The sequence below is a fragment of the Oryx dammah genome, unplaced genomic scaffold (genome assembly GCF_014754425.2).
Source record: "Oryx dammah isolate SB20612 unplaced genomic scaffold, SCBI_Odam_1.1 HiC_scaffold_23, whole genome shotgun sequence".
NCBI classification, from domain to species: Eukaryota; Metazoa; Chordata; class Mammalia; order Artiodactyla; family Bovidae; genus Oryx; species Oryx dammah.
This window is the reverse complement of record NW_024070207.1, coordinates 78,982,863-79,116,091: the sequence shown is the minus strand read 5'-3', so window position 1 is coordinate 79,116,091 and position 133,229 is coordinate 78,982,863. Positions and strand designations below refer to the sequence as shown.

The following is a 133,229-nucleotide window of genomic DNA, read 5'->3' as shown; positions in this document are numbered from 1 at the left end:
TTAGTATCTCCACTCAGGGTCCATAGTTAGTGATGGGTGCATTGTCTTTGTTTGGGACCTTGCAGTAATGGTATAACCCAACATGTAATAAACTATATAGTCTCTATTACAGAAATGTACCCCAAAATGATATAATTAAAGAAGACAGAGATCTTCAGCTTGTGAATAAAAGGATGAGCCTATTTGAATAAAATAAAATGCTTTTTTATTTAAAAAAAAAACTCCAAAAATATAGCATGCACTATGTCTATAGCCCTTTAATTTTTCCAATTCCATCATTATCAACTCACTTATACCTTGACTACAGGCAACTTGAAGAGAAAAGCTTTTGTTTTTTATTTAATTGCCTAAGTTTGGCAACTATGGGAGAACCCAATGTGTGTGTTTACAATTTTATGATCAATAGAGGGTTCAGAAAATTGGGCGATAAAGATGCACATATGCACAGTGTTAGCATAGCTTGTGTGTTAGAAGTTGGACAGGAAGCTTTAAAAAGTTATTCATTACCAACAATGGTCTTTTGAAATCAAAGCAAAATCTTTTTTTGTTGTTGTTTTTTGGCTGCCATGCATGGCATGTGGGATCTTAATTCTGCCACCAGGGACTGAACCCACACACCCTATAGTGGAAGCATGGCATCTTAACCACTGGACTGCCAGGGAAGTCCCCACTAAATCTTTTAAAGAAATAAAGCTTTTTTATTTTCTTTGATTTATGACTGAAAGGTACTTTGTCGATGTTTAAAAATATTTAGGCAGCTGGGTGTGGGGGCAAGTGGAATGTGGTGGCAAGTTGCAGGCCCAGGACACTCTGGGGGGCAGGGATTAAAAAGAGAGAAAAACACTAATCTTTTCAAAGTTTTTTCCTAATAACTAGTAATAGTCTTATCAAAGATAGATGAACTGCTTGTGTAAATTTTTAATTATAAAATAATTATAGCAGTGTCAGATATTTGGCAATGAGGGAGACCAGTTACTTAACAGAATCTCTCCTCCCTCCATAAAGTTCTATCTGTGATACCCCGAAGGTCCTGTGTGCTTTGGAACTCAGTTCAGTTCAGTTCAGTTGCTCAGTCATGTCTGACTCTTCGCTACTCCATGGACTACAGCACACCAGTCCTCCCTGTCCATCACCAACTCCCAGAATCTACTCAAACTCATTTCCATTGAGTCAGTGATGCCATCTAACCATCTCATCCTCTGTCATCCCCTTCCCCTCCTGCCTTCAATTTTTCCCAGCATCAGGGTCTTTTCAAGTGAGTCAGCTCTTTGCATCAGGTGGCCAAAGTATTGGAGTTTCAGCTTCAGCATCAGTCCTTCCAATGAACACTCAGGACTGATCTCCTTTAGGATGGACTGGTTGGATCTCCTTGCAGTCCAAGGGACTCTCAAGAGTCTTCTCCAACACCACAGTTCAAAAGCATCAATTCTTCGGTGCTCAGCTTTCTTTATAGTCCAAATCTCACATCCATACATGACTACTGGAAAAACCATAGCCTTGATGAAACGGACCTTTGTTGGCAAAGTAATGTCTCTGCTTTTTAATATGCTACCCAGTCATGTTTTATTCCTAAGCACGTGCACATGCTAAGTCACTTCAGTCATGTCCAACTTTTTGCAATCCCATGGCCTGTAGCCCACCAGGCTCCCCTTATCTATGGGATTCTCCAGGCAAGAATACCGGAGTGGGTTGCCATGCCCTCTTCCAGGGGATCTTCCCCATCCAGGAATCAAACCTAGGTCTTCCACAATGCAGGCAGACTCTCTACCATCTGAGCCACCAGGGAAGTCCCCAAGGAAGCCCACAAGGAAGGTCCCCAAGGGAAGCCTCCCTGAAAGTCCTAGCAGTTTAGATTTCACAAAGAGTAAAAAGAGATGCCAGGCTACAGTGCAGTTAGTGGCCAGACAACTTCTGAGCCTCATCACAAAGATTTATTCTCCCAAAAGGAATAAACCATGTTGGGAAACAAAACAAGTAAATGGAGAGTTAGAGGCAGCTATGGGTGAAATTGGAAGCTCATGCTTTGGGGTGGTCATGTGTCTCCAATATTACTTCAACGAGCAGGGAGACTGGGTCTACCAACCGATAAATCTTGACCCTATGGGACAACAGATCCGCTCAGCCCACTTGGCTCAGTTCTTCCCAGACAACAAATACTCTTGACACAGAATCACGATCAACAAATGCTTCAAGGTGTCAGGACCCAGCAACTGCGCCCCATCCTCTAAGGATCTCTTGAAATTTCATGTCTCTTCTGCTGCCTGCTAGCCATCAAGAGACTTTCTGAAACCAAGCTCTTCAATCTTGAGCCTTGAAGCCTTCCTATGGCTCTTGCTCCTTGAATCTGGTCTCATCTTTGCCTCTGGTCATGCTTGTTGTGAAGCAGTCATGGAAGCATCCCCTTTAAAGGGAAGATGTTTGAATCTTTTTTCCCTACTTTGAATTACTGCCGTAGTAAAATGATTTGAAGGAAAAAACCCATATAATTGGAGTAAAATACCTTGTAATTGGTTTGTAACTCAATGCATTGAGTAGACTGTTTGCAAAGATGATGTTATGGACCCAATTGTGACTCTTCAAAATTCATATATTGAAGTCCTAACCTCTCAGTTCAGTTCAGCTGCTCAGTCATGTCCAACTCTTTGCAACCCCCATGGACTGCAGAACACCAGGCCTCCTCATCCATCACCAACTTCCAGAGTTCACTCAAACTCATGTCCATCGAGTCGGTGATGCCATCGAACCATCTCATCCTCTGTCGTCCCCTTCTTCTCCCACCTTCAATCTTTCCCAGCATCAGGGTCTTTTCCAATGAGTCAGTTCTTCCCATCAGGTGACCAAAGTATTGGACCTTCAGCTTCAACATCAGTCCTTCCAATGAATATTCAGGACTGATTTCCCCTAGTGTGACTGTATTTGGAGATGGGGCCTTTAAGAAGGTAATTAAGGTTAAATGTAATCTTAACGGGACCCTAATCCAATAGAACTGGTGTTTTTATAAGAAGAGGGAGAGACACCAGAGATGCATGTACACAGAGAAAAGGCCATGTGAGGGCACGGTAAAGAGGCAGCTATCATTAAAGGAGGCAGCCTTTCAAGGAGAGAGGCCTCAGAAACCAAACCTGCCAACATCTTAATCTTGGACTTCAAACCTCCAAAACTGAGAAAATACATTTCTGCTGTTTAAGCCAACTAGTCCATGGTACTCCATTATGATAGCCCAAGCAGATAAATACAGATGGCCAACATTCCTCCTTGTCTGTTGTTATGTCCTCTGGCAATGGGACTTTGCACCTCCCCATTCAGAGGCGGAGTTTATTTCCTCACCCCTTGAGCCTGTGCTTTGGCCAACAGCATGCAACAGAACTGCCATCACAGGAAATCTAGAGCCTAGGCCTCAAGTGACCTTGCAGCATCTGTCTGGACCCTAGTACAATGCTGCGCTGAGCCCTCCATGAACCAAAGCACCCCCGCTGACAGCTGGCACCAAAGCCAGACATGTGATCGAGGCCATTGAAACTTCCAGCCCAGCCTATCCACCAGTTCACTGCGGCAACATGGTTGAGCAGAGGAAGTCCAAGAGTGGAACCACCAGCCAATCCCAGCTCAAATTGCCTACCTACACGATTGTGAGCAAATACACTGTTGTAATTCAAAGCTGCTGTTTTACAGTCCTTTGCTTTCAAATAGTAACCAAGCTGACACAGCATTCTTCTCTCCCTGGCTAGGGCTGAGTGAACCCGACGATATTCATAAAGGGCAAAGTCTATTTGGGCAGCCAAAGGACCAGTTCTTGTCCCTAGGCCAGAGAGCTCCCACACGCAGGCAGAGAAGACACTCCAGGCTCGTGACTGGGAGCTTTCCCCAGATCCAAAGTCCGTAGTCTATCACTACCCCTGTCTCTTAATGTTTTTGATTATCAAGATCATTTTACATATTACTGAAGTATATAATCTTATAATATTTTGGTTCATGATGAAAATCAATCATGCATTTATTAAATTTTTAACAGAAAATTGCTTTATAATCCCACAACTCTCAAACAACTCATTGTTTATTATTATAGTCACTCATTATTATTTTAAAACACACAAACAGGGAGTTCCCTGATGCCTGTGGTTAGGATTCTGGGCTTTCACTGACAGGGCCTGGGTTCAACCCCTGGTCAGGGAACTGAGATCCCACAAGCTGTGCAGCATGGCCAAAAACAAAACAAAAACCCACAATCAGCTGTTATGAAAAATGCACAAAAAATTGCCTGGGTATTTTAATATATTTGCCCAAGCTATTACAGAATTCTTTCCACTGCCAAGAGTAGTCAGATTTTTCACTTGATTTTAAACCAAATCCATATTGTTAATCTCCATCAGCAATTTGTTGGCATTGTGTGAGAGGAAATCCCTTCGTATGACTTCTGCTGAACTTTCAGAAACATTCTCTAATGAATGTTATTAAAAAGGTCTTTTATTTCTCTGCCCAAATGAGCCCTGAATTTCAGGCTAGGATTTTTCCATGTCATATTTTGATTAAGCAATGAATAGGTTTGTTTTTGATCAACATAAAGGCTTACATGCTAACAATACTGTCTTGAGATATAAACTCTCAGCTTCCAGGCTTTAGATTCCTCAAATTTATGCCCTGTGGTCAAGCGACATTTTTCAATCAGGAAAGTGATATCATAGTCATCCTTGTAAAACCTTCACTGAAATAGGAAACTGAAACACATTCCCACTTGACAGAGGAAAAGCTGAACCACAAGGATAAGAAACCTCCAGAAACTCAGCTAATGCTATGAGACCTTTATATGGCTCTTCTCAGACAAACATGTGTGTGTATATACTTTACAGGCACACTCACACAGATAGATGTGTGCATATTTGTGCGAATGTAGAACCATAGATTGGTCAGGGGCCTCAAGGAGTAAAGCCTAATTTTGTGGACTTATCAAAGTGATTGGACACCCCATCCTCGATACCAAATTATTCTTTTAAAATAATTCAATGAGGATTTCACACAAGAGTTTGAGATTCCATCTTAGGCAGGAGAGGAACACCTGTAAAATTTATAGACTGTATTAGATCTGTCCAATCAGAATTCATTTATTCAGGAAACATTTTTATTAAGATATAATTGACATATAACATTATATTATTTTCAGGCATACAATATAATGATTGGATATTTGTATACATTGAAAAATGATCACCACAATAAATCTAGTTATCATTTGTCACCATATAAAATTATGAAATGCTTTTCCTTGGGATGAGAAATTCTAAGATTTACTTTTAAGATTTTACTTTTAGCAACTTTCAAACATGAAATACAATATTACTGATTATAGTCACCATGCTGTACATTATATCCCCATGACTTATTTATTTTATAACCGAAAGTTTATACCTCTTGGTCTCCTTTGTCCACCCTCCAACCTCCAGTCCCTTTGGCAACCACTTATCTATTCTCTGTATCTGTGAGTTTAGTTTGGTTTGGTTTGTTCATTTTGTTTTCCAGACTCCACACATATGGGAAATCATACAGTATTTGTCTTTCTGTCTGACTTTTTTAACTTAGCATAATACCCTTAAGGTCCATCCATGTTGTTGCAAATAGCAAAATTTCATTCTTTATGGCTGAGTAATAGTCCATTGTGTATATATGTACCACATCTTCTTTATCCATTCATCCATTGATAGACACGTAGACTGTTTCCATGTCTTGGCTATTGCAAATAATGCTGCAGTTAATAGAGGTGTGTATATATCTTTTCAAATCAGTGTTCTCGTTTTGAAATGGCTGGTTCTAAGTTTTTGAGAAACTTCCATATGATTTTCCATAGTAGCTGCACCAATTTACATTCCCACCAATAGAGCACAAGGGTTCCCTTTTTTCCACATCCTCACCAACACTTGTTCTTTTTTGTCTGTAAATTTTTTTTTTTTTTGGTGGGATCTTAGTTCCCTGATCAGGGATTGAACTCATACCCCCTGCAGTGGAAGGACAGAGTCTTAACCACTGGACTGCTAGGGAAGTCCCTATTTCTTGTCTTTTTGATGATAAGCATTCTGACAGATGTGAGTGAGGTGGTATCTTATTATGGTTTTGATTTGCATTTCCCTGATGATTAGTGATGTTGAGCATCCTTTCATGAACCTGTTGGCCATCTGTATCTCTTCTTTAGAAAAACATCTATTCAGATCCTCTTCCCATTTTTAAATTGGATTGTTTGGTGTTTTGCTATTGAGTTGTATAAATTCTTTATATATTTGGGTATTAACCCTTTATCGGATACGTAATTTGCAAATATTTTGTCCCATTCCATAGGCTGACTTTTTCATTTTGTTGATGGTTTCCTTTATTGTGCAGAAGCTTTTAGTTTGATGTAGTCCCACTTGTTTATTTTTGCTTTTGGAGTTAGATCCAAAAAATCATTTCCAAGACTGATGTCAAGGACCTTTGTTTTCTTCTAGGAGTTTTATGGTTTCAGGCCTTACATTTCTTCAATCCATTTGAGTTAACTTTTGTGTGTAGTGTAAGATATTGGTCTAGTTTCATCTTTTGCTTGTGGATATCCAGTTTTCCCAACACCATTTGTTGAAGAGACTGTCCTTTCCTCATTTTATATTCTTAGTTCCTTTGTCATGATTAACTGAGCGTATATGTGTAGGTTTATTTCTGGGCTCGCTATTCTGTTTCATTGATCTATGCATCTATTTTATACCACAATCAAGTTAGGTAACACACTCATCACCTCATAGAAGTTACCCTGTGTGTGTGTATCTGTGTGTGGTGAGACTATTTAAGATCTACTCTCTTAGTAAATTTCAAGTATTACAATACAGTAGTGTTACTATAGCCACCACACCACTGTACATTAGATCTCTAGAACTTATTCATCTCATAATTGGACATTTGTTTCCTTTGACCAACATCTCCCCATTTTTCCCAGTGACCCTTTCCCTCCCTCCAGCCCCTAGCAACCGCTATCTCATTCTAAAAACATCATTACAGCATTGTGTCTTTTCAAATCCAGTTAATGGGACATCCCTGATGGTCTAGTGGTTAAGACTGCATGCTTCCAATGCAGGGGGCTTGGGTTCAGTCCCTGGTCGAGCAACTAAAATCCCACATGCCACGTGGTGTGGCAAAAAAGAAGAAAAAGGCAAGTTTTAAAATCCAGTTAACTATGTTTCCTAAACTTGGCTATCTCAGCAAAAATGAGAGATTTCTGAGTCTCAATAACTTGATTCTATTTTAGGCACCGAATTGAGCATTTCCCTGCTTGAGTAGATCTGATCTGGTCACTTGCACACAGGGAAATTTAGGACCTTAAATACCAAATCTGCCCTTTTATTAGAACATGAATCTTCAGCCAGTGAGGGGAGGTGATAACTGAACCAATCAAAGCACCATCAGCCTCACTTTCCCAGGTCTCATGGTAGAGGTTTCTGGAGTGCATCCCCGTAGCCATGAATTCGAAATTTCAGGATGAGTTCCCCTTTTGGTCATTTCTGAAACAAAATTATTTGGCATCTGATGGCCTGCAACTATAGTTACCATCTACTGGTTTGGTCAGTTGTCACCGATAGCTGAACACTTGATGCCTTCTTGGTTCACCCTTAGTTGGCTCAAGTTTGCAGAGCCAAAGTGAACTGGATCTCAGACTGAATCTTTGCCCCCATATAACAGCTCTGTCCCCACTTTAATACAGGGGATTGAGCTGATGAATTACTCAGACATCTTTACTCCCTGATATGTCCCTTGAAGATTTGTTGTTCAAAGTGTTCTGCCTCATACGTTATATACATTCTCTCCTTTTACCTTCACAACCAACCCACAAGGTAGCTACTTTTGTCCACATATTACTAATGAGGAAACTGAAATTCAGAGAATTTAGTGTACCAGTTTGTTAAAGGTCACACAGCCAGTGCAAATAAAGCTGAGCAGTATCTTATAAAATGAACTGACCCAGTTCCCCTATCCCCTCACCTCATTCATCTATCAACCTCCTATTGATCCTTTAGATTTTAGCTGAAACATTTCTTTCCTTCCTTGACACTGTGAGTTCAGCTTCTGTGCTTCTCCTGTGGGCTCCCGTGGCCCCCAGACTTACCCCATCATCCCTCCTCTGTAATCCCTAAGTGGCCAAGAGATTTGTGGCTTGATTTCACAGTTTTAAGCATGTAGGAGATGTTCAAGAAATAGCTGTAGGGACTTAGAAAACAAACTCATGGTTTCCAGGGGGAAGGGATAGTTAAGGACTTTGGGAAGGTCATGTGTATATTGCCATATTTAAAATGGATGGTCAACAAAGACCTCTTGTATAGCACAGAGAACTCTGCTCAATGTTATGTGCCAACCTAGATGGGAGGGGGCTTGGGGAAGAATGGACACATGTGTATGTATGGCTGAGTCCCTTCCCTGTTCACCTAAAACCATCACAACATTGTTAATCAGCTATACCCCAACACAAAATGTTTTTGGTCTTAAAAAATAATAAAATAAAATTTAAAAACAGGAATGTGAAAAAAAATAGTTGTGGGATGAGTAAATAAATGAATGCATGAGCAGGCCAGTCCCCAGGTTTCCACAAAACCCCATCATCTCCCACAAGCCACGGTAAGCCCAGTGCTGAACCCTCTAGGGTACGGGGAAATGCATGGAAATTAATTAGTTCTGCCTTTGTGGCTTTACTGCTAGTTAGAGAGACAATCCAGAAAACAATGATTGGTAGTGCAGTGTCCTCTGAGCTAGAGGTGGAGTGGACAGAGGCCAGCTGAGGCAGGAAAATCAACTGATGTCATTGGCAAAGAGGCAGATAGAAGTCTGGTTCATCCAAATTCGTTTCTCAGTCCAAATATGAAAACAGTCACATGACTATAAAGTATGAACTTGGGGGGTGGGGTTTTCCTGGTGGCTCAATGGTAAAAAGTTCTCCTGCCAATGTAGGAGAGACAGGTTCAATCCCTGGTCTGGGAAAATCCCACATGTTATGGAGCAACTAAGCCCATGCACCACAACTATTGAACCCACTGTCTACAGCCTGGGAGCTGCAACTACTGAGCCCACATGTTGCAACTACGGAAGCCCATGCATGCTAGAGCCCATGCTCCGCAAGAGAAGCCACCACGGAGAGAAGCCCACACAGCACAGCTAGAGAGTAGCCCCCACTCACCACAGTGAGAGAAAAGCCCCCAACAAAGACCCTGAGCAGCCACAAATAAATAACGTTTACAAATATTGTAAAAAATTATGGACTGGGGAATCAAGCCTTTATAGTCAGATGTACCTTTACCATCAGATGTGGATGAATAGTCTAAATACACTCTTACCTGTGAGTGATATTATCTATTGTACGGTGTGTGTGCTCAGTCATGTCCATCTCTGTGCAACCTCATGGACTCTAGCCCGCCAGGCTCCTCTGTCCATGGGATTCTCCAGGCAAGAATACTGGCATGGGGTGCCATGTCCTCCTCCAGGGGATCTTCCCTGACTCAAGGATCAAACCTGCTTCTCTTTAGTCTCCTGCATCAGCAGGTGGGTTCTTTACCACTTGCACCAACTGGGAGGCCCTTATCGCCCACACAGATGAGCAATTCTTAAATTGTCTTTGATGGTATTTGTTTGACACAAGTAATTCTTGTCATTCAACATTTTTTTCTTTCTTTTTTTCTCTTTTGGTTCTTTGTATGGGCAAAGAGGAGACATGAAGATTACCCCAGACCTGACCTTAGCCTGCTGGTGAGACACTGGCTTTCTGGGTGACAGCTGCAGATAAGTCTCACTGCTCCTCCTGCTTGCCAAGGCCCTATGCCCTTCATACTACGGTAAGAGAGAAGAAATCAGCGCCTCTGAGCCAAAGCTGAAGCTCTGTAATTTGCAACTGTCATTACCTTTTTCAGAGTGACCTCTTAATGGGTGCCTCTTGGCAATGCCTGGGCTTAAGAAGAGATTCCTGCTGCCACCTTCTGGGAAAATGAATAACCAAACTCAGTGTTTGATTGGAATTCAAGGGGAAACTGAATTGGGATCTTGCTGAAGATTCATCCTTTTGATTAATTCCTTTACTCACCATCGAACCTTTGTTTGATATCTTCACAGTAGAAATAGCATCCATTTCAGGCCTTAATCAGCCACCTCATTCAACCCCTCAGTTCTTCAATGATTCTGAAGAGATTAGAAGTTGCTTTCCAAAATATTTATTAAATACCTTTTTGCACATGCCAGTTTGCCAGGCAATGCAGAAGGATAATGAAACAGGCCTGGCCTCTCTTCTCCAGAAATTTCTCATTGAGAAAAGGGCACAGGGGTACAAGATACAGGACAGAACTGAGGTGAACCGATACAGGTAGAAAGTTATTTCCCTTTAACATATTATGACCAGAGACACATATATTTTGAAAACAAGGTGACGAAAGGGTAGAAAGCAAGGAACGAGGCCACCAGAAAACAAAATTTAATGGAAGCAGTTGAGGTGAAATCCCATGTAGTTCATTAAACAAGGCCCCCTTAGGCAAGAGTCCAGGTTTTCCTACATTGTGTTTTTTCTGTCATCATCATCATCATCATCATTTCTTCTTACTCTTACATTACATGTTATTTACTTCTTGGCAGCTGCTGCCTAAATAATGTCTTGGTAGCTGCCCCTGGCTCTGATTCCTCTGTATCCAGAATTATTGTTCCTTTTTCTGTGTGGGGACACAGGACACAGAGAAGGATAACCCTGGGCTACATAGCTGAAAACAAATTGAACACATAAATTCCATTTTCTTAGACGTCCCCTCAGTCCTGGGAGGGAGGTTGCTGCTGCCCCCAGGACACCTTGGTAGGGTGCTGGGTACCTCCTGGCTCAATTTCTTCTTCTTCTCCCATTTCTTCTTCACTTCACTCCTCCAAGATTGCCTTTTGTCATTTCATTTAAGCAATGTCACAAAACCAAACTTTCAGCTATTATTATTATTTTTCCTATTGTTCTTTTAGCAGAATCCAGCCTTCTGCAAAGTTTGCCATTTTTAGACACAATATGGAGACTATTGGTGACTTTTAAAATAAATGTTATCATTTATTTATGATAAATTTTATGTACATTTTAAAGTATAATTTAAATATATAACATGAAAAAAATATATATAACATGGACTCTAGTCAAATTTTTGATGGACTAATGAATTTCCTCTTCCCCTCCCCCCAAAATAGGTACAGCCATGTATGTACACATGTGAGAGGGGGTAGAGGTTGGCCAACTTTCAATTTACCAAGTTAGTGCTCACTTTGGCAACACATATACTAAAACTGGAATAATGCAGAGAAGATTAGCATGGCCCCTGCTCAAGAATTACATGCAAATTCATGAAGAAGTCCATGTTTTTTTCTTGTATGTGCCATTAAACCTCCTCCAGATGAGATGGGGGAACACTCCTTCTTTAATTTTGAAATTGTATTTGGAATTTATTGTTGCTGTGTACTAAGAACTTGGCCTTAATAAAATCTTACAAGGTATGTTCACATGCAAAAATTTTTTTTTACCAAGTTAGAACCTTAGCAATCTAACAGAACCTCAACTTCAAACTATTCTCACCATCTTTTTGTGAAAAAAGCAAAAATTTTCACATTAGAAACAAAAGGAGAAAGGACCTAATCTCAGAATCTAGTCATGTCATCCTCTGGAGTTCCAGAGACCCAGAGAAGGAAGCGAGAATGGGGGTGAAGATGTCAAAGACTGAGCAGGAAGGAGAGAAGAAAAGTAAAGAAAATTCCACTTTTCCAGATCTTGGAGTACCAGATCATCTGCTAGAAAGATAAAAGAAATAAGCCTGGGGGGGTAGTTGTAAAACTTTGGAAGATCTTTTGAGGGAAATGGGAATTTCTTCCCAAAGGCAAACAAGAGGTCTTCTGGATAGTATTAAGGCCCCAAAGCACCTGTGCTTCCTTCTTGTTTAAGAAATTGCTGCGGCTGCACCTCACTACGGAGAAGGCAGTGGCACCCCACTCCAGTACTCTTGCCTGGAAAATCCCATGGGTGGAGGAGCTTGGTAGGCTGCAGTCCATGGGGTCGCTAAGAGTCGGACACGACTGAGCGACTTCACTTTCACTTTTCACTTTCATGCATTGGAGAAGGAAATGGCAACCCACTCCAGTGTTCTTGCCTGGAGAATCCCAGGGACGGAGAAGCCTGGTGGGCTGCAGTCTATGGGGTCGCACAGAGTCAGACACGACTGAAGCGACTTAGCAGCAGCAGCACCTCATTAGTTATTGGTGATGATTTGGAGGGAAACAGAAAGTGCAGAAACCATGGCCTGGAAAAGTCTGATTTCAAGTCAAGAAAATGAAATATTTTGTTGTGAAGAACCCTAGAAGAGCATCTCACGATGCTAATAGCAGGTCTTTGAGAAAGTCACTAGTTTGGGTCAAGAGAACTGTGGTGGCTGCACCATGCCTTCAGCCCTGGTTCCTCATCTGGTTTATCTTCCAAGCACACACTATGGTTGGTGTTGCTATGGCTGCCAGGGCAAGATAATAAAGCCCGTCTGTCTCTCCTGAGTTTGTACATGTATTTTATAGCTTCATCAAGGTATAATTTACATGTAATAAAATTCACCCATTGTAAGTATACAATGATTTTTAAATAAATTGACAGACTCATACAACTATCATCACGAACCAGTTTCAGAAGTTTTTCATCAAATCCAAAATTTCCCTCAAGCCCACCTCTAGTCACTCACTTTTCACTCCTGATCCCCAGCCCTAGGCAAGTCCCTGTGGATACCTTTTCTGGACATTTCACATAAATGGAATCATACAATGTGTACCCCTTTCTGTCTGGCTCCCTTCACTCTGTATAAGATTTTTGAGGTTCATCAATGGGAAATAGATGGGGAAACAGTGGAAACAGTGTCAGACTTTTATTTTGGGGGGCTCCAAAATCACTGCAGATGGTGATTGCAGCCATGAAATTAAAAGCCGCTTACTCCTTGGAAGGAAAGTTATGACCAACCCAGATAGCATATTCAAAAGCAGAGACATTACTTTGCCAACAAAGGTCTGTCTAGTCAAGGCTATGGTTTTTCCTGTGGTCATGTATGGATGTGAGAGTTGGACTGTGAAGAAGGCTGAGCACCGAAGAATTGATGCTTTTGAACTGTGGTGTTGGAGAAGACTCTTGAGAGTCCCTTGGACTGCAAGGAGATTCAACCAGTCCATCCTAAAGGAGATCAGCCCTGGGTGTTCATTGGAAGGAATGATGCTAAAGCTGAAACTCCAGTACTTTGGCCACCTCATGCGAAGAGTTGGCTCATTGGAAAAGACTCTGATGCTGGGAGGGATTGGGGGCAGGAAGAAAAGGGACGACAGAGGATGAGATGGCTGGATGGCATCACTGACTCGATGGACGTGAGTTTGAGTGAACTCCGGGAGATGGTGATGGACAGGGAGGCCTGGCGTGCTGCAATTCATGGGGTCGCAAAAAGTCGGACACGACAGAGCGACTGAACTGAACTGAATGTTGTAGTATGTATCAGTATTTTGTTCCTTTTATTGCTGACAGTAATCCATTGCTTGGATATACTATGTTTTGTTTATCCATTCACCAGTATTGGACATATGGATACTTCCTAGACTTTCATTATTACGAATCAGTTCAGTTCAGTTCAGTTCAATTGCTCAGTTGTGTCTGACTCTGAGACCCCATGGACTGCAGCACGCCAGGCTTCCCTGTCCATCACCAACTCCCAGAGCTTGCTCAAACTCACGTTCATCGAGTCAGTGATGCCATCGAACCATCTCATCCTCTGTCGTCCCCTTCTCCTCCCACCTTCAATCTTTCCCAGCATCAGGGTCTTTTCCAAAGAGTCAGTTCTTTGCATCGGATGGCCAAAGTACTGGAGTTTCAGCTTCAGCATCAGTCATTCCAGTGAATATTCAGGACTGATTTCCTTTAGGATGGACTGGTTGGATTTCCTTGCAGTCCAAGGGACTCTCAAGAATCCTCTCCAACACCACAGTTCAAAAGCATATTTATGAATAATGCTGCTATAAATAATGGACTTCCTGGGTGGTCCAGTGGTAAAGAATCTGCCTGCCAATACAGGGACACAGGTTCGAACTCTGGTCCAAGAAGATTCTGCATACCACAGGGCTGTTTGCCATGACTAGAGAGTCCTTGAGCAGCAATAAAACTAAGACTCAAGGCAACAAAATAAATAAATAGTAAAAAAAAAAGTTAAAAAATATTAACATACAAGTCTTTGCATGAACATATTTTTATTCTCTTGAGTAGATTCCTAGGAGCAAAATTGCTGGGTTGTATGAGGGTAGCTCAGCTGATAAAGAATCTGCCTAGAATGCAAGAGACCCTGGTTCGATTCCTGAGTTGGGAAGTTCCCCTGGAGAAGGGCATGGCAACCCACTGCAGTACTGCTGCCTGGAGAGTCCCCATGGACTGTAGCCCACAAGGCTCCTCTGTCCATGGGATTGCAAAGAGTCGGACATGACAGAGTCACCAAGCACAACAACAACATGATTAGTTTATTAATATATTTTCAAGAAACCTGTCAAACTCCTTTCCAAATGACTGTACCATTTAAAATTCCCATCAGCGATGCATGAGGGTTCTAGTTTCTCCACATTTGCGTCAACACTTGGCATTATCTGCCTTTTTGGTAATAGCCATTCAATAGCCATCTGGAATGTAGTGACATCTTATTGTGGTTTTAATTTGCATTTCATTTCCTTAATGATACTGAGTATCTACATTTTCATTTGCTTAGCCATTCCTATACCTTCTTTGGTGAAATGTGTACTCAAATCCTTTGCCAATTTTTAAATTGGCCTGTCTTCTTATTGAGTTTGAAGAGTTCTTTGTATTTTTCAGATATAAGTCCTTTATCAGACTTGTGATTTGAAAATATTTTCTTCCAGTCTATGGTTTGTCTGTTTTTTGAGAAAAGTTTATTTTTATTTTATAATATTCATTGGAAATACACTGGAAGAGTATATATCAAGTCTCCAACAGTGGTTATTCTGGGGCAATAGAAATTTTAGGTAGCAAACTTTTTACTCTTCTTGCTAAATATTTCTGCAGTTAATTTTTTTCATTTTAATGGGTATTACTTTTTTTTCAATGTTTACAACGTTTTATTAAAGTACAAAATAGTTGGAATTAAGCTAAATAGAAAAACATAGTAAATATTTACAAAAACATTGATAACATCACTCAAGTCACACACATGTAATGAATGCAGGAAGCTCTTGAAAAGTTTATAAATTGAAAATTTATATTTAATTGGAAGATAATTGCTTTACAATGTTGTGTTGGTTTCTGCCATACAACTACATGAATCATTTGTAAGTATACAGATGTCCCCTCCCTCTTGAACCTCCCTCCCACCCTTCTAGGTTGTCACAGAGCACAGGGTTGAGCTCCCTGTGTTATACAGCAATGTTATTGCATTCCCATTAGCTAGCTAACTTTTTTATTTTTTATTTTTAAAAAACATGAAATGCTTCATAAATTTGCATATCATCTTTGTGCAGAGGACATGCTAATCTTTTCTGTATTGTTCCAGTTTTACTATATGTATGTGCTGCTGAAGAGAAGGCACTGGCGACCCATTCCAGTACTCTTGCCTGGAAAATCCCATGGACAGAGGAGCCTGGTAGGCTGCAGTCCATGGGATCGCTAAGAGTCGGACACGACTGAGCGACTTCACTTTCACTTTTCACTTTCATGCATTGGAGAAGGAAATGGCAACCCACTCCAGTGTTCTTGCCTGGAGAATCCCAGGGACGGGGGAGCCTGGTGGGCTGCCGTCTATGGGGTCGCACAGAGTCGGATACGACTGAAGCGATTTAGCAGCAGCAGCAGCAGCAGGTCTAGTAGAAATGGAATTCTAGAAGATGTGTCATCAGACTGCAGCTTAGACTTCAGATTTATTTCAGATTCATCAAAGGAGAAAGATGGCCTGTACTGCCGCAGTGAGCGGGTTTCCCGCAAACACCGCAGCAAGCAGCTTCCTTCCCAATCGCCAAAGGGCTCTGCTGCGTTTTTTTCAGACGCGAAAGGCGGGCAAAGAGGCAGTGTAGGTGGGGGTGGGGGTGAGGAATTAAGAGCTTCTTGGCATTTCTGGAGCAACATTGCCACCAAGAGGAAAATGTAACAAAGCCTCAAGCCATGTGAGCAAACAAAAGGAGGCTGTTGTTCAGTTGCTCAGTTTTGCGACACACTAGGTTCCCCTGTCCTTCACTATCTCCTGGAGTCTGCTCAAACTCATGTCCATCGTGTCGATGATGCCATCCAATCATCTCATCCTTTGTTGCCCGCTTCTCCTCTTACCCCCAATCTTTCTACAATACCAGAAAGAAAGGAATGCTTTGGTGGAACAGAAAATCCAGAAGTCATGAGTGACTGACTCAGAAGCCAAATTGAAGATAATCCTAGTGATTTGTCGATGGGACAATTTGAGCATCAACAAGGTTGCAATGGTTTGAAATACATGAAATATAAACCTGGGTTTTTTTGTTTTGTCTTGTTTTTTTTCCCTGTGTCATGTGGCCAGTGGGATATGTTTTTCCACGGGGGAACCTGTGGTCCCTGCAGTGATTGAATGGAGTCTTAATCCCTGGACCACCAGGGAAGTCTTGGAAAACAGTTCTTTATGTTGGAAACTGATAAATACAGGGAAAGAATCAAGTATCAAGTATTGATCCTGTTTTTCTTATACAAGCAAAGAGTTGGGGGGGGAGATCCTTTTATAAATATATTTGGGCTAATAAATGATAGAATAAGAGAATCAAAATATTCTACTTTGTCACCCCCTTGTAAATAAATGGGTCCAGTCACTGCCCATTAATGACTGGTGACATCATAAAAAGAGACAACCAACAATATGTGCCTCCACAACCATCCACACTGACAAACCTAGACAGTGTGTTGAAAAGCAGAGACATTACTCTGCCAACAAAGGTCCATATAGTCAAGGCTTTGGTCTTCGCAGTGGTCACATACAGTTGTGAGAACTGGACCTTAAGGAAGGCCAAATGCCAAAGAATTGATGCCTTTGAACTGTGATGCTGAAGAAGACTCCTGAGAGTTCCTTGGATGGCAAAGAGATCAAACCAGTCCATCTAAAGGGATATCAACCCTGAATATTCCATTGGAAGGACTGATGCTGAAGCTGAAGCTCCAATACTTTGGCCACCTGATGCGAACATCTGTGGTCATCTGATACAAACAGCTGACTCATTGGAAAAGTCCCTGATGGTAGGAAAGATTGAGGGCAGAAGGAGAAGAGGGCGTCAGAAGATGAGATGGCTGGATGGCATCACCGATGCAATGGACATGAACTTAAGCAAACTTCGGGAGATGGTGAGGGACAGGGAGGCCTGGCATGCTGTAGTCCATGGGGTCGAAAAGAGTTGAACACAACTGGATGAATGAACAACAACAACAATAAAGCATCCATATGAAGCCATCCTGAATATATATTAAAAAATCAGGGTAATGTGAAGGCTGAATGGATATTTGAAACTATTTAGGATTTTTTATTATTGTTTTAGATGAGAAAATGGTATTGAGGTTAGATTTTCTAAAGATTCCTTATCTTTCAGATACACATACTGACCTATTGTACATTAAAAAATATGATGTCTGAGATTTGCTTCAAAATAATCTGAAGGGTACATAGTGGATGGGATATATAGATGCTTGGCCATGAGCTTATGAATGTTGGAGCTGGATGGTGGTACAGAATGTTCATTTTGCTGTTCTCTAGACTTCTGTGTAAGTTTCTAATATGTCCTAAAACACAGTAAAAATAAAATTAGATTGCTGGAATTATGCCTTTTATAAGTGCAGTGCCCTTAATTCAGATCTAGTTTTAAATACACTCTTAGCACATATTCTATTTATATAATTTGTATACATACAGCTTGTATGAAATGGGACTTAATAAAGTTTTAGATGGCCTAGTTTCACACAATCCTGAGTCATCTCCCAATTTATGAGATTTCCAAAATCCACGACACCTACTTCCTGTTAAGGAAATAGCAGTTCAATCCATGTTTAGCTTTTCTTTTTTCTGGTAAGCACATGCATGAATTCACGTGGTACTACATTTTATATGTATTTAATACATGGAATTATTGTATGTACATGAGGTCTAGTAAATACAGTCAGAGGGTCTCAACTTGCCCTGATCCATTTCATAGTTAATTGCATGTCTGAAATCCTTGTTTCTGCCACTTGTGAGAAATGAAGCTTCTCTCAATCAGCAGTGTTAGCTGTTAGTGTTACTTAAAACCCTGCAATGATTCCCCACTAAATAAAGGACACATTCTGTCCTTTAACTGTAGGGATGCCTTCTGCTCTTACATCTACTTCTGGTTTCGTCAGCTGTGACCAAGCTGGCAGGAAGGTACTCAACATACAGTGAAGGAGTCATCGTAACCTGGACCACAGCACCAAATGGGGACCACTTCCTCCCTGGACATTGGTTAGTGTAAGAGACTGAATTGTGCCCCCACCTCAAATTCCTGTGTTGCAACCCTTCACCCAAAGTGAATGTATTTGGGGACAGGGCCTTTAAGGAGGTAATCAAGGTTAAATGAGGCCAGAAGGGTGGGGTCCCACCACCTAATGAGGCCATAAGGGTGGTGTCCCTAGATGAAGAGGAGACCCCTGAAATTTCTCTCTCTTGGTGTGTGCACAGATAAAAAGCCATGAGAGGGGCTAGCAAGAAGGCAGCTATCTACAAGCCAGGAAGAGAGTCCTTACCAGAAACCAACCCTAGTGGCACCTTGACTTGGACTTCTTGGACTTCTAGCCTTCAGAACTGTGAGAACAGAAATTTCTACTGTTTAAGCCACTCAGTCTGCAGTAACTCGTACGGCAGCCTGAGCTGACTAATATAGCTGCCATTTGGGAACTCAGATTTTGGGAGAGTTCCCAGCACTCTCTAAATGACAGGTAGGTGACTGTGCTTAAATAGTTTGGACAAATTCTGTGGTTTATGCCTAACACCTGCTTTCCTTCTGGGGATCTACCATTTTGGTGCCTGTTAACCAGAAGGTACCTACATGACTGGCCTCTGAGAAAAATCTTAGACTCTTATCCCAGGTGAATTCCTCTGTAGACAGCATTTCAGCTTTGTCACTGGTCATCGCTGGAGGAATTAAGCGTGTCCCGTGGGACTCCACCAGGACAGGAGCCTAAGAAGCCTGTTCCTGTTTCCCTCCCCACTTAACCTCATGTGCCTTTTCCCTGTGCTGACTGTGCTTTGTGTCCTTTCACTGTAACAAATCATCACTGTGAGTATGACTCTACAGAGTCTGGAGTCCTCAGAGTGAATTATCAAACTGAGGGACTTGAGGCCCAGAGCCTCTTCCCTACTGTCTCAGGCCATCATTCTCAGAGCCCCTTTGTTCATTGCTTTGTTGTTGTTCAGCCCCTAAATTCTGTCCAGTTCTTTGCGACCCCATGGACAGCAGCACGCCAGGCTTCCCTGTCTTTCACTATCTCACAGAGTTTGTTCAAATTCATGTCCATTGAGTCGATGATGCCATCCAACCATCATCCTCTGTCTTTTCCTTCTCCTCCTGTCCTCAGTCTTTCTCAGCATCAGGGTCTCTTCCAGTGAGTCAGATCTTTACATCAGGTGACCAAACTATTGGAGCTTGAGCTTCAGCATCAGTCCTTCCAATGAACATTCAGGGTTAATTTCCTTTAGGATTAACTGGTTTGATCTCTTTGCTAATTTCCAAGAGACTCTCAAGAACCATCTCCAGCACCACAGTTCAAAAGCATTAATTCTTCAGCACTCAGCCTTCTTTATGGTCCAACTCTCACATCCATACATGACTACTGGAAAAACCATAGCTTTGGCTATACCAACCTTTGTCGACAAAGTGATGTCTCTGTTTTTTAATATGCTGTCTAGGTTTGTCATAGCTTTCCTTTCAAGGAGCAAGTGTGTTTTAATGTTATGGCTGCAGTCACCATCCACAGTGATTTTGGAACCCAAGAAAAGAAAATCTGTCACTGTTTCCACTTTTTCCCCATCTATTTGCCATGAAGTGATGGGACTGGATGCCATGATCTTAGTTTTTTGAATGTTGAGTTTTAAGCCAGCTTTTTAATCAAGAAGTTCTTTAGTTCCTTTTCGCTTTCTGCCATAAGGGTGGTATCATCTCCATATCTAAAATTGTTGAGATTTCTCCTGGCAATCTTGATTCCAACTTGTGCTTCATCCAGTCCAGCATTTCGCATGATGTACTCTGCATATAAGTTAAATAACCAGGGTGACAGTATACAGCTTTTACATACTCCTTTCCCAGTTGGGAACCAGTCTGTTGTTCTATGTCCAGTTTTGTTGCTTCTTGACGTGACTGCAGTGACTGAGAAACAATATTTCTCAGGAGGCAGGTAAGGTGGTCTGGTATACCAATCTTTTAAGAATTTTCCAGTTTGTTGTGATCCACATAGTCAAAGGCTTTAACATAGTCAATGAAGCAGAAGTAGATGTTTTTCTGGAATTCCCTTGCTTTTTCTATGATCCACCAGATGTTGACAGTTTGATCTCTGGTTCCTCTGTCTTTTCTAAATCCAGCTTGTACATCTGTCACTTTACTGCTTGTATTGCTGCCAGCTCCTCAGATGTAGAATGCTTACTTTAGTCATCACAGTATTCTCATTGCCTAGAAAAGAGCAAGGTCTCAGTGTCTGTTGACTCATTGGTGGGGAGTGCTTAAAACAATAGAAATTTTGGGAATTCCCTGGCAGTCCAGTGGTTAGATACCCATGCTTTCACTGCCAAGGGCCCAGGTTCAATTCCTGGTTGGAAACTAAGACCCACAAGCCATGCAGTGCTGCCAAAAAAAAAAAAGAGAGAGAGAAAAAAAACAGAAGTTATTTTATAGTTCTGGAAGTTAGAAGTCTGAAATCAAGGTGTTGGTGGCAGGGCCCCCTGAAGGCCCCAGGGGAGGGTCCTTTCTTCCCTCTTCCAGCTTCTGGTGGGTTGCCAGCAATCCTTGGTGGTCCATAGCTTGCAGACCTATCACTCTAATTTCTATATCCACTGTCACATGGCATTCTCCTCGTGTGTGTATCTCTGTGCCTCTTCTCATCAGGATGCCAGTGATTGTATTCAGGGCTTGCCCTAATCTAGGATGACCTCATCTTAACTTACATCTTAATTACACCAGCAGAGACTGATTTCCAAATAAGGTTACATTCACAGGTTAAGTCTCGAATAAACTTGGGGGGTGGGGCAAGGGAACACAATTCAACCCACAACACCTTGTTCCAGCTATACCAGGATGCCTCATTGGTCAATGCTAATGATTACTGACAATAATTTCTAATTTTCCCTGAGTACTTGCCATACTGTGGGCACTGGGTTAAGTATTTAATGTGCATTATTGCATGTGATTCTTTCCCTCCACCATAGACACTATTATTATACCCATTTAACTGATGAGGAAACTGAGGCCTAGTAAGGTGGAACAACTTGCCAAGTTTCTCATTAAGTTAGTGGTAGATTATAATTTCCAAAATTATGGAAATTATACAGGTGGTAGATTATAATTTTCAAAATTATGAAAATCATACAGATTTCTCCAGACCACCTTACCTCTCTCCTGAGAAACCTGTATGCAGGTCAAGAAACAACAGTTAGAACTGGACATGGAACAATGGACTGGTTCAAAATTGAGAAAGGAATACATCAAGGCTGTATATTTTCACCCTGCTTATTTAACTTATATGTAGAGTACATCATGCAAAATGCTGGGCTGGATGAATCACGAGCTGGAATAAAGATTGCCTAGAGAAATATCAATAACCTCAGATATGCAGATGACACCACCCTTATGACAGATAGCGAAGCGGAACTAAAGAGCCTCTTGATGAAGGTGAAAGACGAGAGTGAAAAACCTGGCTTAAAACTCAACATTCAAAAAACCAAGATCATGGCATCCAGCCCCATCACCTCATGGCAAATAGATGGGGAAATAATGGAAATAGTGACAGACTTGATTTTATTGGGCTCCAAAATCACTGCAGATGGTGACTGCAGCCATGAAATTAAAAGACGCTTACTCCTTGGAAGAAAAGCTATGACCAACCTAGACAGTATATTAAAAAGCAGAGAAATCACTTTACATACAAAGGTCCTTATTGTCAAACTATGGTTTTTTCAGTACTCACGTATGCATATGAGAATTGGACCATAAAGAAGGCCGAGCATCAAACAATTGATGTTTTTGAACTATGGTGTTGGAGAAGACTTTTGAGAGTCCCTTGGACTGCAAGGAGATCAAACCAGTCAATCCAATCCTAAAGGAAATCAACCTGGAACATACATGGGAAGGGCTGATGCTGAAGCTGAAGCTCCAATACTTTGGCCACCTGATGTGAAGGGGCGACTCATTAGAAAAGAGCCTGATGCTGGGAAAGATAGAAGGCAGGAGGAGAAGGGGATGACAGAGGATGCGATGGTTGGATGGCATCACCGACTCAATGGACGTGAGTTTGAGTCAACTCTGAGAGGAAGTGAAGGATAAGGGAACCTGGCATGCTGCAGTCCATGGAATTGCAAAGGGTCAGACAAGACTGAGCAACTGAACAGCAACAACATAATTTCCAAAAATGGTCGCAACAATATTTCTGGCCCCATGTGCCTTTCCAGAACCTTGTCACTCCCCATCAAGAAGCAGAACCTTTTTCTTCTCCTTCTGAACCTGGGCAGGACTTTGTGACTGACTCAATGAATAGGGTATATGGGAAGTGACACTATGTAACTTCCCAAACTGGTCATCAAAGGTACAACTTCCACCTGCCTCCTTGGCCTTGGAACCCAGCCATCATGCTGTGAGGAAGCCCAAAGCAACCACATGGAGAGGCCTGGGCTACAACCAGCATCAACGTCCATCCATGTGAGTAAAGGAGCCTTCAGACGACCCAGGCCCTGGTCTTCAAGTCTCCAGCTGGGGCTGCAGACAAAGAGGAGCAAAGACAAGCCATCATCACTGATGTAACCCTATGGGGCTGTCCCAGAGCTCTGTGGCTAGTCCCAGGGTGGGGGAGCTGGGGACAAGGCCTGGCGAGTAGATTGCTCCTGCTGGCTAGTGTGGCATTTCTTTCATAGGATCTTATGAGACTAGGACAGCAGAATGGTGGCAACAGGCTGATTTGGGGTGACTTTCAGTTGTGTTGTTTATAGGCCAAGTTCAAGGCTCCTGGCCTGAACATTCAGTGCCAGCCCTTGTGCTTGAGCTGCATGTGTATCAGCTCTCACCATGACCTTTTCATGCCTCCAGTCTAGGGCACCTAAAGGTACAGAGGTGGTGACAGGTGCCTTAGCATCCAGGGCAATCATTCCCTCCACAGGCTCTGCACCAGGTATCAGGCAGTGCTCGGGGCCATGTCCACTCCCTCTAGGAACTTTCAAGACAATTGTTCCACAACTCCAGTCAGGTCTCTTGGCTCATCAATATGGTGACATCATGCTCGCCCAGGTGGGTCTCAAGCCCTGCCAAATGAAGAAAATGGCAACCCACTCTAGTATTCTTACTGGAAAATGCCATGGGCAGAGGAGACTAGTGGTTTACAGTCCATGGGGTGGCAAGATGAAGAATGGACATTCTTTAAAAACAAAACAAAATAAAACTTCCCTGATGATCCAGTGGTTAAGGGTACATCTGCCAGTGCAGCTCACACAGGTTTGATCCGTGGTCCAGGAACTAAGGTCCCGTGTGCCGTGGGGCAGCTAAGCCTAACTGCCACAACTACTGAGCTCATGCACTCTAGAGTCTGTGCTCTGGAGCAAGAGAAGCCACTGCAGTGAGAACCCTGCACTCCATAACCAGAAAGTAAACTCCACTTGCTACAACTAGAGAAAGTCTGCTCCCAGCAATGAAGATCCAGTGTGGCCACAAATAAATACAATTCTTTTAAAATGAAATTTATGGATTTATTATTATTATAGATTGTTTTTATTTATTTATTTTTGCCCACGCCATGTGGCATGGGGAATCTTAGTTCCCCGACTGGAGATTGAAGCCGTCCATGCCCTGTGCATTAAGAGTGTGGAGTCCTAACCACTGGACTGTCAGGGGAGTCCAAGAATGGACAGCCTTTCTACAGCTGAGACTTCTCACTCTGCCATGGGCGCCATGCTTTCCTCCGCCCTAGTGGGGATGTGTGGAAGGTAGGGGTGCAGTCAAGTTTGCAATAGATCTCATTCTAGGAATGCAGTGATTATTGTTTAAAGAGTTCAAGAAAAGACATGACTAGAAGTTTTCTGGGTCTACATTCACGATATAAAATCCCAAACAGAAAATTTAACATGACCAGAAAATGAAGTATTTGTGTTCACATTTCCCCACGCACTCTGTGTAAGCTTTGCTGTTGTGGCTCTTATCAGCAAAACACAGAAGCATGAGGAGTCACTGGAGGCTGGGATTTATGGGCAGCCCAATGCACGATGCGATGTACCAAGTCAGATGTAACCAGGATTAAGTACATGGTATTAGGAAACTGCAGAGGCAGGAGCTCTATATTTTCCAGTACAAACAGATTCGAAAGAGCCACAGTATTGTGAGTAATAATGGCGTTGCTACCTTCTTGTGGTAGGAGATGAAATTAGCCAGGAATGGCACTGTGAGAAAATAGAAAAGATATATTGTTTCTGCGCCTGATTCCTGACACAGAGCTCCTGCACCCCTTGTAAATTCCTCCATGACAGGAGCACCAGCAGCCATATATCAACATGAATCAGCCATAGTTATACATGTTGATGTATGACAGAAACCAATGCAACATTGTAAAGCAATTATCCTCCAATTAAAAATAAAAAAAGAAACAGCACTAGCAACATCTTTTATTCTATTGAGTGACTCTAGGTGGGTCTGGATGGCTCCTGGATGCAGGCTGGTCACCAGAAAGACTACACCATAGTTAGAAGCTTGAAATTTTCAGCCCCACCTCCCATCCTCCAGAGAGGGGAGAGGGCTGGAAATGAAGTTAGTAATTGATCATGCCTACGTGAGGAAGCTTCCGTAAAATCTCAATAGTGAGAAGTTCTGGGAGCTTCCTGGTGGGTGAACCATCCACATGCCAGGAGGGTGATGTACCCCAGTGCCACAGGGACAGAAGTTCCTGCACTAAGGAGTCTCCCAGACCTCACACTAGGTATCTCTTCATCTGACTGTTCATCTGTATCCTTTATCATGTCCTTTAATAAACTGGTAAACGTAAGTATTCCCCAGAGTTCTGTGAGTTGCTCTAGCAAATTAATCTATCTTGAAGAGGAGGTCATGGGAACCTCTGATTTGCAACCAAATCAGACAGAATTTGTGGGTAACCTAGGGACCTACTACTTGCAATTGGCATCTGAAGTGGGGTGAGGGGCAGTCTCATGGAGCTGAGCCCTTAACCTCTGGGATCTGATGCACTCTCCAGGTAGATAGTGTTGGAATTGAGTTAAATTATAGGACACCCAGCTGGTGTCATAGAGAATTGCTTGATGTGGGGGGAAAAAACCCACACATCTTGTGTCAGAGGTGTTGTGAGTGTTCTGTGTGAGTAGTATAGGAGACACATCAGAAACAGAAACACAGAAGGAGGTGAAAAACTTGTTTTTTCCCTACATGGAAGGTGAAGGATGGTTTTTTTTCTTTTTAGGCACATTTAACAAAAAAGAACATAAAGAACATAAGGAGATGGCTCCTGGACCTGAAGAGAAAGAGATGGAGACTGGAAATACAAGGATTATTCAGGTGCATTGACTATACAATAAACAGATACCTAAATATCTCTTCTTGGGAACTTGCTATAGAGCACAGGGAACTCTATTCAGTGCCTCGTTGTGACCTAAATGGGAAAGAAATTTAAAAGAGGGGCTATGTATATATGTATGGCGATTCACTTTGCTGTACAACAGAAACTGACACAGTAGTGTAAAGCCACTATATTCCAATAAAAATACCTCTTCTCTATACTTTTTTCTAAATCCTCATTAATAAATCATAATACCACATATGAACCCATGATTTTCAATACATTTTTAATTCAAACTATTCATATAGATGGAGACCTTGCAAAAATATTTGTCTGTGGCCCCAAACACCTTACAGGCAATGTGGTAGGCAGCCTCTGAGATGGTCCCCAATGGGCCCTGCCTCCTGGGACTCATACACTTATATCATCTCTTCCCCTTGAGTGTGGCCTAGATTTAGAAAGTCACGTCTAACAAGTAGAATTAGGCGAAATGACGAGGTAGCATCTCTGAGGTTAGTTTATAAAAAGACTGCAGCTTCTGTCTTAGGCACACTCTCTCCTGCTGGCTTCTACTGTCCCTGCTGCCACCCATTGCTTTTTCCCTCCCTCAACTGGAGCCCAGCCAATTATATAAAGAACTACAGGCTAGCCTGTGAAGGCAATGTGGAGGAGAGAGGCCTTGGAAGGGCTAGCTGCAAGAGGTACAAACTAACACGCCAGATACTCTGTGTGGTCTCTTGCCCAACCTCCATTCATTCATTCATTCACAGAGGCCCCCAAATTGTCAGATCATAAAGGCAAATTCTCAATCATTGCCGCCACTGATGGGCAGTAACTTGGTTACAGTAAGCCCAAAACAAACATTTAACAGCCAGCGGGGCAGGCAGTATGGCCTGGCCTTGACTCTATTTTTCTTTTCATCCCTGCAAGAAGCAGGGTGATATGTGGTAAAACTTTCTTTTTCCTGCACTTTTGTTATTGACTGCCGCTGGAATAGCCTTTCTATAACGCCACACTTATCTCTGTGTTCTTCTCCTCAAGAACGCACAGTGGCTCCCTCCTTCCTGTCATCACATGGATTCAGCTGATCATTTCCTCCTCTTCTGTGCCAGCCAGCCATCTGTCCGAATATGCATCAAGGCCACGGTGCTCACTGGGCATCACAATCATCAAAAGCAAGGCCAGGGGTGACCTCTGCTCTGAGTCTGCATCACTGCATGGGTTTTAGGGGTCACCAGGAAGGCTGTTTTCCTGAGGGCAGAGGTTTTATCTGTTTTATTTCTTGTTAAATCCTGCTGCAGTGCCGTGCACAGTGTGAAGGCTCAGGTAGTACATGTCAAAAGAATGAATGAACTGATTCCCTAACCCTCAGCTGGGTCCAGAGGAAACTGACCCACAGAGTGGAGAGGTGACTGGTTCAGGACCATGGATTAAAAACCTGGGTCCTCACTCACTCACCCAGTGGCTACCTGTTTCTTTCCCAGCCCTCTCCCTGCACCACCTAGACCCCGTTTCAAGGAAGCCCTGGCTGCAGTTGTCAGCTCTGCAGGGTGGGCCTCAGGTGATGAGAGCCACCTCCCCGAGGTCAAGCCCTGCCTTGGCCAGCCCACATCTGATGACCCATCAAGGCCCAGACATAAACCCCTATGGTTTCCTCCCAACAGGGTCACTCTGATGGGCAGCCCTGGCTCCAGAGCTCCTCTTTGGGACCGCCCAGATTCTGTGGGGCCCTCATCACAGATCAACTGGCCCTTCCCCCAATCCCACTTCCTCCTGCTTCCCTGCTCAAGAACCAATCCCTGATAAACATGTTATACCTCAAACTCCATCTGAAATTCTGCTTTCAGAGAACCCACCTTCTAACACTGACTATTCTCCAAGGGCCCAATAAAATGCCCCAGTGATTCCAGGGCTCTTAACACTGCCTCCAGTTCTACACCAGTTTGGGGGAAGCAGGTGAATAGAATAGCTACCTCATTTATCAGCTAAATGTAGATGTCTAACTAGTTGAAAAAGTCAATTTATTTAAAGCTCACCTGAGAATACTGGAGGCACATGATGCAAAACAAAAGGTGCAGGAAATGACAGTGTGTATTTCACTGGTGCCGAGTTGTATTAAACTCAGTCCAACACAAGCAGGCAGGTGGGATGGAGCATGAAAACACAGGGATGGCTTTTATTCAGAACACATCTCCATGTGGTTCTGAGGGAATTGAAAAAAATCTAAAAGCCCAAGGGAACAGCAGATGGACTGCATTTTTCTGGATCTGGGAAATCAGTCTTCCGAGAGCTCCTGAAACATGTAACATGCTGTGTAGCGCAAGAATCGTGTCAAACAGGTTATTTTAGCTTAAGACACACTCAACAATGAGGAGTAGAAAGCAATGATACTTGATGCTTGAATAATCTCTCTGATGCAAGAATGAATAAGACCAGATCAATCCTGTCAGGAAACTAGAGCATCACCCGGGACAGGTGGAGGAAACAGCCTCAGAGAATTGAGCCCAAACCTCATTTAGGGTGGTGGGAGGACCCTGATGTCTTCGTTTTTAGAATTGAGTGCTAATTTCTAATCACTATTGCATCATGGTCTGAGGGTATGGTCGTTGAAAGTTATGTTTTTAAATAACTTGAGGGTTTCTTGTGGTTCAGTAATAGAGTAGTGCACATCTTTTTTATTCAGACGAGGTTGTGAGGTAGAATTTGACCACGAGTGACTTCTCATTTTGAATAAAACCTGAAAATGGACCTGGAGTGGGGGATGTTCATAGATACAGAGAGCAGATTGGTGGTTGCCAGAGGTGGGGTGGGGGCAGTGTGAAATGGGTGAAGGGAGTAAAAAGGTACAAACTCCCAGTTATAAAACAAGGGGATATAATGTATCACATGGTGACTATAATACTCTAATATATTAATACTGTTAATAATACTGTGTTGCATATTTGAAAGTACTCTTAAAAGTTCTCATCACAAAAGAAAAATTGTAACTATATATGGTGATGGATGTTTACTAGACTTATTATGGTGATCAATTCACAATATATACAAGTATCAAATATTAATGTTTTATTATATTTACATCTGAAACTAATATAATATAGTATGTCAAGTATACCTCAATTAAAATTTAAAAAAAACATAGGACTTCCCTGGTAGTCCAGTGGTTGAGAATCTGCCTTGCAATACCTGCGACTTGGGTTCAATCCCTGGTTGGAAAACTAAGATCCCATATGCCACAGGGCAACTAACCTGCAATAAAAGATCCCACATGACATAACAAAAATTCCCCTGTGCCACAACTAAGACTGACACAACCAAATGAATAATAAATACATATTCTTTTTTTTTTTAATGGGCCTAGGGTAGTCAAGAACTAATACGAACATTAGACATTATACCTGTGGCCACTCATAGTCACTGCAAGAGAGAACACCCAAGGCCATGAGAGTACCCTTCTTTGAGTCCAGAGGTGAGGAAAACAGGTAGACCACTTCCTCTATTTTGCTGTGTTTTCCACTAAACCTAACTGCAAGCCTATTTCACTTTTAAATGTCTAATGTGAAGACTGTTCAACTTGATCCAGCCATATGGATAAGTTGGCAAGGATTCAATTGGCTGTCTTCTAGTTCTTTAGCTGATGGTCTGGTCTGTTATATGGACTATAAAAATTCGTGACTACTATATTTTCAATCTTGATCATGCTCTGGATCAATATAAAAGGTCTTTTTTGATTGCTTCATGCTGTTTTCCTTAATTTTATCTTGAATTTATATTGCAACTACTATTTTCTCTGTCTTTACTTTTCTCATACATTTTTACTTACTGTTTAAAAAAATCCTTCTGAATTATTTTGATTTAGACATTATTTGATTTTTGAATTTTTACTCAATCTGTGTGCCCAATCTGCATGCCCTTGTCACTTAACGTATGGAATTTAATCCATTAATATTTATCCTCAGAATTTTAATTCTGTATTGTTTTATGTTTTCAGTATTTTTTATGCTTTCTTGGTATTTCCTTCTTGGTCTACCTTTTGTTACAGAATCATTTCTGTTTTTCAAGTGATGGGAAATTTCTCTTCTGTTTTTAATTCAACTTATGATTATCTCTAAGTCTTTTTAAAAAAAGACTTCGTTGAATCTACCTTTATCTAATTATCCACAACAGAAATGAAGGATATCTGTTCATTTCTTCTCTCCTTTGTGAATGGAATGTGAATGCTCCTATGGTCATGCAGACATGAGTTTGAATGTTCCGAGTCACACAGACTGGGTACAGGCACCTCTGGGGTAACAGCTGGGATGTGGAGTCCCATGAGTCACACACAGAGTAATTTAGAAACAGGTCAGACAGACCGGGTGTAGACACTCCTGTATAACACAGTCTGTGTTATGAACACTTCTGGAGTCATATAGACTAGGGTATTGACATGCTCAGGTCACAAAGGCTAGATGTGGACACTCCTCAGTACATATATCCTGAGGTAGGGACCTCCTGCAGTCACACAGACTGGAGTGTCGACACTTTGGGGGTCTACAGACTGGAGTTTGGACACTTGTGTTCATAAAGACTATGCTATGGAGACTCCTTGGCTCATACACACTCAGGTATGCATGATGGGAGTGTCCATATTCCAGCCTGTGACTTCACTAGAATCTACATTTAGCTCTGTGAACAGTTTGGTGCACATTGCAATCTCCCACCCCATTATATCTGATTGTAGCCAGTATTTCACCAGTAGTAACCACTTTGAAGTCCTTATAAGTTCAGTAGTTTTTATCCCCAATATTTGAATTCAGACAAGAAGGCCACTAATGCTAGAGTATTTACTATAAGTCCTGGTTTGAAGTTTTACCAAAGGGGCACAGATGGTGAAAGACATAACAATGATCCAGGTTCAAGGTCAGTAAACAGGGCATGGATGATAGACTAGTTACATGCCAGGGTCTGTGCTCTAAAAAAAGAGTGTTGATGGTAAAATGACTAACCATGTTTAAGGTCAGGCCAGAGGGTCAATAACAGTAGTTTCCTTATCAGAGGCCCGATGGAAGGCAACATCACCAGAGGGGAATTGACAGTGGAAGAAGTAACAGGGACTGTGGTTCAAAGTCAGATAAGAGAAGCGTTGATGGTAGAAGAGTTAACACACAGGGTTCAATAATAATAGACCAGGAAAACCACTGATGGTGGAATAAAGAGACCCAGATTTAGGGTCAGATAAGAGAAGCTAGGATTTTTTTAATTAGCTAACAATCATTCTGTTTGATTATATAGACAGAGTGATGTTGATGTTTGACTAGTTAGCAAATGCTTGAATTCAGACTAGACAGGCATTAACAGTTAACAGAGGCCCTGGTTTAGGGTCAGTCCAGAGAAACAGATGGAGACAACTGAATAAATATCTTGGTTTGAGGTCAGTCAAGAGGGGAATTCTAAAATAGTTCACAGAGCCTGGGGTTTGAATTCAGATTCCAGGAACACTGATTTTGGAAGAAATAACTGTACCAGTTCAATGACAGACTCACAGGGCAGTCATCAGAAGATCAGGTTTGAGGTCAAGTCAGAGGGGAGTTAATGGTGGCACATGTAACAGAGGTTTGAGGATAGGCCTGGTGTGGAGGGATTTAAATGGCTGTGTTGGATAGTTAAGACAGTAGATCATTGAATCTGGAAGAGCAAACATTAGACAGATGGAAGAGCAAGGATAGTAGAAAAGCTTTGATTAGGAAGCAGGATGACACTGAAGATGGGATGACAATAAAACAGGCCCTGTTTTGAGAACAGACCAGGACACTGTCACAGAAGTTAATAGTTGAACATGTCTGAGGTCAGACTAATGGAGCATTGGGACTTGTGTTAAAGTGGCCTGGGTTCAAAGTCAGATCAGAGAGGTTGAAGGTTGAATAGTTCAAAAGAAGCCCAGGTACAACTAAGGTAGGAGTCTTAGATGAAGAATTAATAAGACATCTGGATTTGATTTGATATCAGAAGGGCCTTTCAGTTAGAATATGAAGGCATAGGTTCAGGTCATGTCAGAGTAGTGGTGATGGTAGGATACTTAACAGAAACTTTGTTAAGGTAGACCAGAAGGGCACTGATGGTGGAACTGTTAACAGAGGAGGTCAAACCAGAGAGGCTGGCATCTTAGTACAAAATTAGATCAGAGGAATTCATGTTGGAATAGTTAACAGAATTCTCTACTCACAGTCAGACCAGAGGGCTGATGATGGTTGAATAGTTTATAGAGGTCAGGGCAGCAGTAGAATAACTAACAAAAGCTCTGGGTTTTGGTTGAATGTGAAGCCTATCATGTTGGATTAGTTAAGAAATTCTCATGTGGTATCAAAGATGGTCTTCATGCCATGAGAGTCAGCAGTCTGAATTTGAGGTCATACAGAAATGCCTTGACGATTCTAGAGTTCAAAAAGGCCCAGTCAGAGCAGAAAGCAAGGGATGGTGAGATATTAACTAGAGGGCTACATTCAAGTTTGGACCAAAGAACAGTTGGCAGAATTTCATTTCCAAATAAGACCAGAGGGGTACTGATGGTGGCGTGGTTAAGAGTTCCAGATCTGATGTCAAATCAGAGACACAGTGATGATGGACAAGTTAACAGAGGCCCAGGTTTGACTAAGTTTATTTTTTATTAATTGTTCTTTAATTTCCCCTTAGAGTGTAAGTCAAGAAAATCATGAAGATAAATTTAAAACAGAAAGTCAACTCTGTTACTTCAGAATTTCGCAAGGAGAAAATCCCCCAAGTCACATATAACATCCATGATCAGTCATCTTGAATCCAGATGCAATAAAGAACATGAAAAATGTGAAGGAAGGTGTTAGAGGAAAATGAGGTTCCCCCAAATGACGTTGAGGTTGACTAATCTTAGTTGAATCTGAGCATCTTTTTGGTGTTTCAAACTATGCAGGAAAGAGCTAGCAGCAGGCCTGGAAAGGCCTGCTTCAATGGGGGTCCTTGGCTGGCATCTGGAAACTTCCGGGCATTTCCACCACTCTCTTAACTGAGTGACTCGATGTGCCTGAACTGTTCACCCAAGCACTGCGGTTTATGCTAAATAGCTGCATTCTTTCAGGGAGTCTGGAAGTTGGGTATGTGCTAGGCAAGAGGGTACCTATGTGACCAGCCCCCAGTAGAAGCCATGGATGCTTCCCTGGTTGATAATGTTTCACATGTGCTATCACACCTGAGGGAATTAAGGACGTCCTGTGAGGCTTTGCTGAAAGACACCTAGGAGGCTTGTGCCTTGTCTCCTCTGGACTTGACCCCTGTGTGCCATTTCCCTTTGCTGATTGTGTGCTGTATCTTTTTGTTGTAAAAATCATAGCTGTGCATACAACCATATGCTGAGACTGAGAATGCTTCTAGCAAATCACTGATTCTGTGAACAGTCCAGCTCTCTGGACTATCACCACTATCGCATCACCATTTACCTTAAGGTCTGTCAGATGGAACTACCAGGTGCAAATGCTTCTGGCTGCAAGTACCCACACTGTCTGCTAACAGTGGCTTGGATGAACAAGAGGTTACTTTCCTCCATCAACAGGACTGCGGGTGTTAGTTCAGCAGCTCAACTATGTTGGGCCAGGCTGGGGTCTCTGTGACTCTGTGGACTGAGCCTGAGGTCTCAAGGTGGTAGCTACACTTCCCATTGATGCATCTGGCAAGCAGCCTATGAAGCTAGAGGGAAGGGAGCAACTGGAGCAAGAGCCTCCTTGATATTATAGAACTTTGACATTTTCCGGGTGACTCAGGTCATTGACAAGAGATTTGGGTTATCAGTCGCCCTGCCTATACCCCAAAGTTTCTCTCCTCATTCAGTGCTCAGTAGCTCAGTCATGTCCAACTCTTTGTGACCCCATGGACTGTAGCCTGCCTGCCAAATTCCTTTGTCCATGGAATTTTCCAGGCAAGAATACACTCAGGGCTCCTCTCAAATACTGAACATTACTCTGTGGTCTCTGAGCTATTCCAGGCCCTGAATTTGGGCCCTGGGTGGGCTTTGGAGGAGGTGGGGGTGGACTGGGGTTTCTCTGAGGTGGAGAGAGATTCCTCATCCCCTTCCTCCCACAACACGAACCATCACCTCAGCCTTGGGGTCCATGGTTGCTCTGCACTGCCTTGGCGTTCTCAACACCTCTGCTCCCTACTTGCAGAAAACAACCAATGCACCAACAGGTGTGGGGCTCACAGAGTGGCTGCCCCAAAGGTGGAGGGAGCCTAGGAACCGTAGCCTCTCTGAGGAGCAGGCAGAGTCCTGCAGACTAATAGGATGAAACCTCTGTGGTAGAAGCCAACATTCCCCACCTTAGGCCCTCTGCTGCCACCACCCCATCACTGCTTGCCTCAACTAATGCAGGGTCTCCTGACTGGCCCCCCTGCTCCTGCTCCCCTGCTTCATTCTGTTTTCTTCACAGTGCCCAGAGGGATCCTTTAATAATGAAGTCGGATCATTCCCCTACTGTGCTCAAAATCTTCTGGGAACTCACCCCTCACTCAGCAAAAAAATGTTCAAGTCCTCACGGTGGCTCCTAAAGCCCTCCAGCATTGGACCTGTCTAACCTTATCTCCTACCAAACCTTGATCCAGCTATACTGGCCTCTATGATGGTCCTTCTGGCACACTCCAGCCTTGGTGCATTTGCACTGCCTTTTCTAAACCTATAATATTCTTCTCCCTCACACACAGTGGCTCTCTCTCTTCATTCAGGTATTTGTATAAATTTCACACTGTCAGAGACTCCAGGCTTCCCAAGTGGCTCAGTGGGTAAAGAATCCACCTGCAATGCAGGACACGCAGGAGATGAGGGTTCAATCCCTTGGTCAGTAAGATCCCCTGGAGGAAGGCATGGCAACCAACTCCAGTATTCTTGCCTGGAGAATCCCATGGACAAAAGAGCCTGGAGGGCTACAGTCCATAGGGTTGCAAAGAGTTGGACACGACTGAAGCAATTGAGCACTCACAGCGATCCCCAGATAGCCAAAGCAATCTTAAGAAAAAAAAAATGGAGTTGAATTAGGCTCCTGACTTCAAACTATAATACAAAGCTACAGTAATCAAAACATTATGGTACTGGCACAAAAAACAGAAATATAGATCAATGGAAAAGGATAGAAAGTCCAGAAATAAACTTACATGCCTATGGTCAGTTAATCCATGACAAAGAATATACAATGGAGGAAAGACAGTCTCTTCAATAAGTGCTGCTGGGAAAACTGGCCAGCTACATGTAACAGAATGAAATTAGAACATCCTCTGAAACCATATACAAAAATAAATTAAAAATGGATTATAAACCTAAATGTAAGACCAGATTCTATAAAACTCTTAAAGGAAAACATAGGCAAAACACTCTTTGACATGAATTGCAGCAATATCTTTTTGGATTCACCTTCTAGAGTAATGAAAATAAATAAATGGGACCTAATTAAACTTAAAGGCTTTTTGCACAGCAAAGGAAACCATAAACAAAACAAAAAAGACAATTTTCTCCCACAGAATGGGAGAAAATATTTGCAAATGATGCGATCACCAAGGGATTCATCTCCAAAATATACAAACAGTTCATGTGGCTCAATATCAAAAAAACAACCAACCCCTGGGATTTCCCTGGGGGTCCAGTGGTTCCACACTTATCTCTCAGGGGGCATGGGTTCAATCCCTGGTTAGAGAACTAAGATCTAGCATACTGCATGGTGCAGCCAAACAAAAAACAAACAGGCAAAAATGAGCAGAAGATCTGTCAGGGAATGTTTAACAGGAGGATTCCTATGTGCTCTTTCTCATAAATTCTCTGTTCCTTATCAGTTCCTATTTAGGGAACGAGTAGAACTGCATGCAGCTCTCAGAACTGAGATCATGAGAAATGGTATCTGCTTGGATTCCTTTCAGTAACTCCCTTCAGTGACTCTTTTCAGCATCGGCAACCTTGTACGTATTAGACTATCCATATTGTGGCTATTGATAAAATTTCATCCTGTGTAATAGCTGAGTAATCATCTTACTAAAGATATATAAGCCCGCATTTCTGCTAATAAAATACCTTTGCTCCATCAGAGCTTGGGTTCCTGTGTCTTTCTTTCTTTCTCTCTCTCTCTCTCCCCCTCCCTCTGGCTCTCTCTTTCACTTTCTTATTGTTGACTCTGGACCACCAGGTTCCAGTCTATTAAAGGACCCCAACAAATATCTAAATAGACATTTCCCCAAAAAAGACATACAGATGGCCAAAAAAGCACAAGAAAAGATGCTGATCATCACTAATTATTAGTGAAATGTAAATCAAAATTACAATGAGATATCACCTCACTGGTCAGAATGGCTATTATCAAAATTCTACAAACAATAAATGGTGGAGAGGATGTGGCAAAAAAGGGAAAGCCCCCTACACTGTTGGTGGGAATGTAATTTGGTACAACCACTATGGAGAACAGTAAGGAGGTTCCTTAAAAAACTAAAAATAGAGCTACCATATGGTCCAGCAATCCTACTCCTGGGCACATGTCCCGAGAAAAATGTAATTTGAAAAGATACATGCACGCCAGTGTTCACTGTAGCACTATTTACAATAGCCAAGACATGGAAGCAATCTAAATGTCCATCAACAGAGGAACGGATAAAGACGTGATATACAGAGTTTCCCTGGTGGTCCAGTGGATAACAGTTCACCCTGTAATGCAGAGACACCAGTTTAATCCCTGCTCGGGGAAGATCCCACATGCCACAGAGCAACTGAGCCCTTATGCCACAACTACCAAGCCCACACTCTAGAGCCCATGAGTCACAATTACTGAGCTCACATGGTGCAATTACAGAAGCCCAGGTACCTAGCGCCCATACTCTGCAACAAGACAGAAGCCCTCACAATGAGAAGCCTGCACACCACAACAAAGAGTAACCCCCACTCGCTCCAACTAAAGAAAGCCAGCCTGCAGCAATGAAGACCCTCATAGGCAAAAAATAGAATAAATCTTTTAAAAAAAGATGTGATACACATATACGATGGAATATTACTCAACCATAAAAAAGGATGAAATAATGCCATCTACAGCAACACAGATGGAGCTAGAGATTATCACACTAAGTGAAGTCAGATAGAGAAAGATAAATACCATGATATCTCTTATTTGCAGGACCTAAAAAACATACAAATGAATTTATTTACAAAATAGAAACAGACTCAGACTTGGAAAACAAACTTATGGTTACCAAAAGAAAAGGTGGGAAGAAGGAATATTAATAAATTAGGGGTTTGGAATTAACATACATATACTTCTATACATAAAACAGATAACCAACAAAGACCTACTGTACAGCACAGGGAACTTTGGTCAACATTCTGTCACAACCTCATGGAAAAAGAATCTGAAAAAGAGTAGATACATGTATATATATAATTGAATCACTCTGCTGTACACCTGAAACTAACACAACATTGTACATCAACCATACTCCAATATAATATAAAATCTAAAAAAATACATCAAGGTTTCCCTGGTGGCTCAGGGTCAAGAATCTGCCTGCCAATGCAGGAGACACTGGTTCGATCCCTGGTCCAGGAAGATCCCACATGCCACGGAGCAGCTAAGCCCATGGGCCACAACTATTGATCCAGTGCTCTAGAGCCCAGGAGCCACAACTACTGAGCCCACGTGCTACAAATACTAAAGCCTGTGCCACAAGAGAAACCACCTGAATGAGAAGTCTGCACACTGCAATGAAGAGTAGCTCCTGCTCACTGAAACCAGAGAAAAGCCCACACAGCAACGAAGACCTGGCACAGCCAAAAATAAACAAAATTATTTTACAAAATACATAAAAAATAAATTTTACATGGTCAGGAACATCTGTGATCATGATACCAAAAAGAGCCTAATCCTCCCCACCCTCTTGCAACTCTATCCCCTATCCTTTCTCCTTACAACACTCAACTTTAGCTGACCCATTATACAGTTTTGTCTATTATCTACCTGACTCCATTAGAATGTAAGCCTCACAAGGGCAGCGATTTTTGTCAGTTTAGGTCACAGCTGTACCCTCAGTGCCTAGAACAGTTACTGGCATACACCAGGTGCTCGATAATGTCTGTCCAATGCATCACTGTGTAAAACACGTGAAGTAGTGCCTTTGACGTGGCAGATGTTCATAAATGGTTGTCAAATGAATGAATGAATCAATGTATGAAGGCATGAATGAGGAGGTGAACCTCATCCCATCTTGGGTCCTAGAGCTGCCCTATCCCCCATCTCGCCCCCTGCAGAACTGGAAGCCAACCATCAGCACAAGCACAGGAACTTTATTTACAAATACAAGACTGGGGCAGGAGGTGGGTGGGAAGGTGAACAGTAGCAAGGCTGAAAGTCTCCTACTTCTGCTCCCGCCTCCAGACGATAACCATGCCACTAGCGTCACTCGAAGCCAGCAGGCTCTCATCACAGTTAAAGCTGACATCCAGCACGGGTGCACTGTGGCCCTGCAGCTTGTTGACGGCGGCCTTGGCTGCTCGCTCCACGTCAAAGAAATGCACGCACATGTCCTCACTGCCAGTCACTGCCCAGATGAGAGGAGAGACTATCAGGAGGTGTCGCAAGAGGCAGTGGAGTGCCCTGCATGTGGAGTCTCTGAGGTGTCTGAGGTGTTGATGGATTTATGTCCAAGGTGTGAGGTCCCAGGGCTGGGGGCCCTGGGGTGTACCAGCCCTAGATGGGAGGTCACCTAACTGTGTTGGTTCTGTGTCCAGAGTGTGAGGTCTCTGCGTTCTTTGTTGGTGGGGGTGAGGAGGGGTTGTGTCTCAGGCTATGAGGTTTCTGGGCTGTTTGGGGGTCTGTGTTCAAAGTGTGAGACTGCTGGGAGTTTTTGAAGCCCAGAAAGTCAGGGCATTAGGGTATCCTGATATTTCAGCCAGAACAGGATCACCCCTGGTCCCTGCTCCTCCCTGGCCACCCAGACACCCCAACCCCATGGGACTCACCCACACATGCCCCCTGGCGAAAGGACATGAGAGGGCAGAAGATGCTGCGCACAGGGTGTGAGCTCTGCTCGATGGGGAAGCTTCTCTTCAGCTGCAGGGTCCCCTCATTGTCCACCACCCTGAGAAGAGGAGAAGAGTGGTTCGGGGGGCAGCATCAGCCCCGGGGGAGACAAATGATGGGCTAGCCTGTGTCCCCACCCCCACACCCAAGCTCCTTTCAAGGTTCATGAAATCCAGTTTTGAGACCACTGCATATACATCTAAAGCATAGGCTAGAGTGCAATAGTGACTGTTTGGAAGCTGTATCTGTTGACATATGTGGGGCACCGCTGCTGTTTAATTCACTAGTTCCTTTCTCTAAGGATCCCTAAGAGATCCTGGAGTTAGGACACACACAAAGAGAAGAAATGGCTGACCACACTACAGGACCCCTGCACTGTGGGACACTGCATGGCCATTCAAAGGAATGAACCTGAGCTACTCCAGGGAGTCTGGGGCATTTCCACGGCAGTTTGGTAAGGAAAGCTTTCTGGCATGCAGCCCAGGCTGAGAACTGCATTTAGGTGACATAATTGTGTGGAGATAGTAAAACTCCCTGTTTCAAAAAGAAAAAAAAAAAAAGGAAGGAAAGAAAGCAGGCCACAGCTCTAAGGGCATGCTAAGTCACTTCAGTTGTGTCCAACTCTTTGTGACCCCATGAATGGCAGCCTGCCAGGCTCCTCTGTCCATAGGATTCTCCAGGCAAGAATACTGGAGTGGGTTGCCAGGCCCTCCTCCAGGGGGGTCTTCCCAACCCAGCAATCGAACCAACCTTTCTTACATCTCCTGTACTGGCAGGTGGGTTCTTTACCTCTAGTGTCACCTGGGAAGCTCAAGGGGGCTCTAAAACATTTTATGGCTCAGTTTGCTCATCTATAGAATAGACATCAAAATAGCACCCACCTCATACAGTTTTTGTGAGGATTAAATGAGGTGATATGCACAAGGTGCTTTGAACACAGCCTGGCCCCAGTAATTGCTATGAACATGCTAACTACTGCTATTACTATTACTTCTCCTTTTGCATTACTGCTCCTATTGATATTGCTGTTATCATATTATCAAGAGACCAGGCCTCCACCCTCAAGGAAGTTAATCTCCACCCTCCATGGCTCAGTCTGTTGGGAAGAGAAGGCACTCACGCTAGTCTGACAGAGGGGACAGGCTCCCCACCTCCAGGTGGCACAGAAAGGAGACTCACCTGTAGAGCAGCAGCTTGTTGAGGCAAGCGTTGATGAGTAGTGAGGGGTCCCGGGCCTCACGGCTGACCCAGGAGCGGGCAGAGATGCTAGTCACGGGGCTGCCCTCGTGCACCACCAGTCGCTTGGCTTTGGTCAGCTTCCCTGTGGCAGCAGAGAGAAAGGAGGCAGAGGTGAGGGCTAGGGCTGTGCACCGGGAGGGTGGGAGTGCAAGCACCCAGATGCAGGCTGGAGGCCTGCCTGTGTCCAACTCTTTGCGACCCTATGGGCTGATCCTGCCAGGCTCCTCTATCCATGGGATTCTCCAGGCAAGAATACTAGAGCGGGTTGCCATGCCCTCCTCCAGGGGATCTTCCCAACCCAGGGATGGAACCTGCATCTCCTGCAGCTCCTGCATTGCAGGCGGATTCTTTTCCACGGAGCCACCAGGAAAACCCGGGTGCCTGCCTACCTGTGGCCATGTCAAAGAGGAAGGAGAAAACACTGCCGCGGTCATCACCCGCCCAGAGCAGCCGGCCAGGGGCATCAAAGGACAGAGCGAGGACGCGGCCCGTCAGCTTGCTGGAACCACCCTTCACTTTCTTGCCCGTGGAGATGTTCATGACGTGCACATTGTGCTTGGCATTCCCCACCTGTGGGTGAGACCCATGCACCATCACCCTGCTCCCAGCTAGTCCTTCTTGAGGCTGCATTTGATGGGATTGGCTGATCCCTGTGCCCTCTCATTATAGGAGAGTGGGTCGGTAGACTGCAAGGTGACCCAGGCCGGTAATCCTCCCCAGCTGGTCCCTCTTGCAATTTGACCAGAACAGACAGCTGCTCCCAGAACTAAAGGGAACTGCCTGGTCCTTCTTGGAGTCTTTGACTATTCTAGGATGGCAGCTGCTGCTGCAGCTGAAAGGATCCCAGAGCACAGGCTCATGGGGCCAACTCCCCCTACTCCCTGCTCAGGGCTGGGCTAGATTTTTCATTTCCTTCCCCTGCCCTCTGACTCTCCATCCAGGTCAGACCACCAAAGAGCTGCCACTGAGACAAGGTTTCCAACCAGTAACCCTGCTCCCCAGCCAGCAACCCCCACAGCTGGCAAATGGTAGGACTACTGCTGATGGGGCCGTGACCCTACCCACAGACTGCCTCATCCCCACAGTGAGCCCACCCCAGTCCAAGGACTGAGACCACAGTCCTGCCTTGTTTCCCTCTGAATCTGGCCAAAGGAGGATGGAGGTGATGGACTAGAGGGGACTCCTTATCCCCATTCCCTGAGACACGCCCTCCCGGCTTGGCATCCCTCCCTTGGTGAGGGGGCGCCCTGGAGCCTGACCACGGTAAGGTTGTTGTTGACCGGCTGGAAGGTGCAGCAGAGCAGTTCAGCGCCGTCAGGGTCAGGGATCTCCCGGATGCAGCGGCCATCCTCAGAAGCCCAGATGCGCATGGTGGCATCAAGGGAGGTGGACACAAGGATGTCATTGGAGAGAGACCAGGCAAAGTCGGAGACCCCACGGGTGTGGCCCCGCAGCACTCGGAGCACAGTGGGCGGGGCAGGTACCAGCTGGCACAGTGAGATGCTGCCATCAAGTGAGCAACAGGCCAGGCGATGCCGGTCATCATTGGCGAAGCGCACCCTGGGGACTGCAAGGCCAAGGAGCCATTTGGGAGAGTCAGCATGCTCACCGAGCGCTTTCATTTATGGAAGCTTCTGACCTGTGAGCTGGGGGCCAGGAATCACTGCACCAGGCACAGTGGCCTCAGCAAAGGGCTTTCCTTGGCTGAGAAAGAGAGTTGGAACCCGGAAGGCCCTCTGCCAAAAACTCCCTAAATCTTGGCAAGTACCTTATGGACTGTAAATAATTTCTGTAGTGTGAAGTGGCTTCCACATCTCAGTTAGCACTTTCTAATTACCAAGGTCTTGGCAGTTTGCAAAACCCACTCTGCCGTTCGCAAGGGGGTTTCTCTGCAGCAGAAGCTTTAAGCTCCTTCAAGCGACTCACAACCCCAGAAGCCAAGTGCTCTTTTAAGCTGCGCAGTCCTTTTACGGTAGATAAAGTAACCAAGGCTTTGCAGATCACTTTGCAGAGGGCTTTTAGGTTTGCGAAAAGTTTGATGTATGGGAACTGCCCCATCAGAGATGGGCCCAAGACCCTGCATTCCAGAAAAGGAGGCACTGGGTTGCTCTCAGTTTGGGCAAAGGCATGGTGATGGGACCCGCCATCCACTGGCTCACCTGCCTCATCCACGTGCTGGTCGAAAACATGGTACATGCCCGCAAAGGCATAGTTCTCGCTCAGCGATGTGTCCCCCGCCATGGCTCGACTTGCTTCTGCCACTGAGGTGGGCACCACGCTGCCTGGGGGCCTAGGCCCCAGTAGGAGTGAAGGGTAAGAAAAGGGAGGTACTAGCGTGTGGCCTTTCATTGTCCCGTGGCCCCTCCCCTCCTCACAAACCTCTTCTTTCAGCTGCCCCTGGTGCATACCTGTCCTCATAGACAGCACGGTTCATCTGTGCTTGCAGTTGGTAGGAGCCTCGGCTGACGGAGCGGCGGTGCCCACGGGCCCCCAGGGCCCGAGGATCATCTTCGAAGTCCTGGCAACAGAGGGTCAAAGTGGGCACACCTTGCAAACAGCCCTCAAGAACCTATAAGGTCTAGAGTCTTCAAAATATATCCAGAATCATGGGAACTTCCTGGCGGTCCAGTGGTTAAGACCACACTTCCACTGCGAGGGCATGGGTTCAACCCCTGGTTGGAGAACTAAGACCCCATATGTCAGAACCAGATTCCTTCTCACAGCCACCACTGCTGGCACTACTGTGGTGGCCTCTGCATTAGTTTCCTTGCTCTTGCCCCGCTCAGCAGATATTCAACAAATGTTCTCTGAACAAAGAATGAACACTTTTCCACCAGAAAACCTCTTGATTTAGTCTCTTGCCTCATTCAAGTCTCAGCTCAATTGTCACCTCCTCAGAAAGGCCTTCCCTGATCATCTCCACTAGAAACAGCTTTTTTCTGTCCCCCACACGAGTCCCGTTTCATTCCCCAACTCTGCTTTATTTTTCCACGTTAGCACTCCTCACTACAAGCCATGGTAGTTATTCATTTGTTTATCTGGTTTGCTATGTTTATTGACCTATTTATTTCATTTATTGCCTGTTAATCAACCTATTTATCTTATTTGTATTTGTTGATTTATATCATACATCATCTCTTTTTGCCTTCTGCTCATCCTAAGAGCCTAAAACAGTGCCTGGCACATAGCAGGTGCTTGACAAGTCTGTTGGATGAATAAATATGGAGGCAGGTAGTAAACACAGCAAGTGCATGGGGAGGAGCTCACCTCCATGCGGTCAAGGGTAGTGCGGCTGCTGCGGACGATGCTGTTGCTATAGGCACGAGCACTGCCTGGCTCAGAGAGGGGCCCGTAACGCTGGCCCAGCAGCTGCCCACGCAGCCTCAGGTACTGCCGACGCAATGCTGGAGGGTGCCCAGCTTTGGCATTCTCTCGCAGTAGCTGGCTGCGCCGTCGGATATATTGCGTCCGAAACTGTGGAAACGTTGGTGTGCGGTACGCGTTGTACCTGCGATGGCAGGAGGCAAGGCGGGCAGCAGGCACAGGACAGAGGGAGTCAATCAACTCAAGGGATAGGGAAGGAGAATGAGGTGTGTGTAAGGATGGCAAGTGGTCAGAAGTGGTGATGGGGGTCTCTCTGGTGCTGTAATGAGGGTGAGTCCACAATAGTAACGGGCATGGCAAGAAGGTCCGTGTGGATACAATGGAGGCAGTCTGCAATTTTGCTGGAAGTGGTATGGGGTGACCGAGTCAATGTAGACAATGGTAGGGGCCAATCTGACATGGTGTGGGAGTTAGTGTGGGGAATGGTGGGGGTCAGTATGGGATGGCGACTGGGTCAGGCTGGGGAAATGATGGTGGTAAAAGAAGTCTGGAGGCAAAAGTGGGAACAGGATGTCACTAGCCTGGGCTCTAGCACCCCCTCCCAAGGTTCTAATACCAGACGCTTTGCGCATGCCCACATGTGACTGCATTCTCCTAGCATGCTTTTTAACGACCCTCTCTGGCCAGTCTTTCTCTCAAGCCCCGCACGCTACTACTGCACATGCTCACCTCCGGCAAGCCCACTCAGCCGCAAAAGGCAAGTTCTCTGCCCAGCCTCATTTATTGCCACTGCGCATGCACCACAATAACTTCCGCTCCCACGAACTCCGACCCCACGCCTCACCTCGCGTCTACTGCTAAGACCTGCTGCCACACCGCGGCCATTCCCTGGCCTCCTCTTCCGGCGTGTCCGCCCGCGGGAGCCTGCAGGACAAGGGCCTGGAATGTCAGCATCTCAAGTGAAGAGATCTAGTTCCGCCCCTTCCGCCAGGCGATCATTGCCATAGACACAGAGTCCCTCCAGTCCACGAAGTCGGGAAATCCCACCCGGCTGTTAGCATGGTCACCACCCCAGTCCTGCCCTTCCCAGGCAACGCCCGGGTGACTCATAGCGGCGATTCAGATCTGACCCCGCCCTTCCAGGTCACCATAGCAACGCCCCTCCCCCACCTAGTAATCCTTGTCGGCACTCCCCAACCATCTTGCCCCCTCCCACCCCACGCATTCCCTTCCCAGGTCCAAGAGCAGGACCCGGGATCAGGGACCACCTCCGGGGCTGCCTCCCGTTCTTGAGGCTCCCGGGGCGGCCCTGAAACCAGTGTCACCCTTCTCTCCTCTCTCTCTCTCTCTCACAGGCTCCAGTAAAATGGCCGCCTGCTGCCAGGAAGAGCCGCCGAGCGCGGAGAAAGTCGATAGGAATCCTCCCCAGGGCGTGGGAGAAACTACGCAGGCGCATTAAGGAAGAGGCGCTTTTGGCACAAGAATGGAGGCTCCGCCCTTTTAAGGTCTATTCACCCCCAGTCCCTAATGGCATTTAGGTACAGAAGGACAACGTCCAAGGAGGAGCGGGACAGGGCGAGTATGCGAATTACCCATTAAAAATCAGAAATATTACTTTTAAAAAAGACTTTCTTTTGAAAAGAGTGGCATAAGCTGCTTTTCAGCAGTACAGGCTTCACCAAGCAAGATTAGAAGTCAGAATAAAAAATTGTCACACATGCAGAGTCCCCTAGAAAGTTCTCCAATTCTTAGGTGACTGATGGGCCTTCAGACATGCCCAGAGTAAGAAGAGTACTTTCTGTGTCTGTGATGGAGTGGCGGGGTGGGCTTGGATACTCCCAGGAAGCTTGGTCTGGGCGTCTCTAGAGATGGGAGACATAATTATGTATTACAGGCTTTGGGGTTTGGATCCCAGGAGGCCACCTGAATCATCTTTATTTCAACGGCAACAGGAAGTTGCATCTGTATTCATCTTAACGTGATCAGGTTGTACAGTGTATGGAGTTGGACTACAATGTTTAGTAGCTTCCTGTTGTTGTTCAGTCGCTCAGTCATGTCCAACTCTTTGAGACTCTATAGACTGCAGCACTTCAGGCTTCCCTGTCCTTTGCTATCTCCTAGAGCTTGCTCAAGCTCATGTGTATCGAGTCAGTGACGCCATCCAACCATCTCCTCCTCTGTTGTCTGCTTCTCCTCCTGCCTTCAATCTTTCCCAGCATCAGCCTCTTTTCTAGTGAGTTGGCTCATCGCACCAGGTGGCCAAAGTATTGGAGCTTGAGCTTCAGCATCAGTCCTTCCAATGAATATTCAGGGTTGATTTCCTTTAGGGTTGACTGGTTTGATCTCCTTGCAGTCCAAGGGACTCTCAAGAGTCTTCTGCAACACCACAGTTCAAAAGCATCAATTCTTTGGCACTCAGTCTTCTTTATGGTCCAACTCTCACAGCCACACATGACTACTGGAAAAACCATAGCTTTGACTAGATGGACCTTTGTATGCAAAGTAATGTCTCTGCTATTTAATATGCTCTCTAGGTTTGTCATAGCTTTTCTTCCAAGGAGCAAGCCTATGTAAGGGCTTAACAGATCTTAACTGATACAGTTCAGATTATTGTTTTAAAAGTAGTGTTATTTTCACACTATTTATATAATACAATAATCTGAACAGTATTTTTTAAAGCAACCTTAAATGCTGCTGCTAAGTCACTTCAGTCGTGTCCGACTCTGTGCGACCCCATGGACTGCAGCCTACCAGGCTCCTCCGTCCATGGGATTTTCCAGGCAAGAGTACTGGAGTGGGTTGCCAGTGCCTTCTCCAAACGTTAAATGAGACAGGGCCAAAAACGTCTTGCCCTTTGTGTTATAACAACCTCCCTTGTCCATGTAACTAAGCTATGTGTGGTCTTTTCAGGATGTTGAACACCATTTTGTTTCATGATTGCTAAAGAATAAACTATTTTGCTGCACAAATGTGTAACCACTAACATTTATTGGACAACATGCTAGATACTGTTTAAGGTGATTTATATGTATTAATCCACTTAATCCTAATAACTGAATGTTGTGGGTCCCTTTACTATCCCTATTTTACAGCCGAGGAAACCCAAAGCCCAAGGGTGACATTTTGTTGCACCAGACCACTATTTGTGGCTAGCATTGGGTTTACAGTTGGCCCTTGAACAAAACAAGTTTGAACTGTGTGGGCCCACTTATATGTGGATTTTTTTTCAAGAAATATTACAGTATTGTGTCATCTCTGCTTGGTTGAATCCATAGATGCATAACTGTGGATACAGAAGACCAATTATGGGACTTGAGCATCTATGGATTTTATTATCCATGTAGGTCCTGGAACCCATCCCCCACAGACACCCCTGATGAACAACTGTAATTGCCAGTTCTTTTTTTTTTTGCCATAAAGGATGATACAACCAATGCCTTTCCTATTCTCCTTGACGCTCCCTAGACAGAACTCCACACCTTTGTCCCACCATTCAGCTTCCGTAGAAACGCTGTGGGAAGAAATCACAGGAGAGTCAGGGATAGCAAGGAGATCTGTCTCCCTGCCAGAATTGTTTTGTTCTTGTTGCTTTTACAATTCATGTTAAAATTTCAAAAATTATTTTAGAACTTCATTCCTGATACTAGATAAAACCACCTAATGACAGGGTTGTTATAAATTAGCTATTTATGTGTAAAACATGTTTATAAGGACACCTGTTGTGAGAACATTTGCTGTCATTCCAGGAAGTAGTACAGTACTTTTCAGAAGGCACTACAATCTGGCCACTGCCACAGTCTCTGACAACTATGTGATCTTGGGCTTAACTATGTGACTCAGTCTCCTTATCTGAAAATAAAAACTGCCTCATAGAGTTAGTGAGAGGACTAAATGAGTTAATATTTGTAAAGCTTAGATAAGCATCTGGAATAGAGAACTGTTAGTTATTTTAAAAAACTTTTCCCAATAAACAGATCCATCTGCCAGAGGTAAATCTGATGCAAAAATAACAAGAATTAGAATGACCCTGATTACCTCTTGCATTTATCTGCTCTGCATTTTTTCAACTTTTGTTTTTAAACATTTACACACTAATACTAGATAGAAAGAGGCTTCACTGGTGGCTCAGCAGTAAAGAATCTGGCTGTGACACAGGAGGAGTGAGTTCAATCCCTGAGTGGGTACAATCCCCTGGAGGAGGGCATGACAACCCACTCTAGTATTCTTGCCTGGAAAACTCCATGGACAGAGGAGCCTGGTGGGCTACAGTCCATAGGGTTGCAGAGTCAGACACGCCTGAAGTGACTGAGCATGCATGCACTAGATTAAAAATTGGTTTTGAGAGGTTTCCCTGGTGGTATAGTGGATAAGAATCTACCTGTCAATGCAGGGGACATGGATTTGATCCCTGGTCTGGGAAGATTCCACGTGCTGTGGAGCAAATAAGTCCATGTGCCGCAATTCCTGAGCCCACATGCCCTAGAGCCTGAGCTCCACAAGAGAAGCCACCACAGTGAGAAGCACACACACTTCAAATAGAGAGTAGTCCCCACTTGCTGCAACTAGAGAAAGCCTGTGCAGCAACGAAGACCCAACGCAGCCATAAATAATTAATTTTTAAAATGGGCTTTGAACAACAAGCTGGTGATAGAAGGCACTTTCAGTTTGTTGGGAGCTTGGAGAGAAAGGGGCAGAATTTATGTACATGAATGGCAGGCAGGTCAGTGGGTAGGTAAAGAATGATCTAAGGCCTGGGGTTATCAAGTCACCAGGAGCAGCTTCTGGAGGTTGTGAGTGACCTTGGTTACAATCATAGCATTTAAAAAAGCTCAAGTCCAGGGTGGACCACAAGTCCCACCCACTCTAACAGAATCTGGAGCTATTTCACTGTCAGAGTGACAGTTGAGGGTCCTAGCTGAAAGAATAAACAAAAACAGTTGGACAGAAAAGACAAGTAAGCCAGGCTGTTTGAAGGTAACAGCACATCACAGTAGTAACTTAAGTAATGGCAGAAACAAGCAGGGGCCATGTCTTTTTTGGACTCCTTTCTTCATGTGCCTCCTGCCTATTTGGCCCCCAGAATTTATAACTGCAAAGGCGAGCACTGGACCACACTGGTTGTGCCAGCTTCTAATTACACAGGCTGAGATGAAACCTGAAGTTGGGCCTCATCCTCAGGAACTAACAGAAGCATGATGTGAGGGAAAGCCTAGACGGCTGGGGTGTGACAAGAGTGTGCTGAGACTCAAAGCCAGAGAATGAAATAGGAAGACCATGGAGATGATGTGTAACATGTAGACCCTGAGTTCAATAAGAACTCTATCTCATCCCTGAGGTTTCTTCCTAAATTGGACAAGTGGGGGTTGGGACACAAGATCATAATTTAAATTTGACCATTTCCTGATGGGAAAATATTTGCCTATGAAGCCAAAGTTCTCACAATCACCAAAGTCTTAATGGTGATAACTCCCCAATGCCTGAGTCAGAAACCAGATTCCTACATTTGGGAAAGGTCTCACAGACCACTTGAGCAGCCTCCAGCAAATTGCAATAGCCAGCTTTCCAACAAATAATTATCAAGCCCCTACTAGGTGCCAGCCACTGGAAAAATGGCAGTAACTCAGATAACTGGGCTCCACTCTCGTGGAGCTGCCATTCTAGCTAGAAAGATAAGTGATAAATAAGATCATTTTTCAAACTGGTTTTTACTGTCATTAAAATAGAAGCTTGATTAGTGTTTCCCTGGTGGCTCAAATGGTAAAGCGTCTGCCTACCATGCCAGAGACCTGGCTTCAATCCCTGGGTCATGAAGATCTCCTGGAGAAGGAAATGGCAACCTACTCCAGTATACTTGCCTAGAGAATCCCATGGACAGAGGAGCCTGGTAAGCTACAGTCCATGGGGTTGCAAAGAGTCAGAAACAACTGAGCGACTTCACTTTTCAATTTTGGTTAGCATTACTGAGTGGTAGGGGAAGGAGGAAGGAGTGAGAAATAAATTTAAGCTGGTCACAACACTGTAAATCAACTACACTTCAATAAAATTTTAAAAATAAAATGACCAAAAAAGTTAAGCTGGAACCTGAATGAAAAAGCAGCCCGATACATGAAGCTCTAGACAACAAACGTGTGGATAAAGCCAGTGAGGCCAGGCAGTGACTGATTCAGAGGAGAAATCACTTTACGGGTCTAGAACTGGAGTCACTCTGCTCTTATGATCTCAATTCCCTTTACCCAGTGGTGATTCAGGGCCAGACTGGGGGCCTGAGCAAGCCTGGACCCTGGATTTGGTACCTCAATCTCAGGTGACAGAGCTAAATGGGCACAGCCATTGATTTGTCCCACTTTTTTTTCTGTTAATACACTGACCTACATCTGGTTGCTTTTCAAATATTAAGCTATTCTTGCTTGATTTTGGTGACAGTCTGCATTTACCAAGCTCTTACAGCATCCATCTTATAGAACTGTCATGACAGCCCTAATGAAGTACAACATTTGGCCCCACTTTGAAGATGAGGAAAGTGAACCCTTGGATGGGTTTACTGCCCACGGCCACAGATGTAGAAAACATTAGAGCTAGCATTTGGAAGCAGGCAGGAAGTAGAACTGGACTAAGTTTCTTATCCAGGATAATAGAAAGCACCACCCCCCCGGTAACCAGCCAGCAGTGTTGACAACAGCATCCCATCCCTCTCTACTTCTCTGTATGTCTCCCTACCCCCATCCCCATATCAAGTCCCAAATCAGTTTCTACTCCTGTCTCTCTTCTGATCTTCTGCACTGGTAGATCAGCCATGAAATCTACAACAGCTTCCAACTGCTGTGAGAAGTTGACCTCTTAGGCCTCCTCCCCAACTTCATCCTGCGTTGCTCTCACTCTTATCTGGTTATGCTCCAGTTACACTTGCTTTCTCAATTTAAAATTGTACAAATTGTTCCTGAGATCTAGAACACTCTCTTCTGTGCATGCAAACACTTCTACTCATCCTACACTAATATTACTGATAGCAAGCACTTTGTGCCAGACACTGTTTCAAATATTTTATACAACAACCCTCTGAAGTTGGTACTATTACTATCACGTCACAGATCAGGCAATGGAGGCAAAAAGATGAAGTAACCTGCCCAAGACAGCATAGCCAGTAAGTGATTGAGTTTGATTTACACCCAGGCCACCTGGCTCCACAATCCTTGCTCTTAACCACTGCACTAACACCAATTCCCAAGGTGACGTCCTCCAGCGTGGATTCATAACAATTGCTTTCTCTCATCCCGCCCCCTTTGTTTGATCTCTCAGCAAGTTCTGTCAGTTCTACCTTCAAAACATATCCAGAATCTAACCTCTCCTCTCCACGTCCACTGCTGCCACCACCATTGCTGGCTTGGACTACTGTGGTGGCCTCCTCACTGCTTCTGCCCTTGCTTTCTTCCCCAAGCCTGTCCTCCCAGTAGTCAGAGGATCCTGTTACAATCCAAGGTAGCCCACAGCCCTGTTTTGCTCAGACCCATGCTCCATCTCTCTCAGAGAAAAAGTCAAAGTCCTCCCTGTGGCCAAGATGGCCCTACAGGACCAGGCTCCATCACCTCTCAGAACTCACCTCCTGCCACTTGCCCCCTTGCTCACTCTGTTACGGCTGCATTGACCTTCTTGCTGTTCCTCACACACACCAAGTAAGCTCCCACCTCAGGGCCTTTGTGTGTGCTTGCTTTTTCTTCTGCCTCTAGTTCTCCTCTTCCAGATGCCAAGAAAAGGCAAGGCTGAGATATTTGGCTGGTAAGGAAATGTGTCCTCATTCAATTCAGATGTTTGCTACTTACATAGATAGCAGAAGCGACAAGAGCCACAGATGCCAGCTCATGTCCCTTGTACAGGGTAACACAGAAACAAAAAAGGGGTCAGATGACTGCAGCAAGAGTGTAGGACACTGTGGTGCCAAGAAGTTAGTGCATGCTAAGCAGTTCTATAACCTTAAATCAGGGGAGAGAAAGAACAGAAAGCCTCATACCTCATCAGAACCTTGGTAGACAGGGAGGTTAGTGAGAAATGGCCTTGTAGCCTCTTGTGCTCTGTGTTCCAAGGATCACAGGGCGTTCTGCCAATACTTAGATGAGCCTGCCTATGTGGCCTATGTGGCCTATGTGGAGATGTGCTACGCAGTCATAGTGCCATGCAGAACCATTCCCCTACCATTCTCCAATTTTGTCTCTAATGTAAGGTCACTTCCTCTGAGTCACCTTCCCTAAAACATCTTGTGTAAGACCCCATCACTCTGTATTCCCTCTGCTTTATTCTCAACACTAGCCACTTTCCAACATTACATCACATACCAATTTATTACTTTATTATCCATAGGCCCTAATATGTGATTCCTAAGCAAAGAAATTTGTCATAGCTGTTGCTGTGGCTCCTACAATTAGTATCTGGCACACATAATAAACACTGGCCAAAATTTACTGACCATACCTAACTACCAGACACTGGTAGGTGTTTCCCATGTCTGGACTCATTCATTGGGGATAATCCCCATCTTACCACTGAGAAGACAGGTTTCTAAGAGGTCCTGGGTTTTGAAAGAAGGCAGGAAGAACCTGTGGTGCTAGGCAAAGGAATGCTCCATCCACCAGGAGAAGCCAGAGGGGTCCTGAGAGCTGGGATTGGGGAAGGGGAGCAGGAAGAGGTTCCAGGACCGGTATCTTGTGTTTTTGCTTTTTTTGGCTGTGCTGCATGGCATGCAGGATCTTAGTTCTCCAATGAGGGATCAAATCCGTGCACCCTGCAGTGGAAGTGCAGAGCCCTTACTTACTTTACTTTAAGTGCAGAGCCCAATGGACTACCAGGGAACTCCCTAGGACCGGTATCTGGAAAATATTAATGTCAGATGTAAAGAAATAGAAGCTAGCATTTCAGGCTTTCTTGAGGCCCTTGGAATAGAGATGACTGTAACTATTCAGAAGGCTTTGGGGAACAGGGCAGGCCAACAGAAAATAGCTAACTAAATAGATGACTGAAAGTCATCCACTTCCCACACCAATGTGAAGGTCTTACAAACCACACCACTCAGTTTTCTTTTGAACTTTTTATTATGGAAAATCTCAAACTCACAATGCATTGATTTAATGTACTTCCACGTACCTATCACCCAGTTTCCACAATTTTAAACACACTGCATTTTCTAAACTGAAGGTTCCATAAACATTTGAGTGGCTTGAAGCCAACAGTCTTTGTTAAAATACAACAAACTAGGAAACATGAGGGCATTTTGCACATTTAATTCATTAAAACTTTCTTCCACTTAAATAAGACAAATGGCTGGACTGTATTCCCCCCTCTCCAAAATGTACTTTTTTAAATGCAAAATGTACTTTTAAAATGCAAAGTTTAAAATAGAGACTGCAAGTTCTGCGCTTGAACAACTATTAAGTAGAAAGAGTAAAGAAAACTTCCTGAGTTTTACTTTAAGGAAGCTTGAAATTGAATTTAGAACAGCATATTAGAAATCTTTATGCAGAACATGCTACAGACTGTTTTCAATTTAGAAGCCTTAACATTGTGCTTTCATTGGTCTATTATTAAAATCCACATCCCATAGACTCTAGTGTAGTTCTCCATAACCAAACGCTAGTATTTCTGCAGTATATTGTATGCATATTCACACTGAATGGGAAAAACAAAGATTATGAAAACCTTTAGGTCTTGTCACAAATTTTGAGAAAAAAAGCTTCTGTTTTTTAGATCTCTGAGCACTTTGATTATAAGGGATCATGACTCCTTAGCCTGGAGAAGTGCAGGAGGTAGAAGAGGAATGCAGATATGCAGGAACTGTTCGTGTTTTGTCTCTAAAAGCAGGAGGGAGGAACACTGCCCAGTTATCTAATCAATATGCTTTCTAACATACCTTAAGTATTTTTAGCAACTTATTTTAAAAACCTTTTTAAAAGTATTTGACTGCCCCAGGTCTTACTTGCAGCATGTGGAATCTTTAGTTGGGGCGTGTGGATTCAAATGAGATATACCCATTTGAATGCAGAGTTCCAAAGAATAGCAAGGAGAGATAAGAAAGCATTTCTCAGTGATCAGTGCAAAGAAATAGAGGAAAACAATAGAATGGGAAAGACTAGAGATCTCTTCAAGAAAATTAGAGATACCAAGGGAACATTTCATGCAAAGATGGGCTCGATAAAGGACAGAAATGGTATGGATGTAACAGAAGCAGAAGATATTAAGAAGAGGTGGCAAGAATACACAGAAGAACTGTACGAAAAAGAGCTTCATTGGTGTGATCACTCACCTAGAGCCAGACACCCTGGAACGTGAAGTCAAGTGGGCCTTAGGAAGCATCACTATGAACAAAGCTAGTGGAGGTGATGGAATTCCAGTTGAGCTATTTCAAATCCTAAAAGATGATGCTGTGAAAGTGCTGCACTCAATATGCCAGCAAATTTGAAAAACTCAGCAGTGGCCACAGGATTGGAAAAGCTCAGTTTTCATTCCAATCCCAAAGAAAGGCAATGCCAAAGAATGTTCAAACTACCACACACTTGCCCTTATCTCACACGCTAGTAATGCTCAAAATTCTCCAAGCCAGGCTTCAGCAATACGTGAACCATGAACTTCCAGATGTTCAAGCTGGTTTTAGAAAAGGCAGAGGAAATAGAGATCAAATTGCTAACATCCGCTGGATCATAGAAAAAGCAAGAGTTCCAGAAAAATATCTATTTCTGCTTTATTAACTATGCCAAAGTCATTGACTGTGTGGATCACAACAAACTGTGGAAAATTCTGACAGAGATGGGAATACCAGACCACCTGACCTGCATCTTGAGAAATCTGTATGCAGGTCAGGAAGCAACAATTAGAACTGGACATGGAACAACAGACTGGTTCCAAATAGGAAAAGGAGTACGTCAAGGCTGTATATAGTCACCCTGCTTATTTAACTTATAAGCAAAGTACATCATGAGAAACGCTGGGCTGGATGAAGCACAAGCAAGCACAAGATTGCCAGGAGAAATATCCATAACCTCAGATATGCAGATGACACCATCCTTATGGCAGAAATTGAAGAACTAAAGAGCCTCTTGATGAAAGTGAAAGAGGAGAGTGAAAAAGTTGGCTTAAAGCTTAACATTCAGAAAACTAAAATCATGGCAAATAGATGGGGAAACAGTGGAAACAGTGGCAGGCTTTTATTTTGGGGGGCTCCAAAATCACTGCAGATGGTTTACTGCAGCCATGAAATTAAAAGACGCTTACTCCTTGGAAGGAAAGTTATGACCAACCTAGACAGCATATTAAAAGGGAGAGACATTACTTTGCCAATGAAGGTCTGTCTAGTCAAAGCTATGGTTTTTTAAGTGGTTGTGTATGGATGTGAGAGTTGGAATATAAAGCTGAGCGCAGAATTGATGCTTTTGAACTGTGGTGTTGAAGAAGACTCTTGATAGTCCCTTGGACTGCAAGGAGATCCAACCAGTCCATTCTAAAGATCAGTCCTGGGTGTTCATTGGAAGGACTGATGTTAAAGCTGAAACTCCAATACTTTGGCTACATGATGCAAAGAGCTGACTCATTTGAAAAGATCCTGATGCTGGGAAAGATTGAGGGCATGAAAAGGGGACGGCAGTGGATGAGATGGTTGGATGGCATCACTGACTCAATGGACATGAGTTTGAGTAGGCTCTGGGAGTTGGTGATGGACAGGGCAGCCTGGTGTTCTGCAGTCCATGGGATTGCAAAGAGTCGGACAGGAACGAACAGAACTGACCAGGGATGGAACACAGGCCCTGGGAGTCAGCCTCTGGACCACCAGGGAAGTCCCTATAAAAGGTGTTTTGAGTTTCTTACACCCCCAAAACCAGAATGTAGGGAAGGTGTAGGGTTATTACCACAGACCTACTCTTCTCTAAGTATGTCACCTCCAGTACCATTCAGTGAGGTCAATAGTACTATTCCCACTTTGGAGACATAGAACCTGAGGCACATAAAACTAGGCTAGGAAGCAGGGTCAGTGACTTCCATGTGGGGTGAGAGGGCAAAGGTTTGGGATTTCTTCTGGACTTCAAAATGGGCAGGGGGTGGGATGTCTGTGAAAATGTTTCTGTCAAATTTGTGGAGAGGGTATGATCCAGGGCTTGAAAATACAAATACTTGCAGACCAAGGGTCTGGTCTTCACAGGTTCTCAAAGCACCTTTAAATGTGAGTTCAAGCCTCAGTGGGTTCTTGAGGAACATGCACACTAGTGAGATTCTGGTCAAACTGAAGAGGACTAATAAGCTTTTAAGAAGGGTTTTGAGTCTCATATCTATAAATTGTATTGATGAGTGATACAGTGTCAAAGAAAACCGTCTCCTAGGCCCCTTTCCTTAAAGCAAGTAAATCAGAGGCTGGGCAAGACTGGATTACTCCAAGTGTGTGCTCAGTTGTGTCTGGTTATTTGCGACCCTATGGACTCCTCCGTCCATGATTCTCCAAGCAATACTGGAGTGGGTAGCCATTTCAAGGGGATCATCCCAACCCAGGGCCACCTGGGAAGTCCAACACTCCTACACGGCACCTCAGGAAAGGCTATTTATAGTTTTTATGTCACTTAGGGGATCATTTCGTTGTAGAAACTTTGTGGTTACCAGACCCTGTTTCAGGCCACCTTGGGAAGACATTGTACTTCCTGAGACTTAAGGTGCAAAAGTACTCCCCACCCTAGGCAGTAACAGTGGGCCTCTTGCCAGATCCCACTGCCTTAACTCCTTGGAGCCCAGCACAGAATGCCCAGTACTCAACTGGTAAGGAGTAGCTGTAAGGCCCCTTTATCTGGTCCAGACAGGTCTCAGAAGTTCCCAAGTCTCCATCCACCCAGCAAAGCAAATCCATGGCTGAGAGAAATGGTCCTGGGCACTGTCCCAGCTAGCTGGGAGGTAGGAGACAGGTCATCAGTACTGCAACTTTCACACTACAGTGACCCATGTGGTGTCAGCTTGGATTGCTGTTTATTATTAACACCACTGAAATAAGTAGAAAGCAGCAGAGCCTGGGTTTGAAGCCTGTCAGAATCCAGAGGCTGTGCTCCTAGAATCCTGTTTTCAAATCAGGCTTGTCCTATCTCACACCAAGATGAGTTTACTATACCTGCGTCGACCCCCATTATTTCAGGAGCAGTTGGGACCACTATTTATGACAGGATTTAGTCTCCCATCCCCCACCAGATGCTTACACTCTCAGCACAACCTCCTAAGGAAGGCACCTAAGATGCTCGGAGGAGACAGGGAGATCAAAACTCCAGCAGCCTTCCCAAAGCTGATACTGAGATCATCACAATGGGACCAAGAGACCACGTCAGGAAACCCAATTCCAGCCACAAAGGAGTTTTGCTGAGATTCCCCACCCTTCCCACAGGCCTGATGCATGTATACCCAAAGCAATCCCAAACCCAACCAAACTTTGAACTCAAGGTCTCTACCCTTTTGGCAGTCCTTGCCCACCTAACTGTATCCTTTTCTCAAAATCTCCCTCTTGGCCTTCCCCTATTTTTAATTTGTAGTAAGCCTCTATACCTTAATTTGAGCAAGTAAAAAGCACTTCAATATCGATTTGTTTTCAGGTATCATCTTTTTAATCAACTCAGTGAAGGACATCCTAAACACTACATGAAAACAGGATTTTTTTCTTCCAGTTTTAAAAAAATGACATACACAAGTATTTCTTAGAAATTTCTATATAATCAAGGCAGAGATCTTGAGTAAAAAACATCTATGAGTTATCATGCTCTTTATTTCTTACAGTTGGAAACTGCTTCCTAATCAGGATTCAACGTTGTATACAGTTTTTTAAAATGTTTCCAGATACATATTAGTAAAAGAATCTGGCCAAACATTTCTTGTCAGAATAATCCTAAGAGCTGGAACTAAAAAAAAGAAAACAAACTGGTAAAAAAGGAAGAAATACTCAGACTCTACAAATATTTTCAGACTTTGTCTTTAAATGGGAAAAAAATTTTAAAACAAACAAAACAAACATGGAGCTTTCTGAAAGATCTTTAATAAGGTACCTTGGGAACTCAATTAAAAAAAAAAAAAGAAAACCAGGTTGGTTTAACTATTACAGATGTTTCAGTGCAGCTCCAAAAGTCTTTATAAATAGTCATTTGGAGAGGTGGTCCTGGTCCTGGATCAGATTATTCCTTGTGTTTCTGAGAACAGTAAGAAGGGGGAGAATTGTGATGTTGGGAATACGCTGCTACTGCTAAGTCACTTCAGTTGTGTCCAACTCTGTGCGACCCCATGGACTGCAGCCTACCAGGCTCCTCCATCCATGGGATTTTCCAGGCAAGAGTACTGGAGTGGGTTGCCATTGCCTTCTCCGGGGAATATGCTAACATGCTTAATTCCCGGGGTCGACGAGGATGCTGAAAGGCTGGAAATCCCTCCATCTCTTACATGCTCAACAGGAGTAGATGATTATAGACAAGACAGGTGGCCCCCCAACCCCTACTTCCATCAAAGCAGGCTAGCCTTAACAGGCACCTGAAAGCAAGAGAGGCCTAGGAATGGTTGTCAGGTGGGCCTGTTGAGGTATGCACATACAGGAGGAAAGTGAGAGGAACAGGGTAAGACTGGTGGACAGAGGTCTCTTAAATGGCAACACAGAAGTCTCACTTATGTTAGGTGCACATACCTTATCTCAGTTGTCATAATTGTCCCTGTAATTTCCCCCTGAGTAGCGGTCATAACCACCCTGGCTTCTGGGAAAAAAACATACATAGTAGTATCACAGGAATGTATTATATATTCTGCAGTATTACTAAACACCATGATAAGTTAAACATGGGTATCAAGTAAAACTCACTCATATGGTGTATACCATATTAAATATTACCACCATACATAATCAAGACAGTACAACAAACATGTCACCATGTACTGCACATTGCAATTACATGACCTAACAAATTATTTACCAATGTTATACTTAACCCAGAATATTGCTTCACACTTGCTTTATAACTTCATTACAATTTGCAAACACTATTAGCACCACAGCAAGGTATGTATGAATACTCAGGCAACTGAGCTTTTTATATTTTTGAGCAAGAAACTGAGTTTAAACAAAATTTTTTTTTAAAGTTCATTCATTCATTTCCCTGCGCTGGGTCTTAGTTGCTACACATGGCATTTTCAATCTTTGTTGTGGCACGTGGTGTGGCATGTTGGGTCTAGTGCCCTGACCAGGGATTGATCCCAGGCCCCCTGCATTGGGAGTACAGAGTCTTAGCCACCGGATCACCAGATAAATCCCTAAGATGAGTTCTTAGCAAGAGGGAAGAAGCACCAGCGTACCCTAACCCCTTGGCTACCCACCTGCCACCATAGTCTCTGGACCTTCCATATCCATATCCATATCCGAATCCGTATGCTCCAGGTCGATTGTCATACCTGCCACTTCCATAGCCCTGGTCCCCACCACCTACAATAGGGAAGAAATATTCTGAATGGCAATTGTCTAGACATAGAATGCTAATAGGCAAGTCTCCTCCGTACCCCATGGATCAAACTTAGCAAGTAACTTACCTCTAGGGTAGCCACGACCACGTTCATAGCCCCCAAAGGCACCCCCTCGTGATCCCCGGGCTGACTTGCCAGCGTGGTCTACACGGATCTGACGACCATCCAGAGACTAGGTGTGGGGAGACACAAGGATGGATGGGTTGGTGGTCAAACAGGGCAGGGGTGAGGTAGGAGTGGGCTGGGCAAGTGGGCGAAAGAGCCCAGAAATTCCTGCTGGGCACCAGGTTCTGGGTGCCATATTCCAGAACAAGCTCCTTTGACCCAAATGGTTTTATCTGGAGCTACAGAATCCCACAAAATTACCTGAATCCACCATGTTTCCCCTGCTACTACTTACATCTTGACCGAACTCAGGTTGAATTCTCCTCCCCACTCCTCTAAGCTGCCCGACTATTAGGGCTAGACAGACACCTCTCTTGGTCTGAGGCTTCAGAGTCCATCCCAGAAGACTCACGAGGTCCTCTCCGGGCCAGGCCCGCAGGTCTGCAGACTCTACTACCTAAGCCCAGAGCAGGTCAACCATCCACAGGTGGCTTCTCGGCCTCATGCAGGACCAGTCGTCGCCTCCCAGGCAGCCCGGCTCTGTCTGCCGCTGCCCTCCACCCCCTAGAACAGAAGGCAGTCACGCTCCTGTGAGTGGGCACTGCGGGGCTTGGTGGCCGCGCTGCCCCAAGCAGACACAGAGGGAAAAACAGAATGGTCCAAGTGACAGATGGACGCAGGGCCCCTATGCAGGCAGGAGACCTCACCTCTCCATTCATGGCTCTCATGGCATTCGAGGCATGCTCCGGATTGGTGAAGGTGATGAAGCCAAAACCCCGGGATCGCTGAGTCTCCCGGTCCTTGACGACCACCACTGGGAAAGACAAGGGAAGAGCTAAGGGAACAAGTAGTAAACGGTGTTAAGAATGGACCTTCCTTCCACTAAAAATCAATGGACACTTATTGGGTTCTCAGTCTAAGGCCTAGGAACAAAGGCAGGAAAAGGGTAAGGCCTGGGGTTCTAACCTTTCCTGTTTCCTGAAATGCATGGGACCCAGATTTTCTTCCACAATCCCCCCATCACGCACCTGACCCATTTCTCACCCTCAGAAATAGGTCCGAAGCTGCTGAAGTGGTCTTCCAGAGCCCGCTCATCAGTGTTGAAGTTGAGCCCTCCCACGAAGAGCTTCCCTTCTTCAGAAGACATGGCAGTAAATTCAAGTCCTGTGTTGAGGATATGGAGAATAGGGGAAACTGTGGAGATGGGAGAAAGAGGAGGCTGGAGAAGTGAAAAAGGATGAAGGAAGAGAGAACAGAGGAGACAAAACAAGCAAAAAAAAAAAAAAAATACGGGGTAACCAAGCACAGACAAAGACGAAAAAGACGGAAACCTCCGGAGCTGGTGCCCACACAATATCCCCTACCCGACGCCCGTCATTTTGTACACCTGCGCATGCCCAGAAGAACCTTGAACAAGATGGCGGCAGTCACATGCAAAAAGAGCCCCCTCCCCCCATCCGCCTCCGCCGTCGCACGATCACGGCTGCCACCCACGCCGCCAGCCATTCCCAGCATTTCCTGCACTCAAATATAGCGCGCCAGCCTCGCACCAACCAAAAAGTGTCACCTCCAAGCACGGAACCCACCCGATCCAGTGAAGCCCAAGCCTCTGTGTCAGAGGCCGTTACTTCTCAATCGCGCACCTCGCTCTCAACCGGCGCATCAAACGTCAGTGAGAGGAGGAACAGCCGCTCCGCAAAAATATATGCTACTTACCTGCAAACTAACAATAACTCAAAAGAGAGCCACCACGAAGGAGCCGAGACTGGGGAGGTTGCCGCGCGGCAAGACGCTAATAAAGGGTACAGAGTGGATACGTCACGGAACTTCCGCCACGCGCGCTCATTGGCTAAGGTCAGTAAGGCGGAGCCGGAGGAAGGGACAACAGCTTGAAGGGAGGGAGGAGCTGAGCACGATTCCGGAAAAGGAGTGGTTTGTGATGATGCAACCTAACATCACATCTGCCCAGCCAACTTCATCCTTTATGCTCTCACACCCGTTTCCACCTCTGACATCACCCTTACCACCCTTGATGTCATTTCCCTCATTGATTCTGACGTCTTTCTCTAGGTTCCTTGAGTACATAATTACTGCCCCCTTTCACCTTCTAGTCCTCCGAGCTCATACCCCCTCGAGGGCCCGATGTATTATCTCCCCACTGACCCTGACGTCATCACCATTCACAGTCCTTAACATCAGACGTTCCTTCGTTTCTTAGCCCCTGACCCCGATCCCTGCATTTCCTCCTCTGTGCCCAACATCTCGCCACCTGTTATGCGACTCCCCTGGCATCGTTTCTTTTCACTTATAACCTCAGCCCTTATCCTTACCTGACAGCTTCCTGAAGCCAGTTTCTCGAATTCCCCACCAACAGACCACCTGAGGTGCCTTCTACAAAAGAGGACGATTCAGTCTTCAAAAGGAGTAAATCCCGATCCAACAGAATGATTTCTGCTGTTATTCAGAGTTGCTGAACCCTTGATCCACGCGGAGGACTTTCACAATAAGTAAGGGACAGAGTGTCTGAGCCCACTGCCCACAATTTGTTCTTGTCCGCCTTCTGAGCGTCTGAGCTACCTTTATAATGAATGGATTTGACAGACTTTTTGTTTCTGAGCTCCCCATCAAAGAAGAATGGGTTAGTTGCCCTCAGAGACTTGAAATATGTCATCCATAGAATGGACTCGTCCAGCCTGTTAAGGATCAGCACCCCAAATACAGACTAAATCTGTTAACTTTTGGGATACAGTATGGTGAAAAAGTGAAAGTGTTACTAGTCTCTCAGTTGTGTCTGATTCTTTGCAATATGATGGACTAGCTTGCCAGGATCCTCTGTCCATGGGGTTCTCCAGTCAAGAATACTGGAGTGGGTTGTCATTACCTTCTTCAGGGGATCTTCTCAACCTATGCGTTGAACCCAGGTCACTTGCACTGTAGGCAGATTCTTTACTGTCTGAGGCACCAGGGAAGCCCCCTTACAGAGGACAGTTAGAATAGATTTACCCTAATTCCTAAGAGCCCTGGGATTTTTCAGAATGCTCAATGAGCATTGTCTTCTTTCTTAAATTTACCAGTTGCATTAGCCCCTAAAAGAGAGCCAGCTTGTCCTTAGAAACTTTCAAGTCAGGCATTGAATTCTCTAACAATGAAAGTACTAGGTGGCATCTTCTTTTGATATAAAGCTGTTGCATCTACAGTGGAAATCTGTTGTTTGGTGTAGCCACCTTTATTAGTTATTTTAACTAGATCTGGATAAGTTGCTGCCACTTCTATATTAGCACTTGTTACTTCAACTTGTGCTTTTATGTTCTGGAGACAGTGTTTGTTAACACTCATGATCCAGCCTCTGCTAGATTCAGACTTTTCTTCTGCAGCTTCCTTCACCTCTCTCAGGCTTAACAGGACTGAAGAGAGTTACGGCCTTGCTCTGGTTTAAGCTTTGGCTTAAGGGAATGTTGTGGGTGGTTTGATCCTCTCTCCAAACCACTAAAACCTTCTCTGTATCAGCAGTCAGGCTGTTTCTCTTTCTTATCACTTATGTGTTCACTGGAGTATCACTTTTAATTTCTTTCAAGAACTTTCCCTTTGCATTCACAACTTCAGTAACTGGTTACAAGAGATCTACATTTCAGCTTGCCTCAACTTCTGATGTGCCTTCCTCACTAAGTGTAATCATTTCTAGATTTTTATTTCAAGTGAGAGACTCTTCCTGTCACTTGAACACTTTGAGGCAATTCTAAGTTTATCAAGTGGCATAATTTCAATATTATTATGTCTCAGGGAAAGAGAGGCCTGAGGAGAGGGAGAGGGACAGAAAGTAGGGCAGTTTGAACACACATTTGTCATTTAAGCTTGCCATCCTAGAGTCACGGATTATTGGTAACATCAAAGATCACTGATCATAGATCATCATAACAAATACAATAATAATGAAAAAGTTTGAAATATTGCAAAAATTACTGTAATGTGACACAGAGATAGGCAGTGAGCAAATGCTATTGCAAAAATGGTGCCAACAGACTTGCTGAATGCTGAGTTGCCCACAAACCTTCAATTTGTTAAAAAGAAAAAACAAAACCCATGATACAGAAGGAGACTCATAGACACAGAAAACAAACTTAATAGCTACCAAAGTAGGAGGGGTTATTTGGGAGTATGGGATTAACAGATGCACATTACCACACATAAAATAGATAAACAACAACGACCTACTACATAGCACAAAGAACTATATTCAATATTTTGTAATAAACTATAATGGAAATGAATTGAATAAAGAAAAAACTCACAATATCTGTAAAGCACAATAAAGCACAATTAAAATGAGGGATGCCTGTACTAAGAGTTGGGGGAAGTCAGAAGTGGTTTGCAATACTTCCTTGGTAAGTTGGCTAGTAAAGAATCTACCTGCAAAGCAGGAGATGCCGGTTCAATTCCTTGGTTGAGAAGATCCCCTGGAGAAGGGATAAGATACCCACTTCAGTATTTGGGGGCTTTCCTGGTGGTTCAGACAGTAAAGAATCTGCCTGCAATGCATGAGACCTGGATTCCATCCCTGGGTTGGGAAGACACCCTGGAGGAGGGCATGTCAACCCACTCCAGTATTCTTTTCCTGGAGAGTTCCCATGGACAGAAGAACCTGGTGGGCCCCAGTCCATGGGGTTGCAAAGAGTCAGACACGACTGAATGACTAAGCACAATAAACTATAATGGAAAAGAATTGAAAAAAAGAAAAAGACTCACGATATCTGTAAAGCACAATAAAGCAAAGCACAATTAAAATTAGAGGTGCCTGTATTAAGAGTTGGGGAGAGCAGAGGTGGTTCACAATAGTTCCTCAGACAATAGTTTCAGAGATGAGCATCCATACACAGGGCAGGAGGAGAAAAGCTCATGACCAGTATGGGCAGAAACCAGGCACATAGTTACAGCTTTCACTGATTGGTTGAGCAAGGAGCAGGAGGGGATGTGAAGCTTGTTGCAAAAGAATGGGAAGAGCTGAAATGTCTTATGGCTCAGTCCATCTAAAGTCTGTCATGCCTACCTCATATCCATTAAGAAACCACAGCCAAAGGACTCAGGGTTTTTCTGCAGTAGATCCTGCCTTCTATAATTTCTTGGGGAGATTTCACCAAGACAAACTTCATAGGAAATCACAGATGAGGGAATGACTGGCGTCCAGGCTCTACTGTCTCATAGTGGATAATGCTGATGAAGATGACCTATTGCCAAGACAGAAACTGACCCCAACAATTCTAGATATATTTCTGAGATCAGCCCCACTGCCCTGCCATTCCATTTTCCAGGGGATCTTCCTGACCCAGGGATCAAACCTGGGTCTCCCACATTGTAGGCAGACTCTTTCCTGTCTGAGCCACTAGGGAAGCCCCTGCATCCACAAAATGAACTTGTCTGACTTTTGCCATATCCAGACTTCCTACGCCTGGGATAGACATGAAAAGATTTCACATTGTCCACATATGTACTAGTTTTAGCCCTCTGAGAATCTGAGCCTCCATGCAAAAAGAGAGGTACTTATTTACCTCTCAAAGTGTCTGAGCTCTGATCACATTCTACAGTTTGTGACACATCATCATAGTTGTTCTATGCAGTCTCTTGTTTTACTTACTCTTGTATTCCTGCACCCACTATCATTCTTTCCTTCCCACAGTTAACTATGTTATTGAGTTTTATGTGTATCTCTTGGTGTGATTTCATATAAAATCGGTATTTTGTGTATTTTTTTGATTAAATGGTAGTGCTATTTTTTAAAACTTACTTGTTCAACCAGCATTATGTTTTTAAGATCCATCTGTGATAATTCCCTGGCAACCCATTGGTTAAGACTCTACGCTTTCATTCATGGGACCTGGGTTTGATCCCTGGTCAGGAAACTAAGATCACACAAGTTGCACCACACAGCCAAAAACAAACAGAAACGAATGGAAGTTTTGTTGGGAATACACTGTAGTAATAGATTTGGGGCAAAATAATATATCAGCTGTGGAGGTTTTAAGATATAGTCATAAACTCTATAATAGTGTCCCCATCAGAAGTTGGAGCCTAGTTGCCTTGCCCTTGAGGGTGGGCTGGACTTGGTGAGTCCCTGTACTGCACAGAACGAGCATGTCACTTCCAAGACAAGGTCATAAAAGGCACTTAGGTTTCCTGATCTCACACAGACTGCTTTCTCTGTGGGATGGTAGCTGGTAGATCAGGCAGCAGCCCTATGGAGGAACTGAGGCCTCCTGCTAAGCTATGTGAGCGGGCCTTCTTGGAAGTGGAGTCAAGCCTTCAGATAACTGCAGCCGCCTCCCACATCCTGACTGCAGCCTCATGAGAGATTCAAGGCCGTAACACAGCTAAGCCACTCCCAGAATTCTTACCCACTGAAACTTAGATAATGTCTATTTTAAGTTTGGGAGTAATTTGACACCAATACATAGCTGATACATCATAAAATCTTCCCAGCAAAGAGCATGAAATGTCTTTATTGTGCCCAGCTTTGCATGAAATGTTCCTTTGTTCTTGAAGAGATTTCTAGTCTTTCCCATTCTATTCTCCAGGCAAGAATACTGGAGTGGGTAGCCATTCCCTTCTCCAGGGGATCTTTCTGACCCAGGAATCAAACCCAGGTCTCCTGCACTGCAGGCGGATTCTTTACTATCTGAGCCACCAGGGAAGCTGCCTGGATAAGCCCTAGTTATGACTTAAAAAAAAAATACACTGTTGAACTCAGGTAGCTAATATTTTACTATAATTTTTACATCTATATTCATAAATGAAATAGGTCTGTAACTTTATTGTGTTGTATCTTCTTTATCTGGTTTTAGAATGAAGACTATACTAGCCTCAAAAAATGAGCTGAACAGCTTTTGCTTTTTTCCTATTTTCTGGAACAATTTGTATATTTAGGAATTAACAGTTCCTTGAAAGTTTGATAAACTGTATCTGTAAAACCATCTGGGTCTGTGCTTGAAGCTTTTGTTACAGTGAGATAGAGTGTCTTTATCATTTCAATTTTTCTTAAAACTTGTTAAAAGTTTTCAATTTCTTTTTGCATCAATTTGAGCACATTTTTTAAAATTTATTTATTTTTTATTTTACTTTACAATTCTGTATTGGTTTTGCCATACATTGACATGAATCCACCACAGGTGTACATGAGTTCCCAACCCTGAACCCCCCTCCCACCCTCCCTCCCCACAACATCTCTCTGGGTCATCCCCGCGTACCAGCCCCAAGCGTGCCATATCCTGCAATTTGAGCACATTTTAATTTTTCCAGAAACTTAAGCCTTATCTAGGTTTTATATACCATACTTAGCCTTTTTGCATCTAGTTTCCCTTGTTTGTTCTGTATTTTGCATTCTTTTAAAGCAGTCTTGGCAGAAGCCTATCAATATTTTCAAAGAACCAGTTTTTCATTTTGCTGTTCTTTATCATTACTTTCGGAGAAGGCAATGGCACCCCACTCCAATACTCTTGCCTGGAAAATCCCATGGACGGAGGAGCCTGGAAGGCTGCAGTCCATGGGATCACTGATTTCACTTTCACTTTTCACTTTTATGCATTGGAGAAGGAAATGGCAACCCACTCCCGTGTTCTTGCCTGGAGAATCCCAGGGACGGGGATGCCTGGTGGGCTGCCATCTGTGGGGTCACATAGAGCCGGACATGACTGAAGTGACTTAGCAGCAGCAGCAGCATCATTACTTTAAAAACTATCTTTGGCATTTATTTCCTTCCTTACAATATTTCCTTCATGAGTCATGGAGTCATGGGTTTGTTCCTCTGCTCTTTCTCCATCTTTTTTATTTGAATGCTTAGATGATTTAGTTTTCAACCTTTCTTCTCTTCTGATGAATGTACTTAAAGCTGTATATTTTCTTTTAATAACTGATTTTGCTGTGTCCCAGAGATTTTACATGTAGTGTTTTTATTATTAAGTTCTAAATATTTCTAAAGTTCCCTTATGATTTCTTTTTTCACCCAGAGGTTATTTATTAGTTTCCAAAAATGGGAGTCTTTTTTTTTTTGGCCAGGCCATGTGGGATCTCAGTTCCCCTACCAGGGTCTGAACCTGGTCCATGGTAGTGAAAGCCCAGAATCTTAACCACTAGGTTACCAGAGAACTCCTAGAGCCTTTTTTTGTGTGTGTGCAAGAAATAGCTTTTCATCATTGCTAATTTTAGGGCTTCCTAGATAGCACTAGTGGTAAAGAAGCCGCTTGCCAATGCAAGGGACACAGGAGACTGAGGTTAGATTCCCTGAGTCGGGAGGATCTTCTGGAGGAGGGCATGGCAACCCATTCCAGTATTCTTGCTGGAAGAATCCTATGGAAAGAGGAGCCTGGCAGGCTATGGTCCATAGGGTTGCACAGAGTCAGACATGACTAAAGCACCTTAGTACACTGCTAATTTTATTGCATTGTGTTCAGAGAACATGGTTAATATTGATACTTTTGAATTCTTTGAGGATTTCATTGTGCCCTCACAGAGTCCATTTTTTGTAATTAATTGTAAGCATAAAAGGAGTCTTCTCCATTTGTTACGTGAAGGATTATATAGGAATTTGTGTCATATACTTGAAATTATATGCCAAGCTTAAAAATGTATTGTTCAAGGAGAAGGCAATGGCAACTGACTCCAGTACTCTTGCCTGGAAAATCCCATGGATGGAGGAGCCTGGTGGGCTGCTGTCTGTGTGGTCACACAGAGTTGGACACGACTGAAGCGACTTAGCAGCAGCAGCAGCAGCAACATAAAATGAGTATTTCAGAAGATAGAACTTCTGTCATAGAGACGGTCAAAAGACCATAACTATATTTATTCTTTCAGGTTCTAGGAGGTATGGGGGTCTTCAGGGAGTGCAGGCTGTCACATTGTTGGCGAGGCCCAGGGCAGCCAGCACAGGGAGAGGCAGGAGGCCTGGCCCCTGGTCCTGGGGGCCTACGTGCTTCAGGTTTGGAGTCTGGGCTCCACCCAGTGGCAGCCTGGAAACAGTAGCTTGCTCCAGTCACTGGCTCTGTGAGCCATAGCAGCCAGCACAGATGTGGCCGTCTGTGGACATCTCACTGGTAAAGATGTGTGCTTTGCTTGGCCACACAGTGCTTTCATCTGAGAACTGAGTGTGTTTGAATAGGCCTGAGGGAGCTAGGGTCAGCCAGGCTTTTTCAGAGTGAGCCAGGCTTTTTCAGAGTGCGCCAGGCACACAGACTGCATCCACAGCTTGGTGGACACTTCTCTGCTGTCCAGGCGACTTAAAGATAGTGTTTGGAAAAAGTCCTTGGCTGGCTTTAATTCCTACTAGGCACTGTAATGACAATGACATAGGGAAAGAGGGCTAAAGCTGGCCCAAGTGTCCCAGGCTAATGACTAGGAGAAGTTGCCTGTCGAACTGTGGCTTGTGGTTATTTTGCATTTGCATTGGCTCTTGTAACCAGGATGAATAGTCTATCCCCAAATCCGTTAGTGATTTGCCAGCCCTCCAACCCTAAAACAATTCTCTTCCACTTTTGGCACTAAAAAACACAGCAGTAATATCCTTGGGCAGCAGACCAGAGCATATAACCTGATCTCCTCAACCTTATCTTGCTTTCTGAGTCCTATATTAAGCATTGATTTTTTTAAAAGGATAATTTACTTAGAAAGCCAAGGAGGAAACAAACTTTGAAGGGAGAGATGAGACATTTGTTGTTGCAAAGCTGAGAGACAGGTTCTTAAAGTCTGCATGAAAGTATTTTGGGAGAGTATTTAATATGCTAAAGGATATGAGTTCTTTAATGAAGAAGTTTGATTTTTCATCTGCTAGTTACAAGCTGTGAAATGAAGCTTTGTCTCCCTGGCAGGCAAATTTTGGTTTGGTTTTGTGGAAGTTCAAGCCAGTGGTCATTTTCCCTAAGCCGTGGTGATGAGTTTAGGAACACCCAGCTCTGGGAGGGGCCAGTGGACTAATCCTGAACCCTTGAACTATTATCTGCTTCAGCAGTTTTGGAAAGTAGCCTGTTAGGATGGTAGCCGATGAATGTGGCCTGTTATTCTATTGGGGAGTTGGTTGGGACTCGAGATGGTATTGACACTGGCGTGCTCTGACTGTGTGGCCAGAGATGGCACAGTATTCAGTCTGTCCACCCAGTTCTGTGGTATCCTCTAAATAAGATGGAGGATGCAGCCCTGGTTTCTAGAAGAAGATTGTCATTCCACGTAGAGCAATGTGTCACTAGGAGTTTTTTCATTCCATAAATATTTGTCAAGGACAAAGAAAAGGAATGTGTTTCTTTATTCTTCTCACGTAAATAACTTTGTACACATGACTTCCTGCTTTCATATGAAGGAGAAGAAACTAGCTCCCTTGACAGCTCCAAAATTAAAAGATTGTTGCATGTATAAGGGGTTGAATATATGTTATAAAACTAATGAATTTGTATTTCTGTGCTGTTCTAAAGATTACCTTTTTACTTATATTAGTTAAATATATAGAAAGTATATATTTAAATCATGTAAATGTGACTCATTAGGGAGTTTCCTCAATCTTAATATTCATCAGCTTCTCACACTCACATAGTATGCTGCTCAAATTTTTTTGAGTGCAATATGAACATTTGAACATTTCAGTTAGGTACTGAGCCAGAAAAGGTAATTGAAGTTTTTAGAAAACTTAACGTTGCTTAGAAAATATTTTGTTTTCTTGAAATAGTAATAATTTATAGCTGGAAAGATAAGATCTAGATTTATTTCAGGCCACTTGGTCACTGGTTCCTAAATTTAGGAAGCACTTGATTAACAAGTTGGTGAAAGCATTTAGTGGATACAGGAATAGTTTAAATACTTGAGATTAAAGGCTTTCCTCCAATCCCTAAGTTTAGCTGTGGTACATGTTCCGATCAGAAAGGTAGTTTCTCTTTGGTCTATTAGTTTTATAATTTGCACTAGTTATTTGTTTCTGTTGTCATTTTTTAAATGTTAAAATTATAAATCACGTCTAATCATACTGAATTATAAAACTTATACTGTATCTTTCTTTTAAGGAAAAATGAGAATTATCCTGTTTGTCCTGAAAAAAAAAATGTATTGGTCAGGTCTCCTTACAAGAATATGTGCTTATGGTAGATATATATTCTTTGCCAACAAGTATATATCCTTCGTCTTTCATGATCTGAAATTTTGTTAGCTTTAGGATGTCTACCCCAGCTTTCTTTGAGCTTTTATTATTCTACTTTTTCTTCATACTTTCATTCTCATCAACATCCCTAAACTTTGTGTGTGTATACTGTTGAACCTTTTAAAAAATCCATTGAGGGTCCCTGTGTTCTAAATATTTTTTGTACTGTTAAAAAATAGCTCATCTTCTCCATTTATAGTTATTTTTCTATTTCTTTTTTTCTATCATACTCATACCTAATATCGAGTCCTTTTTATATTTCTTGTTCCTGTTTTCTATTTTTTATTTTAGTTATTTAAAATAGCCTTCATCCGTATGTCCCAGTACATCTGCTTCAGATACTGTGTATCACCCCATGTGGTACCCAGTCTTCTGACATAGCCCCCAATGATCTCTGCCTCCTGGTACTCACATCCTGTGTGGCTCTCCTCCATGTTGTACTAATGTTGGCCTATGTGACTGAAAATACAACACGAGTTGTATGCCATTTCAGAGCTTAAGTTATAATAGACATTGCAGCTCTGTCATGGTCACAATCTCTTGCCTGTCTGCTGGGACCACATGTCCTGAGAAGCCTGACTGGAGAGGCTCATGTGGGGAAGCCTCCCACTAACAGCTCTGTGTGGGCCATATTAGAAGTGGGTCCTTCAGCCAAGTCATCCCTTCAGCTAACTGCAATCCTGGCTGAACATGACCGAAACCTCAGAAGAGACCCTGAGCCAAAACTACATGGCTAAGCTGTTCCCAGATTCCTGACCCTCAGAAACTGAGAAAATAAATATTTGTTGTTTTAAGCTAAGTTTGGCAGTGATTTGTTACACAGCAATAGGTAACTAATGTGCGTGTATGCTCAGTCACATTCGACTCTTTGTGACCCTATGGACTGTAGTCTACTAGGCTCTCCTGCCCATAGAATTTTCCAGACAAGAATACTGGACTGGGTTGCCATTTCCTTCTCCAGGGGATCTTCCTGACCCAGGAATCAAACCCTCGTCTCCTGCATTGGCAGGCAGATTCTTTACCACTGCGCCACCTGGGAAGCCCATAGATAACTAGTATGTCCAGTTTATTTTTCACTGGAGGTAGTTATACTGCTCTGGTGTATACATTACCCTGATGTGGCAGCTGTTCTGGCTGCTAACTGTATTGAAGGAATGCTGAAAGCCAGACTTGACTCTGGTTAATCACCTGGAGCCCAAGGGATAAAAGGATGTGCAGGGAGATGGGCCAGATGGTGGACAGTCCCAGCACCATGCAAGCAGAGCTCTCACTTGCATCTATGATCACATTACCGGACAATTCTGCTGGTAGAGTTTCATCTTTAAACCCTAAGAGGGGGGGTCATTTCCCAAGTGGTACCACCAGCCTTTGTGTCTGGAGGGGCACAGTGGAGGAGTAATCACTCCTTTGGCTGCTCATTTCCTCTTCTCAGCAGGGTTCTTGACACCCTGATACTAGCCCTCCCCGCCCCCGACACCTGGACAAGGCAACGTAGGGGAGAGGTAACAGCCAGAACTTAAATCTCCAACCTTTCCTGTGTTTGCTGCCTTCAGCCATCCATCACTCAAAACTCAGGCCAGTTAACAACCACCTTCCAACTCCCCATGGGTCATCACTGTGATGCAGTTTCTAGAACTCCTATTCCCTCTGTAGTTTCTCCAGAGTGTTTCTGGGCAAGGGGATCAGTGGCTTGTGCTGTCTGCCACCTTGGCAGGAATCAGGAGTCCCAAGTAACTTTGGAAACTAATAGAGATTTCTGTCCTTTAGGGTATCTGAGCCTCATGTTCACAAAAAGGACTTCTCTGGTCTTCAGAGGTCCCAAGCTGCCATATACAGAATTGACTTGGTTGACCTTTCAAATAGCTAAGCTCATTGATCATGGAATATTCCCAGAGGGTGTCAGCCAGTTACTGACAAAGAAGGCCAGATTCCCCCATATCTTGGATGGCCCCTGGGGCCAGGGTGCCTGAGCCCCTTATTTTCACTTGTTAGACCTAGTCTTGGAGATCTTAGGCACAGAATGGTCTTGACCCTGCACCTCCAGTGACTGAGCTCTCATCTGAGAAGGGTGGTTAGCTTACTCTCCAATACTGGAGGGGGGGGCGGTGGTGGTGGTGGTGATAGGAGCCTTTTAAGTTATCCCTAGCTTTATATGTCATTGTTGGGAGAGACAGATGAGAGGATGGCTGCCCTGATGCCCACCTGCCTGCATTGCCTAGCACAGCAACTTCTGGCCAGAATCCGGCACAGAGGCTACAACTTGAAGGACCTGTTCTTTCACTCACCACTTGCCATGTCCTCTGTGCAGGGACAGCACTCAGCCTTCTGAGAAGGTAAGTGGAAAAAAAGGCCCTTTTTTGGATCATTATCCTCCACATATGTAGGTGACTTCTTTTAGGGCCTCAGCTTTATTAGAGCTTGATATTTTTGTCCACAGTAATGGGATAAAGACAAATATATGGTTTCCATTGATGAAATGGTTAAGGTATCCATGAGCTGGAAACCCAGTTTAGTGCTGAGAGCCCTAGGCATGGCAACGCTGTCCGCAGAGCATGTGACAAGAATAGGAACCTTAGACCCCTGCCCAGGATCACTAGCATTCATGCATAAGACTTACAGGGAAGGGTCTGGATCTTAGAAATGGTGACATGTGCAATGCTAGAGGTAGCTCATCCAATGATTCTAAGTAGCCCATACTTCCCAGTCTCTGTAACGAATCTTGCCCTTTCTGAGTCAGGAACTCTCTCTCCCATCCCTCACTCAGGGGACTGTCCTAAAAACATATATTTACAGACATCATCCAGACCCTTACAGGCAGACAGATGTACCACAAAATAGCTTCGGGCCTCCTCAAGAGGTGTTTGACCTGGGCTCACCTTCTAGATTGATTTATCAGTATCCATTCTCCTGACACCAGGGAAGTGGGAGCCACCCTTCACTTGAAATGGGCAGTGTTTCAGCTCCAGCAGGTAAAGAGGCCCTGGGGATTCCATTCACAACACAAACCAGGGAGATGGCAGAGAAATACACAGACCACAGTGACTTTCATGTGTGCAAAGTACAGTTGTTAAAAACAAAACAAGAAAACAGAAAAGGAGGCCACAGCCTCCATGGGGCACTGTCAAAGCAAAGCCCCATACTCTTGGACCTGGGGAGAGAGGGCACTATGCTCCCACAGGTCTAGGGCTGGCAGGCAGGGATGTGGGGTCTCACGTGTAGGCCCTCTTGGCAAAGAATGAAGATCTGATGGGGCAGATGGAGGGCTGAAGGGAGTCTGATCAAGATGGGGCTGTGGCCTCGGCTCCCTCCTCTGAGTCCCACATCTCTGACTGCAGGTAATCAGCGAAGAGAGCCTTGGCCCGGCGTAGGACACGCCCCAGGTGGTGTTTTCGCACGAGGCGGTCAAAGTGCATGGCCAGCTCGTTGTAATCCAGCCCATTGCGCATGATGTGGTCACGGTGCTCCAGCAGGATGGCGAGGCACAGGAAGAGCATGAATGGGTTCCCTCGGCCAAACTCCTGGGGTGGGGGCAGGCCCAGTGGGGGTGAGGGTGGCAAGGACTTCCCAGGGTCTTGTGGGGAGCCCACCTCTGGCATCAAGGGGGATCCAGCAGCCACGTCACCAGCAGGAGAGGCATCCTGGGTGGATGGTGGAGATGACGAGGATGGGGAATCAGGGTGGGAAGAGGGGGAAAGCAGTGGGTCTGAGGAGTTCAGCAAGGGCTCAGAGAGAGACTTGGAACCGATGAGGGCAGCTGGGTAGGGCAGCTGGATCAGGGGGTCCCTCCTGGGGCCCGTTCTATCCCTGAGTTGCTGGAGGTCATCCAGACTGGCTTGCCTCAGAAGACGCCCCCCGCCACCAGGCCCCTGGCTGCTGGTGGTCAAGCGGTCAACAGCATCTTCAAAGGCACCACCTCCTCCACCGGCAGGCCTAAGCATGTGTCTCTGCCGCATGGGCCGTCCCCGGTGGCCCCCGAAGCCCATGTCCACCACTAGGCTGGGGGGGCCCACGAGCTCTACCTCGTGCTCAGGAGGGTCGGGGGGTAGTGAGCTCCAGGTGACTTCCAGCATGCGCAGAGCGTCATCAAAGGCAAACTCGCGCTTGAGCTCAAGCAGCAGCCAGCGGTAACAGAAAAAGAGGTCGTCAGCACCGGCTTCCTGCAGGTACTGGTAGAAGTCAGGGTCCGCGTGTCGCAGCAGCAGCTTGAGGTGAGCAAACTTGGTGGCCATGGCACGACCATCAGGGTGGAAGTTCGCAGCCAGGCGCTTCATGATGCCACAAAAGCAGACGAAGGCATGGCCCTCGTGGTCCATGACAGCAAGGATGGGCGAGGCCAGGTCACTCATGCCCTGGCAGTAGGACACCTGCGGGTGGGTAACGGCATAGGTGGTGAGCAGGTCGTGCAGAGCCCGCAAGTGTGGGCCGTCCTCAGGCCCTGCGTAGTAGGGGTGGGCCCGGTCGGTGCGCAGCACATCCTTGAGGACTGTGCTGCGGATGAACTCCAGGTCCTCGGGGCTTGCTCGTTGGGCCCACTCGCTCTTGAGCTGCTCATACTCCCGGCTCTTGCGTTTCATGTAGTCCATCCGCTCTCGGCCGGTCAGCCCGTCTGGGTATACATTCAGCAGGTACCGCCACACCACCTGGTCAGGGATGAAAGGGATGAGGCGGCGGGTCTACAGATGAGCTGCCATGCCCTTGTGTGTACCTATCACCACCCAGCCACCCTGGGCTCCTGCTCTCCTTTGGAAAAGCCTGCCTTCCTACCGCTGCATGCACGGGAGCACTTCCATACCATCCCGAGAGTCCGGCCCAGAGCATGCATCTCTCAAGCTATTCATGTGTGCCGGAGTGCTGGACCTAATGAATGACGGAGAAGGCTCACTTTTCGCAGGGAGGGCTCGACACCACCATGATAGATCCGCAGGCGCAATTCCTCGGGGCGGGAGAGCTGGCCCTCATGGTTCAGGTAGGTATGAAACTCTGCATCGCTCAGGGGAGGCTTGAAGGGCTTGACATCTTCCCCATATGACCAGCTCAGCACCTGCTGGACCTTAGACAAGGTGCGGCCCACCTGTGAAAGAAGGAGGGGTGGGGGGAGGCCACTGTTCAGCTGGGTAGGCCAGCGGCAGGTGCCAACTGGCAGGTCCAGAATTGGAGGTGCCAGGGAGGCACTGCCCTCCAATAACAGCTGGGCCCTGGGGCTCCCTGAAAGCACCTGAGAGATGATGGACTGTGTGAAGGGCAGGGCAGCTGTTGTCAGTGATGACCGCTTCTCAGCCAGTAGCACATCAGAGCCAATGACATCCTTGGGGCTGATTATGTCCCAGTCTTCCAGCAGCGGGCCTGGGCACACAGAATGACATGATATGAGAACCCCAGAGCTCAGGACTCGGTTCCTCTCCCTCTGAAGCCAGGCCACCCACAAGGCAATAAGCCACTCCACTCTCCCTTCCTCTGTCATTCTAATCACACAAAAAATAAAACCATGAATAATCTTCTGGTGGAAACAGTCTCACAGAATGGCTGGTAGACTCTAATAGTAATATTTTAACAATATAAAGCAATGTTTATTGAGAGCACTATGTGCCAGGGCTTTAACATCAATATAAACAATAAGAACGCTAGACACCACTTCCATAGGGCTGAGTGACAGGAAGTGTTGTGAGGTCTTTGCAAATGTCAACTCATTTACTATTCATACAGGTAAAAAATCTGCCTGCCAGTGCAAGAGATGCAAGAAAAGCAGGTTGGACCTCTGCGTGGGGAAGATTCCCTGGAGAAGGAAATGGCAACCCACTCCAGTATTCTTCCTGGAGAATTCCATGGACAGAGGAACCGGGTAGACTACAGTCCATGGGATTGCAGAGATGGACACATCTGAAGCAACTGTGTATGAAGTACATACACGCATGCACTCTCTAAATTGAGCACTATTATTATAACCAATCTTTCTAAGAGGAAACAGGCACAGCCAGGATTAGTATTAATAGTTGCCTAAGGTCCCATAGAGAGTGGGTGAAAGAACTGAAATTTGAAAGTCAGGCCCAAAGCTCAAGAACCCAAACCCTGAATCTTACCTTCCCACTAGTCCTCCTTCCACAACTGGTATAGACTACCATTATTTTCATCTTACATGACAAAAAGGTTGGAAAAATTAGTAAGTGGCCAAGGACATGGTAGGGCTGGGATCTTTATCTCATTCACCTTACTCCAGGGGCCAGGTAAATTTTAGCAAAAGTATCTGTATCTGGAGCAGGTACATCATGCACGTTACACAGAAGAGACAATGCTATGCTTAATTTTATCCAATTCTGGTCCTTGGTCTCTCCATTCTCTCTCTTCTTTACTCCCTCTTGCATCCTTTCTGCCAACCTCAAATGTCATGTGGCTTGAAGCAGCAATGGCCACTTGAGTAAGTTTGAGAGACTCAAGAGATGTCTATCCTGGCACCACAGAACTGCTAAGCTGACAACAGCAAAGACCAGTGGCTTTCCAACTCTATTATACGAAACAAATCAACTGGGATTTGTTCAAGCCACTGTCATTTGCAGGCAAATGCCATCCCTAAGCAACATTTCCATGAAGTCCACTATACTTTCTCCCACAGAGCTGAGGGGGAAGCAAACCCTGGGCCACAAGTCACTGCCTCTCCCTGGATGTCCCATTGGGCAGTGCAAACCTAATGGGTCCACAAGGGGAGCCCGAGATCCATTTGAGACATGACCTGCTCCTCAAGTCTGAACAGTGTCTCTATCTCTTCAATTGCTTAAGCCCCAAACCTGACAGACATCGCTCAACTCCCAGGGCCTAACTGTTGCCAAGACCCATGGCTTGTGCATGCAGAACATACTTCAGTTCCACTTCTTCTCTCAGCTCATACCATGCCTCTCATCTAACCAGTCCTTGCTTCCCCTTTGCCCCTCCTTCTCTACTCTCTCCCAACAGATGCCAGAATGGTCTTTCTAAAACATGAAAACACTTAAAATGAAGAAGATCACACTACTTACCAGGTAAAATGAAGAAGGTCACACCAATGGTCTGAAAGACCAAAGAGAAAAACCCTTTTCAAGGCACAGAGCTAAAGCTTAATGATGAGAGGAAAGCAGAGAGACCTGGAGGAAGAGTCCAGGAAACCTGAGAGGCAAAAAGTAGGAAATGCAGGAGGAGAAAAGAGGTCAGGCAGAGACAATTACCAAGATATGAAGGAAAGTGTCCCTGAGATGAAAAAGTGGATTGGCAAGTCTCAGATAGGATCAATCAATGAATAGCATAGACCATGGGCCTCTCCCAACTCTTATTAACCTGCTAGTGAAATGCCCACATTCTAAGAATGAAGACAAACTCTTGCCAGCTTCCAAAGGTAAAGAACAGACTGCTTACAACTGGAAGAAGGTCAGACTGCCAAAGGGCTTCTGTTCCACAACTCCTAAAGCAAGATAATGACTTTCAGTATCCACGGAGCACTGACATGACAGGCCTGAGATCCAAGGGCCCCCATCCAGCCACATCAGTACACATCCACCACAACCAAAGAAAGAAGTTTCTGATTATTAGCATATATGTAACCCATGCACTAAAGAGGAATTAAAGAGCCTCTGGATGAAGGTGAAAGAGGAGAGTGAAAAAGCTGGCTTAAAATTCAACATTCAAAAAACTAAGATCATGGCATCTGGTCCCATCAACTTCATGGGAAATAGATGGGGAAACAATGGAAACAGTGACAGACTTTTATTTTCTTGAGGTCCAAAATCACTACAGATGGAGACTGCAGCCACAAAATTAAAAGATGCTTGCTCCTTGGAAGAAAAGTTATGATAAACCTAGAATCACTTTGTTGACAAAGGACTGCTGTATAATCAAAGCTATGGTTTTCCCAGTAGTCATGTACAGATGTGAGAGTTGGACCATAAAGAAGGCTGAGTGCCAAAGAATTGCTGCTTTTGAACTCTGGTGCTGGAGAAGACTCGCGAGTCCCTCGGACAACAAGGAGATCAAACCAGTCAATCCTAAAGGAAATCAACCCTGAATATTCAGTGGAAGGACTGACGCTGAAGCTGAAGCTCTAATACTTTGGCTACCTGATGCAAAGAGCTGACTCACTTGAAAAGAGCCTGACTGAGGGCAGGAGGAGAAGGGGGTGACAGAGGATGAGATGGCTGGATGGCATCATTGACTCAAAGGACTGAATTTGAGCAAACTCTGGGAGATAGCGAAGGTCAGGGAAGCCTGGCATGCTGCAGTCCACGGGGTCACAAAGAGTCAGACACGACTGAGCAACTGAACAACAACAACCCATGCACCTTACTGGAGGGGAACGAAGAAGTTCTCTAAGAAATGACTACTGAATGACTATAAGAGCTCAAGGTGGGTGGAGGAAGGCAAAAGGGAAGGTACATGGTGACAAGCCACAAGTTTTTAATATTAATATATAGTTAGACATAAAATGACAAAGAGATTGTCATTGGGAGTATAATATTGTTACATTAGAATTCCTGAAACGTAAGTGACTAACTCTAAATAAAAGATAATGACAGCCTGGAATTGAAAAAGAAAAAAAAAACAATACTGCCTAAACAAAGCCCAAAAGTTAAGGGTTAGGGACCAGAAGAATGAGGATGAAAAGTGTTCCAAAGCTTCCATTTCAAGGGCTAGGGTGGGTGGGGGTGGGGGAGACCGGAGGGGAAAAGTGGTCAAAAGATTTCACTGTCAGTTGTGTAAAAAAGCATAAATCCAGCTATGGAGTTTTTATGAGAGACACAATAAAACTAGGTGACAAAGAAAGGTTAAAAATTGAAGAAATCTGAAGGTATACCTGGCAAACACAGAGAGCAAGAGCAGCTATGTGAATGTCAGAAAAAGCACTGCTCAAGACCAAAACATGACAAGAAAGAGAGACATTCTATGTTGATTTTTTAAAAAGAAAGAACCCATTAATAAAATGGGCAAAGGATTTCTACAAGCACAAACTCATCTAGTGGCAACACTGGATCTGAACTGAATGAGACTATATCTAGTCTTTATGTAACCCACTAAATATGAATATACACACATTTCCCTGAAGAAACATTCAAGTTTCATTGTAGGGTGCTGTCTCAGGCCCTTACACAATACACAATATGTGCTATGCACTACACCTCCTTAGAAAGCCCAGAAATAAATCCAAGTACATATACTCTGTTCTGGGAAGATTTCACATGTCACAGGGCAACTAAGCCTGGGGGCCACAACTACTGAGTCTGGGCACTACAACGAAAGATCCTCTATGATGCAACCAAGACCTGATGCAGCCAAATAAATAAAAGTAAGTTTTAAAAAAACCTAGGTCCACTAATCACAATGTTGACTGAGTAGAGATTTATATGTAAAAGAGAAAATAATAAGTGTGTTAGAAGAAAATATAGGAGAATATTTGTATAAAATAGAAGAATATTTGTATAAGCATGTAGATGGGGAAGATGTTCTAAAGAGGAGAAATTCAGAAATCATACAGAAAAAGACAGATATATGTACAAGACTGCATACAAACATTAGTTTGTGATAGGACCCAAAGAGTACCACAAACAAGGCCACAAAACCAAAAGATAAGCTTGGAAAAAAGTATCTGCAATACATATGACAGAAAGGGAATTCATATCACGAATGCACAGATTGATTCCATCTAGGCTTGGCAATCTTCCAACTGAAGAGAAACTGAGTTCTTCCAAGAAAGAGGGACTGGGCCATCTAAGTGATCACAACATGCCTGTTGCTTTCACATTCATGAACACAATCCCAAGAATTCCATTAATAATATTTATAACAGTTCCATCAACTGGACACTTATCTATTAATGTATAGTATGATTTATGTTAAACACATACCATTTGTGTACATATACAAATACAAATATACTTGAAATGAAATGAAATGAAATCAAAGTCACTCAGTCGTGTCCGACTCTTTGCGACCCCATGGACTGTAGCCCCCCAGGCTCCTCTGTCCATGGAATTCTCCAGGCAAGAATACTAGAGTGGGTTGCCATTTCCTTCTCCAGGGGATCTTCCTGACCCAGGAAATGAACCCGAGTCTCCTGCATTGCAGGCAGATTCTTTACTGACTGAGCTATGAGGGAAGCCCAAAAAGTCATCTGCTGCTGCTGCTGCTGCTAAGTCGCTTCAGTGGTGTCCGGCTCTGTGCGACCCCATAGACGGCAGCCCACCAGGCTCCCCCGTCCCTGGGATTCTCCAGGCAAGAACACTGGAGTGGGCATCTACAGAACTCTTTCTCTATCTTGAGTAGCTTCTTTACAGCCACTTCCTTGTCCTGTGATATCCATTTGGCTTGAGAGACACTCCCAAAACTCCCTCCACCTTACATCTCTCTATATGTGGACTAATTTGTGTGTATATGCGTGTGTGAATAAAGGACCTGTAAGATTACACATCAAACTGATCAAAGTAATTCCTGCAGGGCAAAAAGATAGGTCTGTATTGCGTGCTAAGTTGCTTCAGTCATGTCTTTGTGACCCGATGGACCATAGCCCACCAGGCTCCTCTGTCCATGGGATTCTCTAGGCAAGAATACTGGACTGGGTTGCCATGCCCTCCTCCAGGGGATCTTCCCAATCCAGAGATCGAACTCATGCCTCTTATGTCTCCTGCACTGGCAGGGGTTCTTTACCACGAGTGCCACCTGTGAAGCCTAAGGTAGGGGATCAAGATTAGGCACAGTGACTCCAAGAGAGAGACCTCAACATTACTTCTAATACAGAGAATGTATTTACTGGATAATTAAAGATTCGTTTCATTAGGGAATTCCCTGGCAGTTCAGTGGTTAGGGCTCCGAGATTTCACTGCTGAGGCCTGGGTTCAATCCCTGGTCAGGGAACTAAGACCCAGCAAACTGTGTGATATGGAAAAAAAAAAAAAACAACTCCAATCAAATTCCCATCAGTAGCTTAATGAAATGATAAGCTAATTCTATTAAATGAAAAGAACAGTAAGTGCACAAGAATATTCAGGAATAATTTTAAAAAGGAAAACATATATCATAAAACTATGTGATTAAAACAACGTGGAACTGGCTTAGGATTTAACAAAAGAGATCAATGTAAGAGAATCAGAATTTGGAAACAAACTCGTGTATTTGCAGCAGTTTTGGAAATAAGACAATGGTAGAAATAGAATGGAAATAACTGGAAAGTTGATTCTCTTTATAAAGGTAACTTTAAATGTCCTTTTGCCTAACTACTGGGTGTCTGTCTGTGTAATTTGCATTCCTCTCAGTTTGTGTATAGTTGGGGTTTTCTTCACATGTTTATTAGCAGAGCAGATTTTATTTCTTTACTGAAATAGTGCTACTGTGTCTATTTTCTAGGTAAGGAAATGGAGGCTGGGGGAATTAGCTAAATGACTGACACAGAGTAGCACACAGGGCTGCTTGTGCAGAGGTTCCTGTGTCTCTGGCTACCAGCCTTCTTCCATTTGTCTCTCTGCCTGTCTCAGTCACTGTCTTTCCCTCTGACTCTTGTTTCTCTCTCTCTCTCTGATTCTTTTTCTCTAATGTCTTTTTTAAAATAAGCCCCACATTTTATAGTTGAATGTTTAAGAGCAAAGACTCTTGAAGCCAGTTCAGCCACCACCTGCGTTCAAATCACACTCCTCCACTGACTGTCTCTGTGACACGGACAGGTCCTGTCCCCTCTCTGAGCCTCAGTTTCCTCATCTGTAACATGGAGATAACGGTCATCCCTACTCTGTAGGATTGTTTTGACAATCCAGTGAATAAATATTGTGTGTGTAGAATGGCCTCAAGTGTTCAACACATGTTAGCTATTTATGTTATTATGACATCAATAAAATGCCTATTCAGGTATCTCAAATAGGTACTGTGAATTTCCTGAGACTGGAAACCATGTCTTCCACTCCACAACTTTTTACTTAAAAAATTTCAAATCTATGACAAAGTTAAAAAGATGAATACATTGACCATCCATACATCTTTCATCTGCTCCCCTGTTTTGCCACATTTGCTTCATCTCATTCTCTCCATATATATACTTACATTTATTATTTTGCCAAGTTATTTGCAGATATCATAACACCTTACCCCTTAATACTTGTGCTTTTCCTAAGAACAAGGATATTTTCCTTCAATAACCATGATACTGTAACCATTCTCTGGAAATTTAACACTGACACTATTATTATCTAATGTATGCTTCATAATCACATTTTCAGGACCATGTCTTAATTTATCTGTGGGCTCCCTGGGACCACTACAGGCAAAACTAGGGGAACAAATACGAGAAGACTAAAAGTGGCTGAGAGATCAAAGGAACAAATCAATGAAAGTGAGTACAGGATGAATGAATGAATAAATACAATTACATGACTATAATCAGCATTATTATATTTATAATATTATTATAACTGAAATATATAATACTATAGCTCTATTATTATACTGCATTCTGTAATTATCACTAGATTATATGCTATAATAAATATGATAATTATTGTCATTAGAGCTAATACTTTTTGAGCATTCACTATGCAGCCATGCACCTTTTCAGGCACTTTTACATGAATTTCCCTGTTTAATCCTCATGATGGCCCTAAGATACCATTATCTCTACTTTATAGATAAAGAAATTGAGGGCCAGTGGCCAAGCCAGGATTTGGACCTAGGATTCCTTGCTCCTTAGCCCACTGTGAAAGAGTGTGTTGTGAGGAGTAGAGTCATCCTATGGGGAAATGGGGGTATCACAGGGCAGTGCCCCCAAAGCACCGGGTACTCACTGTCCTCAGTGGGCCGGATATCTACACGCAGATGCAGGTAAGGTTTGGAGGCAGTGGCAAAGGCCGTGCTGAGGTCCCAGTCAGACAAGAGTGAGAGGTAAGCTTCCTGCCCCATCCGATCTCGGCCCAGGTAGCTGATACCAAAGTTCTTCTTCCTGGACAGAGGAAACACCGCAGCTTTCAGGGCCCCTGTGCCTGGGAAGCCTCAGGGACCATTTCCAAAAGAAGCCTGGGAAGTCTGTTTCACAAACACAGAAACAGATTCACATCTGCTTGTATCTGGAGAACACGATGAAAACTGGTACTGGGGTCTCCTCTAGGGAGGGTAACTGAGTAGTTGAGGGATGGAAATGAGAAGCAAGCAGCCTTGTGCATAAAAAATAAAGCAAGCTGTATGGTTGTTATTTTTCACAACAGAAAATGTTTATGTAAAAAAGTCAAATAACAACTAAGAACTTGTTCTTTAGATACACCAGTGCAACCCTATGTTGTGTGATAACTACTGTCACCATGAACATGTTTAGTCACTCAGTTGTGTTCAACTCTTTGTGACCCCATGGACTGCAGCCTGCCAGGCTCCTCTGTCCATAGAATTTTCCAGGCAAGAATACTGGAGTGGGTTGCCATTTCCTTCTCCAGGGGAATCTTTCCAACCCAGGAATCAAACCTTCATCTCCTGTGTCCCCTGCATTGCAGGTGGATTCTTTACCTGTTGAGCCATTGCCAGAACCGACTGTCACCATGGAAACCCCCTCAAATACCCATCATTTTTGTACCCTTTGAGTCTGTTACCATGTGCATATATTCCTCCAAAATAACCATGATACCAAAATAACCATCACATTTGCCCCCACGAGACACTATTTTTCATCTATCAGGTTGGCAAATTTTCTAATGTTTTTTAGTAACCAGTGTTTGTGAGGGTGTGAGGAAAACAGAAACTTTATGGGCTGCTGCTGAGATGGTAAATTGGTAACACCTACCTGGAGAACATTTTGGAAACATCTGTTGAAACTTAATTTGTTTATTATGGGACTATTTATATTAATAATGACAAAACAAACAACCTTCCCTACCAAACAACAGCAATAAAAATCCCAAACAACTGCTGTCAAGGTGGGTGGCCCACTGGTTTTGCCCCACATCCCATTACTCACCCATTCAAGTCAAAGGCTCGGATGAGGATGTGTTGTAACACATCGAGTGAAGTGATCTGGGGGTCCACAGCAAAAGAGCGAAACTCAAGTGGCAAGAAGCTCTCACATTTCTGTGGAGAGAAGACATGGGGTAGGCCATCAGGGGTCACATCACCACAATTACATGGATGATATGGCAGAAGGTGGGTAGAGATGTGCCAGGGGCCAGATCAAGGCAGGAGTTCTGGGCCATGGAGAGAACTGGGGTTTGTGCTCTGAGTGAGGGGGGAGGCTTGGGAGAGTTCTGAGTAGAGAAGGTATGTGGTCTGATTCAGGATTTAACAGGACCCTTCTGGCTGCTCTATGAACAGTCCATGGGGGACAAAGGAGAAAGCAGTGGTCCAGTGAGGAGGAGGCTACTGCAATAGTCCAGGCACCCAATCCTTCTACATCCCCTCAAGGATGGTTGCCAAGATCACCATGTTCAATCTTTTGTTGTTCAGTCGCTCAGTTGTGTCCGACTCTTTGTGACCCCATGGACTGCAGCACGCCAGGCTTTCCTGTCCTTCACTATCTCCTGGAGTTTGCTCAAACTCACGTCCATTGAGTTCGTGATGCCATCCAACCACCTCATCCTCAGACGCCCCTTTCTTCTCCTGCCCTCAATCTCCCTCAGCATCAGGGTCTTTTCCAATGAGCCTTGAGAACCCCATGAACAGTATGAAAAGGCAAAAAGACATGTCCAGCTTGGCCCTTATTAAACCAGTCCTCCACGCTGCAACCAATCTAGCATGTCTGTCTACAACACTCTTGCTTAAATCTCTTTGAAAGGAACCCCGGGATTCCCAACAGGAAATTTGGTACTACCAAACTCCCAGAAGTTACTCTGAACACATTTTGGCTCCAGGCCTGTGCTTGTGGAGATCCCCAGTATGGAAGGTCCTTCCCACTCTTTAACTGGCTCACTCACAGCTTAAGCATCTTCTCTTCTTTGAACACCCAAACCTCTACCTTTGAGCTTGCTCTATTACACTGAAGTGATGTTTACTTCTCTCAAGAATCTAACCTCTTCTCCTCACCACCAGTGCCACCACCCTAGTCTGAGCCACTATCACTGCTTGCTGGAACTACTGCAACAGCTTTCTTACTCAAGAATAGAATACATGCCAAAGGCCCTTCACAATCTGCCCCTCTCTCACCTCTCCTATCCACCCCCTACCACTCTTCCCCTCACTCTCTGGGCTCCAGCAATATGGAAACCTAAGGGAACATGTCAAACTCATCCCCACCTCCCAGCTTTTCTCTCGGTCTAAAACACTCTTCCTCCCTGATATGCACATTGGTGACTTCTTTTTATTTGGGTCTCTGTTCCTTCAATACCTTTCTGGGTATTTCCCTAGACGACCTTGGCTAAAGTAACTCCCTAGTTCGGAATCTTTTTTGTTATCTCCCCATGACATTCACCAGTGTCTGAGAGTGTGTCTGCTCATCCAGGGTGGGGATTTGCACAAAAGTGCACTCTCAACACAATGTTAAACTGATGTCAGCGCCTCCTTTTCAGACAGCAACAACCTCTCTCATTTCTCAGGGCTCCACTCCATTAAGGCCCCTCCTCCAACCCTATAGCCCCTCCTCTCTACCCACAATCTCCTCCTATCCATTCCAGAGGGCCCTACCCTTCTATTTGCAATCCCCACGCCCCACCCTCTGCCCCCGCATTCCCAGGTCCAGCCTTCCCCCAGCCCCCACCCAAGCCACCAATATTCTGCTCTCTAGCCTCTCCCCTCACGTAACACCCCAATTCTCAAGTCCCGCCCTCCATCCTAGGACAGCCACCACCTTCCCCTCTCCCGGGAGCTCTGGGCGGGCTGCACGACGGGCCACCAGCCTCACCTTGACTCGGACCCGCACCACCTCTCGCTCCTCCTCCTCAGCTGCCGCCGCCTGGGCTCCCCCACCAGGCGAGGGCGCTCCGGAGCCAGCCAAGTCCGAGGACCCAGAGGCCGTCGCCATCCTGCTGCCACCCACCTCAGGGTGACAGCTGACCGCTGCCCCCTACCCTTGTGCGCACGCCAGAATGCAGGCGCCCGTGGCCCCACCTTGTGCCCTGGCGCAGGCGCAGAGGGCGCCACGCGACCCTACCCACCCCGCGCTTGGCACAGGGAGGAGGTCACCTCTGCGCTTGCGCAGAGTGTGCTGTTTCCAAGAGCCCCGCCCCCTAAAGCCGGGCATTTTGCCTCACTTTAGCCAGTGTGCAGGCGCCTACTGAGGCCCCGCCTCCCTCGTCCTTGATTTGGCCACTTTGCTTCCGGATTCGCCTAGGTGGGTGTTAACACGGCGACCTATTGGAGCGAGAAAAGTGGGCGGGGAAAGGACGCTGCTGCGCGATAACGTCAAGGCCCCACGTCCTGCCTCGCGTCGCTTCGAGTCTCTGCTTAGAGATGACATCATTTATTTAAAATCATTTCAAATGAATCTGCTGAATGAAATAATCCTTTTCCCACAATCTTTTAAAAAATAGCTTACACGCTATGAAAATTCACGGACCTGTACATTTAGATTTTTTCAGTTTCTGCCTGCATGTTATACTTCAATAAATAATTTACCCATAAAATCCATTTGTATGCTCTGTGGACAAGTTTGTCTCTGTTTTTATTGAATCTTTACAACACGTTGAAGTCAGTCCTGTTATTAAACGGTGTGTGCCCACCAAATAGCTGAATACTGGACATATTTAAGACTCCTTTGAGAAAGTTTATGTGCCACGAAATGCAAAAAGCCATCCTCACTTTACTGTACAACGTCTCTATGGTTTGAACAAAATACATGCTGCCCTTAAAAATGTAATTTCTAACCAAGGAGTCCCGTAAGGTACCTGGACTTCAGCTATTGCAGTATTGTACGGATGTTATCCTTAATGTTACCTTTCTAGATAAGTCTCCTTTTCTAAAACACTTCTTGTGGCACTGCCAGGTTTTCTGATGGAAACAAGGAGTTTGAAAGTCGCTTTTCATTAAAATTACCATAGACTGGAATGAGCAAAACATTAGCCTAGAACTTGGAATTTATCCTGAGGGCCCTGGAGCACAGGCTTATGATGTGTTCAGATGCCCCTGTCTTGGTTGTGGAGAAACCTCTGGAAGGAAATATACTGGAAGCAAGAAGAGCAAAAAAGTCCTTGCCATAGTGCGGGGGAGAATTTTCTCTTTCATTTGTTCATTCTTCCATTCAACAAAGTGTATACCAGATAGTTTAAATATATTAATTAATCTAATCTGCATAAAAATCCTGAGGTAGGTACTATCATTATCAGCATTTTACATATGAAAGCACTGAATGAAGGTCATGGGAAAACATGCTCGAGGTCAAAGGGATAGTAAATGGCACAGAGAGAAGGGAGTGCAATGGATAGAAGGTGGGGCTGTGCTTGCTGTACTTGAGGGAGAGCAAGGGCACCATCATGCCTTAAGTAAACAATGAGGTAAGTGATGGATCTGAGGTGAGAAATTAATGCATGGCTTTGGGTTAACAGTGAGGCATTTCTCAAAAAGTGACACTGTAGGCTCAAGCAGTAAACTGAAGTCCTGCTCTGCACAGGTCACCTGGAGCCCATCTACAGGTATCTGCAGTTTAATTATTCATGGTCATCTCCACAAAATTCCTCAAGTACCCATTTGTTTTATGACTGAAGGTCTATGAGGTTAAAGACAGAGACTGCTGGATGAGCAATAGAGGTCTGTAGGGTGAGGGGTATCTGTGGGTACATAAGTGGTCTGTGGGGTGAGTAAAGGGATGTCTGTGGGACGAGTGATAGGATATGGTGTAAGTGATGGAAGATCTGTGGGGTAATTGGGGATCTATAGGGTGAGTGATGGGGAATGTAAATAGATTCTTCAAAGTGATTATGGGGAGTTTACAGGGTGAGTGATTGAGGGATCTATGGTGAGTGATGAGACTTATGGGGTAAATGACGGCATTTGGTAGGAGAGTGATAAGGTCTGTGTAATACATGATGGGGGATCTGAGTGAGTCATAGAGTTCTAAGTGATGGACGGTCTCTTGGGGCAAGTGATGGGGTCTGTAGTGTGAGTGATGGAGGTCTGTGAGGTGAATGATTCTATCAGTGGAGCAAATGAAAGGCTGTTTGTGGGGACAGTGATGGGTATCTTAGGAGTTAATGATGGAGTATGTGGGGTGAGTGATGGGAGGGTAGTGGAGTGACTTTTGTGGGGGTCTCTGGTGTGAGTGATGGGGATCTTTAAGGTAGTGATGGGGTTCTTTGGAGTAATAGGGGATATATGGAGTTAGTAATGGGGTATTTGTGGGATACCTGATCAGGAGATAAGAGGCTGAGTAAACTAAAGAACTTGGATTTGGAAACTTCTCAGCCTGACCATATTTCAAAACAAGAAAGGGTATATTCTGGAGAGAATGCCAAGGGTGTGGATGGATGATCATGCCTTAAAAGACTTTACAGATGTGATTCATGGATCTAATTAACCATCAGGGGAATCTGTAGGGTCAGTGATAGAAATTTGTGAGGTCATAGGTTCGAGGCCTATGGCATGATGATGCTGGTCTATGGCTGAGAAGATGGTGGTCTGTGGAATGAGTGCTGGAAAGATCTATAGGGTCAGTCATGGGGCATCTCTGGGATTAATAATTAAAAATCTCTCAGTATAGGGTCAAGATCTTTATTTCCTGATTTAAAAAATTGTCCCTGAGAGAATGGCATTGAAACATGTATACTATCATGTAAGAAACGAATCGCTAGTCTAGGTTCGATACAGGATACAGGATGCTTGGGGTGGGTGCACTGGGATGACCCAGAGAGATGATATGGGGAGGGTGGTGGGAGGGGGGTTCAGGGTTGGGAACTCATGTACACCTGTGGTGGATTCATGTCAATGTATGGCAAAACCAATACAGTATTGTAAAGTAAAAAAAAAAAAAATTGTCCCCATCACAGACTTCCTAGGTTCTCTTGTACCTTTGTCCCATTGGCTCCTGACAGTGGCTCCACACGGCTCCTTTCTTCCCACTGCCCACCCATCAACCTGAGTTTGACAGATCAATTCGCTTTGTCCTTCCAACCTGTGGAAGCAAGGATTGGAATCTTCTGGCAGGTGGAGAGTTCCTCAATAGCCGGTGTTTAAGCCTAGTTCATCACTCTTTAGTTCTGCTTGCTCTTGGCTTTGGGGGCTTTGGCATCCAGTATGCTCTGGGCATGAGCAAGTTGCTTTATAGAATCCAATATGAGGAGTCCAGGCAGCACCAACCACAGGGCATTCAAGAAAACAAAGTAAAACCAGAAGTAGAGTGGGTGGCCCAGCTCCCCGTGCTGGAATCCATCACGGTACTCTGTCAGGAAATAGAGCACATCTCCATATACCTGACCTGTGGGAGGTAAAAGGAGAAGGACTCTGTAAGGAGGAGGAACAATTCCAAGCCATTTTCCAAGTTATTAGAGCTCAGGATTCCCAAATTCAGAGACATAAAAGTTCTGAAATCACATGGCTGAAGATTTGAGAAATCAGAAATGTGAGAATTCCAGAAATCAGAAGCTGAGACTTTCTGAACTCAAGAGAGTTCATGTCTCCAGAATTTAAGCTCAAAATTCTTTCATTCAAGACAGCTCAGGATTCCAGGACTAAAGAGAACTCATATTTCCAGAAAGCTAACAACATAAGAACATAAGAGGACTGAATCTCAGATGAAGGAAGCTCAGAATCTTGATCCAGAAGAATGCAGGGGTTTCCCACCATCATGGGCCACCTCATGTAACTGTAACCCTCATGAGATACTTTGTGATGGAGTGGGAGGAGAAATGAACTCTCCTGGATTGAGAACAGAGGCCTGGAGGGGCATAGCTGTTCCAAAACCTCAGGGAGTTTGTCATTCAGTCTGACTCAGCCCTGGATGGGCACAATTGAGAAGTCCCACCCGCAGGAATGCCCCCATGTCTGTAGATCCCCCATCAAGCCCTCAAGCACCCATTGTGGGCCTTCTCCTCACCGACAGAGACCACAAGCTGTAGGACAAAGCGGAGGGGTTGATGGCGGAGAAAAGCAATCACCACCCACAGGCTGAGTGGTCCCCACAGGTAAGCCGTGACGGTCTCCATGCATATCATGAAGTTATCATTCCTGCAAGAGAAAGGATGGAGGGGGCACTGGCATCACTGTGCTCTACCTACAAGGCACCCCTTAATGCTCCCTGACTTACCTCCCCCCAAAACAATGCAGGTCTCCCTTGACAAACACTTACAGGATATATCGGCTGTCTCCCTTGGCATACTCTTTCCCTGAGGAAGATAAGAAACTTATATGAAGAATATCAGCAGGAAAAGGAAGTCAGATTTGTGAGAGCCAAGGGCTCATGTAAGAAGGCAGGCTTTATAACTTCCCCATGCCTCAGTTTCCTCATCTGTGAAATGGGGCAGCTGTTTTTATATGTATACATGATAACGTGTGCAAACTTGACACAGAACATTAAATGTTGCTGTGATTGTCTTGTATTCAATAAATGTTGTGGAATAAAATCAGGCAGGTGTAAATGATGGAGTGAGGAAAGTATCCAATGAGAGAGAGAGAGAGAGCTCGAAGGTGAACAGATGAGTAAATGAAAGAGTGAGCAGATATCACTAAGGAAAAGATAGATCACCCATTATAAAAATAGACAGGAGACTGAAATAGGTTTTTCACAAAAGAGGATTCTAAGTGGTGAATAAACACATGAAAGGTACTCATTAATCACTAAGGGAAAGCAAATTAAAACCATAATGAGATATCACTCACATCCACTTGAAGGACTAAAATTTAATAAACACCTGATCAGATCAAGTGTTGATGAGGCTGTGGAAAAAGTAACTCTAATATACTGCCGGTGGGAATATAAAATGGTGCAGCCATTCTTGAAAGTTCTGTAACATTTATTCTTTCAAAACTCCTTATAAACTTATGATGAGTGTCCTCATCAAAAAAAAAAAAAAGTTCAGAAGCAAAGTTCATTTAGAAAAAAGCATGCTACCATTTATACAAAAGGAAAAATTAAAATGATGATGATGATAATAAACAGTTATATGGTATGTATTGTCTGCCAAACATTGTTCTAAGTGTCTTACATGTATTTGGGTATGACTATTATCCCTCTTCTACAGTTGAGCAAACTGAGGTTTATGTGTGTAATTTATGTGTAAACCTTGAAAAGAAACACAAGCAATTATTTGGGGAAACTTGGTGGATAGAAGGTAGATTTTTACTGCATACCTCTAAATAGCTTCATTTTGGACCCATGTGAATATATATGCAACAAAAGTTAAATAAATTTTAAAAATTTATTTTAAACAAATGGAGTAAGAGTTGGTGGGTGGGTAAACATCTAAACCAATCCTTGTCCAGGAAATTCCCTTCCACAGCATATTGAAGAACCCAGGACTCACAGAGTTGAGATAAGATGGCTTGGTCTCCGAGAAGGTCCGCGTGGTAGAGGCTGAACCAGCCCTCAATCACCAAGTGAATGAACCCACATACTGCAAACCAGCACAGGGACAGTCTCCGCCAAGTCCCCAGTGGGACGACCGCAGCACGCCCTGACAACAGCCATGTGGCCACAACTAAGACTCCAGAGACGGAGAATAGGCCAGCCAGGATATGCCAGGTGGGGCAGTCATTAGGCACAAAGTTGTCTAGTCTCAGATGCCGAGGCCAGTAGGGGTGCGTGGGGCTGGTGTTGGTGGTCATGTCTTTGTAGGCTGACGGTGGTGTGTGGATATGTAGAAAAGAGAATAATAATTAAAAAAAAAAAACTGAACAAATACAAAGGCATAGAATGAGATCATAAAATCAAATCCAAATAGTTCATTATGACAAGAAATGTAAGTGGACTCAATTAACCGATTAAGACTGACTCAACTAAAATAATCTAATTATATACTATTTAAAAAACATGAATATAAGGCTACAGAAAAACTGAAAGCTTGTTCCTGCCCTCTGGGAGCCATATGATATGGTAGACACAGGAACCAGAACAGATCTCAGCTCTCATTGGTCTCACTGGGGAAGATAGAACCAGGCCTAGTCTCTGCTCTCATTGGTCACAGTCTGGTGGTCAGACACGACAATCAGACTAGGTCCCAGCCCTCATTGGTCATGCTCTGGCAGGGAGACACAGTAACCAGGCCTGATCCCCGCCCTCAGGGGTTACAGTCCGCTGGGGGAGACACAGGAGCCAGACCCGGTGCCATGACTCACAGGTCTGCTAGGGGAGACACAACGACAAGATTTGCAAGGGTCACTGTCTTGCATCCTGCAATGGAAAGCTATTACCCTCCCCATAGTCCTGGAAACTGCAGGACAGACAAAAAAGATGACTAATCAGAACTACACCTTCAGGTTCAGTGTCCGACCCCTCCCGAAATTGCTCACCCTGCAGCCAACCCGCAAGAAAGGAAAGTGGAGGGCAGGGGTCCTACGCCTGGGGCTAAAGGGGAAAAGGAGGGGCAAATACAGAGACCACCAATCAGAACTAGAACCCTCTGGTTCAGCTGCCCGATGAGAAGGCAGATCTTTAGCAGTCCCGACAACCGCGCAGTAGCCGACCGCCCTGCGCAGGCGCGTGGGGGTGGTGAGGGTGGCAAAGCGGAGGGGGAAGTGGGGGCGGGGGAAGGGTCTCGCGCAGGCGCGCCAAGGGCTGGCCATTTAGCAATTGAGAGCTAAGGGATGGAGAGGCATTTCAGGCGGAGGGCAACTCACTCAACAGCGCGTTTGCAGCGGTCTCTCCCACAGGCTCCCGGGTCTCACTAAGATTGCTCGCTGGCTCCGAAATATCACTACTTCAAATCCAACCCCTCACAGGTTCCGCCTTGTGGAACTGGCCAATGGAGGAGCTGGAAAGGAGGCCAGTGCCGCTCTCAACCAATAGTTATTGTCTGTGTGCCGCTGACCCCGCCCTCACGCGTGGTACCATTTTTGCTGCGGAGAAGCCACGGTTGGTGGGCGTTTTCAGCCAGAAGCCAATCTGTGGCAAGTCTTGGCTTCAGTTTCCCTAACCCCTTATCCATCCCATCGGAAATCGGGTGTTTATCTGCTGTTGAATCAGCATTGCGTTGCACTCATTTGTAAAAGCAGAGCAACCAAAACTTTTCCCAGATCAACCTTCAATCCTAACCCCCCCAAATGGGCAAGGAAACGTAATACAAATAAGTCCTGGTGGCTCAGCAGTAAAGCATCCACCTGCAATGTAGGAGACGCGGGTTCGATCCCTGGGTCAGGAAGATCCCCTGGAGAAGGGAATGGCAATCCACTCCAGTATTCTTGCCTGGGAAATCCCATGGACAGAGGAACCCGCGGGCTACAGTCCATGGGGTTGCAGAGAGTTGGATACAACTAACAGACAGATCAGATCTTACTGCTGCCTCCGTCTCTCCCTCAGGCCATCTCCATCTGGACTTCAAGTCAGAACAACCAATCAAAACCCAAGCCCCTCAGCCTTGCTGACCAATTGACATGGAGGCCCTCAAACCCCCTGTGCCAACTCTTAAGAGTGAATCAAAATTCCATAACTCTAACCCAGTGGGAACCCAGACTATTCAGTCAGTCTCCAGACCCAACCCAGGCCTTCTATCCAATTAGAATCCACACCCCTCAGTCCTAAGGACCAATAGGCATCAACTCTTCATCAGTCTTGCTTTTCCTCCACTGTCCCAGTCAGGGCAACCAGTTAGAATGGGAATTCGTCAGTTTTTCAGCCAATTGGAACAATTAGTATCAGGCCTCCCCCACATCCAGGTATCCAATCTGTCCTGGTCCCACTCAAATCTAGCAGTACTATCCTCAGGCTCATCATTCAATCATGAATGATAATAAATGAACTAGAAACCAATCACAACCTCCCTCTTCATGGTTTCTAGCTTCCAAACCTTTATACATGCTGTGTCCCCTTCCTAATTCATTTCTATTCCCCACTGAACAGTAAAGAAAGAGGCTTTTGTATATTTCCTACTTTTATTTGATAATAACAAACTGTATAAAAAGGGAAAAGGAAGGCGGGGAGGCCCTGGATCTCCCCCTCTCTGCTTCCCCAAGCATCCCCCACCCCTAGGCCCCAGGAGGGACCACTCCCTTCCCGCCTTGTGGTGGGGTGGGGATTGACAGGCATGGAAATGGTGTGTGTGTGTGTTTGTGTATGGGTGTTGAGAGGGGTCAAGGATGGAGAGAGGGTCAAGAATTAGAGGGCCTTCCCTCATCACCCATCAGAGCTGGCACCCTGAGGAGGGGTCTTGAGGGAGCTTGTGATGGTCCACAGATGTGTCTCAGCCTATGAGACGGTAGAAGATCCAGCATCCAAAAGTGACCCAGTGACTGGCCCAGCTGAGCTCTGACCATTTGTGGACAGTGTATGCCATGCCGTAGCCCTGTGGGAAAGAGGTGATGGTTGGTCCCACTCAGCAAGAATAAAAAGATCTCAGGAAAACCCATCCTTTGCTCAAGGATGTTTCTGTGACTCCACTGCAATCCTGAGTGAGGCCCCAGAGAAGAGATTGAGTACATATGAAAGGTAAGCAGACTTAGTCTTTTTTGTGTTTTCTCCTATTTTAAAAATTTAAATACGAGACAAGGTGATCCCACTCTCTGACCTGTACTCTCCGTTATATATAAAGAGTTCCTAGAAATTGAGTTTTTTAAAAAGACAGACATTAGCAAAGGAGGTGAGTAGGCCATTTTCAGAAAAGGAAAAAAAATGAAATCACTCTTAAACATTATCAAAACATACTCAGCCTCATGCATCACCTCCCTCCACTCAAACTGACAAACATATCTGTGAAGTCTGAAAGGCACTTATTGTTGTGACAAGCACGATCACACACTGCTGGTGGGAGGGTGAAAAGGTAACTTCTCCATTGCTGTCAAGACTAGATCCTACAGTTCTGTCTGCTCCTCTGTGAATCCACATGGATGTGATGTTATTACTTGCTGTAGCATTACTTACAATAGAAAAGGAATGGAAAATCACCTGGGTGTTCACTGATAAGGGACAAACTATATTATATCACAATGGAAAAGATGAATGAGGATACTCTGTGTCTTTTTTAAAAAAATTATTTATTTGGCTGTACCAGGTGTTAGTTGCAGTATGTGGGATCTAGTTCCCTGACTCGGGATCAAACCCAGGCCCCTTGCATTGGGAGCTCAGGGTCTTAGCCACTGGACCACCAAGGAAGCCCCTACTCTGTTTCTTAATGTGGGAAGTTTTCAGGAATTATGTGAAAAGAGCAACATGCAGCACAGTGTCATTCATATGTTACCTTTAGGGTAGAAACCAGGGGGAGGGAATTAAAAAAATTTTTTTATATCTGCTTATTATGCTTATATTTTAAAAGAATAGTTCAATAAAATGAACAAAAGTGGGTACCCATAAGAGGATGGAGGTAACACAGTAGGAATGACTTTCCCCTGAATATCTTGTACACTGGTGTCTGAACCATGCGATGTGCATTAACTATTTTTTTTTTTAGCTGTGCCTCGAGGATTGCAGGACCTTAGTACCCTGACCAGGGATTGAACCTGGGCCCCAGCAGTGAAAGTGCCATGTGCTAACCACTGGACTGCCAGGGAATTTCCTGCATTAACTATTTTTTAAAGTTTTAATAAAAAACCAACACTTTTATTTAAAAAGAAGCAAAACCCAGATTTTACACATTCAACCTGAATGAAAAATCAAAAATTGTTTTTTAATGACAAAATATAAAACATAAAGTTTTATTTTCAATTAAAAATTGAACTAAGGGAATTCCTAGTGGTCCGGTGGTTAGGACTAGGTCCCTTCACTGTGGTGGCCCAGGGTTCAATTCCTGGTCAAGGAACTAAGATCCTGCAAGATGCCTGGCGCAGCCAAAAAAAAAAAAAAAAAAAGAGAAGCAAAACCTGGATCCTGTTAGTGCCATATAAACATTACTTTAAATTGTTTTTCATTTAAAGAAGAGTAAAATATGGAATGTGCACACTCTTCCTGAATAAAAACAGTATATACATTTTAACATACACTTTTAAAGTAGAATCCAGGATTTGCACAATCAATATAAGTAAAACTATTTTTAACAAATTAAATAAAGAAAACTTGCCAGTTCTACCTAAGTAACAATATGATGAAATAATTAACTTTTAAAAAAGGAAAACTCAGATTTTATATTCTATCTATAGAAAATTAATTTTAAGTAAAATAAACACATTTTGCACACTTCATCCAAGTAAAAGACCCAACAGTATCAATCAACCAGAGGGACAGTGGGAGAGAAGGACAAAGGAGCAGTGGTTACACAAGCTGGAGACACTGGACACAAGGTCCTCATGCCTTGTCCTCCACACCTTTGTTCTTATGGTTCTGATGAGCAGGTAGCACATCCCTGGGTGACCCCCAGCCCAGGCCCCCCCCACCTTACCTGTTCCTCTGTGGTGTCGTCCACATCAACATCAAACAGGGAGCCCAGGTAGGCTAGGTGGAAGATGGCCAGGGCCCCAAAGAACAGGTTTAAGGCTCGAACCCCCAGGCCCTGTGGAAGACAGATGGATAAGCCTGGCATCTGGACCTAATTACTGTCCTCCAATGCCACCTGGGCAGGTGCTCCCAGGGAAACACTCTGCTGCTGCTGCTGCTAAGTCGCTTCAGTCTGGTCTGACTCCTTGCAACCCCATGGGCTGCAGCCCACCAGGCTCCTCCGTCCATGGGATTTTCCAGGCAAGAGGACTGGAGTGGGGTGCCATCGCCTTCTCCAAGGGAAACACTCTAGGCACAGGAATAAGGATGTCCAGGGCACCCCCTGCCAGAGTAGGAAAGAGATGGTTCTGATCCTCCTGGAGCTCAAGGGGTATCCAAGGATGAGGATACTGTTAGCTTGAGAACGTCCAAATTGGGGGAGATTCGAGCATTCAGGCAGAGGAGGAAGAATGATGGGTGGGGCCTTGAGTTGGGGGTTTATGGTGATAAACATTGGCTGGCTGGTTAGAGGGAAATCTGAAATTCTCCATACTTCTTGTTGCCAAAAGGATGAGAAAAAAAAGACACGAACCAAAGCAAATTGCTGCTATGACCTACAGGGCCCACCTCTCCCCCTCTGACTCACTCTGCTCAAGCCATCCTGGCCTCCTCACTATTCCTCAAATATTTCAGACACCCTCCCATCTCAGGGCCTTTACTCTGGTTGTTCCCTTTGCCTGAAATGCTCCCCTTCCTTACCTCCTTCAGTTAAAGAACTCAAAAGTCAATTCCCCACTTAAATTTGAAACCACTCACCCCTGATATTTCCCTCTCCCCTTCCCTTATGTATGTCCTCCTTGGAACTAATCACAACCTAACAAGCTACTACACTTTACTGACTTATTTTTTTATTTACTGTCTCCCCTGTTAAAATGTTTGTCCCAGAGGGCTGAGATTTTGGTTTATTTTATTCATCACTGTGTCTCCAACACCAGTACCAGGAGGTGCTCAACAAATGTTCATTGGGAAAATAAACACTAGGGGGGTATACAGCAGTTGCTTGATACATTCTTATTAGAGAGATGGATGCCAGTGAATAGAGGTGAGGTTATGAACATGGTTCAGGACTGGAAGAGAAAGCTGGGCACCCTGAGATAGATATAAGATGGAAAGAGAAATAATTTTTGAGGGGGGGGAGTTGACCACAAGGCTGCCTAGGCTGAATCCTCACCAAGCGATGCTGGTGTGAACAGTCTGGTGGGCACCGTTTTGATAAGACGCAGGCACTGAGAATCCGAGCCAGGCGCTTTCGGAGAACTAGGGCAGATGCGGGGGAGGGGAAGGTAAGACTGTGAGGTTAGCCTCAGGTGACAGTGGTTCCAGCCCACCACCAACCAACACCAGCCACCCGTCCCATCTGCTGGGTTGGGTTCTGCACTCACCATGCTCCACGTAAGTGATAAATGCCAGAGACAGCAGTACTGCAGCCAGGTGGAAGCTGAAGCCCTGGGGTGGGGTTGGGGGCAGTGAGGTGAGTGAGCAGGAGGCCCCGCCACCCCCACCCAGCTACCATCCTGATCCCAGTTCTGCTCTGCTCACGTGCAAGAGGGCGCTGGCTGCATAGGTGACCAGCACGGCTGAGAAGGTCCCCAGGTGGAGAGCATTCTTGAAAACATCTACGGGGGGCGGGGAGAGGTGGGGCAAGAGTCTTCTGAGCTTTTCCCCTGCCCTTCCTGGGGGGCCATTAGGGCAGGGTGAGGATACCCACAACCTCTCAGGGCCCCCAGGATGAGGTCTCTCTATAATGGCCTCCAATTTCACATTACCTAAAACTTAGCTCCTGACTGTCCCTCCCAACCTGTTCTTCCTATAGTCTTTCCAAGTGTGGCCAATGTCAATTAAAGCCTTCCAATTCATCAAGACCAAAAGCCTCACTATCACCTTTGCTCTGCTCCTCCCCTGACTCCCATAACCAAACTCTTAGCATATTCTGTCAGTTCCAGCTTTGGAGTTTATCCAGAATTTGACCTCTCCATTTCCACTCCTGCCCTCCTCAACACCCCCTCTTTCCTCACAATAGCCAGAGGATCCTGTTACAACCCAAGGCAGCCCGTGGCCCTCTTCTGCTCATACCCCTGCTGTGTCTTTTTCAGAGAAAAAGCCAAAGTCCTCCCCGTGGCCAGAGAGACTCTATAGGACAAGGCTCTGTCACCTCTTAGACCTCACCTCCTGCCACTCATCCCCTTGCTCACTCTGCTCCGGCTCTACTGGTCTCCTCACTGTACCTCAAATGTACCAGGGCCTCAAACCTGCCTCAGGGCCTGTGCACTGCTGCTCCTGCCATCTGTTACATTTCTCCCATACCTATTTGCATGGATTGCTTTCTCACCTCTAGGTCTTTGCTCAGACTAGCTCCTCAGTGAGACTTGCTCTGGTTGATTTATTTAAAATTGCATCCACTCCCACCCACACACTCCTAACACTCCCAGATCATCTTCACCTTCTCTCTTTATTTTTCTTACCACAGCACATATCACCACCTGAACTACTGTGTATTTTTAAAAATGATACTGTTCCCCCCAACAAAAATGTCAACTCCACGAGGACAGGAGTTATTTGGGAGGTTTTTTGGTCCCTACTATGTTCAACTTGTTGTATGAATGTGAAAAGGGGTGTGGGTTGATGCCTGCCAACCCTCTTGGAATGATGACTTTGTGACTCACAGTTATTTAGCCAATAAGACATGGGCAGGTTCCAGCTTGTGACAACTTCCACCATGGACCGGGGCAGCTCCACATTCAGTGGCTTAGAGACTGTCAGGTCCCTGTGGGCAAAAGAGACATGCAAACTTATTTGGGATTTAACCAACCTGAGAGTCACACTTCTGTTCTTAGTTGTTCCCTCCCCTGAGAGCATCCCCCCTCCTCCCTGATGCTCCTCTAGGCAGCACCCTGTGGGAGGTGGAGCCCTCCAGCCCTCCCCACCATTCCAGGTGATCCTTCTCCTCGGTGAAGCCAGCCCCCGCCAACGTGGCCGTGGCTTCGGACAGAAAGCCCACAAAGTAGTTGCTGAAGTGGAAGGAGACAGCACTCTCGTAGGCTCGCAGCCACCTGGGGGAAAAGGAGCCAGAGAGAGAGGCATCATGCCCAGGTCCAGGCGTGACACCCCCCCAATTGCCAGCATCCCTGGCCCCACTCTATAGACTCACCTTACCATGGTGCCCCTTGGGGTCAGAAGGCAGCAAAGAAGAAAGGAAAGAGAGTCAGAGAGGCCCTGGAAGCTGGTCTGAGTTGTTCATCAACAAGACAGACAGAAACATGGCAGCAAAAGAGGTGACAGTCATGCTACGATAGCCACACGCATCCATGCTTCCATGTCCTGTTGGTTAGTTTCAGGTGGCTCAAATTGACGTGTGAGCTGCTCTATGATATGACATGGTCCCATGGCCTCACCTGGCTAGACATCCAGACCCAGCCACTGTTAGAGGCTGATCTCACAGCTTCATGGGCAGACACACATACTATCAAGACTCCCAGCTCTCTGACCAGATTCAGTGACCATAAGACACATGGAAGTCCTTTAGTTAGGCTCAGAGATCATCAAGCACCCAGTTATGTACACATACACAATTCTACACTTAAGACAGTCATCCTGTCACGTGTATACTCAGACATGGTCAAAGACAGGAAACATTTTCCACTGGAAAAAGCATAGGTTCTGGATTCAGGCCTGGGATTAATGTCTGGCTGTAGCTGGGTGACAATGGGCAAGTCATCCCACCTTTCAGAGCCTCATTCAGCATCAGACACAATCAGCAGCCAGTGAGGAGGGGAGAAGTTCAGGTAATCAAAGAGCTGGATGAAATCCTAGTCACACCAGGGGTGGATGGTCAGTCCTGCCCCTCCGTTGGACAATACTGAGGAGCCAGAGAAGGCAGATCCATAGGCAGAATCATCACAGACACACACACAACACACCACAGATCCATTACCAGCCACAATTAGAGACAAGCCAGGTTTATCCTGTCTAGTGACAGGATGCTCCCATCACAGACAACCGCACAGCCAGCCAGCCAGCCAGAACTCCAGTCCCACACAAGGAGTCCCTGGCTGACAGGCAGAAACCCACACACACCTCTAGCCAGTGTCACAGACAGGTCAGCATCGCCAACCGACACATATCTGTTGCTTTCTATTGCACTCATATAACTTGCTTCTAATGGTGGAATAGCAGAACAGATGGACAGACAGGTACAGTATGTAATGGAGTATCTACTGTACATGGAGTTATAGGGCCAATCATGGTCAAACCAAAGCCTCAGACAAACAGTCTCTGTCTAGTCACTGGGTAGATGGTCAGACAGTCTCAGACTCACAGAACCAATCAGTTACAGACTATGCCCCACCCCCTAGTCAGCCCCACTCGCCCTCAGCACCTGCCCTCATTTACCTGACTTTGCGTTTCTTGCTGTAGTAACAGAAGACAGATAGAAGCATTAAGAGACAAGCTCAGAGCTGGGGAGACCCCAGGTCCCTCCCCAACCCCCTCACTGCTGGGCAGAGGCCTCGAAGGCTGTGCTCACTTGCGAAGGAGGCGGTCACCATCAAGGGGAATGAAGTACGGGAAGAGGTAGGGCCCCACACAGGTGGACAGCACAAGGCACAGCAGGGCCAGCGCCAGGCTCCGGGCCACCTTCTGCAGCCATCGGCGGCTCTATGGGGATCAAGGCTCCGTGAACACTGCCTCATGGTGGCTCCCACGGTCCCTGCCCACCTGTCTACCCAGGGCCTCACCAGCGGGCGGCCTTGGACGGCCTGTAGGTAGCTGTGGAAGGATATCCAGGGCCCGAACACGATGGTGCCCACGAAGTAGAGGTAGCCCATGAACTCCACAGGCGAGGGCACTGCGCCCACCTCGCCCCTGTCCAGGTCGAAGCCCAGAGACACCGCCTTCATGGCCACGATCATCTGGGCCCCTACATGTGGTGCCCATGGTCAAGTGGATGAGAAGAGAGCAGGTAGCCATGGGGGGATGTGGGGATCACCAGGTGAAAGGCGGTAGGAAAGAAGAGTGCAAGGGTGGAGAAGTGGGCACAGGGTCAGACAGGCAGTTGAGCAGGTGGGCCCAGGACTGGCAGATGTTCTGACTCTATAGAGAGTCAGGCACGGACATGAGATGGGACAGACAGATGGGGTGGGGGAAGAGGCATGGTAGAGAGAAACACAGACGTGAGGGGAGTCTGAGGGCTGCGTGTCCAGTGAGCTAGGCAGATGAGGGGGAAGCATGGGGAAGGAAAGAGACAGGGTGGGGGGATTTAGGAGAGGTGGAGTGGGGCTGGAGGGCTGGGGCAGGGGGACAGAGCCAGGGCTGCCTACCTCGCATCTTGTGCCATGTCACGGTATCCACCATGTGCATCTCACTGAGGAAAAAGGTGGTGATCTTGGCCCTATGACTCCCCTGGCCTCAGACACCGCAAAGGGGGTAAACCAAGGTGCAGACAGAGCATATTTTCCCTGCCCTGCACAACCTCAAGGAGGAAGAGATCTCCAGGGCTCCCTCCTCCAGGGGGAGCTCAAGTGCCACCTGTCCAGGGTAGCCCTCTGGAAAGAACAAGCCTCCCAGATTTCTACCACCTCCAGAAACATCTTATGCCCTCCCTATCCTGGACACTCTCAGGAGGGGTGGCCTGGGGACCCCCCCCCGCCCCCACCCACTCTTCTGCTGATGGTACAGGGATGAGGACTCACGCCCATACCCCATAAGCAGGTAGATGAGGATGGTGACGGAGAGGAAGACACCCCGATGGGAAGAATGTCGGCAGAGGAACAGCACGAGGTAGCACAGGAGGCTGAGCAGCACGACCCAAACCATGTGCAGCTGGAAGAAGTGGTAGAGGCTGAAGAAGCCGCCTGCCACGGTGCTTGCATGCTTCAGGTAGGATGGCAACCCTTTGGGTGAAAGAAAGAGAGAACATGATAGGGAACTAGAGGAGGGTTGGTAGAAGGGCAACCTGGGCAGAGTTCACAGCTCAGGCAAAGGCTTAGAGGTTGGAATGTGGTGGGATTGCAGGTGACACAAAGCAGGTTTTGGGGAGCTGGGGAGGCAGCTTGGGTTTAAAGAAAAGAGACATCTATAAAGGTCATTTTGGGAACCCTGGAGGAAATCTGAATAACTTATATTGGATAACACTATAGCACTGAGATTAAATTTCCTGAGGGGTGATGCTTTAGGCTATGGCTGTGGGGGGAAGATGTCCTTATTCTTGGGGGACACATGCAAGAGGATTTGGGGTGAAGTGTCAGCAGGTTATTCAAGTGATTCAGGAAGATGATCAAGCGATCGATAGAGCGAGCTAATGTGGCAGGATGTTGACAGTTGGAGAATCAGGTGATGCGTATATGAGTGTTCATTGTACTATTCTTTCAACTTAGCTTTGCAGTAACTTTGAAATTTTTCAAAATGATAAACCTGGGGAAAAATAAAACATCCATTTAAGATAAAAGAACAAGAAAAAAGAAAGTGTAGAACTTCTGAGTCTCAGATTTCCAAAATTCTCAGCATCCTATAGGAACCTTGGGGACTTGGAATCTTATCTTTTAGATAAAGGCATGCCCCAGTTTGTGGAAACATTTCAGAATCTTAGAATCCAGAAATTTTATTATAATTCTAGAAATCCAGAATGCCAGCATTTTGGAAGCATAGAATATGAGAATTTCAACATGTCAGAATCCCCAAACCCTGTAACATGGTACTTTGGGATACATGGTACTTTCCATAGCCCTGTGACATGTGCATTTCAGAATTTTATAACCTTGGGATGTAGGCATTTCAAGACCCCAAGATTTAAGAACCTCAGCTTTCAAGAGTCCCAGAACCCAGGGATACTGAAAGGCATGGTTTGGCATGGCAGGATGAGACTTGGTGTGATGTAGCATAGGGTGGCCGGGTTAGTAGGATGTGGGGTGGTAGAGTGGGGCTTAGCTTGGTGGGATGTGGTAGGCTGGACACATAGCAGCCTGGCTTGGCAAGATATGGCAGAATAAAGTGGGCCTTGGTATGGATAAATGTGGCAGGTGTGATATGGCTTGGCATGGTGGCCCATGGTGGGGCAGGCACTTACCAAGCCTCCAGAGGAGGCGGCAGGCGAGGCAGATGGCAAGGAGCAACCAGATCTGGTCAAGGCCCTGCTGGGCAGTAGGCAGGAGACAGCCCTGCAGCAGCTGCTGGAAAAATTCCTGGCGGCTGAAGGTGGCCATTGCAGACCCCCACGGATGGATGGACAGATGGATAGACCTGCAAAAGGAGGGACACAGAGGAGGCTAGCTGGGATGTCCATGGGGCAGATGATGCTCAAGGGATGGATTTGAGCACTCAGATTTCAGCTTAGGGTATGGTGGGGGGAGGGTGCGAGTGTAAGGTACATCAGACTGAGCTGCCAACTGTGTGTGTGTGTGTGTGTGTGTGTGTGGAGGGGTGTCCCAGGTGCCCATACACAGCCCGTGACCTGAGGTGAATGAAGGATCTGTGTTCTTGTACGCTGGGAACAGTCCGGGTCCGATGGTGATTGAATGGTGTACATTCTAGGCCTGTATATCAAATTGAAGGGCTCCCTGGTTTGCAAGGTAGAGTCACGCTGTGTGGAGGGCAGAGCGGGAGATCCTGTGACACTCGGGGACCGTGTGCATCTCTCCTTGAACGGAGGTGGGGGGTGTCCTGTATCCCCCGCGCGCCCCATCCCACCCCCACCCGGCCGCCAACAAAGCCCTTCCCAGGCCCGGGGGCTGCAGGGAGGTGGAGATGGTGGTAGGGGACACGGCAGAAGGGGGAGGTGGAAAGGTGATGGAGAAGGGGCCCTAGCACACGCACTGCAGACCCACAAGGGGAGGCCGGCTCAGGATGCAAGCTGGAGAGCCGAGCGTGCACCACCGGCGACCTACCTGGCAGTAAGGAAGCTGCGGTCCAAGGGGCTGGGGACGTGCCGCCGCCGCCGTCGTCGCTGCCTCCTCCCGGCAGCCTCCCCCGCAGGCCGCAAGGCCGGGACCAGCTGCAGCTCTCAGGGCGGCGCGGTGAGCGGGCCCTTTAAATCCCGGGCCGGCCCGGTCGGCCAATAAGAGAACGGGAGCGGGGCGGGGACGAAGGAGGAGGGGAGCGGGAGGATTGAGGGAAGGAGCTGGAGGGTGAGTGGAGCTGGGCGCGGAGGACGTAGGAGAGGGGAACGTTGGCTCCCGCAACTTTCCGACCTTTTAGTGTGCCAGTGCCTAAAGGGTCGTGTCGGGAGGTCTTCTGACCATCCAAGAAGAAACCGTCCAATCACCAAATTCCTAAACCGTGGAAGCCAAGATGGGAAAGATGGGGGAGGGAGGAGAGAAAGCCCGTTCCTCCATTCATCCGTCTCGCTGCTGAAACTGCCCACCTGCGCACGTCTTCGTGACACTGTTATGCCCCGGTTTCACAGATGGGAAAATAAACCGAGGTCTCTCCTTACCCATCCTTTGAGGGAACTATGGGGATTTCCAACCCTCCCCACCATCAGAGACCAGCCAGAAACACAAGTACTGACTGTGTCACCTGGGAGCACGAATTAAGCGCCTAGGCTTTCCCCTAGGGACTCCCAGTGAGCACTTAGCTTGTCATTGAGAACTGATTTGCAGGTTGACTTCCCCACCTGCATTGAGGGTGACCCCAGCAACTACTGAGCGTTTCCTATGAACCAGGAGGCTAGTACAGAGCACCGATTTCCCGGTGGCTCAGCGGTAAAGAATCCGCCTGCAATGCAGGAGACATAAGAGACGCGGGTTCGATCCCTGGGAGGGGGAGACCTTCTGGAGAAGGAAATGGCAACCCACTTCACCCACTCCAGTATTCTTGTCTGAAGAATCCCATGGACAGACGAGCCTGGCGGGCCCCATTCTGAAGAATCCCATGGGCTCCTAAAGAGTCAGACATGACTTGGTGATTCCCGCTCTATCTGCACCAACTCTGAGGATTTATGCAGCACTTGGTGTTTGCCTCTCCCTTCCCCTAGGTTGATGAAGGGCCCTCCTCCAAAGGAGCATTTATTGGGCATGGATTGCAAATTTAGCTATCAAGTGGAAGGAAGAAGAAAGCTAAAGTCAAGATGGACCCCACCCTGGCCTGAGGAGCTAAATCAAACAGGTTCTAATCAGATTAATGCCTGCCTGTATGGAGCTGGGTAAGCCATGCCCATTCCCCAGGCTTCAATGTCCCTTTCTGTTAAACAAAATAGTGGGATTAGCAGTTATTTACTTGGAAATACCAATGGCAATTGAAAAAAAATGTATGTCTCCTCTCTTAAAAAAAATGTTAACATAAAGTTAAATAGAGTTTAAACACATAACATAAATTACAAATAAAAAGTATTTAACAGTTGATCCTTGAACAGCACAGGTTTGAACCGTGTGGTCCACTGTTAGGTGGGTGTTTTGAATCCTGGGGTGTGGAGGAACCGTGGGTATGGAGGGCCAACTATGAATTATACACAGATTAAACTCCTCCCAGTTGTTCAGTGGTCAACTGTAATGAATAATTACATAGGCCAGGTGCAGAATTATTAATTCCTTTCCTTAACAGCAGAATACAGGCCATTAATTTTGTGAATTAGACTTCATTCTAATTTTTTCCTCAGTTTTCAAACATACTCAAGTCAACAGTGACCCACAGCACAAGCAAGAACTATTTCCTTTGGTTGCAAGACCTGGCATTTAAAACTGGAAGATCCTGACTATGCGTATCCTGAGCATCACAGACTTGATTGTTTCCATCTAGTCTTTTGATGTGTGTGACAAAGAACCAGTCTCTAGATTCTAGGAGATATAAAGGGCATCTACAAATCAATAAGAAAAGGACAAACAATGCACTAGAAAATGGACAATAGACATGAATAAGTAATTCACAGAAGACACCTGAAATGGCCAATATGTATAATATATGAATAGATAACTGAATCTTTTTAGCTATCAAGGAATTGTAAAATTAAAACAACAGGTATGATTTCATATCTGCTAGATGTGATGTTTTATATTTTTACCACTGGAACTTAGTAGAGTGGACACTCATTAAATATTTCTCAGACTTTGTAACCTGTATAGTCATTATGGGTTATGGGTTCTAGGACATTTTAAATGGTCTCCCTGTAATTAAAGAGACGAAAATTAAACAAAGAGATCTCATTCTTTGCTTATTGTTGTTGTTCAGTCACCCAGTCGTGTCTGACTCTTTGTGACCCCATGGACTGCAGCACACCAGGCCTTTCTGTCCCTCACCGTCTCCCGAAGTTTGCCCAAGTTCATGTCCATTGCATCCTTGATGCCATCCAGCCATCTCATCCTCTGACTCCCTCTTCTCCTTCTGCCCCAGCAGCATGGACTTTTCCAATGAGTCCGATGTTCACATCAGAGGACCAAAATACTGGAGTTTCAACTTCAGCATTAGTCCTTCCAATGAATATTCGGGGTTGATTTCCCTTAAGATTGACTGGTTTAATCTCCTTGCTGTCCAAGGGGCTCTTAGGAGTCTTCTCCAGCACCACAGTTCAAAAGTATCAATTCTTCGGTGCTGAGCCTTCTTTACGGTCCAACTCTCATATCCGTACATGACTACTAGAAAAACCATAGCTTTGACTATAAAGGTCCGTAAGTGGGTAATTTTTCTTTTAATTAATTGTCCTCTTAAGCCAGTCACCTCTTTTGGGGGGGTCCAAAGGCATCAATTTTTCAGTGCCCTGCCTTCTTTGTAGTCTAGTTCTCATAACCTTAGCTTATTAGATTGGCAAAAACAAAAAAATTGCCAAGCCACAGAATAATACCATTTTTTCCTCTCTTTCTCTTTTTCTCTCTGTATCTATCTATAATTTTTTCTAAAGTATTTGATCATAGTTGCAGATGTGATGCCCCTTCAATTAAATTCAGTATGAATTTTCTAAAAATAAGGACGTTTTCTTACGTTCTTACCAGCAGAGTATGAGGGTTTCGATTTCTCCACATCTTCTCAAGCACTGTGTTATCTGACTCTTTTATCCTAGTGGGTGTGCTGATACTGTTGTTTTATAGGAAAAGGAAATCCTGGGTCACGAGCTGCCTTCCTTTATCAGGTCTTTTGGACTTCTTCCAATCTGGAACAACATCTTGCTCTTCCATTAACTGACACGATCTTGATGTTTTTGAAAAGCATAGGTCAGTGCTTTGGAAGAATGTCCTTAAATTTGGGTTTATCTGCTGTTATTTCAAGATTAGATTTGGATTATGCATTTTTGGCAGGAATTCCACAGCAGTGACGCTGTGTTCTCCTCAATGTCTCCAGAATCACAAAGTATTTGTTAACTCATTTAATTAATACCAACTCAGACATGTTGGTATTAGTTTTGATCATTCAATTAAGGTGCTGTCTTCCAGGTTTCTCCACCGAAATGTACTCTTTCTCCTTTGTAATTAACACTAAGAAGTATCTTGTAGGGATATACTTTGAGATTATATATCTCTCCTATTTTTCCTCAGAACTTCCACTCACCAATTTTGCATCCATTGGTGATTCTTGCCTGAAGCAATTAGTATTATGATGGTGGCTATATGATGATTTTCTTTTATTAATACATGTATAGCCAGTCCCAAAGAAAGGCAATGCCAAAGAATGTTCAAACTACTGCACAATTGTGCTCATTTCACATACCAGCAAGGTAATGCTCAAAATCCTTCAGGCTAGGCTTCAACAGTACGTGAACTGAGAACTTCCAGATGTACAAGCTGGATTTAGAAAAGGCAGAAGGACCAGAGATCAAATTGCCAACATTCATTGGATCATAGCAAAAGCAAGGGAATTCCAGAAAAAACATTTACTTCTGCTTCATTGACTATGCTAAAGCCTTTGATTGTGCAGATCACAACAAACTGTGGAAAATTCTTAATGAGATGGGAATACCAGACCACCTTACCTGTCTACTGAGAAACCTGTGTGCAGGTCAAGAAGCAGCAGTTAGAACCAGACATAGAAGAGTAGACTGGTTCAAAATTTGGAAAGGAGTACATCAAGGCTGTATAGTGTCACTCTGCTTATTTAACTTATATGCAGAGTACATCCTGCAAAATGCCAGGCTAGATGAATCACAAGCTGGAGTCAAGATTGCTGGGAGAAATATCAACAACCTCAGATATGCAGATGATACCACTCTAATGGCAGAAAGTGAAGAGGGACTAAAGGACCTCTTGATGAGGGTGAAAGAGGAGAGTGAAAAAGCTGGCTTGAAACTCAGCATTAAAAAAAAAAAACAACTAAGATCATGTCATCTGATCCCATCTCTTCATGGCAAATAGATGGGGAAAAAGGAGAAACAGTGGCAGATTTTGTTTTCTTGGGCTCCAAAATTACTGCAGATGGTGACTGCAGCCATGAAATTAAAAGACACTTGCTCCTTGAAAGATGGGTCAATGACAAACCTAGACAAAGCTATGACAAACCTATGACAAACCTAGACAGCGTATTAAAAAGCAGAGACATCACTTTGCTGACAAAGGTCCATATAGTCAAAGCTATGGTTTTTCCAGTAGTCATGTATGGATGTGAGAGTTGGACCATAAAGAAGGCTGAGAGCTGAAGAACTGAGGCTTTTGAACTGTGGTGCTCGAGAAGACTTTTTCTTTGCATTTTCTTTGTTTTCAATTAATTTATTTTAATTGGAGGATAATTACTTTACAGTATTCTGATGGTTTTTGCCATACATCAACATGAATCAGCCACAGGTATACATGTACCCCCATCCTGAACCCCCCTCCCACCTCCCTTCCCACCCTATCCCTTTGGGTTGTCCAAGAGTACCAGCTTTGGGTGCCCTGCTTCATGCATCGAACTTTCATTGGTCATCTATTTTACATATGATAATGTACATGTTTCAATGCTATTCTCTCAAATCACCCTATGCTCACCTTCTCCCACTGAGTCCAAAAATCTGTTCTTTTCAACAATCCCACTGCTGGGCATACACCCCGAGGAAACCAGAATGGAAAGAGACAAATGTACTCCAATGTTCACTGCAGCACTATTTACGATAGCTAGGACATGGAAGCCACCTAGATGTCCATCAGCAAATGAATGGATAAGGAAGTTGTGGTACATATACACAATGGAACATTACTAGACTACAAAAAGGAATGCATCTGAGTCAGTTCTAATGAGGTGGATGAACCTGGAGCCTATTATACAGAGTGAAGTAAGTCAGAAATAGAAAGATAAAAACTGTATATTAATGCATATATATGGAATTTAAAAAGACAGTACTGATGATCTTACATGCAGGGCACCAAAGGAGACACAGATGTAAAGAACAGACTTATGGAGAAGGCTCTTTGAGAGTTCCTTGGACAGAAGGAAGATCAAACCAGTCAATCCTAAAGGAAATCAACCTTGAATATTCATTGGAAGGACTGATGCTGAAGTTGAAGCTCCAATACTTAGGCTACCTGATGCAAAGAGCTGACTCAATGGAAAAAAAAAAAACTCTGATGCTGGGAAAGATTGAGGGTAAGAGGAGAAAGGGGCAACAGAGGATGAGATAATTGGATGCCATCACTGACTCAATGGACATGAGTTTGAGCAAACTCCAGGAGAGAGTGAAGGACACAGAAGCCTGGCATGCTGTAGTTCACGGGGTCACAAAGAGTTGGACACAACTTAGTGACTGAATAAGCTGGAATTTTACTGGGAAAAAGAGCTTTGTCTTCTTCTCCATGTATTTATTCATTTGTTTATTTGTTTTAGTATGGGACTCATAATTTACAGGTTAAAATTTTAAAATAGTTAAAATTATTATTGTTATGTAGTTATAAAAGTAGCTTGAGGTAAGATTTGCATACCGTAAAATTCACTCGAGTTAGTTGTACAATGCAAAGGTAATTAGTATATTTATATAGGCTTAAGCAAAAATCACCAAAATCTAATTTTAGGACATGGCGATCACCCCAGAAATCTTATGACTGTTAGCATTCACTCCTTCTGTCCCTGAGCCCTAGGCAACCACTAATCTCTTTCCGGATTTGCTTATTCTGGACATTTCATATAAATGAAGTCATACAATCACAAATCTTTTGTGTCTTGTTTCTTTCACTGAGCATAATTTTTTAAACTGTGATAAAATACACATAACATAGAATTTAGCATCTTAACCATTTTAAGCGCACAGTTCAGTGATTAAATATATTCACATTGTTGTACAGTCAACACCACTATCCATCTGCAGGACTTTTTTCATCTTTCTAAACTTAAACTCGATACCTATTAAACACCAACTCCTCCTTCCTTCTTTCCCAAGCCCTGGCAACCACCATTTTACTTTCGGTTTCTAGGAATTTGGGCTGTCTGAGGAGGCCTTACAAATAGCTGTGAAAAGAAGAGAAGCAAAAGCAAAGGAAAAAAGGAAAGATATAAGCATCTGAAAGCAGAGTTCCAAAGAATACAAGGAGATATAAGAAAGCCTTCCTCAGTGATCAGTGCAAAGAAATAGAGGAAGACAACAGAATGGGAAAGACTAGAGATCTCTTCAAGAAAATTAGAGATACCAAGGCAACATTTCAAGCAAAGATGGGCTCGATAAAGGACAGAAATGGTATGGACCTAACAGAAGCAGAAGATATTAAGAAGAGGTGGCAAGAATACACAGAAGAACTGTACAAAAAAGAGCTTCATGACCCAGAAAATCACGATGGTGTGATCACTCACCTAGAGCCAGACTTCCTGGAATGTGAAGTCAAGTGGGCCTTAGAAAGCATCACTATGAACAAAGCTAGTGGAGGTGCTGGAATTCCAGTTGAGCTATTTCAAATCTTAAAAGATGATGCTATGAAAGTGCTGCACTCATTATGCCAGCAAATTTGGAAAACTCAGCAGTGGCCACAGGACTGGAAAAGGTCAGTGTTCATTCCAATCCCAAAGAAAGGCAATGCCAAAAAATGCTCAAACTACCACACAATTGCACTCATCTCACACACTAGCAAAGTAATGCTCAAAATTCTCCAAGCCAGGCTTCAGCAATACATGAACCATGAACTTCCAGATGTTCAAGCTGGTTTTAGAAAAGGCAGAGGAACCAGAGATCAAATTGCCAACATCCACTGGGTCATTGAAAAAGCAAGAAAGTTCCAGAAAAATATCTATTTCTGCTTTATTGACTATGCCAAAGCTTTTGACTGTGTGGATCACAATAAACTGTGGAAAATTCTGAAAGAGATGGGAATACCAGACCACCTGACCTGCCTCTTGAGAAACCTATATGCAGGTCAGGAAGCAACAGTTAGAACTGGACATGGAAGAACATACTGGTTCCAAATAGGAAAAAGAGTATGTCAAGGCTGTATATTGTCCCCTGCTTATTTAACTTCTATGCAGAATACATCATGAGGAACGCTGGGCTGGAAGAAACACAAGCTGGAATCAAGATTGCCGGGAGAAATATCAATAACCTCAGATATGCAGATGACACCACCCTTATGGCAGAAAGTGAAGAGGAACTAAAAAGCCTCTTGATGAAAGTGAAAGAGGAGAGTGAAATTTTCATGTTAAAGCTCAACATTCAGAAAACTAAGATCATGGCAACTGGTCCCATCACTTCATGGGAAATAGATGGGGAAACAGTGGAAACAGTGTCAGACTTTTTTTGGGGGGCTCCAAAGTCACTGCAGATGGTGATTACAGCCATGAAATTAAAAGATGCTTACTCCTTGGAAGGAAAGTTATGACCAACCTAGATAGCATATTCAAAAGCAGAAATATTACTTTGCCAACAAAGGTCCGTCTAGTCAAGGCTATGGTTTTTCCAGTGGTTATGTATGGAGTTGGACTGTGAAGAAAGCTGAGTGCCAAAGAATTGATGCTTTTGAACTGTGGTGTTGGAGAAGACTCTTGAGAGTCCCTTGGACTGCAGGGAAATCCAACCAGTCCATCCTAAAGGAGATCAGTCCTGCATGTTCATTGGAAGGACTGATGCTGAAGCTGAAACTCCAATACTTTGGCCACCTCATGAGAAGAGTTGACTCATTGGAAAAGACTCTGATGCTGGGAGGGATTGGGGGCAGGAGGAAAAAGGGACGACAGGATGAGATGGTTGGATAGCATCACCAACTCGATGGACGTGAGTTTGAGTGAGCTCCAGGAGTTGGTGATGGACAGGGAGGCCTGGGGTGCTGCAATTCATGGGGTCGCAAAGAGTTGGACACGACTGAGGGACTGAACTGAACTGAACTGAAGTACTCATGTAAATGGAATCATGCAGTATTTGCCCTTTTGTGACTGGCTTATTTCACTTAGTATAATGTCCTCAAGATTCATCCATATTGTAGCATGTGTCAGAATCTCCTCCCTTCTTCAGACTGAATAATATTCTGTTGTATGTATATGCCACATTTTGTTTATCCATTCATCCATCAGTGAATGCTTGAGTTGCTTCCACCTTTTGGCTACTATGAACACACACAGGTATATAAATACCTCTCTGAGTCCCTGCATTCAATTCTTTTCATATTGTATGTCCAGACATGGAATTGCTGTATCATTTGGTAATTCTATTTTTGGTTTTCTGAAGAACTGCCATATTGTTTCCCACAGTAACTGTATCATTTTATATTCCCACTAACAGTGCACAGGAGTTCCAACAAGGTTATGCTCACCAATCCTTGTTGTTTTTTTTTTTTTTTGCTATTTTATTTATTTATTGTTATAGTAGTCACCCTAATGAGTATGAGGTAGTATCTCATTGTGGTTTTGCCTTGTAGTTCCCTAATGATTAGTGATATTTATAATCTTTTCATGTGATTATTGACCCCATTTATATATATTCTCTGGTGAAATGTCTATTCAAGCCATTTGCTCATTTTAAAATGGTTGTTGTTGAGTTGTAAGGGTTCTTTTTATGTTCTGGATATTAGCCCCTTATCAGAGATATATGATTCATAAATATTCTTTCCCACTCCATGGATTGCCTTTTCATTCTGTTGATTGTGTTCTTCAATGCACAGGCATTCTTAATTTTGACATAACCAATTTACTTATTTTTTGTTTTGTTGCCTGTGGTTTTGGTGTCATATCCAAGAAATCATTACCAAATCCAATGCCATGAAGCTTTCTCCTCTGTTTCCTTGCAAGAGTTTTATAGTTTTAGGCCATACATTTATATGTTTGATCCATTGTAAGTTAATTTTTGTATACAATATGATCCAACTTCATTCTTTTGCAAGTGGATATCCAGTTTTCTCAACATCATTTGTTTAAAAGAATTATCATTTTTTATTTTAATGCTCAGATTTTTCTAGTTTTGGCCAGTGGGGTTCTCTTCAAGCTGGATCCTGTGTCCTTCTGACACGTCTCCATCATTTTTTGAGCACATCTGTTCTTTAGATCACATCAAGAGGTTTCAGGCTCATCTTGTACTTTCCCAGTCCTGGCTCTGGAGTCAGCCATTTCTCCCAAGAAGCTTCATTTCTTTTTAGTGGATAATGGCACTTACAACACCAAGGTCTGGGTACTAAAAGTGCTCATTTCTTCTGTAATGTTGCTGACTCTAGGCCTTCTCAGTGGACAGAATTAGGATATAAATATAGACATGTGTATGTTATGAATCCATATATACGTATGTTTGTAAATCCATACACACATCTATCTTTCTCCTTGTATATTCAAATCCTTGAATTCCTGACATCTACAATACCAATCCAACACACCAGAGCGTTCATCCGATCCTTTCCCTTTTCTGTTTGTAACTCCCTTCTCCAATAGTAAGAAACCTGATTCTCATTAGCCACAAGAATTTTACTTATTTGCTCAGCCCTAAAATACACATTCAGTAGTTTCAGATTTACTAACCTGATTCACTGTGGAAGAGAAGTCTACCCACTAGAGGTCAGTATTTTTTATTTTGTCTGTAGCCTGATGGCTACCTGTTCAAGGGTTGCTTGGGTTTGGGACTTCCCTGGTGGTCCAGTGATTAGGACTCTGCATTGTCACTGCAGAGGGCATGGGAGATCCCCTGGAGAAGGAAATGGCAACCCACTCCAGTATTCTTGCCCGGAGAATTCCATGGACAGAGGAGCCTGGTGGGCTACAGTCCACGGGGTCACAAAGAGACAGACATGACTGAGTGACTAACATTTTTCACTTTCACTTTGGGGAACTAAGATGTTAAAAAATATTACTTGGGTTTGTTCTTCCTGGTCCCCTTCAGTGAAGCTGTGTTTGAAATGTGATTAAGGTTCACTTGTTTCTGTCTGTTTTAGGATTTTCCCCTACCCTGGTTAACTTCATTTATTTTTTAAAGTATGTGAAATATTAACATGGTTTCAAAAGTCAGAACTATATCAACAAGTGTGTTGTGACAACAAGAAGTGGCATTTCTCTGTCCAGCTCACTCCCACCCACCCCTCTAGGCAACTAGTTTCAATGCTTGATGGTTTCGCCTCCGTGTGTTTCTTTTTTGTAAAGGTAAGCAAGTTTACATGTGTTTTCTTATATCATCTTCTTATTACACAAAGGGTTGCATACTATAGATCCTTTTGGGTACTTGGGTTTTTTTCCACTTAACGGTATGTCCTAGAAATCACTCCTCATCCATCCATAACTTTCTTCCTCTATCTTTTTGCAACTACCTAGGACTCTGTTGTATGACTATACCACAGTTTGTTCAACCAGTCTATGTATAGGAAATCATACTGTTGCCAAGATTTTGCAATTATCAGTTATGCTGCAGTGAATAACCTTGTGCATATGTATTTTCACATTGTTGGAGGTGTATCTTTAGGGCCAAATGCTGGAAGTGGGATTGCTAGGGTGAAAGAGAAACATATGTGCATTTTTGTTAGATGTCATGTTCCCCTGCACTGGGGTTGTAAAAAGGTTGTTTTAAAAGCACGAAGAAGAAAAACTGCTATTCACAAGAGAAACCAAATCATCTTTCTTGCAGCCATTCAATAGTCCATATTGGTTTTAAGATTTGAGGGATTTAATTACCCAAAGACTGATTTTAACAGTCATTGAATTTTGTTGATATTGTCAGGGCCTCTGCAGGTGGGTGCACCCTCCCCCACACAACCTGATGCTGCTATAGAAACTTCTTTCCCTGGTGGCTCAGATGGTAAAGAATCTGCCTGTAATGCAGTAGACCCGGATTTGATCCCTGGGTCAGGAAGATTCCCTGAAGAAGGGAACGGTTACCCACTCCAGTATTCTTATCAGGAGAATTCTGTGGTCAGAGGAACCTGGTGGGCTAAGGTCCATGGAGTCGCAAAGAGTCAGACACGACTAAGTGACTAACACTTTCACTTTGGGCTTCCCTTGCAGCTCAGCTGATAAAGAATTTGCCTGCAATGTGGGAGATCTGGGTTCGATCCCTGGTTGGGAAGATTCCCTGGAGAAGGGAAAGGCTATCCACTCCAGTATTCTGGCCTGGAGAATTCCAGGGACTGTATAGTCAATGGGGTTGCAAAGTCGGACACGACTGAGCTACTTTCACTTTCACTTCAATTTCATTTTCCAGAGGCAGCAACTGAGGTCACACATGACAAGTCACATGTGGGGCCATCTTGAAAGGTGATTTAAAACCTGTCTGGGCTCTAGGTGATTTAAAAAAATTATTTATTTGCTTATTGGTTACACCATGCAGCATGTGGAATCTTAGTTCTTTGACCAGGGATCAAACCTGTGCCCCCGTACTTTGGAAGGCAGAGTCTCAACCACTGGACCTCCAGGGAAGACCCCTAGGCGATTTTAGAGATTTGTTTCTTTGTGAGGTCCAAGATCTTCTAGAAAATCTAATTAAAGCCCTCTCCAATTAAAGCTCTCTCCTTAGGAACACACTGAGAAAGAGAAAAGCAGCCCCCCACACCCAGGAGCTGGCCTCACACTCACAACCAGAACCTGGTGTCCTCCTGTTGAATGTGAACAGTTTTGTAGCATATCTGCCTTAGAGAAGGCCACTCTGCAGCCGCCCTAGATCAGGACACAAACAAGACCATGTCATAATCACATCTGAACACAGACAGAGCATGTGCATTATCCAAATCATAAAAATGACCAAGTGATCCCCTAACCTAGTTAATATGCTGTTCTTTACCAAATACAACTCATTTTAGTCTTCCCTCTTTCAAGATAAGATTTACTGATACCCAATCATAGAATCAGAGAAGGCAATGGCACCCCATTCCAGTACTCTTGCCTGGAGAATCCCATGGACGGGGGAGCCTGGTGGGTTGCAGTCCATGGGGTCGCTAAGAGTCGGACACGACTGAGCGACTTCACTTTCACTTTTCACTTTCCTGAATTGGAGAAGGAAATGGCAACCCACTCCAGTGTTCTTGCCTGGAGAATCCCAGGGATGGGGGAGCCTGGTGGGCTGCCTTCTATGGGGTCGCACAGAGTCGGACACGACTGAAGCAACTTAGCAGCAGCGGCAGCAGCAGCAGAGATTTCACAGCAAATTCAAGGACTCTTTGGAACCTCTAGTCCACGGACTCTTAATTAAATGGCCTTATGGCTAGAGTATTGGTCATGTCATTAAATAGTTGGAGAAAGTGAGGTCTAGACAGATGAACGGACTTCCTCAAGCACTCCTCTGAGCTGGTAGCTGGGTGGCAACTGGAAACCATGGTGGCTGGGCCCAGGAAGCAATATATGTCTAGCAGATATGGGACCTGTCCCCAGGCCCATTCCGGCCCAGCCAGGCCCCAAGAGGAGGTCAAGAGCGCCCCCTGCCTCCAGCACAGGCCACAGAGCTCCCAGCAGCACTCTCATGTGATTGTGTCTGGAGGATGGCTTCTCGCCCTCCCTGACCCAGCTTTTTCTCTGCATATTGGAACAGTAAGATCCCAGGTTGAGGTGAGGGATAAAGCAACCCCCACCCCTGGACTGCCCTCGAGGAATTTCAGGCAGTGAGGTATCAGCCCAAAGGGTTTCATCCTCCCTGGTCCAGCTGCTCTGAGTCGCAGAGCCTGGTCCCTCACAGTCACCGGAAGCATACCTTATTCCCATCTGTTTCCCTTCTCATACCTCCCTGCCTTTGCCCATGCCATGCCCTCTGCCTGGAATGCTGTTCCTCTACTTGTCATCCTTGAGCTCTCCTGATTTCCCTTCAAGATCCAGCTTGCTATCACCTGTGAGGTGTGGGGGTAATCATTCCCACCTCCTGCCTTTGGCACTCCCACACCCTGGGCAGACACTCCCTTCATAAGCCTTATCACACAGGAGTGCCTGTCTCCCCACTAGGCAGGGCCTGCACATCTGTTCTGTCTGGGGCCCCCAGTGCCTGTGCTGGGCTGAGCTGGGCTTCCAGGGGGTGTCCAGCAACAACTGACTACAGGTCTCTATCGAGCAGCCAACTAGTGTGGGTGAAGGAGGGAGGTGCTGCGGGCCTCTGTCTGCCCAGAGTGTGCTTGGATAGGGCTGCCAAGAGGACCTTCTGGATTTATGGGGTTACTGAGGCTCCCTGTCCAGCCATAGGGACCCCTGCCCTCCACTTCCTGCTCCACTCCACCTGCCACCTGCTGCCTCTGTTCCTTCCAGAGTCCATGTGGGCTTCTCCATAGCTCCTGGCACCCCAGGGCCTCCTAGCACACTGTCCCTTACCTCAGGTCCCCCTGGTGCCCCAAGATCTGAAAGCACTGATCTCATGTTGAGCTGTTAAAGCTGTGGGCTTCCCTCACAGCTCAGCTGGTAAAGAATCTGCCTGCAATGCAGGAAACCCTGGTTCGATTCCTCAGTTGGGAAGATCTGCTGGAGAAGGGATAGGCTACCCACTCTGGTATTCTTGGGCTTCCTTAGTGGCTCAGCTGGTAAAGAATCCGCCTGCAGTGAGGGAGACCTGGGTTTGATCCCTGGGTTGGGAAGATCCCCTGGAGAAGGGCAAGGCTACCCACTCCAGTATTCTGGCCTGGAGAATTCCATGGACTGTATAGTCCGTGGGGTTGCAAAGAGTTGGACACGACTGAGCGACTTTCACTTTCACTTTGTGCAAACTGAGCCTGACATCTGGAAGGCTGTAGCATGGGTGTCTATTAAGCCATTGAGCCCTATCCCCTGCCAGGGATATCATTTCTATGGCACATCCTCGACTGTTTTCCCTGTGAAAGACAATGCCATCCCACAGAGTTAATGGAGACCAGTGCTCCTGACAAAGGGCCTAGGATGGTTTCTTAGATAAAGATTCAGCTACACTCAGGAAGTTTCAGAACTTTCTTCTCACCAGGAAATTTTTATTTAGAACCCCAGCTAGCAGTGGCCACCACCTCCTGGTTGGAGACACCCAGTGCTCCCCTCCCTCCTCTTCCCTTGGCGATGTGGCCAGGCATCCTTCAAGGCCCTCAGCCCTGCAGAGCTGGGTATAGTGCAGTGCACATGCCCAATGCCCTCAGCCACGCTGGGTCCTTCACATGTCCCCAGAACATGTGGCATGAGTCAGAATTCATGATGGTATCTGCATACCAACCAGCCATCTATGCATCCATCCATCCCAGAGACAGTTCCCACAAAGGCATCCTTTCTGAGATTTAGAGTCTTTTTTTCCTTTGAATTGCAGGCTGGACTTGACATGCATGTCTCCTTGGGGCCTGAAGCAATAGCGGGCTGATCACCCAAAGGTCTTTAGCCACACCCTCTGGGTTCTGGCTCTTTTGCTCAAATGTCACCCCTGACTTCCTAGGGCCAGGAATGAAAGGTTTCTGCTCCTCTTTCCAGAGTCACCTTCTGCCTTGGCCCTTCATCCACCTGACTTTTCTACCACAGTCATCTCTCTTACACCTTCCAGAATTCACCCATGCTGTTCCCACTTCCAGGAATGCCCTTCCTTCTTCTCTCTCTTGAGGCCTCCACAGCATTGATCACAGAGTCATGCATTAAGATATGCCCATGGCTGTCTCTCCAGCTAGACTAGGGGCTGCTTAAAAGCAAGGAGGTGGACATGATTCATCTCTGTGCTCCCAGTGCATATGGTATGGACTGGATCCATAATAGTCTCCAGTTATGTGGGTGGGTGGATGGATAAGTGGGTGAATGAATGAGTGGGTAGGTGGGTCACCGATGGGTGGATGAATGGGAGTAAGGCTAGGTGAGTGGTTGGGTGATGGGTGAGTGTATAGATGGATGGAAGAGTGGGTGATGACTGTTCTAGTGTTTTGACCTGTCCTATCTGCTTTCTGGAGCCTCCCCTCTGACCCTTCCACACAGAACTTATCTGTAATCCTCTGGAAGAGCAGACCTCCCTCTTTAGGAGGTTTTTTCCTCAGCATTCCCTGATAGCTCAGTTAGTAAAGAGTCCACCTGCAATGCAGGAGACCCCGGTTCGATTCCTGGGTTGTGAAGATCTGCTGGAGAAGAGATAGGCTACTCACTCCAGTATTCTTGGGCTTCCTTAGTGGCTCAGCTGGTAAAGAATTTGCCTGGAATGCAGGAGACCTGGGTTCGAGCCCTGGGTTGGGAAGATCCCCTGGAGAAGGGAAAGGCTACCCACTCCAGTATTCTGGCCTGGAGAATTCCAGGGACTGTATAGTCCATGGGGTCACAAAGAGTTGGACATGACTCAGAGACTTTTACTTCCTCCGCATTAGAAATTAGTGCTTGATGAATACACATCAACCTAATAGCTTTGGAGCAGAAGTGAAGTGACAGGTTGACAGTTGGGCAGACAGAGCCCTCAGAGGAAGGGAACAGAAGTGCCTGGGAGGGCCATCTGCCTTTCATGGAGACCTAAAATAGGAAAGAAAAATTTTTTTCCTCTTGCACTGCCTTGGGGCTTCTAGATCCACTGTGTACTTGGAGGTCTCCCCAGAGATCTCCCCTTCCTATTGCCACACTGCCCTAAATTCCACCACTGGATCAAATCATTTCCAGCGAAGCTTTGCCTCTGCCATAAACATTCTCGCTGCTTCTTGAAGACATTGACATTTAATTTTTAATTTTAATATTATTTTTTTGGCCACACTTGTGTGGGTTGTGGGATCTTAGTTCCCCAACTGGGGATCAAACCTGGGTCCTTTGTGGTGAAAGCATGGAGTCCTAACAACTGGACTGCCAGGGCATTGACATTTTAGTATAAAATACCTTTTAATTGGAGAAAGAAATGGCAACTCAGTCCAGTATTCTTGCCTGGGTAATCTCATGGACAGAGGAGCCTGGTGGGCTATGGTCTATAGGATTGCAAGAATGTCAGACAAGACTGAACAGCTAAAACAACAAACAATCTTTTATTCTGTCACAAGAGGCAGAATTTCTGATGGCTGAGAGGGACAAGGTAAGTTTACTGTGTAAGCCTGAGGCCCTCCAAACAGTGGGCAGAGAGGGGACTAAGTCTGCCAGTGATTTTATTTAAGAATTCAGTCATGGCCAATTGTAGTAGGCAGGCATTCCTTTTGTCAACTCAGCAGCCTTCCCCTCTTCTATTAAACACTACCTTCCATTTCCTTTTTGACAAAACACCTCACTCCACCACAGCATGTTTAGTTCTAATGGGGCTAATAACCCTCAACCCTGCCCAGAGCTCCAAAAGTGGACCTGTGACTAGCTTGGCTGTTCAGAGCAATCTGTCATCCTGATGACAGGGTCGGGAATGAACATGTGACTCGAGCTAGGCAACATGACCTAAAGCTGTGACTAGAGGGGAAAAGACTTCTCTTTCCCCCTTGGGGCTCCTAGCTATTCAGGTGGAGGTGAGGTGGTGACTCCGGGAGTGGCCAGCTGAGAGTAAAGTTGTCAAAGAAGAAGCAGAGCCTGCTCCTGGTGAGAGGAGGAGTCCTCAGACGTGGGGTACAGGCCCCACACTAGCTCTGCCCAGGCCAGGTCTCTTCATTTACCCAAGTAAGTCCCTTTTCCTTCAGCTGCTTTGACTTGGCTTTCTGTCACTTACAACCCACAGATCTCTGAAGAATACATCCGCCTTCCTGCCCTCCCCTGCCCCAGTGAGATTCTCTGCTCATTTTCAAGATGGATGCTTGAGGTCAGAGCATGCCACAGCCAGGATTCAGGTCCAAGAACTGGCCACTGAGTCCATCCCGTTAGCCCCTACAAGTTCCCCAGGCAGGCCTTGGGAGTGACCTGGACCAAAATCTCCTCTACATGAGACTTGAGCACCTGGGCACCTGGGCTCTTGGCCAGTTCTGTCTCTTAGCCTGTTGGGCAACTTCTTTGTTGTGGAGGGAATGTGCCTTACCCACTCTGGTCTGCAGTGCTTTATCTCTGAAAGCAGGGCCTGGGGTGAGGGAGAGCTTCAGCTCCTGGCTGTTATGCTCTCAGAGACCATCTATTCTTCTCTAAAAAGTGGCTACAAAGGTCCTCAGCAATTCTCAGCTCCAATGTGCCCATTGTGCAGATGGAGAAACCAAGGCCCTAAGAGGTAACTTCTCCCAGGGTGCCCCACAGTCACCTGATGGGAATTCATCTTTCCTTGTGCTCCTTTCTCCTTTGTCCTCTGGGCCCCATGATCCCCTGGTGGCAGCCAGGGGAGTGCCAGAGACTGCAAGCCAGACATGTCTTCACAGGACAAGGATCTGACTCACCTATCCATCATGCAGGGAACACTTGCTGGGTGTCTTAGCCCGGGATGGAGCAGCTGGGTCCTGCTAAGAAGAGGGCCCAAGTATCCTTTGTAAGATGTCTGCCATTGTAAGTTCTGCAAAGCAGACAGATCTAATGACTGGCAGCTGACATTTATTGAGTGCTTGCTCTGTGCTGAACTATTTAGAAAGCTTCTCATCCATTATCTTGGTTAATCTACTCCAAACCACTGTAAGGCAGGAACCGTATTACCTGGGTTTCATCGATAAGACAGCTGAGGCTCAGTAGTTGAAATAATCTGCCTAAGCATAAAGCCATTCCTACTGGTGTCAACAGCCCAGCAGCCTAGGATGGCAAGGGGGCATCCGAACATCTTCATGTTCTGAATAAGCCCACCTTGACGGCCACTGTCCAAGATGGGAATGGGAAGCTTGCTGTGTCTTAGATCTGAATCAGAGCACAGCACTGAAGGTGGTATCAATGGCGGGGGGCGGGGCATCCCCTCACTTCAAAGGGTCATTCCACATCCTCAGGGTGGGGGAGTATCACAGCAACCTCCCCCACCCCCGCTATTCCATACCCTGTGTGACGTACAGCCCCTCCCTCCAGGACCAGGGCAGAACCTATGATGGCCTGGATTCAGCTCTGTCTCCACACTTAAGCCCTTGACGTTCATTTCACATGAGTCCCTTCCCCTCCCACCTCAGTGACCTCATCTATACTATGAGCTGGTAGATGCAGTTTAAGGGAAATTTCCATAATGGTAACATCATGACTCATACACATAAAGAGTGAACACATGTCAAAGATTTTACTTAGGGCTTTTATTAATGAGAACGGGTGAGATGTTACAATCAGCTCAAAGGAGAATCTGCAGAATAGACATATATAGATAAATTTGCTAATCAATGTGCTAGGATATTTGGAATCATCCTTTCTACAGGGCAGAAATCAGTTGTATCTCAAAAGGACAAAATTCACTTGCATGTTTAATAATGGGACTCTGCAGGTCTGTGCATGTTAACTCCTGTCTCTGTAGAGTTTCAAAATGGTGCTGTCAGGGACAAGGGTGCTGCCCCTATGGATCAGATAAGCCATAAAGGCCACCTAGACACACCAGTGTTCCATGGAAACAACACCTAAGAATAGTTCTGCCCTTTTAAAAGTCTTTCACACTTTTTCCTGAAAATGTATAGGTCCGAACTAGACATTGGCTGCGACTTTTTCCAGCTCAGAGGCATTCCTGGGTTGAGGCAAGCCCAGCCCCTGGGGTTATATCTGCTTTCTGACTCATCTATCCCTTCACTTGTTTGCTTTCAAGATCTGGATGCTAAGGGGTGCCACTAGCTCACATAGGGCATTTCTGGCCCCACTTTCCTCCTTGGCCAGGTGTCCCCAGTTAGGGCACAGCCTGCTCAGCTGAATGAAGGAAGGGGCGATTTCCCAGCTTCAGGTTTGTCCCAAGTAACAAGGGTGGAGAATAGCAAAATGGTCACGAATTCTGCTCGCCTGGCTCTGCCAAATCCTGGATTCCTAGAGAAAGCACCTTTCTTGGTTTCTCTTATAATCCCCAGCCAAGTGGAAGGGAAGGGAAGCAGTGTATCCATCCCCCACACAGATGCCATATGTGTGCCCCCAAAGAGACATGTGCACGGACACCAAGATCCAAGCTCAGGAGCATATTTGAACACTTGAGTATGTGCTGTGCCTGGGCCCCTAGGGGTACACGTACAGACATTCCCTGACCCAGGCCCACATCCACACATGAAACCATGCACACACATGTGCATGGGCCCCCAGAGTTGCACAGGCACAGGTAATGAGGCCCAGGACCATGGGCACACCTGTAACCACACACACACACACACACACACACATGCAAGCACATTCATACAGGGCCTGTGGACCAATATGCCCCCGGGCATACACACATTCGTGGGTGCCTGGAGGTCCATGTGTACAGACACCACAGTCCAGGCTCCTGTGCACTTGTGTGTCCATCCACACACACGTGCATTCATGAGTCCCCCAGGGGACATGAGCACAGCCAGCCATGCCCAGGTCGATGGAAATACCTGGATCCATGCCCACACACATGCCCAGCTCAGGCTCTCAGGGGTATGTGTGTCCTGACACCCAGGATCAGCCCCATGCATGCACTTGGTCAATCACACTGGCAAATACCAAGCACCTGGAGTATATGAACACTGACACTAGACACACAAGCCTGGGCCAATGGGCTCCCCTACACCTGTATACTTACACACAGCCACATGTGTGCACCCTGGGGTATACACATACACACAGACAAAGAAACACTCAGGCTTGCACCTGTGGCAGTAGGGGTTTGAACTCAGACTCTCAGGCATACGCACATCCTCGCCCATGTACACAATTGCTTTTCACAAGCATCCTGGGCAGGGTACAGGCCCCTGTGTCCCTACTGGGCTCATGCGTACCCTAGCATCTCCATGAAAATGCACACTCGCACCTGTGTAATGCACATGCACATCTACATCCAAACCAGCACATCCTGAGTGCACCACATACCACGTATGCATGCATGTGTGCGCACTGTAAATGTGCACTCCAAGGCATAGGCACACCCGGCACATTTGCATATAACTTCATATATGCTGGAATGCACACAAGTACACACACACATCCATGAAGGCACGTGCACCCAATCACCCACGGAAGCTTTAATTCACCACCTCCTGTCTGGCAGGTAATTACTTTCAGCTCCTGCGTCTGGCAGAACTTTCTCATGAGATGAGGGCTGTGACTGATGATCCACCTCAGCTTTCACCAGCTCCTGCCTTCTAGAGGGATTCAGACATTTGTCCCTAACCTCGGGCTGCCACCAAGCCTGAGATAACACCATTACAGCTACTCTCCCAAACCACAGCACCAGTGGCTCTAAAGTGCATATATATTCCCTGGGAGAACAGCCTGGAATGAACCAGGTGTGGGTGGGGCTTTAGAAGGAAACATACAGCAGTTCTAAAAGCTCCCTAAATAATTCTTACCCATCTTGCAGTGTGGCTGTGGGTGTCTTGTGGATTCAGTTCAGTTCAGTCGCTCAGTTGTGTCTGATTCTTTGTGACCCCATGGACTGCATCACCAACTGGACTGTCATCACCCTATGGACTGTCCATCACCAACTCCTGGAGCTCGCTCAAACTCATGTCCATTCAGTTGGTGATGCCATCCAACCATCTCATCTTCTGTCATCCCCTTCCCCTCCTGCCTACAATTTTTCCCAGCATCAGGGTCTTTTCCAAGGAATCAGTTTTTCGCATCAGGTGGCCAAAGTACTGGAGTTTCAGCTTCAGCATCAGTCCTTCCAAAGAATATTCAGGACTGACTTCCTTTAGGATTGAATGGTTTGATCTCCTTGCAGCCAAAGGGACTCTCAAGAGTTTTCTCCAACACCACAGTTCAAAAGCATCAATTTCTCAGTGCTCAGCTTTCTTTATAGTCCAACTCCCACATCCATACATGACTACTGGAAAAACCATAGCCTTGACTAGACGGTCCTTTGTTGGCAAAATAATGTCTCTGCTTTTGAATATGCTATCTAGGTTGGTCATAACTTTCCTTCCAATGAGTAAGCATCTTTTAATATCATGGCTGCAGTCACCATCTGCAGTGATTTTTGGAGCCCCCCAAAATAAAGCCTGACACTGTTTCCACTGTTTCCCCGTCTATTTCCCATGAAGTGATGGGACCAGATGCCATCATCTTAGTTTTCTGAATGTTGAGCTTTGCCTCTTCTTACATGAACAGTATGAAGAGGCAAAAAGAGATCACACAGAGAGATGAACTCCCCAGGTTGGTAGGTGCCCAATATGTTACTGGAGAAGAGTGGAGAAATAACTCCAGAAAGAATAAAGAGTCAGAGCCAAAGCAAAAACAACACCCAGTTGTGGATGTGACTGGTGATGGAAGTAAAGTCCAATGCTGTAAAGAATAATATTGCATAGGAACCTGGAATGTTAGGTCCATTAATCAAGGTAAATTGAAAGTGGTCAAACAGGAGATGCCAAGAGTAAACATTGACATTTCAGGAATTAGTGAACTAAAATGGACTGGGATGGGTGAATTTAATTCAGATGAATTAAGGGCAAGAATCCCTTAGAAGAAGTGGAGTAGCCCTCACAGTCTAGTGGATACAGCCCCCAGAATCTGATCCATGGGAGTGCTGCAGATTTCAGCCTGTGTTTCTCTGGGCTACCCCTCTCTTCTCTGAGCTTCAGAGTTTCCTTCAACTAGACAAGGAAGATGGGCCAAATTTTCCTTCTTTCATTTGAAATGCCTGTCGCCCTCCCCAATGGCCAAAATGTGTCTCCTGGAGTCAAATCTGAAACTGAGAGGCAATATGTTAGTTTGCTCAGTGTATTAGGGCTGCCATAACAAAATATCACAGACAGGGTGGCTTAAACAATAGACACTATTTCCTCAAAGTTCTAGAGGCTGGAAGTCCAAGATCAAGGTGCCATCTGTGTTGGTTTCTTGTGAGGCGTCTCTTCCTGATTTGTAGATGGTCACCTCTTCACCGTGTCCTCACATGGTCCTTCCTCTGTGCACATGCACATGGAAAGAACTCACTGCTGTCTCTTCCTGTTCTTATAAGGCTCCCAGTCCTATTGGATTATGATCAACCCTTGTGACCTCATTTTAAAACGACTTTCTTAAAGGTCCTATCTTAAGAAATAGTCACACAGGGGATGAGGGCTTCAACGTATGAATTTGTGTGTCTGTTAGTTGCTCAGTTGTGTCCAACTCTTTGCGACCTCATGGACTGTAGACCACCAGGCTCCTCTCTCCATGGAGTTCTCCAGGTAAGAATACTGGAGTAGGTTGCCATTCCCTTCTCCAGGGGATCTTCCTGACCCAGGGATCGAACCCAGGTTTCCTGCACTGCAGGGATATTCTTTACCAGCGGAGCCACCAGGGAAGCCCTATGAATTTGTGGGATGACACAATTCAGGTCCTAACAGTCAACAAAGTGCTACCTTGAGGTGCAGCAGGAGGCTATAGCTCCTTCTTTTCCTCTGATGTGTTCCTGAAATGTGTCTGTGCAGAAACCAGATGGAGAGGAGGAGTACCAACAGGCATGATCACAGCCCTTCTTGTAGACATAGAATTCTTTATTGCTTGTGAAGTAGTGCACTTAAAACAAGTCACATTTACTGAGGTATATTTATTTACATACAGTAAAATGTCTCCTTGGTACCATACCAGTTCTCTGAGACTTGCTAAACAAAAGCTAATTGGTTAACTGCCACTAGTAGGAAAGAAATTCTCTCACTCAAAATAGTTCTTTGTGTGGCCATGCTGAAGTCAGCCTCTCCCTCCACTCCTAACCACCACCTGGTGACTGCTGATCTGTCTGCTATTCCCAGGCATTCCACTTTGCGTGTGCTCAGTCGTGTCTGACTCTTTCTGACCCTATGGATTGTAGCCCGCCGGGCTCTTCTGTCCATGGAATTTTCCAGGCAAGAATACTGGAGTGGGTTGCCATTTCCTCCTGCAGGGGATCTTCACATCTCAGGGGAACCCACATGTCCTGCACTGCAGGCAGATTCTTTACTACTGAGCCACCAGGGAAGTCCTATAATTTTGCTTTTCCAGAATGCCATATAGGCAGAATTGGACATTAGGTAGTCTTGTTATTCAGGCTTCTTTCACTCAGCCTAGTGCATTTGAGGGTCATCTATGTTGGATGCATCAGTAGTTTGCTATTCCTTGCTGAGTAGCAAGTAAGGATGTATCAGCTTCTTTATTTGCCAGCAATTGAAAGACATTTGGGTTGTTCCCAGGTTGGAGTGATTGCAAATAAAGTTGTTATGGATATTTGCACATACGTTTTTGTATAAATATTAGTTTTCATTTTTTGTACAAATATTAGTTTTCATTTTTTTGTACAAACATAACTTTTCATTTTTCTTAGATAAATACCTATGAGTGGGATTGCTGGGTTGTGTGGTAGGTGTATATTTCACTTTATAAGAAACTGCCAAACTGCTTTCCAAAGTGATTTAACCATTTAACATTCCCACTAGCACCAAGGGAGAGTTTCAGTCTCACTGACAGTATAGTCAGTCTTTTTAAGTTTTGCCTTTCTATTAAATGTGTATAATATCTCACTGTGGTTTTAATTTGCATTTCTCTAGTGATTAATGGTGTTGAGTGTTGTTTCACATGTTTATTTGCCATCTGTATATCCTCTTTGGTGCAGTGTCTGTTCAAGTCTTTTGCCCATTTTGAAACTGGGTTGTTGGTTTTATTACTGAATTGTGGAAATTCTTTATATATTTTGCATACTGCTCCTTTGTCAGATAACTCATTTTGAAAATATTTTCTCCAAGTCTATGGCTCATCTTTTCACTTTAAAAAAGAATTATAATTTTTTGGAGTATTGTTGATTTATGATGTCATGTTAGTTTCAGGTGTACAGCAAAGTGGATTTGTTATACATATACATATATCCACTCTTAAAAAAATAGTTATTTGGCTGGACTGGATCATTGTTGTGGCACATGTCATCTCTGATCTTAAAATAAGTTTATGTATTTATTTTTGGCTGTGCTGTATCTTCATTGCTGGGTGGTCTATCCTCTAGTTGTGGTATGCTGGCTTCTTATTGCAGTGGCTTTTCTTATGGAGCATGTGCTCTAGGGTGTGCATGGGCTTCAGTAGTTGTGGCGCCTGGGCTCTAGAGCGCAAGCTCAGTAGTTGTGGTGCATGGGCTTAGTTGCTCCATGGCATGCGGGATCTTCCCAGATCAGGGAACAAACCCATGTCTCCTGAATTGGCAGGCAGATTCTTTACCACTGAGCCACCAGGGAAGCCCGGGGGATCTCTGATCTTCATTGCAGCATGCAGATCTTTAGTTGCAGCATGTGAACTCTTGGTTTCGGCATTTGGCATCTAGTTCTCTGATGAGGGTCAAACCCAGGCCCCCTGCATTAAGACATTGGAGACTTAGCTACTGGACCACCAGAGAAGTCTCTATATCCACTCTTTTTTAGATTCTTTTTCCAAATAGGCCATTACAAAATATTGAGTAGAGTTATCTGTGCTATACAAAGGGATAAATAAGTCATCTATTTTATATATGTGTGTGTTCAGTTGCTCTTTCATGTTCAACTCTTTGTGGCTCTATGGACTGTAGCCCACAAGGCTCCTCTGTCCATGGAATTCCCCAGGCAAGAATACTGGAGTGAGCTGCCATTTCCTACTCCAGGGGATCTTCCCAATTCAGGAATCAAACATGTGTCTCTTGCATCTCCTGCATTGGCAGGTGGATTCTTTACCACTAGCATCACCTGGGAAGTGATTTTATATGTAGTATGTGCATATTTCATTCCCAATGTCCCAGTTTATCCCCCCATCCCATCTCCTCATAGCTCAGCTGGTAAAGAATCCGCCTGCAATGCAGGAGACCCCAGTTAGATTCCTGGGTTGGAAAGATCTGCTGGAGAAGGGATAGGCCACCCACTCTAGTATTCTTGGGCTTCCCTGGTGGCTCGGATAGTAAAGAATCCACCTGCAATGTGGGAGACCTGGGTTTGATCCCTGGGTTTGGAAGATCCCCTGGAGAAGGGAAAGGCTACGCACTCCAGTATTCTGGCCTGGAGAATTCCATGGACAGAGGAGCCTGCCAGGCTACAGTCCATGGCGTCTCAAAGAGTCAGACACGACTGAGCAACTTTCACTTCACTTATCTCCTGGTAATCATAAGTTTGTTTTCTATAGCCATGATTCTACTTCTATTTTGTAAATAAGTTCATTTGTACCCTCTCTTCTTTTTTAGATTCTACATATAAATGATATCATATGGTATTTGTCCTTCTGTGTCTGACTTAATTCACTCAGTATGATAATATCTAGGTCTATCCACGTTGCTGCAAATGGCATTATTTTGTTCTTTTTAATTGCTAATATTTCACTGTATACATGTACCACATCTTCTTTATCCATTTCTCTGTTGGTGGACATTTAGGTTGCTTCCATGTCCTGGATATTGTAAATAGTGCTGCAATTAAAACTGGGGTGCATGTATCTTTTTGAATTATGATTTTCTCTGGGTATATGCCCAGGGGTGGGATTGCTGGGTCATATGGTAGTTCTATTTTTAGTTTTTAAAGGAACCTCCATACTGTTTTCCATAGTTGCTATATCAATTTACATTCCCCCAACAGTGTAGGAGTTTTCTTTTCTCCACACCCTAGCCAGCATTTACTACCCACTGGACCACCAGGGAAGTCCTGTAGATTTTTTGAGGATGGCTATTCTAACCGGTGTGAGGTGATACCTCATTGTAGTTTTGATTTGCATTTCTCTAATAATTAGTGATATTGAGCATCTTTTCATGTGCTTTTTGGCCATCTGTGTATCTTCTTTGGAGAAATGTCTATTTAGATCTTCTGCACATTTGTTTTTTTGGTTTTGTTTTTATATTTAGCTGCATGAGCTGTTTGTATATTTTGGAGATTAATCCCTTGTTGGTTGCTTCATTTGAAAATATTTTCTCCCATTCTGAGGGTTGTCTTTTGTTTATAGTTTCCTTTGCTGTGTAAAAGCTTTTAAGTTTAATTACATCCCACTTGTTTATTTTTATTTTCATTACTCTAGGATGTGGATCAAAAAAGATCTTGCTATGATTTATGTCAGAGTGTTCTGTGTATGTTTTACTGCAAGAGTTTTATAATGTCCAGTCTTATAACTCATTTTGAGTTTTTTTTTGTGTGTGCCATTAGGGAGTGTTATAATTTCATTCTTTTACATGTAGCTGCCCAGTTTTCCCAGCACCACTTATTGAAGTCATACTTTCACTTTTGCATTATTTTATACCTATTACTTTATTTATTTGTTGTTGTTGTTCAGTCACTAAGTTGTATCTGACTCTGTGACCCCATGGACAGCAGCATGCCAGGTTTCCCTGTCTTTCACTATCTCCTGGAGTTTGCTCAAACCAATGTCCATTGAGTCAGTGATGCTATCTAACCATCTCATCCTCTACTGCCCCCTTCTCCTCCTGCCCTCAATCTTTCCCAGCACAGGGTCTTTTCTGAGTCAGCTGTTCATATCAAGTGGCCAAAGTATTGGAGCTTCAGCTTCAGCATCAGTCCTTTCTTTCATTTATACTTTCAACAAATATTCATTAAATGTGCCAGACACTGCTCTAGGTACCAAAAACACAGGAAACCCAGCAAGCATAAACACCTCTCTTTAGCGACCTCCCATGCTCAGTATTATTCAATAGGTAATGAAAAATACTATATTAACATGCTGGGTATTCTATTTGTTTCCTGTCCCAATCCATTCTCCTGCCTTCCCTGTCCTGCCCTGTGTCCCCGTGACTTCATCAGCCATGCCCTGCCCCATCCGGCTTCTAGTTGGGTTGGCCAATGAGAGACCCTGATAGGTGACTGGAGAATGCAAGGACAGAGAAAGCTGGGTGTTCATCGGCTGGGGCTGAGTTCCAGCTCTTCCTTCCTGGGTTTTGGGAAGATTGTTCCCTTTCTTGCCCATTCAGACCTAGGAATGGTGGCAGAACCCCTCTGATGCCAGTCCCTGGATAAGTTGGCAACCTTATGGGTTTCCTGAACCCTCTCTGCACCTCTGTAATGGTCCTCTCATTTAGGTCTCTTCAAAATTCCACCTGTGTGTGCTTTGTGTGTCCTCATGTGCACTGCAGGGCTCTGGCTGACTCAACAAGTAAATATGTAATGTACTAGGAAGTTCTATGAAGAAAAACCAAGAAGGATGCACGGATACAGGGACACTATTTTGGATAGTCAGGGAAGGTTTCCTGAGGAGGTGATCTTTAAGCAGAGATAAGAAAGCGAAGGGGCAGCCATATAATTGTGAGCAATGCACATGTCTTGGGAAGAGAGTTCAAGCAGAGGGGAAACAGCAGGCACCAAAGGCCCTAAAGTGGGAATAATGCTTTGGTGTGTTTGAGGAACTATCAAGGAGGCTGATGTCGATGGAGAGAATAGGTGAGTAGAGACGCTAGAGAGATTGGCAGGACAAGAATTATTATACTAATTTGCCAAAGGGAAACCCAGGGCCCAGGGAAAGGGGAGGGGCTGGCCTGAGGTCTCACAGTGAGGTCATTTCCACTCAATCCCCATGGCTTCTCCTCAGTATATCCTGTGTTTCTGGCGCACAGGAGGAGGGCTGCCATATGCCCCAGAGAGAATGTATAGCCTCCTGGGGAGGCCTGTCAGGTGGCCATGATCCTGGCCCCTGGGGCCCCCACCCTCCACGGCCCAGCCTGATCTCTGATCTGATTAAGGACTTCAGCCTATCCTCACAGTAGCCAAAGGATCCTGTTACAACCCAAGGCAGCCCACGGCCCTCCTCTGCTCAGACCCCTGCTCCACTTCTTTCAGAGAAAAAGCCAAAGTCCTCCTCGTGGCCAAGGAGGCCCTACAGGACCAGGCTCCATCACCTCTTGGACTTCACCTCCTGTCACTCACCCGCTTGCTCACTCTACTCCAGCTCTACTGGTCTCTTCACTGTACCTCAAATATGCCAGGTATGCTCCTGCCTCAGGGCTTTTGCACAGGCTTTCCCCTTTTGTCTGGATCACTATTCCTGTACGTGTAACCCTTCCTGGGGTCACACTGACTTGTGTATGGACCCTCCCAGGGTTGCATAGCCTGGAGTGTGGACAGTCTTGGGATCAAACAGATGAGGATATTCATGTGGTCGCTAGATTTGGGTGCCAGCAATCCTCGAGTCACACTGATTGGGATGTGGACCTCCTGAGGTCACATACTTGGGTGCCGGGGTCCAGCCCCGGTGGATCCAGGGAATTCGAAGCAGGGATGGCGTTGGCGAGGAGAACTTATTTATTTATTAATATAGAAATATAAGATTAGATTAGGAAGAAATAGTGTAGTAGGAAAATTAAGTGGAGAAAGAAGGCTGAATAACTTGGCTTACGGGGAAGGCAAATAAAGTTCCAGACAAGGAGCTTACACCATCTACATTGGGCCACCGGCGCCCACTTGAATATCAGGGGGTGCCCCGCCTTGGGCTCCCCCTCGCATGGATCTTAAAAGCCGGGACAAGTAAGTAGACATGGTGAGCCACCCCACTCCAGATGGGAATTCAGCCTGAAATTAGAGTAGAGAGGAAACACGGGGGAAACCA

General features: G+C 45.0%; 5 protein-coding genes, 1 non-coding gene and 2 pseudogenes across 32 annotated transcripts; 2 read left to right on the top strand and 6 right to left on the bottom strand.

Annotated features, from left to right (window-relative positions):
- The first annotated feature begins 2,034 nt into the window (after positions 1 to 2,034).
- Positions 2,035 to 2,228, top strand: LOC120882094 (annotated as a pseudogene).
- Positions 2,229 to 11,262: 9,034 nt separating this feature from the next.
- Positions 11,263 to 11,369, top strand: LOC120882748. Its single transcript, XR_005725600.1, has one exon. It is a non-coding gene; the product is annotated as a U6 spliceosomal RNA (small nuclear RNA).
- A 4,117-nt stretch (positions 11,370 to 15,486) lies between these two features.
- LOC120882754 lies at positions 15,487 to 15,599 on the bottom strand (annotated as a pseudogene).
- Positions 15,600 to 38,057: 22,458 nt separating this feature from the next.
- WDR13 (WD repeat domain 13) lies at positions 38,058 to 44,848 on the bottom strand. Of its 10 annotated transcripts, none has more exons than XM_040265887.1 (10): positions 44,731 to 44,848; positions 44,222 to 44,301; positions 43,321 to 43,527; positions 42,462 to 42,571; positions 42,213 to 42,343; positions 41,313 to 41,620; positions 40,443 to 40,623; positions 39,994 to 40,135; positions 38,754 to 38,872; positions 38,058 to 38,332 (listed from the first exon to the last, which is right to left on the bottom strand). In XM_040265887.1, exons 1-10 carry the CDS (start codon positions 44,831 to 44,833, stop codon positions 38,148 to 38,150), a joined length of 1,566 nt encoding a protein of 521 aa, XP_040121821.1. In that variant the 5' UTR covers positions 44,834 to 44,848; the 3' UTR covers positions 38,058 to 38,147. The 10 variants fall into 10 exon arrangements, with proteins under 10 accessions (XP_040121821.1, XP_040121824.1, XP_040121823.1 ...); XM_040265890.1 differs by having other exon boundaries at positions 43,321 to 43,561; positions 44,731 to 44,772; XM_040265889.1 differs by having other exon boundaries at positions 43,321 to 43,561; positions 44,646 to 44,769.
- A 12,113-nt stretch (positions 44,849 to 56,961) lies between these two features.
- Positions 56,962 to 60,829, bottom strand: RBM3 (RNA binding motif protein 3). 11 transcript variants are annotated; one of them, XR_005725417.1, is made up of 8 exons: positions 60,694 to 60,743; positions 60,022 to 60,141; positions 59,685 to 59,791; positions 59,390 to 59,541; positions 58,939 to 59,044; positions 58,729 to 58,834; positions 58,046 to 58,112; positions 56,962 to 57,560 (listed from the first exon to the last, which is right to left on the bottom strand). XR_005725417.1 is itself a non-coding variant. In XM_040265882.1 (7 exons), the coding sequence occupies exons 2-6, from the start codon at positions 60,122 to 60,124 to the stop codon at positions 58,052 to 58,054; spliced, it is 483 nt and encodes a 160-aa protein (XP_040121816.1). In that variant the 5' UTR covers positions 60,125 to 60,141; positions 60,694 to 60,829; the 3' UTR covers positions 56,962 to 57,275; positions 58,046 to 58,051. The 11 variants fall into 11 exon arrangements, 8 of the variants coding, with proteins under 8 accessions (XP_040121816.1, XP_040121813.1, XP_040121817.1 ...); XR_005725415.1 differs by having other exon boundaries at positions 58,939 to 59,541; positions 60,694 to 60,800; XR_005725416.1 differs by having other exon boundaries at positions 56,962 to 57,275; positions 58,939 to 59,541; positions 60,694 to 60,800.
- Positions 60,830 to 72,519: 11,690 nt separating this feature from the next.
- Positions 72,520 to 86,193, bottom strand: TBC1D25 (TBC1 domain family member 25). The gene is made up of 6 exons (XM_040265878.1): positions 85,947 to 86,193; positions 84,075 to 84,184; positions 82,918 to 83,072; positions 75,354 to 75,481; positions 75,021 to 75,209; positions 72,520 to 74,778 (listed from the first exon to the last, which is right to left on the bottom strand). The coding sequence occupies exons 1-6, from the start codon at positions 86,064 to 86,066 to the stop codon at positions 73,417 to 73,419; spliced, it is 2,064 nt and encodes a 687-aa protein (XP_040121812.1). The 5' UTR covers positions 86,067 to 86,193; the 3' UTR covers positions 72,520 to 73,416.
- A 2,538-nt stretch (positions 86,194 to 88,731) lies between these two features.
- On the bottom strand, positions 88,732 to 92,950 carry LOC120882087 (EBP cholestenol delta-isomerase). 3 transcript variants are annotated; one of them, XM_040265876.1, is made up of 6 exons: positions 92,807 to 92,889; positions 92,480 to 92,534; positions 91,495 to 91,806; positions 90,321 to 90,357; positions 90,069 to 90,199; positions 88,734 to 89,450 (listed from the first exon to the last, which is right to left on the bottom strand). In XM_040265876.1, the coding sequence occupies exons 3-6, from the start codon at positions 91,793 to 91,795 to the stop codon at positions 89,227 to 89,229; spliced, it is 693 nt and encodes a 230-aa protein (XP_040121810.1). In that variant the 5' UTR covers positions 91,796 to 91,806; positions 92,480 to 92,534; positions 92,807 to 92,889; the 3' UTR covers positions 88,734 to 89,226. The 3 variants fall into 3 exon arrangements, with proteins under 3 accessions (XP_040121809.1, XP_040121810.1, XP_040121811.1); XM_040265875.1 differs by lacking the exon at positions 92,480 to 92,534 and having other exon boundaries at positions 88,732 to 89,450; positions 92,807 to 92,950; XM_040265877.1 differs by lacking the exon at positions 92,480 to 92,534 and having other exon boundaries at positions 91,495 to 91,860; positions 92,807 to 92,919.
- Positions 92,951 to 94,038: 1,088 nt separating this feature from the next.
- PORCN (porcupine O-acyltransferase) lies at positions 94,039 to 104,593 on the bottom strand. Of its 6 annotated transcripts, none has more exons than XM_040265868.1 (15): positions 104,465 to 104,593; positions 103,648 to 103,820; positions 102,283 to 102,475; positions 101,903 to 101,946; positions 101,321 to 101,502; positions 101,110 to 101,240; positions 100,977 to 100,994; positions 99,736 to 99,750; positions 99,512 to 99,637; positions 99,251 to 99,351; positions 98,127 to 98,203; positions 97,970 to 98,033; positions 97,759 to 97,844; positions 96,493 to 96,603; positions 94,039 to 94,467 (listed from the first exon to the last, which is right to left on the bottom strand). In XM_040265868.1, the coding sequence occupies exons 2-15, from the start codon at positions 103,781 to 103,783 to the stop codon at positions 94,366 to 94,368; spliced, it is 1,386 nt and encodes a 461-aa protein (XP_040121802.1). In that variant the 5' UTR covers positions 103,784 to 103,820; positions 104,465 to 104,593; the 3' UTR covers positions 94,039 to 94,365. The 6 variants fall into 6 exon arrangements, with proteins under 6 accessions (XP_040121802.1, XP_040121807.1, XP_040121806.1 ...); XM_040265873.1 differs by having other exon boundaries at positions 102,283 to 102,995; positions 104,465 to 104,557; XM_040265872.1 differs by lacking the exon at positions 98,127 to 98,203.
- Between the last annotated feature and the right edge of the window lie 28,636 nt (positions 104,594 to 133,229).

Excerpts from the sequence above, each read along its gene's own strand:
- RBM3 (XM_040265882.1), bottom strand. The coding sequence starts at position 60,124 with ATGTCTTCTGAAGAAGGGAAGCTCTTCGTGGGAGGGCTCAACTTCAAC. Across the intron at positions 59,045-59,684 it reads TGAGAGCCATGAATGGAGAG|TCTCTGGATGGTCGTCAGAT; the intron begins GTGAGGTCTCCT and ends CCCCACACCTAG. Across the intron at positions 58,113-58,728 it reads TCCAGAGACTATGGTGGCAG|AAGCCAGGGTGGTTATGACC; the intron begins GTGGGTAGCCAA and ends TTTTTTTCCCAG.
- TBC1D25 (XM_040265878.1), bottom strand. The coding sequence starts at position 86,066 with ATGGCGACGGCCTCTGGGTCCTCGGACTTGGCTGGCTCCGGAGCGCCC. Across the intron at positions 84,185-85,946 it reads TGGTGCGGGTCCGAGTCAAG|AAATGTGAGAGCTTCTTGCC; the intron begins GTGAGGCTGGTG and ends TTCTCTCCACAG. Across the intron at positions 75,210-75,353 it reads CACAGTCCATCATCTCTCAG|GTGGGCCGCACCTTGTCTAA; the intron begins GTGCTTTCAGGG and ends CTTCTTTCACAG.
- WDR13 (XM_040265887.1), bottom strand. The coding sequence starts at position 44,833 with ATGCGCCTGCGTAGTTTCTCCCACGCCCTGGGGAGGATTCCTATCGAC. Across the intron at positions 42,572-43,320 it reads CTACCCTTGACCGCATGGAG|GACTTCGAAGATGATCCTCG; the intron begins GTGAGCTCCTCC and ends CTCTGTTGCCAG. Across the intron at positions 38,873-39,993 it reads AACAAGCTGCTGCTCTACAG|GGTGGTGGACAATGAGGGGA; the intron begins GTGAGTCTCCTT and ends TCCTCTTCTCAG.
- LOC120882087 (XM_040265875.1), bottom strand. The coding sequence starts at position 91,795 with ATGACCACCAACACCAGCCCCACGCACCCCTACTGGCCTCGGCATCTG. Across the intron at positions 90,358-91,494 it reads AGCCATCTTATCTCAACTCT|GGAAAGAGTATGCCAAGGGA; the intron begins GTGAGTCCTGGG and ends TATCTTCCTCAG. Across the intron at positions 89,451-90,068 it reads ACAGCTTGTGGTCTCTGTCG|GTCAGGTATATGGAGATGTG; the intron begins GTGAGGAGAAGG and ends TACCTCCCACAG.
- PORCN (XM_040265868.1), bottom strand. The coding sequence starts at position 103,783 with ATGGCCACCTTCAGCCGCCAGGAATTTTTCCAGCAGCTGCTGCAGGGC. Across the intron at positions 101,241-101,320 it reads CCGTCCAAGGCCGCCCGCTG|AGCCGCCGATGGCTGCAGAA; the intron begins GTGAGGCCCTGG and ends TGATCCCCATAG. Across the intron at positions 94,468-96,492 it reads ACGACACCACAGAGGAACAG|GGCTACGGCATGGCATACAC; the intron begins GTAAGGTGGGGG and ends TCTTTCCCACAG.